General features: G+C 47.9%; 1 protein-coding gene across 1 annotated transcript; it reads right to left on the bottom strand.

The window, feature by feature from the left end:
• Positions 1–7,391: 7,391 nt before the first annotated feature.
• Positions 7,392–114,775, bottom strand: SMAD3 (SMAD family member 3). The gene is made up of 9 exons (XM_049778045.1): positions 114,568–114,775; positions 28,979–29,172; positions 28,756–28,887; positions 27,853–27,927; positions 26,521–26,571; positions 13,092–13,304; positions 11,594–11,731; positions 10,851–10,995; positions 7,392–9,418 (listed from the first exon to the last, which is right to left on the bottom strand). The coding sequence occupies exons 1-9, from the start codon at positions 114,771–114,773 to the stop codon at positions 9,295–9,297; spliced, it is 1,278 nt and encodes a 425-aa protein (XP_049634002.1). The 5' UTR covers positions 114,774–114,775; the 3' UTR covers positions 7,392–9,294.
• Positions 114,776–144,179: the final 29,404 nt, after the last annotated feature.

Consider the following 144,179-nt stretch of genomic DNA (forward strand, 5'->3'; position numbering starts at 1 on the left):
GGAACATTTTTTCATGTGTCTTTTGGCCATGCGTATTTCTTCTTTGTCAAAGTGTCTGTTCATTTCTTCTCCCCATTTTTTGATGGGGTTAGATGTTTTTTTCTTGTAAAGTTCTGTCAGTGCCTTGTATATTTTGGAGATTAGCCCCTTATCTGATGGGTATTGGGTGAATAGTTTCTCCCACTCAGTGGGTGGCTCTTGTATCCTGGGCACTATTTCCTTTGAGGTGCAGAAGCTTCTCAGCTTAATATATTCCCATCTGTTAATCTCTGCTTTCACTTGCTTGGAGAGTGCAGTTTCCTCCTTGAAGATGCCTGTAATGTCCTGTAGTGTTTTGCCTATGTGCTGTTCTATATATCTTATGGTTTTGGGGCTGATATCGAGGTCTTTAATCCATTTGGATTTTACCTTTGTACATGATGTTAGCTGGGGGGTCTAAGTTTAATTTTTTGCAAGTGGCTATCCAATTGTGCCAACACCACTTGTTGAAGAGGCTTTCCCTGCTCCATTTAGGATTTCCTGCTCCTTTATCAAAAATTAGATGGTTGTATCTCTGGGGAACATTTTCTGAGTATTCAAGCCTATTCCACTGATCTGAGGACCTATCCTTATTCCAATACCATGCTGTTTTGATAACTGTTGCTTTGTAGTACAGTTTAAAGTTGGGAAAAGTAATTCCTCCCATATTCTTTTTCCCAATGATTGCTTTAGCTATTCGAGGGTGTTTATTGTTCCAAATGAATTTCAAAAGTGTCTGATCCACTTCTTTGAAGAATGTCATGGGTATCTTTAGAGGGATGGCATTAAATCTGTATAATGCCTTGGGGAGTATTGACATTTTGATGATGTTAATCCTGCCAATCCATGAGCAGGGTATGTGTTTCCATTTCCGTGTGTCCTCTCTTATTTCTTGGAGCAGAGTTTTATAGTTTTCTTTGTATAGGTCCTTCACATATTTAGTCAAGTTGATTCCAAGATATTTGAGTTTGTGTGGTACTATTGTGAATGGGGTTGTTTTCTTAATGTCCATTTCTTCTTTATTACTGTTGGTGTATAGAAAGGCCATTGATTTTTGTGTGTTAATTTTGTAGCCTGCCACCTTGCTATATGAGTCTATTGTTTCTAGAAGCTTTTTGATAGAGTCTTTAGGGTTTTCTAAGTAGAGTATCATGTCATCTGCAAACAGTGAGAGCTTGACTTCTTCCTTTCCTATCTGGATTCCCTTGATATCCTTTTCTTGCCTAATCGCTATAGCAAGTACTTCCAGTGCTATGTTGAATAGGAGTGGTGAGAGAGGACAGCCTTGTCTTGTGCCAGAATTTAGAGGGAAGGCTTTCAGTTTTTCTCCATTGAGGATAATATTTGCCACTGGCTTGTGGTAGATGGCCTTCACTATATTGAGAAAGGTTCCCTCCATTCCCATCTTGCTGAGAGTTTTGATCAAGAATGGGTGTTGGACCTTATCAAATGCTTTCTCTGCATCTATTGATATGATCATGTGGTTTTTATTTTTCTTGTTATTGATGTTGTGTATTATGTTGATAGATTTACGGATGTTAAACCAGCCTTGCATTCCTGGGATGAAACCTACTTGATCGTAGTGGATGATCTTCTTAATGAGGCATTGAATCCTATTTGCCAGGATTTTGTTGAGGATCTTTGCATCTGCATTCATCAGTGATATTGGTCTGTAATTTTCTTTTTTGGTAGCGTCTCTGTCTGGTTTAGGTATCAAGGTGATGTTGGCTTCATAAAAGCTATTTGGAAGTGTTTCTGTTTGTTCAATTTCATGAAAGAGTCTTGCCAAGATTGGCAGTAGTTCCTCTTGGAAAGTTTGATAGAATTCATTAGTGAATCCATCTGGACCTGGGCTTTTGTTTTTCGGCAGACATTTGATTACTGTTTTAATTTCATCAATGGTGATGGGGGTGTTTAGATATGCTACATCCTCTTCCTTCAACCGTGGAAGATTATAAGAGTCCAAGAATTTATCCATTTCTTCCAGGTTCTCATTTTTAGTGGCGTAGAGTTTTTCAAAGTAGTTTCTGATTACCCTTTGAATCTCTGTCATATCAGTAGTGATCTCTCCTTTTTCATTCCTGATACGAGTTATCAAGTTTCTCTCTCTCTCTTTCTTTGTTAGGTTTGCCAGTGGTCTATCAATCTTGTTTATTTTTTCAAAGAACCAACTTCTGCTTTCGTTGATCTTTCGGATTGTTTTTTGAGTTTCCACTTCGTTGATTTCTGCTCTCAGCTTTGTTATTTCCTTCTGTCTTCCTGTTCTTGGGTCCTTTTGTTGAGCATTTTCTAGTTCTATTAGCTGTGTCATTAAGCTACTCAGGTAAGCTCCTTCTTCCTTCCTGATGTGTGCTTGCAAAGCTATAAATTTTCCTCTCAGTACTGCTTTTGCTGTGTCCCATAAGTTCTGAGAGTTTGTGTCTTTATTGTCATTTGTTTCCAGGAACCTTTTTATTTCCTCCTTGATTTCATCTCGGACCCACTGGTTATTGAGCATGAGGCTGTTTAACTTCCAGGTGTTAAAGTGTTTCTTCTGAGTCCCTTTGGAGTTCACAAATAATTTCAGAGCCTTGTGGTCAGCGAAGGTAGTCTGCAAAATTTCTATCCTCTTGATCTTATGGAGGTATGTTTTATGTGCCAGCATGTAGTCTATCCTGGAGAATGTCCCATGTACATTGGAGAAGAATGTGTATCCAGGTTTCTGGGGATGGAGTGTCCTATATATATCCACTAGGCCTCTTTCTTCCATTTCTCTCCTCAGGTCTAGTATATTCTTGTTGGGTTTCAGTCTGGTTGACCTGTCCAGTGTTGACAAAGCCGTGTTTAGGTCCCCCACAATTATTGTGTTGTTGTTGATTCAACCCTCATTTCTATGACTCTAGCTCTCTGAGGCCTTTAAGGGATGTGTGGGATTAAAATATCCAGTGGCAGCTAGTAGAGGCCGAGTTGAAAAGAGTTAATACTATAAAGTTGCCAATTCTGTAAAGCTTCCCGCCTGCGTGCTTGCCTACCCTCTCCCTCATATCCTCCTCCAGTTACTACAGACTGTCCCAGAATTTCACACGAGACTTTGCTTCCTCTTGGTTTCTTAAAACATGTCTCCATTTATGACAAATAGTGCCTAGCACATAGTAGGTCCTTTGGGAATATGGAATGATTTGGTGAATAGGATCTCAGAATATAAAAAAATAAAATCGCAAAATATAAGACAATGGGGTGGAAGAGAAGAATAAACTCCTGAGAAAATCTTGTCTTATGTAATAATTATTTTAAAGTCTGTTTTTCTGCCAAAGTAGGAAAAGATTGACAGAACCAGTTTGCATGCTCTCCCCTATTTATAGGACTTGGCCACATCATTGAGAGAAGCTGGAGATTTTGGGAAGCAAGACTTACTTGGCTGAGTCAAATGGGATGTGGTTCATGGCCCACGGAGCACGTCAGGCCGTCACAGCAAACTGCCTTTCCCACATGAGCCACGCTGGATGGCTGTGGAATGGCTCCGAATCTTCAGCTAGGCTCTTCACAGAGGCCTCTGGGAAGCCTGCGGCCTGCTCCTTGGCCTGCCCTGGAAAACAGCCTTAGAGGAATCACTGTCCGAGCGTAAGATGAGAGCAGCGGGAACTATTCTGAGCTTGAGCATTTGCTGGTGCAAAGCTAAATTTAGTGCACATGTGTCCAGTGTGGTCAAAGGTTCTGATTCATTGAACATTCTGATGGGTGGACACAAATGTAGACTTGAGCCTTGAACAGTGGTGAAAAGCTGGAGTGTGATTGGGAGGACTAGATTCAGTGGGCTGCGTGATATTGGGTCAATTTGAGAACAAGCCCAGGTCAGCTTTCCATTTGTCTATCTTGAAAGTAGAATTCTGAACTGTTGGGTAAATTCTAGTTTTTACTGAGATGCTCCTTGAGGTCCATGATCTGCCCTTATGTTCTTCGGCATATAAACTTTGCAGAAAGTCTAAGTTAGTTCATAGGTCTCAGAAGTACCTGTTTTGGCAGTCTCTGCCTGTTAAGCCACTCTTGCTATGATGTGGGACCTTTATTCAGAGTCACTTGATAACACATATATTGTGTATGTGTTTTCCCAGCATAGCATAGCTTCAGTAGTATGGGCCTTTGGTTACATCACTGCTGGGCCCTAGTTCGGCTCATTGTCACATTCTATGCCTGCTGAGAAAGTCTGGGCTCTAAACCTGGACCTGGTGGTCATCTGCATCTTTGAGACCTGAGTCCGGGCAGGCAGCCACACTTGCTTTCCCCCTGCACCCCTTTTCTGTCTATGCTGACTCAGACCAAGGTGCTGCCCTTGGTGTTCAGTATCCTGGTGTCCTTTGAAGGATATGCCCATTGCCACCTTTGCCCTCTCTCTCTCAGCAACCACATGGCTTTACTACAAATAGGCAGGCTGAGTGAGGCTTGGGATAGAGACATTATGGAAGCATCATGAGGAAAGGGACATTGTATCCCCTGCAGCCCAAGGCCAGGGTCTGTACCAATCTTGCCACAAACTTCATGGAGGAGATGCAACTCCATTACCGTCAAGATCCAGGTAACATGGATGGCTGCACTCGGGTAAGGAGGCAGACTGATTGCTCATCCAAATGAACTTCTATGGAAGCTGCTGAGAAAACCTGGCAGGGCCATACCCAGCCTTGGCTGCTAGAGTAGGCAGATTTCCACCTGGCCCCCTCATCAGGCCTAATGGAGGCCCTGCCCTAGAATTGTCTCATCCATGTGGAGTGGGCCCAGAACAGGCCTTTCTAGATTTGAGTTTTGAGTGAGAGAAGCTGAAGTTGAGCTAAAGGGAAAGGTCGGTGGTGGGTGGAGGCCACAGAATTCTGTGACTGAATGAAGCACATTGCTTGGCTGGATGCTCCACCAGCCCAGTTAGAGAAGTGGCAGGTGAGGGTAGAGCTATGATGGAGAGACCTTTAAAGACTATATCCGAAATCCACACCTGCTCTGAGGGGTTCTCAGGAATTATCATGTGGAAATGCCACACAGCTCAACAGCCTCATGGTTGTTGCATCTCAGCTCCCTTAGAGAACTTTGCTGAGGGACCCCAAGAAGGACCCAGCCCTGCAACCAGTGCATTTTGTTCACATAGAAACCAAGAATAGTGATTCTTTTGCCACACGTGTAGTAGACTGGTTAGATTGGAAAACTATTAGAATAACTGGTCAAAGGTAATGAGGTGACACTTTTTCAACCCCCTGTAGGACAACAGGAAACAAAATGCCAAACGTTAGGGACTAGATTCATTCTTAAAAGGATGTGAGCCCCTAAGAAAAGTTTGATCACTGGAGGGACTAGCCCAGGTGACAGAGGGATAGTTTACAGCTCAGGGTGAGGCTCAAAGACTAAGGTAGAACATTTGGTTTCGGGAAATTTTCAGGAAGTTGGAATTTTGAGTTCAAGGAATAGGCTCGGGCCTTTTGCTGAGGACTATGCAGATGGGATGAAACTGCAAGGCAGAAGGGTTTGAGCAGGTAAGCAAAGAACAGTCTCAGAGTGGGAGATGGACGCAGCTTCAGGGAGTGTGGTTTTAGGCACCCAGTCACAGTGACAGGGTATTCAAATTCTTACAAAACAAGTTATACTGACTTTGTTTTGGGATTACATCCTGCTGTGCTCAGGGCTTACTGGCAGGTTCCAGGGATTGAACCTGCACCAGCTGTATGCAAGGCAAGTACCCTACCTGCTATCTCTCACTCTAGCCCTCTCATATTTATATTTTATTTTTGGGTTTTGGGGGCCACACCCAGTGGCACTTGGGTTACTCCTGGCTCTGTGCTCAGAAATTGCTCCTGGCAGGATCAGGTATCATAAGGGATACCAAGGATCGAACCCAAATCTGTCCCTGGGTCAGCCACGTTCAAGGCAAACGCCCTACTGCTATGATAGTGCTCTGCCCCCCCACCCCCCTTGACATTTTAATCCTCTGCACATCAGTAGGGATTGTTTTAAGACTCAGCCCCAGAAACGATGTGTCTGTCCTCTCTTGAGCTTCAAATTCAAAATGGGTATATCACAGGATCCAGTACCACAATCCAGGCAAGGACTTACAGAACCCGGAGCCATTTATTCCTCTACAGTATCTTCCATGCCCAGGGTGGGCAGCTGGGGCAGTGAAATGATAGTGAGGGAAGTGCCCCCTCACTTCACAGTGGCAGCCCAGGAGGGACTGAGGTAGGAGGATGCAGCAGATAAAGCTCCACCTTGACTGGACCAGTTGGGCACAGGGTACAGGCTGCCACTTCCCCACTAGACAACAGGAATGACACTGCTCAGCCCCAATTTTTTCCACAGCAAGTTTATTAGAAGGGCACTTACAGGGGGACAAAAGGAACCCCAGCCTTCACAGACGGGTACAATGTGTACAGGTGTGCTTAAGATACAAAAGTTAAAAAAGTCTAAAACGCTATAAATACATACATGCTTTGTACAAAGGTGTTTTGAGATCCAGCTGTCTGAGAAGTCAGCACCTCACCACCATCACTAGACATGCGCTCTGGCAGTGGCAGGACCCCAAATGTCCTTGACCCACATGCCACTGCAGCCCTCGATTGTGGTGCCCGAGGAGAGGCCTTCCCAACTTTCTCCAAAAGAATTAAATAGTTAACAGTTTGGAACAGTTCAGAGCAATCATCACATAAATACAAAAATACCAGAATTTGAGAACACATGACTTCAGCATAAAAGGGAGAAGCTCAACTGCACAAGGCTGCATTTGTTTCAGTCCAGCTTCTGCCACGCAGGGGTGCTAGGCAATAGCCCCACGTTTGCTCACGACCTCTCCCTGATGTTGACCCATTATTCCTACCTCCAGGGAGCTAGTACCCCATGCAGAGAAATGCACACCTGGGGGCTAAGGATCTTCCAGGTTAATGGGCACATGAGGACAGACCTGGTGAGAACAGTATGCCCTCCTCAAGACAACTCAGGGAGCTCAGGATGGACACAAGCTAGGCTATGAACCCCTTTTTGTGTCAGCATTCTGTCCTGGTAAATGGCCAGACTTGGAGGCCTAAGGGAGATGAAGAAAAAGCAAAACCTCCAGCACAAGATATGTGCCTATAGTTTAGATTCCAATACATTTACACAGTTTTTTAAAAAAGTAACTGCCTACGGTCAATTGAAAAGAAATAGCTGACAACATGAGGTTGGTGGCAGCAAAGCCTGCCCACAGCCTTGCCCACTGATGCGCTCTTACTAGGGAGACCAGAAAGGCCTGAAAACAAGGATCAACACCCTTTTGCTGGCCCCTCGGGCCTGGGCTGGCAATACCCCCACAGTACACCTGAACAGTGGCCATTGCCTTAGAGCAGGGGTCTTCAAACTACAGCCCAGAGCCATCCTTTAGTGCTTCTTATTCGTCAGTGCCATTCCTGCTGCAGGGTCTGGAAACTGGCTCTGAGCCCCTTAGAGCACAGCTGTGGCATCTGCCTTCTAGGCCTGGCCAAATTCATTTCCAGCGGTGCCAGCCAAAGGTGGGCTTCCCCGCCCTCACATCCTCCAGCTGTGCCTCATACAGAGAAGGGCCAAGTTGTTTGGGGGGAAATTCCAACAAGCCACTTGCTGCCTAGCAGTAGCATTGATACAGCTCTGCACTTACATGCAGCAGCAACCAAGAGGGCCCCATACAACCTGAAGCTGTGGCCTAGCCCCTAGCAATGTATGTGCTCTGCAGAGTCAGAATGGAACAGTCACACCACAGCCGTGAGGCACCCTGCAGAGCATGACATCCCAGCAGGCCTGTCCCAGGTAAAGGGCTATAGATTTTCATTGGGGGTCACCAGCCTGTAGAGAAAACCCAGCCCAGGTCCAGCAAGGTGGTCTTCCAGCTTTTCTTGCCTGGAAACCTTGAAGTCAGTGAGTCCTGCAGGTGAGGCACCAGGAGGCTCCCTCTTCTCCAGATAACATCAGAAATAGCATTACAGTGAGGGTTCAGACCTGTCCAGAGGACACACTTCCCTTCATCAGGAAGAAGATAGGACTTCCATAGGAAATTCCTGTTTTTTTCCTAGCAGGGATCCATGCAGAGATACATTTCATACAAAAAACAAAAAAACAAAAAAAAAAAAAAAACAGCAGCAAAGATAAGGTACCAGTTGCAAGGGGAATTCTGTCTGCTGTATTCTGCAACAGGCCAGTAGACAACCCCCTTCTTTTTCCAGCTGAAATAATTGATGATGCGTTTTATGCTCTCTGCCACTGATGATCATCCACTAGATCAACTCATATCCCAGGGGAAAGATGACAGCTCTTTGTGCCAAGCCTGTAATTTTCAAAGGTGTAAAAAATCAATTCTCCATAGCTCCTTTTCACTCGGCTATGTTGGCCTGAGACGTCCCCTTTGGACGAATTCCAGCGTCCTCAACCTGGTAGGTGTCTTTAGAGCCAAACCTGGACAAGCTTCACCTTGGGAGAGAAGGTGCCAGGTCCCTCAGCTTTCCCAGGCACTGTGCCAACTGGATTCTTTTTTCTTTTTAATAGAAAACAAACGCTTAAAAGAGCATATGAAAGAGTCCACTTAATGCAACGGCCCAGATAAACCAGTATAGCTGAATGCTCAAGAGTATAGAGCTAGTGCTTACAGGTAACCAGAGACCCCAAGGCACCACCAGTTGCCTTTGCCAAGCACCTGCTATGCCACTGCCTCTGGCTGTCCTTGAATGTACCAAGCAGCTCCAACCTACAATGGCCTCTGTACTCACAGGACCTGTTTGTGCACTGAGCTCAGCAGGTCGCTCCAGCTCTCCAGAGTGAGCAGGGCCACAGTGGAGTGAATTTTGAAGAAAAGTCAAAATTCTCACAGACTTCCTGGCATGTACACCTGCTGTCTGTGGGGACGTTCAGCTGAGGAAGTGTTTGTCAAGCACAGGAGGGCATCGATCCCTTTATAAATGGCCTTCCCAAGTGATGTCCCCACTCCAGACCTGGGCTAGGAATCCTTCCTGATGGGCCAAAATATCCCAAAGGGATATGGCCAATAATTAGGAAGGTGAATGGTGAGATGCTGTCTGTCCGCTCCAGCCGCCAGTGTAAAAGCCATTTCTTGACCTACAGATGAGTAGGCAGCGATGTTCAGCAGACACTGCAGCCATTGATAAGATCCCACTCGGCTAGCTTTTGTATTTTGGAAAACAGGTTGTTGCCACTTTAGTTGAGGGGAGGCAATATCTTCCGTGAGAACAGTGAGTTGAGTTCAGACCTTGGCCTCTTCCGGGGCCATTTGCCCCCAAGCCTGCCCTCCCCTCACATCTAGTGTTCCTAAGACACGCTGGAGCAGCGGATACTGGGGGAGCCCATCTGGGTGAGGACTTTGTCTAGCCACTGCAGAGGCCCATTCAGGTGCAACTCGATCCAACAGGGGGTACTAGTCACGGTCTGTCTCCTGCAGGACAAAGGAAGAGGACATGGATGGTCAGAACAGCCATCTTGGCTCTGGTGATCACGATATTCCCAGAGCCAAGACCTTCCCACTAAGCCCTATTTGAAAAGAGGATATGGGAACTCCATCAAACTTGCCAAAGTATGAGCAAAAAACTTCTCTGAATGGATAAATAGGAGTTAAACACGAGGCAAATTCTAATGCGCCAAGATGCCCACTAGTTTCTGAAACTCCACACTTAGCCTGAGCAGAGCTGTCAGGTCCCCATGTGCAGACATGGGGGCCCCAGAGGGCCCAGATGACGAGTGTCTGTCTGCCGGGGGGTGTTTCTTACAAAGTGCCGACAGCCCCCATGCCAGCAGCTCCCAGCATGCTGATATCATTCCCATCTACAGCCTTATTTTGGAAAATCTTACGAGCAGAGCACGCCACGGAATGATTACTAGGAAGAAACAATGCACACCACGCATTTCTTTCCTTCCAGCACCCTATTTGAGTTGGGGGGCAGCAAGGCTAGTGGAGTGGTGTACCTAGGACCCTGCCATTGGCCACCTCACAAGAACAGAGCAAACCCTTAATCTCCTTGACCCAGAGGCAGGAGGCAGGCCAGGCGGTTCTGGGAAGGGACTGGGCTGTGGTGTGCGGTGCCAGGTGGCAGGGACTGAGCAGGCATGTGGGCACGGGGCCTCGGGGAAGGTGTCCGCCTCTTCCCAGCACTGGGTCCGAGGCACCGCCTACGAGGGCTCCCAAATGTCTGGAGGTCAAAATGCATGGGGCTCCCCCCCTTCCTCGATGCTTTTCAACTGGGGTGTGTCTCTAAACATTTTCTTTTCCTCAGATCATTTCAGCCCTGGCTGAGAGAAATAAGCTGCCTCAAGGTGGACTTCTGGGCTCATCGCAGGCAACTCAGCTGATCGTTCATTTTGTATTTCAAAGACTCCAGAAGTCCAGGATCTCCGAAAGTTGGTGGGGGGAGCACTAGCAGCCTCAAATACAATTGAGGGGAGCTTTCTGATGGGCAGGTTTCCAGGGGCTGCTAAATGACTTATTTTCTGGAATCAGGATGGGGGGTGGGCCAGATGAGTTGGGAGCCCCAGACCAACATGTGGTCCCAGAACAGCAGTAAAGGGGAGAGGAGGGTTTGGCCAAGTGAACCACGCTCATGAAGGAGAATCTGACTTTCCATAAGTCACGCTCATCTGGATTTCATTCCAAACGGTGGCCAGGAGCCAGCACTGAAATGGGTTTGGCCTGGGTGCAGAATGGACTCTGCAAAACAAAACGGACTCCAGACATCTGGGAAGCGGGTGAAGGGGGAGAACTGAGGCTGCTGCAAGGCTGCGGGCCAGGAGCAGGATGGAGGCCCAACCTGGTCCCTGGGGATGCTCCCGTCTGCCCCCCCCCTCCCCCCCGCTGCCCTCCCTCCCACCCTGACCTGTACTCGGCGCCCCAGCCTTTGACGAAGCTCATGCGGATGGTGCACATTCGTGTCAGCTGGTACACGGCCTCGAAGCCCTGGTTGACAGACTGGGCCAGCAGCGCAGCGAACTCCTGGTTATTGAAGATCTTCAGGTTGCAGCCTGCCGTGAGAATAAGCTTAATGCACCAGAACCCATACAGGGCTCCCTGCCCCTCCAAAGCTATCCCTGGAGCACTCCGAACTGGGCACAGACCCTCTGGGAAGGGCCCATCTCAAAGATGCAGCTGACAAATGAGGAGGATAAAAGGCCAGCTCTGTAGTGGGATGCAGAGGGCAGAGGGTCATTATGCTGTAGATGGCTGAGAAGAAGGTGTTAAGTGGAAGGTCTGACCCTGGGCAGCATCTCTGGTCAGACCTCAGAAAAGAGAGACAAGGCTCCAAAAACCTGGCTGTGCAGGGCAAAGAGCAGGAGCACTTCATCTGTAGGCAACTCAGCTGCTACCCTCTGTTTCCTAGTACCTTCCCTGGGCCACCCCTGCTTTAAACCCGTGTCTATGCCTTGTACTCCCCTGGAATGAGGCCTGTGGACCCCATATCCCACCTGGAACAGCTCCCCAAGTTGCTGCCCAGAGTTGGACCCCTGCCAGCTCTGCATCTACCCATGTGGTCACATGACACATTGGGGACACCTGGGTATACCACTTGGCCACACAAACACAAGGGCTGGAGAGAAAGAGCTGGCCTGGCGGTGGCAGTACCTGGTGGGATCTTGCAGACGGTGGCCGGGTGCCAGCCATAGCGCTGGTTGCAGTTGGGAGACTGAACGAAGATGGCACTGTCACTGAGGCACTCGGCGAACACTTCCCCTCCAATGTAGTACAGCCGCACGCCTCGACCTGTGGAGAGGCAGGTCAGGCCAGACTAGGGCACTGGAGTCTCCACACAGTGGCCCTCAGGTGGTCAAGGGGCAGATCAACATGGATGCCTCCCATGACTGATTCTGCCCTGGCTCCAGGAGGAGCCAGAAATTTGGAACTCAACATGGCCGTACAGGCCATGAGTAGGTGGCCACTGCAGCCAACTCCAGCCCAACAGGCAGGGACTGTGCATCCAAGGAACAGAGGCCTGTTTCCCTGTTAAATAGGCTCCAACCTACCAGGAGTGACAGGCAAACAGCAGGATCAGTGGCTATGTCAGTACTGGTGCTGCTGCCTATGGGTCTACTCCCACTATGGCCCAGGGAATCCTGGGCAGGACAAGCCATAGGCTAGAGAGCTGGCAACCAGGCTACTGACCAGGACACCACAGACACACACCTCCCTTCTGCTGTGAGTTAGAGCTGCTTCACAGGTTGTGGTGTTGGTGGTTTGGAGAAGGGAAACTGAGATAGAGACAGGAAAACAGGAGCTCCAGAGCAAGAGAACAGTGTCACGCACCATCAGAATGATTCTGAGACACTTTTGACATATAGAAAAATATCAAGAGAACAAATACCTATCATGCCCTCCCAATAACTATAAATAAAACTTAAAATGAATGGAGGTTGGGAAGACAGAAAAGCAGCAAATCATTTCTTGCACATGGCTAATCTGGGTTCCATCCACAGCATCACTGGGTGCTTGTTATCTGCCTCCACGATAATAAGATGCTGGTGAGTGCTGTTGAGGGGTGACACAGGTTGCTTGGCCTCCTGGAGGTTATGAATTTGGCCAAACCCATGATCTCCAGACATTGTCTCTTACCCAGCTATCCCCCACAGTTCGGTCCCATTCCCATGAGAGAACTGCCTTTGATACACTCTGCAGGGCTGCCTGTTCATGTGGCCAATACTGCTTGTCCTTCCACAGAGCCAAGACCGAGCCTGAGTGAAACACATCAGTGACACACTGCTGTCTTTTTATCTTTCCATCTTTTGGGCTCTTAGACAGATCCTGCCTGTCCTTTCTAGAACTAGCACAGATGCAGGGCTCCCTCCCTGCTCTGGGAGCTTGGCCTCTTGCTTTTCTTTCCTCTCCTTTTCAGAAATGCCTCGTGTCTTCCAGAGGAAATAACCAAACCTGAACAGTCTCTGTATGGCACAAGGGATATGGGGGAGGGTTTTTTTCTGTCATAGAGGCTGGTGGCCCTGGAGTGGTTGAGGCCAGGGGGTGGGCAAGGCCTTGTGGAATGGGCCTGGCCAGAGGGTGGGCAAGGTCTGTTGGTAGTGGTACCAAAGAAGATTCTGGATGTGGCAGGGGCATGGCCTGTGGACCTTACCGATGTGCCTCCTGGTTAGTTCAACGGCAGCATTCCTGTTGACATTGGACAATAGCCCCAGGCAGAAGCGCTCTGAGTTGGACGGATCTGTGAAGCCATCCACAGTCATGGAGGGTTGCGAGGCGTGGAAGGTTTCTCCGACACGCTGGTTCAATTCGTAATAAGAAATGGAACACCAGAAGGCTGGCTCGCAGTAGGTGACTGGCTGCAGGTCTACAAGGACAGATCGGACATTAGTGGGCCCCTGCCCCTCATAGGATCCATGAGACAAAGTACTTATGGGATTGGGGTGCGCCCCAGCAGTGTGACCAGCCATACCAGGCAGGGGACTCCATCTGCCACAGGCTAAGCGGGAGCAGAGGGGATTCATCAAGAGCACCTTGATGCTCACAGTGCCCAACTGCCATCTGAGAGTACGTTCCCTCTTCCAGGAGATCTGTGAGCCCCAAAAAAGGCATCCCCCACAACACCTTCCCCAGAATCCCCAGCCCTCATGTCACAGCATGCAGGTGACCCTGATCCCTCATGCCTTTACAGTCAAGGACAACAGCTGAACACTCCTGAGGACCTTTCAGCAGCTTCTCTGAGTTGCATGCCCTTAGAACCAAGCCCTAAGCCCCATCCTGAGTCCTACTCTGTCCCTACTTGAGTCCCTCAGTCTGCCAAAGACTCAGAGCACCACCAGCTCTTTCTAACCCTCAAGACTGGGTCCACCACAAGTGGCTCAGACAGATCTGAAGCCACAGGATCACAGAGGGTGCATCCTGGTGGAACTAGGGACAGCAATCGGTGAATTTGCCATACCAATACTGAGTACTCGTCTGAGAACCCCTGCTCAGTGCCCATCAGGTGACATCCAGGAGTGAGACACCCGCCAGCTGGGTTGCTGAACCCCATTAGCAGGCTTGGCCCAGTGTGTGGCCTGGTAAAGAGAGAGAACCAGAACCCAGCACTGGGAAAGTCAGAGGTTTCTGCCTGTCAGGCAAGGCAAGGCAACTAGTATATCCCTCTGGGATATACTGGTGGCAACTAGGCGCCCCTGTCCAAGACCCCACTCCTCCACTATGGTCTTAGAGACTGCTGCCCCAGCCCATCTGTCCATAGTGGTCACTACACAGCATTTGAGAGCCACCAGAAGTGCCCAGATGCTCTCCTTCACCCCAATGGCCCAAACTCTGGCTCACGTCCTCACATAGATTTGTGTGATTAAATGTGGGAGTTACAACAATGGTAAAGACTTTTTAATGTGCCACCACTAACCAGCAAATCAAAGTGTCTGCAAAAGACAGGGCTAGGAGTGACCCTAGAGGTCCCTGAGCACTGTGGGACCAGAGTGGGGAGCAGTGATTGGGAGCATAGCACTAATGCGGTCACAGTGATTCTTGAGCATTGCCTGGGAGGCCCCTCCCAAATCTACCCTGAAAAATCAACTGCAAAATGGATCAGAAGTGCTGCTGGCAGGGTTGCTCATCCTGATTTCTCTGGTGAGAAAGTTTAAGAAGCCCGAGTCTCGGGCCCGGAGAGATAGCACAGTGGTGTTTGCCTTGCAAGCAGCTGATCTATGACCAAAGGTGGTTGGTTCGAATCCCATATGGTCCCCCGTGCCTGCCAGGAGCAATTTCTGAGCAGACAGCCAGGAGTAACCCCTGAGCACCGCCGGGTGTGGCCCAAAAACCAAAAAAAAAAAAAAAGAAGTCCGAGTCTTACCTTCAGCTAAAAACTCGCACACAGACCAGAGAACCCAGTCTAGAGCCTAATGATGGGGCAGGATGCCAGCTCTGTGGAGTCTTTCCCACTGGACATTGTGGGAATCCTGAGCCCAATGTGAAGGAAGGGGGACAGGATAGGATGGCAGACCCGCCATCCTCCCAGCATGAAACAATCCAGTTCCTCTACTAAAGTCCAAAATAAAATGATGGGGTGCTGAATCCCCAGAATGGGTGGGGGCAGATTCCTCTTTCTGCCTGAAGGCTCAGAGGCCCCTCTCTGCCACACCTGTCACCCTATGCCGGCCCAACTCTACAATTTAACCTTATCCAATTGCCAAGCTACCAAATTTGTTTCAGATCTATAGATCCTAGGCCATGTAACACCTAAAATTTCATAGTAGTGTCAGCCGAGCAGTATCACAGGAAATCAGATGGGAAAGTTACATAGAAATCGATCAAGCTCAGTGAGCCTAAACAGAAGACTCAACTAGCTCCAAACATCCCAGTAAAACCTTAAAAACTGACTTTTTAGTACCCACGGAGAGATAAAACAGTCATTTCATATTAACCCATTTATATATGTCTTGATAATTCTGTCTTAGTGTTGTGACCAACAAAATGAAGTAAATTTGTATCTACAAGGGGGCAAGTTAGGGTTGTGGGTGGAAAATTAGGAACACTGGTGACGGGAAGGTCACAAGGGTGGTGTTTGAACATTTAATGCCTGAAAGGAAGAGAGAGGAAAGAGAGAAGGGGAGGGGAGAGAAGATGAGAAATAGTTTGGTAAATCAGTGTTATAATTAAAAATTTTAAAAATAATAAAATATGCAAGGTAGGCTCACCTCAAGTCTACTACCTTCACAACCACAACTTTGGGTCTATGAACCCAAAAAGTCCTGTTTCTGCTTTCTTGCCCCCCAAGTCCTTCGTGTGTTTCAGTTGTAGGTGAGCAGGGGAGGAGAGGTAGGGAGTTTAAGGCCACTGAGAGGCGTCAGGAGCAAAAGAGTGAGTGTGGGCTGATGCCCTGATCCCTGTGCATAGGTTTGTGCTGTGTCAGTCATATCTGTATCCGGCTTTGGCTTTGCTCCGGCTTTGCTCCCCGTTTTGACATTCTAATGAGATAAGCTACACTCTAAACAATGTGGTCGCTAAAATGCCAACTATGCTGCTCTGGAAGCCTGGGGGATGCAGGGAAGGAAAAAAAAAAATCCAAGAACCGAAGAGTACAATCCAAGCATTCCAAGAGGTTGGGAAGCATGTTAGTGGCCAGAAACCGGGAAGAGCTGCTGCCTGCTGCCGGGAGCTGCAGAGGTACAGAGTCATGCAGGATGTGGCTCCTTTCTCACTGAGCTTTCCTAGGCTGGAAGAGGCTGCTGTGAACGAAGGGCAGCCAGAAAAAGGCTTGCATCAGGGGGATATGACCTGCTGGCCATGCCCAGCTACACTCTACAGGTGCCTATATCTGTTCGGGGGCAGCCCTGGCTTCCTGGAACCACACACAACAGAACCCATGTTGTGAAGCTTGCCTAGTCCTCCCGACTTAGCCTGGAGAAAAGAGAATCAATTTCTTAGGAGCAGTCTGTCTGTCTAGAGGAGGGCTGGCCAGGTGCCCATGGGGCTAACAGTACCCATAGGGTAACACTTCCAGCCAGAGCAGACCCCGTAGACCCTGTCAATTCATACAGGGGCATCTCAGCTGTGGGGCCTGACCAGACGGCATCTGAGTCCAGAGCCAAGTAGCCCTTGAGCTCGCAGCCACCACCCTCCACCCCCCTCCTGCACTGTGCCCTGGAAAGTGCTGGGAGCAGGAGCTGACACATAATTGAGACGTGTGTTTGGGGGAGCCGGGAAGTCGGGCCAAGGAAGAGCTGGACAAACTGAGCAGGAGCACCACCCCCACTCCAGCCATGACCAGGCCAGTCCTACTTTTCCCCATTCTCCCTGCCAGTCCTTCCCCCCCCCCCCATCCTAACAACTTCCTAAAGCAGAAGCAGGCCAAGGGGAGGGTCACAGCCTGCAGCCTGTGGTCTGCTGAGGATTGAGGTTGCCTGCCTTCCATGACAAACACTTTTCTTTGCTGTTAGGCCACACCTGGCTGTGCTCAGGGCTTTCTTCTGATTCTGTGCTCAGGGATCACTCCTAGTGAGGCTTTGGGGACCAGATGTTTTACTAGGGATCGAACTCAGGCCAGCTGCAAACAAGTCACGTTTGTGCCTTGCAGTATTATCTCTCCAGCCCAGGTGTTTTATTTATTAACTTTATGTAGGCCCTTATTTCTGATGCACCTAAGGACAGATCTAGGAAGAACAAGAGAAAAAAGAAGTTGGATGCAGAAAGAGAGGCTGCTGCTGCTAAGAGGGGCAGTGAGGCTCTAAGCTTCAAGTGACCAGGCAGAAAGGGACAGCAGGCAGCATTGCTTTGGCTGGGGAACAGACACAGCTTGTCAGCTCTGCCAGGGAGATCAAACTTGTCCAGGCACCTAGTCTTCTGTTTTTTTAATAAATAATTTATTTAAGCTCCATGGTTACAAACACGTCCGTAATTGGGTTTCAGCCATAAACAGGCACCAAGTCATAAAGAAATAAGATAAATACATCTGAGGTCAACTCTGCCCCCACATGCATGGAGCTAGGCAGTCCCAGTTCAGTTTGAAGCATTTTGCCACAAAGGCAGAGTAATTTTCACATAGGGTGCTTCCTAGAAAGGAACAATGCACAGTTCAAAGGTGTCTGTGGAACACTCTTAGAGAAGTGGGGATGGGGTTCCCCAGCCTAGGGCATGTAGTCGGGAGCAATAGGTCTTCCCTTCAAACAGCCCTCAGTCGGCCCCCCAGTGGCTCTCTCCCTAGAATAGAGAAGCTGCGGGCATGGGTCTCTTCATCTCTCTTCTCCCACCAGTATGCTTGGGGACTTGACTGAGGACTGGCCCTCCGCCAGCCTGCTACACGGGCTGGCTTTAGTGTGGAAACCAATTCCAAGCTGGCATGGTCCTTCTGTTTTGTTTAAGGCAAGGAAAACAGAATAAAACCCTGAAGGTCCCACTTGTATTCAGGGATGGAGCCAGGATATGCCAGGGCTCCAAGTCCAGTCAAGGAAGGGGGTGTGTGCACAAATTAACTTTTTACTCTAAGCTGCAGGCAGCAGGCAAGGGCCAGGAAACCTGGGCTTGTGGGTCTGCGGTTTGGGTGAAAATGGAGGAAATGGAGCAGCATGCCTGGGTGCCACCAGGGTGAAAGGAAAGCAGTGCTCACAAATCTTCTCGGTCCCCAAATGTCCACATACCCCAGGAGCTCAAGTTTTGCAGCCCCAGTTGACCATCGTGCAAATTTGCATAGATTTGCAGACCCAACTTCAAATTTGCATAAATTTCAGCTTCAAGGCCCAGCACGAGTGGCCATGGATGATACTCCTGTGCCCTCATGTATGTGAAATGCCCACTTGAGCCACTAGCCCCAGGGTCACCTGCACTAGTGACCTCAGTTCCCTGAACCCAAGCCAGCTGTGCCCATCCCAATATCTGATCATGGATCCCAGCTTCACTTGCAGGGCCACTGAATGTCCTGCATCCAGGAAGGGACTCTGGATGCTGGGAGACTCAGCTCAACTTGGACGAGATATCTGACAATGGGCATGAAGACACCTGAGCCCAGGAAGCTCCTTGGGGAAGGCAACTTTGCTCATTTTTCCAGCAGTGAACAATTTACTCACCACCTGTTATCTCTTACTCTCTCCACCCCCTCCACTGCCTGCTCCGGTTCTGACTCGAAGCCTTGGAAATTCCAGGTGACTCAGCCAGCCGGATATGCCATACTGTATGGTTCACCTGCTCTTTGTCCTTCCCTGAAGAACAAGCCTGGTCCTTCCCTGCCCGGCTCATGGGGGGCTCTTACTTAGACTCCCTAGAAGTGGCTTCTCTGAGGCAGGAGCAGGGCCACTGTCCTGGGTTTCATTCTCTTCCATGAAAGTTCATAAAAACAAGTTCTGTGCCCCTTCTTGCTCTGAACTGGCCATTGGCTTGCTACCACAGAGTGGGGTCCCAGCATGAAACAGGATGACATAGCCACACTCCCTTCATCCCTCACTTTTGTGCGCATGCCGGCCCTCTGTCGACATGACCCCCTTGTTCTCCCCATAGCTGTTCTCCCTGACCCTGACTCTCACACTCAGCCCTCCTCTAACTTCAGTTTGCCTTTCTGCAGGCCTGGTCTCTTTCACTTCCTTCAGAACCTACATAGCCCTCATCCTCTTGACCCCAAGTTCCCACCATGATGAAAGCCTCAGCTGTTCTTCCTTGGCTTTCTCTCCTTTTCCTCAGAAGAAACCCCTTTGCTTGTTGATACTCTGGATATTGAGAATGAGAGCAGAACAGCAGTGGGTGAGATGCACGTGATCTATGTCTAGTAGGGAATAGGATTGGGGCCTCCCTGCTGTGGATGGTAGAGCCCATTGTTCCCTGGGCAATTTTTCTGCAAAAATGTGGGTGTGAACTGGAGAGAAAGTACAGCACACAGCCTTGTCTATAGCTGACCCAAATTTGATCCCTGACATCCCCTATGGTCACTTGAGTCTCAGGAGTGATTTTTGAGCAGAGAGCCAGGAGTAAGCCCTGAGCATTCCCAAGTATGGCCCAAATACCAAAAATTGTAGTATGTGACACAGAGTGGCTAAATGGATCAAAAAACTGAATCCAACCTTCTGCTGCCTACAAGAAACACACCTGAATAGTCAGAACAAACATAGACTCAAAATCAAAGGCTGGAGGGAAATCATCTAATCAAACAACACCCTTAAAAAAGCTGGAGTGAAAAAAAAAGCTGGAGTGGCCATACTGATACAAACATTACACTCAGAAAATTATAAGGGACAAAGTTGGACATTTTGTACTAATCAAAGGATATGTACAGCAGGAAGAAATCACTCTCCTAAAAATATACGTATCCAATGAGGGACCAGCAAAGTATTTAATACACTTGTTGACAAATCTAAAAAAGATCAACAACAGCACAATAATTGTGGGAGACTTCAACACTGCCTTGTCACCCCTTGATAGGTCAATCAGACTGAAACCCAACAAAAATATTCTAGCTCTGAAAAGAGAAATGAAAGAGAGTGGACTAGGAGATATATTTAGGGAACTCCATCCCCAGAAACATGGATATACATTCTTCTTCAATGCACATGGGACATTCTCCAGGATAGACCACAGGCTGGCTCACAAAACATATCTCCATAAAATCAAGAAAATAGAAATAGTACAGACTATCTTTGCTGATCACAAGGCACTGAAATTAGATGTGAACTACAAAGGGACACAGAAGAAAAACTTTAAAACCTGGGAATTAAACAGCTTACTACTAAAAAATCAGTTGGTCAGAAATGAAATCAAAACATTCTTGGAAACAAATGACAATAAAGACACATGTTATCAGAATTTATGGGTCACAGCCAAAGCGGTACTGAGAGGAAATTTTATAGCCTTGTAAGCACACATCAGGAAGGAAGAAGGAGACTACATGAATAGCTTAATGACACAACTTATAAAATTAGAAAATGATCAACAAATAGAACCAAAAATAGGTCGGCAGAAAGAAATAACAAAGCTTAAAGCCGAAATCAATGAAGTGGAAATCCAGAAAACAATTTGAAAGATCAACAAAAGCAAAAGTTGGTTCTTTGAAAACATAAACAAGATTGATAAACCACTGGCAAAATTCACAAAGAAATTGAGAGAAACTTGATAAACTGGATTAAAAATGAAAAGGGGTAGATCACTACAAACATTGCAGAGATTCAAAGAGTAATCAAAGACGACTTTGAAAAACTCTATGCCACAAGACATGATAAATTGGCAGAAATGGAAAAATTCTTGGACTCTTATAACCATCCACATCTAAATAAAGATGAGGTAGCATATCTTAACAGCCCCATCACTACTGAGGAAATTAAAATTGTAATCAAAAGTCTTCCCAAAATCAAAAGCCCAGGCCCAGATGGGTTCACTAATGAATTCTTTCAAACCTTTCAAGAAGAACTTCTACCAATCCTTTTAAGGCTCTTTCATAAAATTGAAGAAACAGGGAACACTTCCAAATAGTTTCTATGAAGATAACATTATCTTGAAGCTAACATATGAAGCTAACATTATCTGGTTTTGATACCAAAACAAGAGATGCTGCCAAAAAAGAAAATTACAGACCAATATCCCTGATGAACACAGATGCAAAGAGCCTCAACAAAATGCTGGCAAATAGAATTCAATGCATCATCAAGAAGGTCATCCACCAAATCAAGTAGTTTTTTTTTAAATCAGGAATGCAAGGATGGTTTAATATCTATAAATCGATCAACATAATACACCATATCAACAAAAAAGAAAAACGAAAATCATATGATCATATCAATAGATGCAGAGAAAGCATATGATAGGTCCAACACCCATTTTTGATAAAAACTCTCAACAAGATGGGAGTGAAAGGAACTTTTCTCAGTATAGTGAAGGCCATCTACCACAAGCCAATGACAAATATTATTATCAATGGAGATAAACTAAAAGCCTTTCCCCTAAAATCTGGTACAAGACAAGGCTGCTCTCTCTCACCACTCCTATTCAACATAGTGCTGGAAGTACTTGCCATAGCAATTAATCAAGAAAAAGATATCAAGGACATCCAGATAGGAAAGGAAGAAGTCAAGCTCTCACTGTTTGCAGATGACATAATACATTTAGAAAACCCTAAAGATACTACCAAAAAGCTTCTAGAAACAATAGGTTCATACAGCAAAGTGGCAGGCTACAAAATTAATACGCAAAAGTCAATGGCCTTCTTATGCACTAATAATGATAGAGAAGAAAGGGACATTAAAAAATAATCCCATTCACATTAGTGCCCCATAAACTCAAATATTTTGGGGTCAGCTTAACTAAAGAGGTGAAGGACCTAACAAAGAAAACTACAAAAGCCTGCTTCAAGAAATAAGAAAGGACACAAGGAAATGGAGACGCATACCCTGCTCATGGATTGGCAGGATTAATAGCGTTAAAATGGCAATACTCCCCAAAGCATTGTACAGATTTAATGCGATCCCTCTAAAAATACCCATGAAATTTATCAAAGAAGTGGATCAAACACTTCTGAAATTCATTTGGAACAATAAACACCCAAGAATAGCTAAAACAAAACTTGGCAAAAAGAATATGGAAGGCATTACTTTCCCCAATTTTAAACTGTACTACAAAGCAATAGTTATCAAAACAGCATGAGATTGAAATAAAGACAGATCCTCAAATCAGTGGAATAGACTTGAGTATTCAGAGAATGTTCCTCAGACATACAATCAACTAATCTTTGATAAAGGGGCAAGAAATCCAAAATGGAGCAAGGAAAGCCTCTTCAACAAGTGGTGTTGGCACAACTGGTTAGCCACTTGCAAAAAAGCGAACTCTGATCCCCATCTAACACCATGCACAAAGATCAAATCCAAATGGATCAAAGACCTTGATATCAGGCCTGAAACCATAAGGTATATACAACAGGGCCCAGAGAGATAGCACAGCGGCATTTGCCTTGAAAGCAGCCGATCCAGGACCAAAGGTGGTTGGTTCGAATCCCGGTGTCCCATATGGTCCCCCGTGCCTGCCAGGAGCTATTTCTGAGCAGACAGCCAGGAGTAACCCCTGAGCAACGCCGGGTGTGGCCCAGAACAAAACAAAAAAAAGGTATATAGAACAACACATAGGTAAAACACAATATGACATTGAGACTAAAGGCATCTTCAAGGAGGAAATAGCACTCTACAAACAAGTGTAAGCAGAGATAAATAGATGGGACTATATTAAACTGAAAAGCTTCTGCACCTCAAAGAAAATAGTGCCTAAGAAACAGAAGCTACCCACAGAATGGGAGAAACTATTCACTCAATACTCTTCAGACAAGGGAATAATATAAAAAATATACAAGATGCTGACAGAACTTAATAAGAAAGAACATATAACCCCATCAAAAAATGGGGAGAAGAAATGAACAAACATTTCCTCAAAGAAGAAATACAAATGGCCAAAAGATATATAAAAAATGCTCCACATCACTAATCATCAGGAAGATGCAAATCAAAACTACAATAAGGTACTACCTCACATCACAGAGACTGGCACACATCAAAAAGTACAAGAACAGGGGGCCGGAGAGATAGCATGGAGATAAGGCGTTTGCCTTTCATGCAGAAGGTCATTGGTTCAAATCCTGGCATCCAATATGGTCCCCCGAGCCGGTCAGGAGTGATTTCTGAGCGTGGAGCCAGGAGTAACTTCCGGGTGTGACCCCAAAACAAAAACAAACAAACAAACAAACAAATAAAAGTACAAGAACAATCAGTGCTGGCAGGATGTGGGGAGAAAGAAACTCTTATTCACTGATGGTGGGAATGCCGTCTAGTCCAGTCTTTATGGAATATGGAGATTCCTCAAAAAACTGGAAATTGAGCTTCCATTTGATCTAGCTATTTCACTCTTAAGAATATACCCTAGGAACACAAAAATACAATACAGAAACCCCCTTCCTCACACCCATATTCGCTGCAGCACTATTCTCAATAGCCAGACTCTGAAAACAGCCAAGATACACTTCAACAGATGAATGGTTAAAGAAACTCTGGTACATATACAATGGAATATTATGCAGCCGTCAGGAAAGATGAAGTCATGAAATTTTCGTATACATGAAAGTACATGGAATCTATTATGCTGAGTGAAATAAGTCAGAGGGAGGGAGATAGACACAGAACAGTATCACTCATCTATGGGTTTTAAGAAAAATTAAAGACATTACTATAGGGCCCGGAGAGATAGCACAGCGGTGTTTGCTTTGTAAGCAGCCGATCCAGGACCAAAGGTGGTTGGTTTGAATCCCGGTGTCCCATATGGTCCCCCGTGCCTGCCAGGAGCTATTTCTGAGCAGACAACCAGGAGTAACCCCTGAGCACTGCCGGGTGTGGCCCCCCAAAACAAAAAAAACAAAAAAAAATTGCAGTATGTGAAACATATAAAACCCTCTTTTATTTGTAGTTCAGGTAACATGATTATATTACCATTAATGTTTATGGTTTTTGACATACTTTGAAAAAGCAACTTGTGCTAGTGTTACTGAAAACAAAACAAGACAGAAAAAAACAGTGCAATGATGATGAACTGAAATAGGCAGCCAGGTGGGCTATGGATCATGTATGTGAGCCAGATTATTCCCTCACTCCATAGTATGTGACATTAAAAATGTTTAACAGGTGAGAACTGAGCACATCCGGTAGAGATCTTCAAAGGCTGGCTAGATGCTCAGAGTAAGTTTTCAAGGTATGGCTGGGCTCCAGGAGTTGAACAAGTTTGTGAATAGGAAGACATCAGGGGTGAGGGAGTGGTGAAAAACAGGAAGAGGGAATGGGGTCCACCAAGCCCTGTCTCAAATAAGCTCCATGGACTCACCCACCCTTCCAGCAGAACAGTGCTACTCACCAGCGTGTCAGTGAGCCCTTGCTTTGGGAGCAAAAGCCTAAGAGAGTTTGATGTTTTTGAGTTGTTGTTTTCTTTTTGAGGGTGGGGAGTGTTTGTTTTATTGAGGCCATACTCTTTCTTTGGAAGCAAGAGCTTAAGAAAGTTGTTTGTTTTTGTTTTTGTTTTGTTTTGTTTTTGAGGCCACACTCTTTCTTTGAGGGCAAGAGCCTAAGAGGATTGTTTGTTTCTGTGTTTGTTTGTTTTTTTGAGGTTATACTCTTGCTTTGAGAGCAAGAGTCTGAGAGGTTTGTTTTGTTTTTTAGTTTGTTTGTTCTTTGAGTACTCACAGTTACTCCTGGCTCTGAGCTCAGGGATCACTCATGGCAAGCTTGGTGAACCATATGTAGTGATGAGTATTAAATCCAGGTCACCTTCCCAGCTGTATTAACACTTAACACTCTAAGTCCAAGTCTTATAGATCTTGAAACTCATATCAGGGTTGGCAGAAGAGAGATAGTAGGGACTACAGTGTCAGTGGGCCCTTTGTCCGGGTCCACACTTAAGAAACTTTTGTCATCCTGGCCACAATCGAAACAGAATTCTTGACTACCATCCCGTAGGTGGGGCACAGAGTCAGGCCACCAGCTCTATCACATGCCCTGAACTCTGGATGTCAAAAGCCAGTGCTGGCTGATCTGGAGGAGGAAGAGGGCCCAGAAATCCCAACAAAAATTCCAAAACTGAAAGCTGAGGGTCAAGTTCATAGTCACAGCCTTCTACTGCCCAAGTACGAATAGAGCTTCTGGCTCATCACAACTCAATCGGTCCTTTCACAACAGGAATTTAGCCTCCTCCCTGCCTTTCCAATACACACAGAAGTTATTTTACAAAGATGTTTAAAAAAATAAAATAAAAGTCCTCCCAAAGTGGCCCTTTACAATGCCCACTTGTGATCTCTATTGAAGAGGTCCTAAGCAATGCCGGGACTTCTAGATGACAACTCTGCATCTAGTACTCTTGGAGAGTGCTGGCACCTAAGCAGGAACAGAAGTCAGAGTCATCAGCTTGGGGGTCTCTGAGCCCCCAGGTAAACCATGGTGAGAGAATCCAAAAGCCAAACCAGCTGTGCTTTCTTAAAGCCACCAGAGCAGAACATAAAACAAGGTCCTTAACAAGAGCTGAGTTAAAGGGCATGGGAATTAATGGACCCCTGTGCCTGGTCTGCATGAGGTCCCAAATTTGACTGCCAAGTACCTCTAGCTCCTCCAGCACTCGTCTGAGCACTGAGCCATCAGGTCTGATAAAGAGGCGGGATAGAATATCACCAGGAGTGGCCTCCAGGCCAGCCCCCCTGCACCACTCCCACACCCCAAAACAGCTGAACTGATATTTCATTTGTTTTGAGACCTTCAGAGAGCCCCAGGCTGGAGCTGAAGGCCAAGAGTGAAGTCAAAACAGACCCGGAAGATGGACAACACAAGGTAGAAGGGCCTAGTGGCCCCCAAACAGGGCAAGATAAGGCAGGTGATAACCCAGGCATCCATGTGTGCTCACAAAACAGCTCGGGAAGAAGGGGAAGAATCAATAAGCTCTAGGGTCTTGCTGGCCAAGACGCATGCCTAACTGCCCTTCCTCCATACATACCCCCAGGACCACACATGCCCCAGGATTATGGCTCCAGAACCAGTGCTGAGTAAGAAGATGAAGACTATTATGTAGCTCACAGTGCTACATATTAACAGCTACCCTGGCTGTTTGGTCAACTCTTTACTTTTGGTTCCTGGACCACATCTATGTGGGCTTCTCCCTGTTCTATGCTCTGTGTAACCTGGCTCTATGCTCTACATACCTGGTTCTGCTCTCAGTTCGGTACTTGGGAATCCTTTTCTTGAGCACTAGTTCCATTTGGGGATTCACACCCATTCGCATTTCACCACATGGGTGGGGGAAGACACAGAAGAGGCCCCTCCTGCCATTCTCTATACCCTTTGGGGTCCCAGCTGAGTGGGTGACCCCAGGAGCATGGATGGCCAGCACTGGGCCAGAGTGGGAGATGAGTCTTTCTTTCAAGATCCCTCCTCACAACAGCCACCAACCACGGCTGTGACTAACAAGCATTCAGGTTGCCTCCGCCCCTGAAGCCCACTAGCCTTCTGCTGGGCCTTCGGCTAGAATTATGATAGCTGCTGAAGGTTCCATGCTACCAGGGTGAGCAGGCGTGTGGATGAGGAGACACTTACCCAAGTTATTGTGTGCTGGGGACATCGGATTTGGGGACAAGTTTGGAGAACCTATGAGATGAGAGAGAACTGTGAGACCAGGGGGGACACTGAGCCTGGGAGTTGAGATCTGAAGGCTTATTGGGGGGCAGGTGGCCACCGCTGGAGTAAGAAAACCCTGCAGTAAGGCCCAGGCCTAGAGGAAGAGTAAACAGGTATCCTCACCTCCCCACCCCTGCTTTCTCATCTGTGCAACGAGAGGACCGGCACAGGGACTATCCCGATAGAGCCCTGCCCGGGGCTGCTGAGCTTGTGCACTTTAACTCTGCCCCCAGGAGAACTGGGCTAATCTTTCCCAAGACCCTAGTGGGCCATGCAGCCACTAGACATTGACCATCACCAGGCTCCTGCTGGCACCTGAAAATATCCACCCAGAACCTGTCTCAGCTCTCAGGGTCACCTTAGGAAACTTACTGGGCTGACTGACATTTTCTACAATACCCACTGTTGCTGCTACTGGGCAAAGTCCCAAACCTAACAGTTCTTATGCAATTACTTTCTCTCCACTCGCCCCCAGGAAAACACTACCAACCCATGTGGCATCAGTTCCAGAACACCAAGCCTTTGCCTTCCCACAGAGCAACTCCCTGGTCACGCCTTCTTTGGCCCAGGCCAATGACTAACAAGCATTCAGGTTGCCTCCACCCCTGAAGCCCACTAGCCTTCTGCTGGGCCTCCGACTAAAATGATGGGAGCTGCTGAAGGTTCCATGCTACCAGCCATCCAGTCCAGCTGGGTGCACAGCTACTGTGTGTATAGGGGTGGGTGGGTGTGTATACTGTGGGGAGGTGCATATACTATGGGGGATGGGGTGAGAGGGAGGCTGCAAACCCCCAGAGTACCACACATGAGATGCAGGCTGGAAGTGGGAGCCACCACACCCCCTCTGGAAGCTGACCACAGTTATCTGTGCAGTGGGGTAAGCAGGGATCTCTGTGGCCTTGCTGCAGTGTAGCTCATGTTATGAACTCACCCCACCCCATAAATGTCCACTGTTTCCATACCCCGCCCCTTTCTCCTCCCCAGCCCCTTGCCATGAAGAGCCGCAGCCCTAAGACTCAACTCTCTCAGGAAAAAAACGAAAGGGGACCGGCCATTGCTGGACCATCTCTTCCCCAGGACATAGGTCTGAGATCCCATAGTGTCCCCCAGTAGGGCAGAGGCGATGTGTGAGGCCACAGGGGTCTTCCCATCCCAGCTAAACTCAAGTTCCTCTTATGGACTGCTACGCAGCAGGGTCTGTCCTGCTGGGCCCACCAAGCCCCAGAATTCAGTGCACCCCGTGAGGCTGACCTGCATCCATGCTGTGGTTCATCTGGTGGTCGCTGGTCTCCCCATCTTCACTCAGGTAGCCAGGGGGTGGGGTTTCTAGAACAGAAAGGAGGCTGTGGCACCCAATAGCCACCAAGATATTGGCCACCTTTTAGAAAACTTGTCCAGCCAGGAGCTAAGCAGAAGGTGGTGCCAAGCTCCAGCTCCTGGTTCCAGCGTATATCCGGCCCTACCATTGCCTCAAGTCAGGACATTCAACTTCCTAGGGTGAAGTATGTGCCTGACAGCCTCAGTCAGGCAGGCTCCTTCTGGTTTGGGTTCAGGTCTGAGGTGAGTTTCATTCCAGAGAAGCTGTGAGCTGTCATGCACCAGCCCTGCCTCACACTTCCCTAGCTCTGCTGTGATCAAAGCAATCATGCCACAGAGACGGATTCATCTAGAATTCATTGAAGGAATGAACTGAGGGTGACTGACTTTCCAAAAGGCCAGTACTACTGGGGTGCCTCTGAAAAGGGGTGTCTTGAGCACTGGGACCCTAACTCCAGGCCCATGGACACCTATATCCCTTGGAGGACACGACATGAGGGTGGGACAGGAAGACAGACATGATAGCCCAGCAGCTGCTGCAGTCCAGTGGGATTGTCCCCCACTGTAGGGACCATGGGGTACAGGGACATAGGGGATGCACACTTGTGTGTATGTAAAGAGGGACTGCCTGTTTTTATCTGTAGCCTTGACTCTCACCTCGACAGGAAACCATGGAGAGAGAGAGAGAGACCTGGAGTTGCTTCCAACACAAATGACTGGGCGGGAGAGTCAGGTCACAAGAGGCATTAATGAGGAAGGCCAGACCCAAGAAGGTGTACTGCAGATTTAAGGGTCCATAGGGAAAAGGAAGCAAGGCCAGGCCCCACTACCCCATACCTGGAATATTGCTCTGGGGCTCAATGCCAGCAGGGAAGTTAGTGTTCTCAGGGATGGAATGGCTGTAGTCATCCAGCGGGGGAAACTCGGCCGGGATCTCTGTGTGCCGAGGCACCAGCACAGGGGGTAGGACTGTGGGGAGACCGGAAGAGACAGGGTAAGTGCTGGGGCACTGGCACCCCCAGTGTGCAGAGGGAGGGAGGTATGGAAGAAGGTGGCCTACCTGGTGTCTCCACCCTTTGGTAGTGGTATGGATTCACGCACACCTCATCCTTCTTCATGTTGAAGGCAAACTCACACAGCTCCATGGCCCGAAGCTCGTGATGACTGTGCAGGTCTGGCCATCGCCACAGGCGACAATAGATGACATGGGGCAGCCCCTTGCGGTGGGACACCTGTAGCCGACCATCCAGGGACCTGCACAAAAGACATGGAAAGGGATGGGAAGGTGACAAAGCTCCTGGGTAAGGCAGTGGCTGGAGTCTCTTACACCTTCATGATGTTGGAAAGGGACCCAGAAGAGGAAAACATAGGGCTGAAAAGGAAGACTGAGCCCCCACCTCAAACCATACCCTCTGCGGCCCCCCAAAGGGTACTGGGGGTGCTGGGTACTTCCCCTCCGGGAAGGGGAATTGAATAGCACAGTTGCCAAGATCTAGAGACCCTCACCTAATCCTGCCAGGTGCAGGGCTTCAGGGACAGATCAGACAAGAAAGGGAGATTCTGGTTTTTCTCATTAGTAGGGTAATGTCTGGGTAATCAAGAGCTATTCCCATATTTGTACTCAAGAACCAGAGTGTCAGGGATGGAATTCAGAGCTTCCATATGCAAAAGTATGTGTTCCCAGGCCATTGAACCATCTCTTGGCCTCCCCTTTGAGCTGTGTCCTGGCTTCTCCCAAATTCCCAAAGCATTGAGGTGCAGTCCCCAGTGCCAATGAGACCTAGAGAGTGTGAGAACAGGATATATCTGATCGTTTCAGCCAGGCCCAAACCACATACACAATCAGACACATACAGACTATCACACACGATCTATATGTATACACTATCATACATACATTCTCATATAACATATATACATACATATGTCACACACACACATACACTCTCTAAAAGTGACAAACAACCTCCCCTCCTCTGTCAGTATACTGCAAAGTCAGGGAGGGGGAGAGAGAGGGATAAAGAGATAAAAGGGATAATGGAAAAGTCACACAGGCCCCTCCGGAGGAGGTTTATATGAGTGAGGGACAGGCAAATCACATACAGTGGGAGAAAAGAGCCAATGTGGCCCTAGGCTTTGATCCCCCAGATCCACAACTCTCCAGATCTGACCTGGTCTAGCACATCTACACTTGTTCCTGTGTACCCATTTCCTCTAGACTGCACTGAACAGCATCCCCAGGGCATGCCCAGGCGAGGCCCCACTCCAGCAGCAAGAGGCAGTGAGAGCTGGTTAAAAACAGCTGTGAAGCTGAGCTACATATAGTACAGTGGGTTGAGTGCTTGCCTTGCACACAGCTATTTCAGGTTCAATACCTGTTACCATTTATGTTCCCCGGGCCCCCTACTAGGAGTGCTTCCCTGAGCACAAAGCCAGGAGAAAAATCCTACGCATTAGCAGGTGTGGTCCAAAAACAAAAACAAAACAAGAAAAATCCCTCTGGCCACAGGGCCAGAACAAGGAGAGCCAAAATGAAGGTGTTAAGGGGACCCCAGAAGGGAAAAACTCATGGTGATCTGGTAGTGAGACCGCAGAGAAAGTGCTCATACAGAGAACTGTACTCAGACATTGTCCTGCAAAAGGAGAGAAATGGCATAGCTAGAGGGCAGAGGGCAGCAGGGTGGGTACTGCTCCTGGGTCACTGCCAGCCCTGCAGCATAAGAACAGCCTGTACAGGTGCGCAGAAGGAAAGATGCTGTTTCCCCAAGTAGAGATGGACCTGCTGAGGGCCCTGCCCAGTTAAGGACTGACCTGAAGATCTGAGGCAGACCAAGTGGTGGGGTACTCGCTCATGTGTGTGAGGTCCTGGATTCTATCCCCAACACCAGGTGAAAACACCCACCATGGCATAGAGCTGTGGGAGGAGACTTGCAGGTGGTAGTGGTGGGGCAGAAAAAGGTTCTAGAAGACTGGGGGCTGTCTGTGGTAGAGGGAAAGGGTGGGAGAAGAGCTGAGACCGGGCCTGAGGAACACAGAGAGCTGCTGTGAGTATGTGGCAGGAAGACGGGGTGAGGGTGCTTGTAAATGCAGCCAGGGCAGCTCCAAGAACAGAATTTACCAGCTGCCAGCTGCCCGAGGTTCAAGACACTCACTTCCTTGATGGACAATTTCAGAGGTTGGGGTTGAGAATGCACTTAAGACACATGCATGGGCAGAAAGAGAAAGCGAGGAGAACGCTGATCCCTCAGAGCCTGTGGCTGAGATCCTGCACACGAAGGTCAAGGCCAGCCGCAGGGGCTGACTCAGCACATCTTCAAGACTGTAATTCCCTCCCTCTCGTGCGGTCCAAGCCACAAACCCTGCACCCCCAGACAGTAATTATCAGGCAGGACCAGAGGAGACAACTTGGATATACCCCAAGGAACAGAAAGGCACAGACAGAGTCTTGAGGTCAAGGGGTGGGGGGGGGTTCTACTCTCACAGCCTGAGATACTGGGTAAGTGATCAAGGCCTGGAAGACCCCATCTCCCCATTTCACTGGAGAAACTGGCCATCCATCCATCCTCCACAGTTCTGGACGAGCTACGTCCACCAACACAAATGGACACAATACCAGATGCATCACCCCCAGATCTAATCCAGGGAAAATGGCAGTGAGTGGGGGCTCCAGAGGAGGGGGAGAAATGGGAAATGGCCAGGGGTTTGAGAGTCAGGACTGCATGGGTCCCATAGCCCCCAAGTCAGGATATGTCATACAAGCTCTTCAGCACTAAAGTAACAGTAACTAAAGTAACAGGCACCACTCTACAATGGGCAACATGGTTGGCCACACTTTGTGGCAGTGCTCCATGGACAGTGGTCCACAGGCAGCTCTCTGTGGGTGCCACTCTGTACTAAGCCTCTGCAGGGAAGAAAAGATCAGCTTTCAGACAGTGGGCTAGCAGGCATGAAGTCATGTGGGCCCCTGAGACTGTAGGTGGGGCATGGGGTGCCTTCATAGAAAGGGACCACCACCCACTACTAACACCCTACTCTCCTCACAGGAGTCAGGAATCTCACTGCACAGCCATCCCCATGGGCCCAGAGCTAAGGCTGGGAGGTGACACAAGGAGGGAATATTGTGTGGGCATGAAGCAGCTACAGGACTAAAAACATAAATGTGTAGCATGAGCCAGCCCTAGGTATAAGGGTAAGCTGTGGGGCTGCCGTGGGGTTGGACCCAGAAGAGCATAAAAGAACAATGAGAGGGGCTGGAATGATAGTACAGCAGGTAGGAGATAGATACCCAACCTGGGTTTCGACCCCAAGCACCCCATCTGGTCCCCTGAGCACTGCTAGGAATAATTCCTAGCTTTCCTCACACCTATGAATGTGACCAAAAACAAAACAAACAAACAAACAAGAGCACTAAGAGAGGGAAGAAGGAAGGAGAGGAGAGGCAAGAGAGCATGGACTGTCTAACCAGACACAGCATAATGAGGATGACGTCTCTCCAAGCTGATGAGACACAGGGCAGGGAAGAATAGACCTCAATGGGCAGCAGAATCAGAGTGGGGCCCACAGAAAGATTCTATTGACACTGACATGGATAGAACTGATGACCCCTCACACTGCTCAAGGCCAGGCAGTAATGAGAGGACAGGAGGGGAGAGTAAGGGGGCGGGGTGGGGTGGTCGTGGTCCAACCTCAGTCTTCTCCTGGTAGTTCTGCACACCAAGTCTCTCAATCCTAAGCAGGTGGGCTTGCTCTTTGCAGGTTAGAGCAAAGGTATAGCAGGTAGGGCACTGCCCTGCAGCTGACTTGGGTTTAATCCCCAGCACCACATATGATTCCCTGAGCACTGCTAGGAGTAATTACTAAGTGCAGAGTCAGGAGTAAGCCTTGAACACCACCAAGCATGACTCAGAAACAAATATGCACAAATAAATAAGGAGATAAAATGGTACTCGGGTGGGCCAGCAGGACACAGGCAAGCCTGAAGTGCAAGGAAAGGATTTCATGGAGGTGTCCTTGTAGCTCAGTGCATAAGCTAGGGAGAGCCAGGCCAGTATCCTCAGTTTGCCTCTGCATAAATGATAAATAGGGGTCAGAACAATAGTATAGCAAGTAGGGTTCTTGTCTTGCAGAAAGACAACTCAGGAGTGATCCCTGGGCACAAAGACAGAAGTGAGCTATGAGCACAGCCAGTGTGGCCCAAGCCCTGATGACTCATTCAACTGAAAAACCCGAAATGAAAAACTTCTAGAAGAAAACGTAGGGGGAGAAAATCTTTATGGCCTTGGAAAAGGCAAAAACTGCCTACACACAAACTAAATGCACATTCCATTCAAAAAAGTCAATAGGGGAGGAGTTGGAGCAATAGCACAGTGGTAAGGCATTTATTTGTCTTGTATGCAGTTGACCCAGTATGGACCTCAATTCGATCTCTGGCATCCCATATGGTCCCCCAAAGCCAGGAGCGATTTCTGAGCACGTAGCCAGGAGTAACCCCTGAGTATCATAGGGTGTGGCCCAAACACACACACACACACACACACACACACACACACACACACACACACACACACACACACACACAAATCAATAGGACAGGGGAGATGGCTCAAGGAGCTGGAGAATATGTTTTGTATACAGGAGGCCCAGGTGTGATGCCTGGCACCACACAGTTCCCTGAGTACTACCAGGGATAGCCCAAAAGACAAACACATAAATAAATATGTTAGTGAATCACATTACCAAAACTTGAGCTTCCACTCTTTGAAAGATGCTGAAAGAAAGAAAGAAAGAAAGAAAGAAAGAAAGAAAGAAAGAAAGGAAGGAAGGAAGGAAGGAAGGAAGGAAGGAAGGAAGGAAGGAAGGAAGGAAGGAAGGAAGGAAGGAAGGAAGGAAGGAAGGAAGGAAGGAAGGAAGGAAGGAAGGAAGGAAGGAAGGAAGGAAGGAAGGAAGGAAGGAAGGAAGGAAGGAAGGAAGAAAAAATAAAAGCCTTGAACAGGGAAAAATATTAGCAAAGGACTTACGATGAATGATTTATTTTCAGAACATATAGAGAACTCTGAAAACTTTGTAGTCCAAACAACCCAATTAGAGGTTGGAGCAATAGTACAATGGGTAAGGTGCTTGCCCTGCCAGCTACTGAGAGGTTTAATCCCCAGTACCCCATATAGTTCCCTGAACACTAAGAGTAATCCCAGAGTGCAGAGGCAGGAATAAATAACCTCAGAATAACAATGGTTGTGGTCAAAGGCCTCCTCCAAACACACACACACACACACACACACACACACACACACACACACACACACAACCCAACTAAAAATAAATCTAGGTAAATTATTTGAATAGCCATGGCACAGAATGATACAAAGATGACAAATATATGTGTGGACTCATGTCCAACATTTGTCACTACAGAAGCACAAATCAAAACAGCAGGCACATTTCACAGGGCTGATGGCAACAGGCGGAAACACTAAACCCAACCACATGCTGGCCAGAACTTGAGCATCTCCTACTCAACATATGACAGACTAAGGAAGGCCCCTAGAAATTTCTAATGAGTAAGAAACATCAACCATTACCCCAGCCTCAATACCCACTTCTAAGTACTTAGCCAAGAGAAATAAGATATCTGTGCGTGTGGAAAGCAGTACACAAACTCTCAAAGCAGCTTTCTAGGACCCCAACTAAAAATTATTCAACAATAATCAGGAGGTAAACGGAGCAACAAGTGTACATCCATAGAAGAGACTCCTATTCAGGAACGAAAAAGGATAGACTATTGATAGAACACGAGGGTCATCTACAAATAGTTCTGCAAAGTGACAGGAGTTGGTTGTACCAACTAATTGGTACCAGCATATTGCTACAAATTACCAAGTAAAGGAAAAATGGGGGAGAGGACAGGACAGAGTGAGAGGGACAGGAGTGGGGAGAGGGCACATGAGCATCTACAGCAGAGGTTGGAGGTGTGCTGTGCTGAAGACAAGACGGTTTATCATTCTCACTGCAGCTGTAGTTTCAGTGTGCACAGGTATCAGCATATACCAATATATATTTTTTAATCTGTGCCATTTGGGGCCAGAAAGAGAGTACAGCAGGTAGGGCAGTTGCCTTGCAAGCAGATGACCTGGGTTCTATCTTTGGAACTCCATATGATCTCCTGAGCACCAGTAGGAGTAATCTTTGAGTATAAAGTCAGGAGCCATCTCAGAGCACAATTGGATATGGCCAAAAGGAAAAAAAAAAATCTGTCATCTGTTTCATTCATTAACAGGATAATGTTTAGTGCTCATATGTTTTGGGGACAATTTTGGGGACACATATATTGATGCTTCAGGTGATAGATACTCCTGGCTCTGGACTCAAAATCTCATCTTGTTGGATCTCCTGAGACCATGTGGGATGCTGGAGATTGAAGTATACGTACAAGGCAAGTACCCTACCAGTTATTTAATAGCTTTAGCTCCAAACAGGACTTTTGTTTGTTTGTTTGTTTGTTTTGGGGGCCATACCCGAAATACTTAGGTGTTTCTCCTGGCTCTGTGCCAGAAATTACTACTAGTGGGCTTAGAGGACCACATGAGATGCCAGGAATCGAACTGAGGTAAGCGGCATGCAAGGCAAACACCCTCCTCACTTTACTATTGTTCTATCCTGGCAGAATTTTAAAAAGAGAGGGGCAGGGCAAGGATTTTGGGACTTTGGACATTGACAGCCCTGGATTCAGAAACTGATTTGACTTAGAACTGTAGGAAGTTGTTTGTATGATCACATTGCTTAGTGTTTCTTAAATCTTTTTCTTTTTTTATTGTTGTTGATTTTTGAATCACTCTTGGTAGGGCTGGGGGGGGGGACGGGGGGGGAGGGAACGGGGACCATAAGACTGCCAGGTATCAAACCCAGGTCAGCTGCCTGCACAAGTGCCTTACCCACTGGGTTATTGCTCTGACCACAACACACAATCTAGAAGTCAGCAACATATGAGCCAAAGAGCACCCAATTCCTGATCTTTTGCCACCGTTCTTCTACCTGGTCTGAAGTGTGGCTGCTGGGAGCCAGGCCTGGTAACAGTTGAGGGCACATGAGGGTTTGCCTGGGCAGCCCCAAATGGGAATGTCAGCTCTGGATCTCATTTAGCTGCTGTCCGGACACACCCTCCTAAGCTCTACAGGGCAACATGTGAAGAAAGCCAGTAAAGAGACTTTAATTCGGGGCTGGCTACCCGTAAAAGGTCTATTTACATCTGACTCTTCTCCCTGGTCTGGCCTTTCCTCCTAGTCTGAGCCCAGCTGTGGGGACCAACCTGCCAGGGCGCCCACCCGTGGGTGACAGAGATCTCTTCTCATGCCAGAGCCTTCCTTTCTCATGAGACGCCCCCGCCCTTTCCCCCCACTTCTTGGACAGAGATTTCAATCCTGAAGGATATTCTAGACCAGCTGAACCATTTCCTGTGGCAGGAAATTAGGGTTCCTCCCATTGGCTCCAAGCAAGACCCAGAAAGTGTCCCAAAACAGTGATGGGGGCTACTGCCAAGGATGTGGGTGCATCAGAGTCCAAAGCCCATGGGAAGGTGGGGCTGGCCAGTGTAACTCCCGGGAGAGGCAAGGCTGGCATCCTCCTGCTGCACCCAACTGTGTCCTCTGCTCCTAGCAAGAGGACTTCAGCCTTCAAGAATCACCCAGGCCTCTGATGTGAGGGAGCAGTAGCTTTGGACAGGGAATAATGGGCAAAGACTGGGAGCAGAGTCAGTTCCAAAAAACATGTCAACATGGATTCAGAACAAAGTCAGGCCCACACGGGCTACTCGGGTGAGCGGGAGGGGACAGCACACCCAGAAGTCTGCCTGCCCCCACCCATGGAAGCTCTGAGGGTGGAACAGAATCCAGTCCTAGGCCAACAAGGTCAGAGGGCCATGCAAGGTGGGCAAGGCTGCATGATGCCAAGTTACTGAACAGTTACCACCAAAAAATGAACAAAGAATAGATGTGGTAACCTAACCTATTTCAAGGGAGACTGATTCTCTTATTCTCCATCTCTCTCTCTCTCTCTCTCTCTCTCTCTCTCTCTCTCTCCCTCCTTCCCTCTCTCTCTCCCCCTCCCTCCCTCCCTCTCTCTCTCTCTCTCTCCTCTCTCACACACACCCTAAGCTGTCCAGAAAGCAGTTTTCCTGTTGTATGTGCTGATGTGCTGACTGAGCATTGAGAGGTGGTGCCATGCCCAGGAGAGCATCCAGATCATGGACTGATGGCCTTGCTGCTGCACCTAACCATGGATGTGTTCATCCGTGTGTGTGTGTGTGTGTGTGTGTGTGTGTGTGTCTGCATGTGTCTATGTGCAAGAGCATGTGGGTGTGTTTCTGTGTAGGTGCATGCATGCATACAGGAGACTTGGGAGCATTTACTTGTCCATGGGTTATGAACAGAAATGAGAAGGGTATGTATTTGTTTCTACTTGTCCTCCTGTCCTCCCCCTGGGCAGCTGCTGTCCCTCTGCCTGGGCCCACGAACCAATGCAAACAGGGCCAGCCCATACTAAGAGTGGTGTGTGGAGCTCTGAGTGGTTTGTTACTCAGCATAAGCTCACTGATAAACTGAATCCACCGCTGATCTTCCCAGCAACCGAGAGTGGACACTGTCATCATTTCGTTCACAGGAAGAAAGCAGATGCCCCAGAGGGTTCCTGGCCTCACCAAAGCCTCAGGTATTGTAGAGAGCAAAGGTCAGGCAAGGTGACTCATTCCCTTCCCGAATCTGAAAGGGCCACACACCACTATTTCCTAATCTCTAATGTAAGATTGGAGCCATTTCAGAAGGACAGAACTTCTGGTTGTATGGACTCAGAGTGCTGCTTTGCATATGATGCAAGTGCTTCCCGAAGGTTCAACTATATCTAATTGCTAGATATGGCCCACACTTCCATTCTACCCAATTTATTCTTTAATATCCCCCTTCGTCCCAAATCTATTTTTGTTTGTTTGGGAGCCACAGTCAGTGGTACTTAGGGCTCATGGTTCTGTCATCAGAGATCACTCCTGACAGTGCTGGAGCACAATATAGAATGCCGGGGATGGAGTCCGAGCTGGCCGCATGCAAGGCAAACACCCTTCCCACTGTACTCCAGTCCCATAGCTACTTGAGTGTGTAAGAAAAAGGCACTTCTTCAGTTGAGGTTGCCAGTAAGTATCACAGCCCTCGCAGACGCACATACTCCCCTGCAATGAGCTGCTGCAGAGATGCACACACATATGCCAGATGCTAGATGCATTTCCTCTAGCTCCTGCACTAAAGTGCCCGTATATTCCCTTTAGCTGCATCTCAGCCCCCTCTGTTCATGTTTTTTTACTTGCACACTAAGTCTCTCCATCCACTCTTCTTGACCTTTGTTTTTTCATGTCTTCCTTCCCCTCCTTTCCTTCCTTCCATCCTTTTCCTTTCTTCATTCCTTCATCTCATTCCTTTCCCTTCCTTCCTTCCTTCCTTCCTTCCTTCCTTCCTTCCTTCCTTCCTTCCTTCCTTCCTTCCTCCCTCCCTTCCTTCCTTCCTTCCTTCCTTCCTTCCTCCCTCCCTTCCTTCCTTCCTTCCCTTCCTCCCCTTTCCTCTTCCTTTCTTCTCTGTCCTTCCCTCATTTCTTCCCACACTTCTTACTTCCCCTTCTTTCCTTCTACTTCCTTCCTTCCTCCCCTTCCATCTCTCCCTCCTTCTTTTTCTCCTTTCCTTTCCTTTCCTTTCCTTTCCTTTCCTTTCCTTTCCTTTCCTTTCCTTTCCTTTCCTTTCCTTTCCTTTCCTTTCCTTTCCTTTCCTTTCCTTTCCTTTCCTTTCCTTTCCTTTCCTTCCTCTCTCCCTCCCCTTCCTTCTTTCCTTCCTTATTCTTTCCCTACTTTTAAAATTTCTTGTTCAATATAAAGGATCAATACACATTGATATAAATTTCTGGATCCATATAAATGATCTCAGTGTGTTCAGCCATCTGACTTTGGAGAATGGCACTGATACTTGAGCAGGCCCAGTCTTTTGCTCCATAACCAAAAGTAGTCATCGTGGCCTATAGGGAGGTGTTTCTTTTCCTGTTCCTTCACAATCAGCCCTCAAAAATTTCTGCAGCCCCAGCACAACTATTTAGCCATGAAAGCCCCAAGGACCAATATCTGCTGAAAAGACGTTAAATTTGGGTGTTCACCAAGTATTCATTACTTTAGTACACAAGGCCCCCAACCCAAAGCATCCTTGGTTCGAGCAGAAATCCTGGGCTGGGGGCCTGATAACCCCAGCTGCTGGGGCAGCCAACGAGGCCTAATGTTTAGAGCACACCAGTTCTTGGCCAGCTGGAGCTCTGGCGAACAAAATGTCTGCCTGGCCATTTGAAGAACCACAAAGGATGGTAGGTACTTGGGGGACCTTTGACTGCATCTATTCTAATATTTTCCTTTAGTGGTTGAGGTCAGTGATTAAACATCAAGGTCAATAAGCAATACATCCAGAGAAGAGAAGGGAGTAGGGGGACAGCCATAACTGTGAGGGTCTGGCAGCTCTACCTTTTGGGGGGCTGTAGCCATAACAGGGTGTGTGTGTGATCTCAGGCTCACAGCCAGGGTGTACAAGCACTGCAGCTAAGAAGTATGTGACAGAGAAGAAAAGGCAACAACACAACAACAGAGAAGGCAAGGCAAGGCAAGGGGGTGTTGACAGATGCAAAGAAGGTGGTCTCCCTCTTGTGGCCTCATAGCCGGGGCTGATCATGTAAACTACCAACTACCACAGCAGGTCTGGGCAATTCATGTGGGTCATTTTCATGCCCTGAATGAGTAGAGGCCAATGAAAACAATTCTTTTCTACCAAATTGCTTTCCCTTGCTGTGTCAAGTTGCCTGAAGGTCTCAGTCTTTGTGATGATAAAAGTGCTGGAAAATAACAAAAGGAATCAAGCTATTGGTAACTCTGGCTTTAGAAGAAACTAATTCCTGTCCTACAACAGCAACTTCTTTAATGTGTAAAATAAAAAAAATTCAAAGCAAAAAGGCAAAAAGAAGGGCCAGGGAGACAGTTGGGAGGGGAAAACACACACTAGGCGCAGAAACCTGAGTTCAATCCTGGCACTGCTCAACCCAGACAGTAGTACCACATCACACTGACCTGAGCACTGAGTCAGACGAAGCTCCCTCTCCCTGCACACTGCAACTCCCAGACCTCTCAATTCAAAACCAGAAAGAAATGGAGTTCTATGGATGCTACTATCATATTTCTTTTGATTTTGTTTTTGGGGAAATATCTGGTTTACTCCTGGATCTGCACTAGGGATCACTCCTGGTAGGTTCAGAGAATCATATTGGGTCCTGGGGATTAAACGAAGGTTGGTTGTGTTCTGCCTTAGGCCCAACCTCCTACTGCAGCCAGGCATGGCATCAGAGTGGGCACAATTCCACCTGCTGCAGAGATGGGCCAGGCCTGCCTGGACAGTGCTCCCAGCAGGATTTCATATCCTGGTATACCTGCCACTGAACAGCTCACACCAAGCACCACTCAGTTTCTATCTCCACTTGCAAAAGGGCACTAACCAGAGCTCCATCCACCCCACCTCCCCAAATACAGGTCTCCACATTATCTCAAGCAGCAGCTACCTCATCATTGTCTTTCCCACTCAGGCTTAGGTCTCCATTACCCCTTTGGCTTCTGGATGCTTCAGGTACATCACAAAAGTAGGGTGGAGGGGACAAAGAGAGCCTGGGCATAAGCCCCCCTGGTGCAGAAACTCTTGGGTAGATTGTTCAAAGGATATCTGATTTTGCCCTCTATGAGGGACTCCCATAAAGACAGGCTGATTGGGGACCTGGACAGGTAGAGGAAACTTTCCAAAGAAAGAGGGAGCTAACTGAAGTAGAAAACATTACAACATCAGGCTAGGAGGAATCCAAGTTCCCCACTCCCACTTCTCAGTTTCAGCAAGATTTTGGGGCCAGAAAATTCCTGGTGGGGGTTGGGTCCATATACTGCCAAGTGTGTGATATTCCACATCTGGCTGTAATCACCAGAGAAGCTTCCAACTAGTGCCAGGTGTCGTCAAAGGGCTGTCTTTGTTCCCTGGGACACTTGAGAGGCCCTGGGGGAAGGACATGCTGTGGGTGGGCTCAATATAAAGGACACAGAAGCACCCTCCCCAACTAGCAGATATGGACAGCACTGGTCACTACCTAGAGCAGGGAGAGGGCAATTAGGGGAACACTTGAATTGCAGGTGAAACATCCATCTGAGGTAGGTGACTTGTCCAGAGTCATCAGCAACAAGTTACACCTGGCCTTGAACTTGGGAGTCACAGCATCAAAACAAGGAGGTAGGGGCCAGAGTGTTAGCCCCTATTTTCTTTGCATGCAGCCTAGCTGGGTTCAATCTACAGCATCCCATATTGTCCCCCAAGTCTACAAGAATAATTTCTTAGCACAGAGCCATGAGTAGCCCTTGAGTGCTGCCAGATGTGACCCAGAAACAAAAAAAAATGTAGGGGGGAGGAGGGAAGATGGAGCAGAAGGACAAAGAAGAAAATGGACCAGAGGGGCAGAGGGACAGAGAAAAGGGAAGATGGAGGATGAGGGTTAAGGAGGAGGATGCAAAAGCATGTGATCAGCCAACTGAGCCATCTCTGTAGTCCTTCATTTGTCTTCATAGTGCTCCCTCATGGAAGGTTCTGGGCAATGTTCTTGCCTCTTGGACATGAGGCAAAACACATAGTTTTTATAGCAAGCCCCACCTCACGCACACATTATAAATAAGAAAAGGGGATGAGGGGCAGTTGCAGTGCAGGAAACAGACCTGGCACCCCATTTGGTTCCTGAGCACTGCCGGAAGTAATCCCTGAGTGCAGAACCAAGAGTAAGCCCTAGATACAGCTGTGACCCCCCCTAAAAAAATTAAAGTGAAATAAACAAGAGGCACTTAGGATAGAGTCTTAATCTTAGATTTAGACTTAGTCTTAGATGCAGATGGGTTTAAATAGGGCTCCTTGTTCCATGGTGACCTATTTGGGTGCTCATAGAACCAGCACTCAGAGGTTTTCTGTTTTCAAATCACAGGAAGGAAATGTCCAATTTGGAAGGTAATAGAAGATGGAAGGTCATAGGACAGATGCACACAATGAGGGTCACTTCTCTTTCTACTTTTTGATTTTGTGTTACACCTGGTGGTGCTTTTTGGTGGGAGCACCCCCTGGATAGTGTTTGGGGACCATACAGTGCCTGGGATTATACCTAGGGCTCCCACATGCAAAGTCTAAGCGTTAGTCCTTTGTGCATCACCCTTGCCCCCAACTGCCTTTCCATTTTTTTTTTATGTTTTGGGTTTGGGGTCACACCCTGCAATGATCTGGGCTTATTTCTGGCTCAGCCCTGAGCATTTTTGGGGGGTCTCAGTAGGCCATATGGAATGCCAAGGACTGAATACAGGTTGGCAGCTTGGAAGGCAAACATTTTATACTCTGTATTATATATCTCTCTGTCTCTCTCTGTCTTTCTCTCTGTCTCTCTGTCTCTCTCTGTCTCTGTCTCTGTCTGTCTGTCTGTCTGTCTGTCTCTCTCTCTCTCTCTCTCTCTCTCTCTCTCTCTCTCTCTCTCTCTCTCCTCTCTTTTGTTTAAAGAAAGAGGAATAAGACAAGTAGCCAATGTGGACTATTAGAGATTGATCTCTCTGACCATTTTCTTTGCAGAGGAGAAAACAGGGCTTCGATGCAGCCATGGGGAGTGACACACATGAGCTCCGCTAATCTGTGCCTTTCCACCCTGAAGCATCTGTGCTCTCCCACGAAATCAAAAAGGCAAAGCAATGAGAAGGGATCTCTAGCCAATCACACTGCCTCGAGCTGTATCTTCAGCACTAGCTCACTGCTCTGCCCAAACACATCATATTACGGGTCTCTTAGTCACTCTTGTTTTCCACTTTCTTCCATGAAGCAGAAACCATGACGGTCTGAGTGGCCTCTTCCCCTGAGCCCGTTCTCAGCCTCCCACTCTCTGGCCACTAGGACCACATGAGTCCAAAGCCTGAATCATTTCCTGTGGCCAGTCGGCACGTTCGGGGGCGGCCCTGCTTTCATCTTGGAGGCGACTCACAGACTATGGGGGGAGTAAGTGAACCAGACAAAGATGATGATAACAGGGCTGCTTCATCTTTCAAAATAAATCGGGGCCACCTCACCCTTTAGAACAAAGCGGTGTGAGTATCCAGAGATATGGGGGATGATCTGTGGGCCTTCCTGTCATGGGGAGCTTTGAGGGAGAGGTGAAGAGGGCAGAAAGGGAGGACCTATGCTTTCTGCATAGCAATGACTTCCTTCATTATGAATCACTGGCCAGAGAGATAAACCAATGTCACATGGGCTACCAACATGAAAAGCAGACATGTACAAGTGGGGGACACTCAGCTTCTGGACTGAAACTCAGTCAATTCCAAGTTTACAATTTCTAGTGAAGTACTAGCACCCAATGCGCCGTGGAAGAGAACATTCCTATGCTTCATTTTTAGCCATACTTACACTTTCCTGCTTCTAAAAAAGGGCTCTGAGCCACAGATGACTAGGGCTCGATCCCTAGCATCATCACAAAGGTCCCCCAAGCTCTGCCAGGAGTGATCCCTGACCCAGGATCAAGACTTAGGTAGATCCAGGTGTGCCCTCAAAATAAAAACCTCTGCAGAGTCTGCACTGGATGAAAAGTATTACTCTTTTAGGGGCACAATCCACCTGGCTGATCACTGTATCTTTACTGGCACAGATGACAATGTCCTAAGGATTTTCCCAAACCATATGCACAAGTATGAATTTTGTCCCATGAGCGGCACCAACTAACATGCCCAGAGTAAGCCCATGAAAACTGCCATTGTCCTGGTGCCACAAGTATGTGATTGCTTGCACATTGCAACCATGTGCATTACTACAGAAAGATGGGGTCCTGGTAAGTACAGCTATCAGGGGGGAGAACACAGAAAGGGAAAGGAGAATGGTAAAGGGAGAGGAGTGCATAAGAAGGGAGATTAAAGGAGGGAGGGGAGGGAATGGGAAAGGAAAAGAAGAGGGTATAAGAGAGGAGAGAATGAGTGGTGGGCAAAGGAGAAGAGAGAGACAAGAGAGGAGTTGAATGTAAGAGAGAGAAGAGGAAGGAAGGAGGGAGACCTGAAGAAGGTGGTATGGAAGAGAAAAGATGTGGAGAGGAGGAAAAGGGGAGGAGGAGAGGAAGGAAGGATAGGAGGAAGAAAGGAGGTGAGAGGAGAATAGGATAGGAAGAATAAAAGAGGAGGGGGAGATAAGAAGGAGAAGGGAGGAGGAAGGAGAGGAGGGAAAGATAGAAAGGGGAAAGGGGAGAAGAGGGGAGAGAATAAGAGGGAAGGGAAAGAAGGGGGTGGGGAAGACAGAGAGAAGGGGATGGGAGGGAATGAGGGGACAGAGTGAGAGAAGAGGGAGGGATAGGGAGCAGAAAGGAAGGACAGAGAGAGAATGAGAGAGGAAGGGCCAGGGAAGGGTGGTTACCCTTGGCATTTGCCATCACTGGACCTCATCATCCTTCGCACAGTAGTTTTCAAATGCCCTAAGATGCCTGCAGCTTCTGTGCCTCTCAGCCTTCTGACTCCCCTCTCCAAGCCTCCATCCCTGAGAAACCAGACGGCTATTTTCAGTCCACATAGAGTCTGAGATGTGGCCCCTCTGGGGACCAGCCTTGGACACCTCTGTCCAGGACTGGGAGCAGAGAAAGTCCCTCTCTCCCATTCTGGAGATGAGCATGGGGAACACTATGCTGGAGGCAGCCTGAGCAAGGTGGAAAAGGACTTTTCTTTTCTGCCTGCCAGAGATGGGGCCCAGCAGCTCTAGAAAGACGTTGCTGCTGGCCCCACAGCCCTGAGGTCCGGGTTTTGAGTACAATTCCAGTACAATTCCACTCAAAGCAACCCAGGAGGCTCAGTAAACATTCACAGATGGTGATGAATTCTTGCTGCTAGCCAAGAGCATAGGGGAGAAAAAAAAAAAAAAAAACCAAGCTGTTAAACATCTAAATGCTGATAGTCCTGAAACAATAGGAGGGGAAAGTACAACAAAGAAGGGGAAAAAAAGAGAACCTCAAAGCTGGCATGGTAGGGAAGAAAGTGGTCAGTCACTCCAGCTCCATCCCCACCGTTCAGCATGTGGCCTTCAGCAAGTCACTCACACTCTGATTCCAATGGATTCAAACCACCTGAAGGCCCCTGGTGCAGGGATTCTGGAAATATGCCAGTTCACAGCATGAAGCTGACCCTAAATTTCAGCTGTCAGTTACTGCTGGGAGCCCATTAGAAATGAGAGGCCTAAAGCAGATAGGGTTTCAAACCCATGGAGGAGACTAAGGGAGTGCAGAGGTGCAGAAGTCTATGCTTCAAGTTTCTGACCCTCCTGAGAATGAGGGATCAACTTCTTTTTCTTTTTTTTCTTTTTTTTTTTTTTTTTTTTTGGTTTTTGGGTCACACTCAGCAGGGCTCAGGGGTTACTCCTGGCTCTATGCTCAGAAATCACTTCTGGCAGGCTCGGGGGACCATATGGGATGTCAGGATTCGAACCACCATCCTCCTGCATGCAAGGCAAATGCCCTACTCCATGCTATCTCCCCAGCCCTAGGGATCAACTTCTGACACAGCAGAGCTGACCCTGAATGTGAAGGTGGGTCATGAATACACCAACTGCACTACCAATCTGGGGTGCTTCTGGCATCTCTTGTCAAGGCTGAGATTTCTCAGAGACTCTGAAAAGTTTAAGAAGCTGGGGCCAGAGCAAGAGCACAGTGGGTAGGGTATTTGTCTTGCAAACACGGGATCGATTCTAGGAATCCCCTATAGCTCCCTGATTCTGCCAGGTTAATTTCTGAGCACAGAGCCATGAGTAACCCCTGAGCACTATCAGATGTGCCTTTCCAAGGGAGCTCTGGCCCCCAATACAAAGAGTGCAGGCAGTCAGTCCCCTGAGAAGTTCCACTATCTGGGACTTCCTCAGAGCAAAGAAACCCTCTTAGAGAAAATGGGTCCCACTTGGTGCTCACTCCAGTCTCTTTCCCCCCAGATTTTTCCACACCTCTTCAAGGGATACCTACTGTATCATGTTAGTGTCCAGGGAGCTTTTCAGAGCTTAAACCACCCCCCAGTCCTCCATCCTGTCCCTAGATCCTTCTGTTCTCCTCTGTTCTCTTCCAAGTTCCAAAATCAGACACTGACCACAGAAGGGCCTGCAAGAGAGAGCCTAAGTGTTTGAGCAAGATGGCTCAGGTCCCAACAGGATCCAGAACACACAGAGGAGTGGACAGAGTTCTCGGAACAGCTCAGGGGCACAGTAAATATTTACTGTACAAACCTAAAGCCCCCAAAGTCCAGTCAGGCTCCCCTCTCTCTTCTTCCCCACCCTTTACGGTTGATCTGGGGTCACTTCCGGCACATACTACCAGTGATGGCCAGGATCCATCCAGACACAGAAGACAGCCACCACCGAATGGATCTGGGCTGAGGTGGACAGCAGGCAGCGGCCCCACACTTGTTGTGCTTGGCTGGCATGGTGCTTTGAGAAATATTTTTTAACTAGTTGCCAACTTTTGGAAGCTAAATTTCTTATGTTAGTTCAGATTCATGGGTTTCTCTTGAACATACACAACAATAAAAACTCATCTCCAATCCATAACCGATGCAGAAGCCCCTTTGTGCCAAGTTCAGATCCTCTGGCCCCCAGGTCCTTCCCACATTGGCCAGTGGCAAGAATCCACCAAATAAGCATTGTCAGTGAGAACCTAAGTGGGAACCTCACCAGCCTACACTTCTCGTGAGATACACTGTCCACAGAACATGCATCCTACACAGAACACACACCCTACACAAAACACTCATCCTTCACAGAATACACATCCTCCGCAGAACATGCATATCCTCTATAGAACACACATCCTCCACAGAACACGAATCCTTCACAGAACATGCATTCTCCGCAGAACACGCATCCTCCACAGAAAGTGCATCTTCCATAGAACACACATCCTCCACAGATCATGTACCTTCCACAGAATATGTATCCTCCACAGAACACACATCCCCTTCTAAATATCCTGGACTGGTGCCGATGCTTGGTGATTTGAGACCGTGTGGTTCTCACCTGCTATCCTTGTGTGAAGGTCACTCTTTGTTCTTTCTAGAGTCCCAGGTAGGGTTAGAGATGGAGATTCCACAAAACTCTGGAAATTGAACTCCCTTATGATCCAGCTATACCACTCCTAGGGATATACCCAAGGAACACAAAAATACAATACAAAAATCCCTTCCTCACACCTATATTCATTGCAGTGCTACTTACAATAGCCAGACTCTGGAAACAACCAAGATGCCCTTCAACAGACAAATGGCTAAAGAAACTGTGGTACATATACACAATGGAATATTATGCAGCCATCAGGAAAGATGAAGTCATGAAATTTTCCTATACATGAATGTACATGGAATCTATTATGCTGAGTGAAATAAGTCAGAGGGAAAGAGATAGGCACAGAATAGTCTCACTTATCAATGGGTTTTGAGAAAGATTAAAGACATTACTGTAATATTGTCCAGAGACAATAGAGTTAAGGGCTGGAAGGACTGGCTCACAATTTGAGCCGATCGCGAATACAGGCAGGGGTGGGAAGGGGGGGGGGTCACTGCACTGGTGGTGGGAATGTTGCACTGGTGAAGGGGGGGTATTCTGTTTATGATTGAAACCCAACAACAAACTTGCTTGTAATCATGGTGCTTAAAGATTTATATATTTAAAAAATAATTATTAACCAAACATAAAATAATGCTTCTTTAATATCTTAAAGATATCCAACCCAATCAGAGCCAGTGGGGGTGGAGGAGATTGTTTGTGGGAACAACAACAACAAAAAAGATTGTAGGATCTGGCAGAGCCTTGGCCACTCCAGACCTGCTGGCTCCCTGCAAAACTCTATACTCACAGCAGCTCCCCAGGGTTCCTCATCCACAGCAGTCCCCTAAAATTCTGTATCTTCAGCAGCCCCCCAAGATGCCATACCCACAGCCCTGAGTTGCAGGTCCTATTGCTCTCTACATCATTTCCCAAGTGGAAAGCCTTATAATCACAACAGAGCCAAGCCCACAAAAGCCACCTTCACACACCCTGTAGAGTCCTATTGGGACTCCAGGGACAATAGCAGAAACTTGGCACAAAAAGAGGGCAAGAAGAGATGGGCAGGAGCAGGGGAGATATGAAGAAGGTAGCCTCAGGAACTTTCTTTCTCTAGGGGGCAATATCTGGTAATGCTCAGAGCTCACACTCCTGGCTCTGTGCTCAGGAATCACTCCTGGCTCTGTGCTCAGAACTCACTTCTAGCTCCATGCTCAGGGCTCACTCCTTGCTCACAGCTCACTCCTACTGGGCCTGGATGACCATATGCATTGATGAAAATTAAACTGTATGCAAGGTAAATGCCTAAACCCCTGTATTATTTCTCTGGATCAGGATTTTTGCTCTGCACAAGGCAGGGAATCGGTTACAGTTACTTAAAAATGGATAAAAATCCACAGAAGGAAGAAAAAAGGTCCATCAATAAGAAATTAGATTTAGGATCTGTAGCAATAGTACAGCAGGTGGGGCATTTGTCTTACAGGTGACAAAGGTGAGTTCGATTCTCAGCATTGCTTATGGTCCCACAAGTCAAATCCAGAGTGATCTTTGAGCACAGGGCCAGGAGTAAGCCCTAAGAATCATGGATAATGGCCCAAAAGCTGGGAAGAAAAAAGAGGGAAGTTTTTAAAAGACCAGCTTTGGCTTGGGTAAAGTGAAGGCCTGCCAGTGGGGTGGGTTCTTGTTGAGAATTTTCAAACTCACAGCTGCTCTTTACTGTGGTTGATTTGATTGATAAGTTCAGTGCTGCTTCATTTTTTTCCACTCTCAGCCTCTCTTCACCCAAGAAAAAAACCCGGGCATAGGAGGAGGGCTGCCAGAATCCTCAACACGGTTGATCCCAAATTAATGTTTGGCACCTCCAGGAACTGTTGCCTGTTGCCAGGTTTGCTCGAGACTCCCATATGCAGTTTTTAAGAAGCAAGGACAAACATGGACTGTGGGACTCTGATACAGAAACCGTGTGTCTGGAGAGCCTAATTGAAGGAGACAGTGGCAAGAAATGAAAGGGAGCTGGAGCAGAAACAAAAACTGACCGGTCCTACAGATGGCTGGGGCTCCACTGAGGGGAGGTGGATGTTTGTTTCAGTGGAAGAGCTGAGTTCCCCTAGGGAGCTGCTCCACATAGATCATTAGTACAGGGGTTAAGGCTCATAAACAGATGGATGACCCAGATTCCCAATATATAGTACCAAGAGCAACACCAGGAATGATCCCTGAGCACAGCCAGGTCTTTAACCCCACCCCCCAAAAAAATATCCCAAAATCAAAACCTCTATCTTGGGCTCGAGCAATAGAACAGGAATAAGGTACTTGCCTTGCATGCAGCTGACCTGGGTTCAGTCCAAAACATCCCTGAGTACTACCAGAAGTAATTCTTGAGCACAGAGCCAGGAATAACCCCTTAGCACTTCTGGGTGTGGCCCCAAATCTCACATCACAAGGAGGAACAGGTGCCTCCCAGTAGTCTCCCTAAAATAATTTGGGGAGCAGAGACCCAGGGGTCTCTGAGGAGCAGATAATGCCACACAGAGGATTTTCCTGGTGGGAATTCAGCTTCGTCTTAGCCCCCATCTTTCCATGTACACCATAACTGAGAAGAGAGTGGGAATAATGTAAAATTAGTCCTGGGACAGCATCCTAGGGTCAAGAGGTAAAGGACCCAAGGGGAAGGGTAATGAGACATGAAGGATTTTTGAGGGGGCAATAGAACAGCAAGAAGGTGCTTGCCTTGCAAATGGCCAACCCAGGTTTGATCCCTGGCACCACATATGGTCTCTGAGACATGTCAGGAGTGATTTCAAAACACAGAGTCTTCAGCACCACATTGCTGAATATGGGGTCCCTCAAAGAGAAGGGAATTTCTGAGCCCTGGCCCATGTGCTGCCTGATGAGAACAGCTCCTTCTGCCTGCTTCTTGGTGCCCAGGGTACAGACTCAAAGTGCAACTTGGGGTATCATGGGAATGTTCATTTGAGAGACAACATACCTCCCTAGACCCCAAGCCAACCACCTCAGGAGTGGTTGGTCCCAGCACACTCAGCTCCTGTTTTTCTCTGGTACCAAGGAGCCCTGGCACCACCCAGAAGCAATCCAAGGGCAGAATATCACACAACAATCTGTTTCAAACTCTTACAAGACATCTGACCTGCCATTCTGACTGAGGGCCACTCTGACCAGACTGCAGAGAGAATGAGACATGTCAGAAATCATCTACCCCAAATACGGGCAGTGGTGACATCTCGCACTCGGGAGATGAAAGCAGACAGGAGAATCCTATTTTCTTGGCAACAGTCAATAGTGGCAAAAGTGATCCTGGTCAAAAAGAAGCCTTGCAGGGAAAAGTTCAGCGCAAAATAGCATCAACTGCAACTGGAAGCAATGCAAGCCATTAACTGCAAACAGATGGAAAGAATCCAGGATTTCAGATACATAGAACTCTAATCCAGGAAAACAGTTTTTGATGGATAAAAGAGAGCCAAGGAAAAATATCCAAATGGCAGAATCTAAAATCCACACTGAATAGCAACCTAAAATGAGTGAATGTTTTAAAATGTGCATGGAAAAAGATGCGTTTTCATTGATCTCAGTGAAACTAATTTTGGTTAACAACAAAATTAGGAACAGTTCCATGGTGATGTATAGAAAGAAAGTGGCTGAAAGGCTGAGCTGAGTTGAAGGGTGGAAAAAGTAATTACACTCAGAAACCCAAAACAGCAACATCTATTGGGTTGAAATGTGCCAGTCAGATTTTTGGATACCATTGATTTGATTTTATTGGAGTTTCTTTGGCTACACATGGTAGTGCTTAGGGGTCACTCATGGATTTGTGCTCAGGATTTACATACTCCTGGAGACCAAATGGGACTCCAGGGTTCAAACGCATGCAAGCAAGTGCCCTACATACTGTACTATCTCTCTGGCTCACGGCTTCTTTTGAAAATCTATGTATCTGAAAAAAGTACAGTTTTTGAAAAAAATCAACCTATTAATTTATAATTCTGTGGAATATCAGGAATTCTGCTATTCTATTTTATGTTCTCCTATATGTGTGTGGTTATCAACACCTCTGCAATAATAAAGAAAAAACTCTCTCCTATTTTGGGATATAAAGAAAAACAACAAAGAAACAACAAATAGCCAACAGAACTGAAGGGCTGATGTACAGAACTAAGCTAATGTGAGGGGTCTTTGGCCAGCGATGAAAGAAGGGGATCTCTGGTGACAGGTATGATATAGGCATGAAGTTGTCATGAAGTGTCACAAATCATGGTGTCACAATAGCAATGGGGAAAAAACAACATGCTTGGTCAGAAAAGATAGTCAAAGATTCTCCCACTGAAAAAGCCCCCCCTCCAAAGCTGCCTGTCAGCCCCTCCACCTCCCAGCTTCCCCAACAGGAATACCTAGTCCCAAAGTCAGGCACTTGTCACCAGCCCAGCCCAGAACCAGGCACCATGGAGGATTAGAGCTGGTATCAGGACAGGCATCTTGGAGCCACAGGGAGGGTCTGGTGTGTATGTATGGGGCAGGGGTGAGTGATTTTCATCCTCACTGTGCTGAGTGCTCTTAATTCTCTTAATTCTCTACATTGAATCTTCAGTACAGGGCGCAGGGTGAAGAGAAAATTCTCACGATTCTTAGATTCTTTACAATAAGCATCATTCAGCAAGCACCGTGGTGAGGGGAGGGGGGACCCCAAACAGCTGCTGTCGGAGCTGAGCTTTGGAATGTGTTTACTCCCTGGAAAGGTCCAGATAACCCTGAGGGAGCTCAGGATGGCAGTCCAGAACTTCCTTCCAATTCAAAGTGGGGCTGTTCGGGCTGGGGTGGGGAGTAGGGGGAGCTGGAAGCCCAAGGCAAGGGGTTCACCATGGGGGACAGGATTTGATTTGGGAGGAGGAAGCTTTGCTCTCTCTCACCCTGTCCTCCCAAAGTCTCCTTATTTGCTTTGGGGGTTCAAAAACATTCCAAGGGCTTAGCTGGCTCTACAAACAATACACACCAATGTCAAGAAAGTAAATAGCTATGGTAAGGGAGCCGCTGACAAGGCTGGCAGGAGGCTGGCAGCAGAATCTCTCTTTTGAAAAGATAAGATACGTGAAGTGCCCATGAAAAAATACTGGCATTTGAGATGCCTGGTGGAAGCCCACAGACAAGCAGCAATTTACCTTTCACTTGTACTTTTCAAAAATCCCATCCTACAGCAAATATTGTCTCCCACCCCTACCACCAACATGGGGCATCCTCTGAGCACCCTGAGTCAGCGCTCAGCCAGCTGAGAAAATCCAAGTTCAAAGGCCTTTGGTATGTAAACACTTGGGAAATTCTTGGCCTCCGAGCAGATCTACAATTTTTATCGTGGCGGGGGGAATGTTTTTAAACAGCTGCGTGCAAGGGTCAAAGACGACTATTATTTGGCGAGTTCCCTCTTGGTACTAGATACTTGGCAAGAAGGTCCAGGCACCCACTGATTCTTTGATCTTGCAGAAAGGCGCTGCGGGCCCATCCTGGCCCAAAGGAAAAGGCTGAGGCCACCCACGAGTCCAGCTGCAAGCCTCGGGCATGCAGCTACTGGGAGACCACCTCCTGCACCCCACCACAGAGAGCTATGAGGCTGAAGTTACCCTTCCTTCCAGCAGCCCACATTTCCCCCTGCACTCCAGATTACTGACTGCAGACAGACAAGAAACCTTCCCAAGTAACTGACTCCTGCCCTTCTGTTTCTACTGCCTAGCACCTTGCCACTTTCCTGGGACAGTATTCCTCACTCAGGACATGTCTCCCCCAGGGACCACAGCTTTTTAAGTGTTTGGGCCACACCGGTGATCCTTGGCACTTACCCCTGGCTCTTCTCTCAGTGATCACTCCTGGAAAAACTGGAAGACCACATAGGGGGCCGGAGATCGAATCTAAGTCAGTGCATGCAGGGCTGCACTGCTCTAGTCAGAGAGTTGTAAAGAGACAAACAGCTGGAACTCCAGTTCTAGCTCTATATGGGCTAGTTCCACCTCCCCAGGCCCCCCCCCCCCGGTAAAAGGAAGATGTAATTGTTCCTTTCCTGTGGCATAGTGCACTGAGGGGGGTATTACCCCTGCATCGAGGCAGGGCCTGGCATAGTTGCACACAAGCCCAGAAAGCTTCCATAAACACCTGCACGCCCAACACCCCCAGAATCTTAGTTTGGAGTATGTATTAGCAACCTACTGCAGATGTAAGAAAGCCCAGGGGAGGAGGATGCACCATCATGCCAGGGTGCAGTTATGTCAGACCTCCCCACTGGTCAGGAAAATCTTATAGCTCAGACAACAGCTCTTAGATAAGGCTCTTGGTAGAATGGCCCCTGGGAGCGTCTGTATGCAGCCCGCACTGGGGATGGGGCCACATCACAAGTCTGTGCCTGGAACAGGGTGGGGAGACTGCCAACTCAAACATCTCTCGAAGGCTGGAAGCCCCCCTCAAGGCCCTGTTCTCCTGACTCAATCACTCCACACTGACACACATTCGCAGCTAATGAACCACAGACTCTGCACCCTCCACAGCAGGATCCACTATAGTTCCAAGGAACTCTGGCTCCTAAAAGGCGTTGGGAACCACAATCTTCTCTATGGAACCTGCAGGACATACCCTGTACCATCGCTCTCTGATGATCTTACTGGACTCTTCAGGGAACTCCTGATTCAGCAGCTCCTGGGTGCGCCACAAGATACGCAGGGTCCCCAAAAGATGGGCAGGTGGTCTGGAGCCCTGGACAGGTCTGGATCCTGCCAGGCCATGTGGCTATGGGCAAGGAATTTACCCATCCTGTGTCTCAGCTGTCTCACTCAAAAAACAAGGTCAGTTTAGAGCAGGGGTCCTCAAACTTTTTAAACAGGGGGCCAGTTCATTATCCTTCAGACTGATGGAGGGCCAGATTATAGTAAAAATAAAAATTATGAACAAATTTCTATGCACACTGTATATATCTTATTTAAGTAAAGAAACAAAATAGGAATAAATACAATATGTGGCCCGCGGGCCGTAGTTTGAAGACCCCTGGTTTAGAGTGTGTCAGAGGCCAATGTTTAAATGAACAGCAAAGTGCTCTCCTCTGGGAATTATCAAGAGCATCTTTACTTTCTCAAAGTCATGGATTAGAGTGAAAAAAAAAAAGAAAAAGAAAAAGAAACAAAGCGGTTCTGGACACCCATCTCCATCTGCTGTTGGAGTTTCTTCTGTGACTCCTTGACAATCCCCGCCCCTCCACCCCGATCCTTTTTCTAATTTGTAGTTAATTACAAGGAACTGCACTTACATTCATTTTTGGGTTCACAAATGGAAAATACTAATGACTTTGTAAATTAATTTCAGATTTGGCTCCACAATTTCTGGCAATCAGATCACACTTTGTTTTCCTTCTCATTGTTCTTAGAAGCAAATGAAAGAAACACAGGCCTCTCCCACACACACACTACAACTGCATTAAAAATTCCAATGAAGTTTTCCAAGGGGGACTGGCTAACAAAAACCAGCAATAGATTATTGGCATCTGAGGCAAACTAAGGTTACAGTGTGGAAGATTCCTGCTCTCAGCCTCATAGGACCCCAGTGGGCCAGAAGGGACCAAGCTCTCTACGAGCACAGGAGGAAGGACTCAACTTTGGTTTCCTCTGGCAGGTCAGCATATGCCTCAAAGCCTACTCTTCCGGGGCCAGAGAGATAGCACAGCAGCGTTTGCCTTGCAAGCAGCTGACCCAGGACCTAAGGTGGTTGGTTCGAATCCCGGCGTCCCATATGGTCCCCTGTGCCTGCCAGGAGCTATTTCTGAGCAGATAGCTAGGAGTAACCCCTGACCACCGCCGGGTGTGGCCCACCCCCCCTAAAAAAAAAACCTACTCTTCCATGGGGACAAATCATCACAGCCACCCACCTGGGAAGGAGGCATAGTCCTGTGTCCATAGGTCCAACTTTCTTTCCTCCCTTCCTCCCTCCCTTCCTTCCCTTTCTTGCTCTCTTGGGTTTTATTTGCCTCTTTTTTTTTCTTTTATTTTAGGTTACACTTGGTACTCAAGAATTATTCCTTGCTCTGCACTCAGGGATCACTACTGGCAACCCTCAGAGGACTATATGGGATGCTGGAGATTGAACCCATCAGATAGTATCATGCTAGGCAAGTGCCCTACCCACTGTACTATCTCTCCGCCCTGAGTGTTAAACTTTTGTCCAAGCTGTCAGAGGATGACCAAGAGTGTGAAAAGATGCAAGCGTGGACTGCAGAAGCAGCTGAGTTCTTTGCACGGAGGACGAAAGCTAAGAGCTAGCTGCAGGATGGCTGAAGGCCCAAAGGCTATGATGGAAGGTGGGGCAGGGAGTCAATTCTTCAAGAGGCTATAAGAAGTGACAGGAATCACATTGGTTGGGGCCAGCACCCCTCAGACATATGTCCTTGTGCCCCAATACCATTGAGGGACCCCTACCCTCCTTGGACTTGGGCCCTGCAGGGCAGAGCCTCTGAAAGGTCTGAAAGTGGTGGGGGCTCAGGGAGTAGGTGCGACATGCAGGTTTGGGATCCTGAGGCCAGTATTATTCCTTGGAGCCCTGCACCTACCAGAAACATGAAGAAGGCTTCCATGTGGTAGAAGGCATGTGTATTTTACAGAGCCCTCACACCTTGACGACCTGTTACCCACAGAGCAGCAAGGATAAAGTATCTGGGACAGGCCTTCACATCTCCTGGGTCCCCTCTGGAGCCACTTCCAGGTATAAGAGTGAGAGCAGAGGCAGGTAGAGAAATTTATAGGGCCCCCAGCTCAGACCAAGCTGACATGCTCTCCTGCTCCATGGTTAAGGACTTTCTATTGTTGGTCACTCTTTCTGGCACTCACAGTCCAAGATGGTTCTCCAAAGCAGGAGGCTGCCAAGTGTCATCAAGGCATTGGGGAAGCACAGAGGTGCAAGAGCCTCAGCCCAGACAGGGCCCCTATATGCTAAGGGAATGACAGGTGGAAGAGCAGGGTACTCCAACAAGGCAAACACTCTTTGCTCCCACCATAGCATTTGAGCTGGCAAGTGCTTCGGTCGTCAAGTACTGGCATGTCTGAAAACCGAGTTCAATGCTCAGCACTGCAAACAGTAAAATAAATCCAAAAAACTCCCCGCTGAAGACCACTCAAAGCCACTTCCTGTTCTGAAGCTGGGTGGTTCCAGAGAGGCTGATTTTGGTGACAGTTGGGCTTTTCTCTCCCCACCATATGCAGCTGGAATTCCTGAGGGACCCAAGACAGCTGCCCAGATCAAGGAGGGGTAGATGGCCATGGTCAGGTCCAGTTCTGCTGACTGTTCAGGATGGGAACAGCTGCACCCAGTCATGGGGTCTCCATGGCCACCTTTGCACACTGATTCCTTCTCTTCACAACAGGACAGGAGGAATCCCTGAAGAAGAAGTCAGGACCCCTTGCCCAAGTGATGCTTGGTATACAGCATACATCAGCCACTTTCCAACATCTGGGAGCACTGGAAGGCTCTTAAAAATAAAGCACAAGAGAGGGAGATGTGCAAAAGGCTGGAGCAGAGAGAGAGCCATCTGCATGGGGAGCCCCAGGTTTTATTTCCAGCACCACAGGGTCCCCCCCCTAAGCACTAATCAAGGAGTAACTGCCAGTACTTCAGTGTGGCCCAAGCACACCAACCCCAAAATAATATATACTACTGCTCTGTGTATCTATATGTGTATATGCTATTTATGTACATATACATATATCTGTACACACAGACATGACAAAGCACATGATCCGCACACCTTGTTTGCATGAGACATCCGAATTGGGTATCCAAGAACTCCAGCCTCTCGGCTGAGCCCTGTCTCCCACCCACATATATTATTTCCCAGCAAGTTAGAAATGACACATCATGCCGTGGAGTCCCTGCGTAACCATTGGATCCATATCTGGCCCATGCTCGTTTAGCTCAGATTAGTCACATTTGAAGAGGGGAGAGAGATAGGGAAAGTAGATTCGATTTTATTGCCTTTGAACTTCCTGGTCAGGCTGCCGAGGGCATGAAGGAGTAAAGAAGAGGGAAGAAACAAAGGGTCCATGAAAGAGCTATTCTGGGGGACTCACCAGCAAACTTGCACCTTTCCAAATCCAGCTCCTCCTCACTCCCTCCAAAGCACCTCCATGCTACCCACAGGCCTACAGGGGCCCCAGGCTACCGGCTATCCACCCTGGCCTTACCTAAGGACTCAGAGCACAGAGTCCAGGTGGAACATGCATGAGTGGTGGTACTGGATGGGTAAGTGAAAGACAGTGCAGGAAGGAAAGATGGCCAGAAAGGAAAAGAGGACACAGCCCTGAGTGTTGGGGAAATGGAGGGGCAAGGACAAGAGAGATCAGGGGACAATTCAAGGTTTCTAAGCAAAGGGAAGAAGGAACTGCCTCTGCTCGACTGGACCCACGAGAAGCTGCAGGTTGGTGCTGGCTGCTGTGAGCGGTCAAGGAGGGCCCATTGGGGAGACTGCCAAGGAGGACAAAGCTGGCAAGGTTTAGGCGGGAGTAGGGGAACAGTCAAAAACCAGGTGTCATGCCAGTCACTCCATCTCTCACCCTTTGAGTTTCTTCTTTTAAAAGGGGGCCAGTGGGCAGTGGAGGGAGAAGAAGGAGAAACACAAAACACACGGTAAGACGGTTCCATTCTCCCTCAGACAAGATAAATATTTACATGCCTGTCCATGAGCTGACTTGGGCACGCCCGGGTCCGGGGCACCTGGGTTAACACTAGCGTCTTGTTCTGGTCCGTGGCCAGAGTGTTGCTTGGGAATGCCAATGCAGCCCTCCAGCTTGTCCATTTGGGAATCAAATGAACCTCATTTGACAGTAGTGGAAAAGCTGATGGCTGCCAGGACCTGCCAGCTCATGCTGAGAACCCCAGAGGCCTGCCTGAATGGAGAGACCCCCATTGCCCCCATTCTGCAGATGAAGACACAGATTCAGCAAGGTCACAGGGGTTACAGTGCACAGCAAGGAAACAAAGCTGAGCTACAAGAGAGAGTTCCCAAGGATAACAAGTACAGTCAGAGGGCAGGAGCCTGTCAGCATGGGATGGGCATTCCCCTGGGGACACTAGTCTTGCTCATAGAGTTCAAAGTCAAGGTCTTGCCTGTCTGTGCATGACAGACATGGGTTTAATCTGCAAGGGCACCTAACTGGGATGGCATGAAAAGCTATGTGCAAATGCCATGGTGCATGTTCCGGCCTGGAGTCATGAGGACTTTGGGGCTGGGAGGGCAGACTCTGCAGGATCCCCACCCCAAACCCCACCTTTGCATTTTACACATCTCTCCAACACAGAGCCCTCAGCACTTGCCCCTGAGCAGCAGGTTTGTGTGTAGCCCCCAAACCACAATCCACATCCAGTTACATCAGAAGTCAAGAGCAGAGGTGAGACGCCACATCTTTTTATATTTTTTTAATTTTCTTAAGAAAGGGTATCTTTTGTTTTTTAGTTTTTTTTAAATATTTTTATTTAAACACCATGATTACAAATATGATTGTAGTTGGGTTTCATTCATATAAATAACACCCCCCCTCAATAGTGCAGCAGTCCCATCACCAATGTCCCAATTCTTCCTCCCCACCCCACCCCACCTATACTCTAGACAGGCTTTCTACTTCCCTCATTTATTCACTTTGTGATGATAGTTCTCAATGTAGTTATTTCTCTAACTGCACTCACCACTCTTTGTGGTGAGCTTCATGTCGTGAGCTGGACCTTCCAGCCCTCCTCTCTTTTGAGACGCCATGTCTTTAACAGAAGTCTCAGAGGCAGGCAGTAGGGATCCTCAACGTCCAGCAACCTGACGTCTAAACACAGAGTTTTGGATGCTAGTGAAGTCAGTGAGGTCAGAACCCCGAGGTTCTGAAGACAAGAACCGAACTCACACCTGCATCTCCTCTCCTGAGAAGGGGGACAATAGTGTGCAGAGATAAAGCAAAGCGCATCCATCACTGCTGTCACTGCTTCGGGGATCACACCTGGCAGTACCAAGAGGCAGAGTTATACAGTGATAGGAACTGGAACACAGCCTCAGACATAGCACACAAGTGCATCCCCACCGAGCCACTCCCGGCCTGTCTCACTCTGTAAAACCACACCCCTGTTAAGAGTGAACCCAGCCTAGGAGGAACCCTAGGACCCTCTCAGAGACCCAGAGCTGCAGTGACAAATGCCCACAGGCATACCCTGCCCTGTCAGATAAGAAGAGAACTCTTACTCAAGCCTGATTGCTCAACACCATCCATATGTGGGTGTCCTTGCGGTTGCCTTATCCTGTGGGAACCCGGCATGTGGGGCTCCTGGGAAGGGGAACAGTGGCTCATAAATCAGAGGAGCATGCTCGCAGCCCTGCTGTTCTGCACCATGCCAGCGTTGCAATGGCCTGACCTCTGTGCTGGCTTGAGCAGCCTGTCCTGTGGACTATCTCTTGCAAGCTGTAGCTTAGGTTTCAAGCCGTGTTCCCCTGGGTATGACTCAGAGCATCGGTTGTTGTGTTTGTATTATTTTTAAAGCTTTTCATATTTTAAATCAAAAATAAATACCACGCACCTTGGATGTGAGCCATCACAGATGTCTCTGTTGGGCTATTAGAGAGAAAAGGCCTGAGGAAGTTAACAAAGTGCTTAACTCTCAGACGCCTGCTCTAAACCATCATCTCTGTGGAGTTGGCAGCATGGGCCAGAGATCAGGGTGTAGGACTGATGGCTAGTCAAGGCTAAAAGAATGAGATCAACCAAGGGGTTCATAATATATTGGGAGTGAAGAAGAGGAAAAGAAAGCTGGCAGGGTGACCCCCTACGAGACATCCACAGAGCAAGGCAGAGGTGGCTGTGGAGTTATAAAGATGCTCCCTGGTCAGAATCTCCAAAAAAGGAACGCGGGAGGAAGGGTACAGCTACAGAAGCTTCGAGGCTGGGGTGGGGCAACTACCAGCAGGGCAGGCAGCCTGAGGGTGCAGGGTGTGAGGCCTATTGGCTTCTGGCCCCTGGCCCCTGGTCTTCCCACGCCTCTGACCATTTGGCATCCTGGGTGGGGTGCCCACAGGAGAGAACGCCCCAATTATAAACTCCTGGTGGTTCTACTTGTCAAATAAACCAGTGGCTGCACTGGGGCTTCCGTGTCTTGTGAGGTAGTGAGAGTGAGCTGTCTGGACACCGGCTTGAAGCCAGTGAATTTTCGGCTTTGGTAGGTAAGGCTCGGCTTCCAGGTAAACTCCCCAAGGTCAGCGTGAGCTCCAGGCTACCAGCTGACCCCAGTCACCAGCCCCATCTCTCCACCCTCCCCTTCCTAACTGGAGCCACACTGGGCTGGCAAGCTCCAAGGTCACCACGGAGATCTACCTTTGAAAGCTGCTTCAGCTAAAAGTGGCCATTTTACCTTTGGCCAAGTTTAAGTTCAAGTCACATATGGTCACTGGCAAGGTACTGGTCCACAGAGATATTTGTAATGAGGCAGATTCATCTACAGTGTCCTTAACCAAAGATAGCCTGGCTCTCTTTTTCTATTTCCCTTTGGAAATATTTTCAGGAGGTACTTTTCTATTCTTTATTTTTCCTCCTGGAGCTCAATTCTCTCTAAAAGATAGGTATAAAGAGAGGTACAGTGGTTAGGGGACTTGGCCTTTGCATTTAGTCAGCCTGGGTTTGATCCCCGGCATCTCAGATGGACCCCTGAGCCACCTCAGGAGTGATTCCTGAGGGTAGAGCCAGGAGTTACTCTTGAGAACTGCTGGGGGTGGGCCAAAACCAAATAAATAAATAAATAAATAAATAAATATAACGCATTCTTTTTCCAAGACTGAGCATCTATGCAGTCCCTTGCGGCCAGCTGATAAAGGGGACCCTCCTCACCCCTAAAACCCTGCTGCAGAAGGCAAAGAGATAGTTGACAAACCCTGAATAGTTTGCTTTTTTAATTTTTTTGATTTTTTATTCTTTTGGCTTTTGGGTCACATCCAACAGCGCTCAGGGGTTACCCCTGGCTCTGTGCTCAGAAATCGTGCCTGGCAGGCTCGGGGGACCATATGGGATGCCAGGAATCAAACCGGGGTTTGTTCTGGTCGGCCACGTGCAAGGCAAATGCCATACCGCTGTGCTATCTCTCCAGCCCCCCCCTAAAGAGTTTGCTTTCAATGTAACAAAAGACTAAAAAAAAAAAATCAACAGCCAGTTTTTCAATGATTCAGTTCAGTCATCCCACTGTGGGTGGGAGGGCAAAGCTAGAAAACAGGATCCACCATTTTCCTCTCTTTCTAGCCACTTTTGGCTGGACCTGTTTGTTACATTTTTTCCATTCATAAATGAGTTTAGAATCCTTCCATCTGAAAAGAGGTCAAGGTCTGGGACCAGAGCCATAGTACAGCAGGTATGGATGGCATTTGCCTTACATGTGGCTAATCTGAGTTCAATCCTCAGAATCCAATATGCTCCTCCAAGTCCACTTGGGAATAATTACTGAGCATAGAGATAGGAATAATCCCTGAGCACAGCTGGGTGTCACACACACACACACACACACACACACACACACACACACACACACACACACCAGCTCCTGACAAAGAAAAATATGTGGTGCAAGAGCTGCACGTTATTAAGCATTATTTTGTTTTTTATTTTAACTCACACTTAGAAATAGAACTAAAGAGGAGAGAGATAATGCATACAAGCACTTGCCTAGTGTGTGGCTATGACTGATTCATGTCCCAGTACTGCACAGAGCACCACCAGGCATGGCCCCATGCCCCCAAGCACCACTGCTGTGCCTATGACCCTTCACCAAATAATTTTTAATGACACGAAAAGAGGAACTAGTACAATAGTACAATGGATAGGACATTTGCCTTGCATACAGCTGACCCAGGTTCTATCCTTGGCACCACATTTGGTTACCCAAGTTTGACAGGAATGAACCCTGAAAGCAAAGCCAAAAGTAACTCCTGGGTACCACTGGCTGTGTCCCAAACACACACACACACACACACACACACACACACACACACACACACACACACCACAGAGAGAGGGAGGAGAGAGAGGGAGAGAGAAAAACTTTCCAAGTAAGTTTATAATGTGTGCTAAATTTGGAGCATCCTATGTATTTGAACACCACATGTGGGGGACAGCATTCTGCAAATGTCCAGGAGACACTGATCGAAGCATCCACTTAATGAGCATGTCCAACATGCCAGAAATGGTTCCTCTTGTAACCAGGCCCAAAGGCAGCCCAGTGAGGTTTTTCAGCCCTATTCTATGGATGAAGATATCGAGGTTCTGAAAGTTTTAGTCCTTATCTCAAGTCTTGCAGGATTTGAACCCTGAGCTGTCTGACCTGGAAGTTGGGTCCCCATCCCAAACCACTCTTGTCCTCAAGAGACTGTTTCTTAAGACAATCAGATAAGCAGTTGTTCTTAGTCATGGTGTAAGCAGTACCACAAGCTCTGCTCTGTCTTGACCTTCTGAATCCTTTCTTTTGTCAGGCCATGGGGTTGGGGACTATAAAATTAGTCTATCCTTCCCAGTATTACTTGGTGCTCTAACAAAAGGGAAAACAAAAACAAAAACAAAACAAGAACCAGACCAACAAGAGACCATAAAATCCAGAGTGGATATGGGCCTGAGACTATGGTGAGGAAAGCCAGTGGTCTAAGCTCATTACACTCCCCAAACTGGTGAGGAATCCACAGAAAACAGCACCTACTGCACTTGGGGTTCAGGCAGAGACTCCGAGATCAACTGCTGTGAGGAAGAAGTTTCCTTATTTGTGAGTCTTCATCCCCTTTCCATTGAAATGAAAAATGATAATATTGCTAATTCGACCAAGGATTGGTACAGGGACCCAGGGAGGGATAAAACACAAGTGTTCTAGAGAATCCACTGAGTCAGGAATCAGGCAGGTCTGGGAAGGAAAAAGGCCATCTCTCCACTGTGTGGGCCCACTGTCCCCCTCATCTGCTTGTCCTCACTGGTTAATTCAGACCTCAACCTGGGCTAGAATTTCCAGTCATGAGGAAAAGGTTCTTTGGACCATCTGAAGTGGTGGTCACCCACTGCTACGTGTGGCTACCAAGAACCTGAGATGTGGCCAGGGACTGAGGACCCAGATCTGGCAATGTGTTGACTTTCAGTTCCTGGAAGCTTGCAGCAGCTTTGTGGGAAGCGGGCATGGCGGAGCCTCATCAGCCCTCACCAGTGACCATCATGGCAAAAGCCAGAAACATGAGCAAGAAGCTCACCACAGCCATGCATGGTGAGTTCCAGAGGATAGCTAGGGGTCCATTGGGTGATCCCTTGGGGGGTTCTAGCTAAGGGACCTGGGGAGGTAGTACAGACACCTTAGGGCACTTGCCTTCCTCATGCCCAGCCTGGGTTAGATCCTTAGATCTGCATGACCTCCTGAATATACTGAACCTAGTCCCCAGGATTCACAAGTGAGCTGTTCTATGCCCCTGAGCCCTCATATTGAACCACTAGTCCAGCTAGCGGAGAATCACCAGGAGAGGCTCCTTAGCACCATTTCCCCTCCCCTCCCTGCCAAAGGTAGAATAAGAAGAAAAGGAAGAATAAAAATAAGGAGAAATAAGATTAAGGAGAAATGGAGGTACTGGGAGCTGAGGAGGAGAAGCACATGACATAGAAGCCATGAATGGCTCCTTCAGAGGAGCAAACACTGGTTGTGTGTCTGTTGTTTCCTTTCCCACCAATGGGCTTGTCAGCAGACGAGCCACTTAAGCTGGATTTTTACAAACCTCAGTGGCCCCCAGCAAGCTCTCAGCCTCCACCAACCCCTTCCAGAGGGCTCTAAAAATGCTCAGCCAATGCCAAGTGTGCACACTGCACACCCCAAGAGGTCTGAGAGCCAGCTCCCACATCCAATAGTTCAGCAGGCAACTCCTGGCCCAGGGGTGCCCACCAGTCCCTATTGGCAGCCAGCCTGCATCACAGCTCGACAGGAAATGCAGAGAAGACAACATGGCCCCATGGAAATCCCCACCAGGCTCCACGCCAGCAGTGAGTCAGCGGGGCTGGCCAGCCTGGGGCCTCCCACTCTCCACCAGGCCCCAAGGGCCAGGCTGCAGACAGCTGCACAGCCCCACCACACAGTCCAGACACAATTCTTAGCTGGAGCTCAGGAGGCCTTTGAGCCAAGCAATGTCCTCTGTGAAACCCAAGTCCCAGGCTGTGGGTGGGGAAGAGCCCTAAAGGGCATCCTCAAGGGTAGTTTGGAGGTCATGTTCAGAATCTATGCACTTCCCCTTTCCAGGTTTGCCCTCAACTCTTGGGGAGCAGTGAGGGGCCAAGGAGGAAACTCCCCATCACTCTCTGGGCAGCACCATCCTCAACCCTCAACCCTGTGCTCCCTGTAGAGCCTATCTATGGTGGTTAGTCTCAGCCCTGATATTACAGTGGAATTCCCTCTACATTCTCACCAGGGCCTGAGTTTCATACTTGCAAAGTGAGTCTGAGACCAAGCGGAGCTGACATGAACCAACCCAAAGACACAGCATGGATGGCTTCAAGACTCACAATTGCTTTCCACGCCATGTCCTGGCAAAAGTCACTGTTGGTCCCCATAATCACATTCTAAGCCCCAGGCAAGGCCAACCCGATGCCAAGTATTTTCCTTTTCCCGGATCCCCCAAAGCCCCCAAGTTCTCCAGGGCTTACACTACCAGCACCAAAGAGAAGAAAGAAAACATTCCTAGTGCTCTGCAAGAGGTGTACTGAACCCCAAGTTTTGGAAATCATTAGAAAAATCCAACCTGTTGTCATTTCACTCTCACAATACCCATTTGCTTGCCTGAGCTTTTCCATGCAGAACCTCTTAAGCAATTTTGTATCTTTGAGATCATAAATGTCTTGAAAAATAATGTTTTTGTACTGCGTGTACAGTGCTCTGAATTTTGTGCATGTCTTGGGCAAATCTGAGCTACAACCCAGCCAAGAGGTCCATGGAGCCACTTCCATGTTTTGATGGCACTGACCTATGAAGGCCTAACCCCCAAACCCCAGTCTGCTCTGTACAGATCACCCCTTTCCTGATGCGCTCTCTGATGCAGAAAGAACCAGCCTGTGCCATTCTCATCACTCCCCCCACAACCTTCACTAGGGGAATCCCTACCTTTTGCGCCAGCCCCAGCACTGCCTAAGCCCCCATGGGCTTCCAGGTAAGAAACCCCCCAAAGTGTGCAACCCAAAACTCAGGGCACATCCAGTCCATCTGGATTCTCCACTCTCCTCAGTCCCTAAAAGTGGTGGCTGGTCTCGACCTATTCAGCCCAGCCTCTATAGCTACACTGAACAAGGACCTGACTGTGGGCAGCTCAGCAGGAGGCGCCCATTGGTGACCCAGTGAGTTTCTCTGGGCAAGTCCAGAACTTGTTGGGGTTCCCAGAGAAGGACCACACCCCCAAACCCCGAAGCTGACTTCAGCATTGCATTCACAGACAATGCAGGAAGCCAGCAAGTTTATTCCTCACACTGCATGGAAAGTGCCCAGTACAAACCCAACACCAATGGGATCCTTCAAACACAGCATTTCCCAAAGTGGGTGATAACTTTTTACTTGGGGCAGACATAGAGTGATGGCAGGCATCCTGGGTGCAAGTTTTCTTTCCTTTTGCTTCCAGGAAGGTCAGAATGGGGCCAGAACACAGGAATTTGAGGTTAGAGACCCAAAACTGGGTCCTTGCAAGCCTCTCCAGCCTTACCTGTGAAAAACCTACTCAGACTGGATGAACCCCAATCCCCAACCCCAGGAGCCAGCAGAGCCCTCAGCCCCATGGGAGAGGGTGGGGGAGCAAGGCACATTCACAGGGGACATGTCTCAGAGCTGGGGAGAGATACGTCCCAGAAGTACTGGGTGGGGTAACCCAGATTGGCTTCCTAAAGGAAGTAAGCACGGGGATTTCCAAGTAGTTGACAACTTTTGGGGAGATAAACTTTACACTTATCTGCTTTCCCATCTCCTGACCTTTGCCCCCAAGTCTGCCTTGCCACTGCCTTTCTTGAGAACCCTACAGCAGGGACATGCCTGGGGCCTTCCCAGGGCCCAGAGCCCAATGCTCAGCTCTCTCCCATCTCTCAGCTTTTTACCTACACATCTCCTCTGGCCTTTTAGATACCCAGGGGCTCTGGGAGAATGACCCTCTCTGATGTCTCTGGGCACTTTCCAGGAGCTGGGAGCAAAGCCCAAGGAAATGAGGGCACCAGATTTTCTCATCAGGCACTTGCAATGAGGTATGTAGAGAGGGGTTCCCCTGGCCATGCCCCATCATGCCTGGAGGGACCAAACCCCAACAATGCAATCTCACCCCCAGCCCCAGACTCCCTTCTCAGGCATGTGGTGACTGTGGGAAGATTCTGGGTAAAGAAATTCTCTTTTTCTCCTTTGTTTGCTTGTTTGGGGCCGTACCTGCAGCTCAGGGTTACAAATGGTCATTCCTAGTGTGGTGTGCAAGGGACCCTGTGAGACTCAAACCCAGTCTCTCATCTGCAAAACAGTCATATCCAGGGCCCACCTGCCACTCTGCCAGGCACTGGGGAGGTGGGGTCCCTTTCAGGTCCTTAAAGCAAAGCCAAACCTGCTTCTTCTGAGAGCTATGCCTCAGCTGCTCCTGAAACTCAGCAGCACCAAGCTTCAAGCACCACAGGAGAGATGGTGCTGAACAGGCAGGCACTCAAGGCTGGGCGCCTCCCCACTCACAGCTTTTCAAAACAGGAGGAACTACCAGTTCACAAGGGTGTAAGCGTTTGCATATTTTAAGGGGAGACAGTGTTACACACCCACACCTATCAACTAGCTGTTGTCAGCCTTCCCCTGGGACTGCCCTTGCCCACTGTCCCTCCTGACAACTCCCACTTTATCCTTTGCACTTCTGCTGCATGTCTCCTCCGGAAAGCTCTTCTTCTGATCACTGTCGCTACCTTATACAGACTCATGTCTCCCTGCCCCCAGCTTACTTGCTTCCTGCCCCATCTATGAGACACATCTCCTTGCAGATAGTCCCACAAAAGTGGGTATGGGGAGGGGCTGAGTCTACTGGTGGATTCCACTCTGCCCACCCCTTTTCAGAACCCTATGAGGTTCTGCAGAGATACTAAGAAATGTGCAGGGGAAGACAAAACATCAGTGGGAAAAAGAGCAACTTTCTTCTTTGTTCAAAAAGATTAGCCTTCTCACACAAAACTCCTACGGGCAGCTGGTGAGAGTCAGGGAAACATAGGTGTTGGGTGGAGCCTGGGTGGCTCAACCGATCTCTAGCCCCTATGGCCATGATGGGGTGAAGGGCACCCCTTGTCTTCTGCACAGGGCTCCTGGCCAGCTGTCTGTGGTCAGAGGTGTTCCATGAGCACAAGACCACCATGGGAAAGGGTGGATAGTGCAGAAGAGGATGGTGCCCTCAGGATACTGTGGACACAAGGGACACAGCTCTGATTTTACCTTCAAGGGAATGCCACTCACCTGACTAAAGGAGCCAGTAAGGAGGGAGCCCCTGGGTGAGAGAAGATTCCCCTTTCATCACAAGCAGATAAAGGGGGCAGAATGCTGCCACTCAGGCTCAGTGGCTTGTACACAGCAATCCTCCATGTCCCCATCAGTCAAAAAATCTTTTTAAAGAAGGTAAGGGGGTTGCTGAAAAATAGTGACTCACTTTACCAGGGAAGGGATGGAGCAAAACACCCCACTTGACTAATAGAGTTGGTTCAAAATGGCCTATTCTGGGGCCAGAGTCATACACAGTAAGAAGGGAGCTTGCTTTCCATATTGCTCACCTGAGTTCAATCCCCAGCATCGCATATAAGTCCACCAGGAGTAAGCCCTGAGCACTGCCAGGCATGGCCCCAAAACAAAACAAAATCAAATAAAACTCAAAGTGGCCTATTCTTTGCCACCCTCTCCCAGACCTCCCATGAAGGGCCTGTGAGTGGACATCTAGTGTGGCCTTTCCTATGCCAAGCACAGCTCTATATGGCAGGGCCCCAAGTTCGACCATGCCCGTTTTGGGTAAAGACCTCCCTGATACAGGCTGGCCTTGTCTACCAGTCTGGGAAGTGAGAGGGCCTGTGAGATGTGCCAGACAGGGGACCTCTGGCACCTAAGAGAAAAGAAGTGGGTAAAACAAGGCTAATTTCCTTTCCCCCTGCTCACTGCCAACTCTGTCAGCAATGGCACAGCCTGCCCGTCCAGGGCTGAGCACTGCCCAGGAGCTCAAGGCAAGAAAGAACTGAAAATGCAGCCAACAGGACAGAACACATTCCCAGGTACAGAAAGAATTCATTTTCAGGCCTTACACCCTTCGTCGACCCAACTGGGCACTGCAAGAGTTGAGGGAAATGGCACACTTCTCCAATCCTGTCAGAGCTGCCATCTAAGAAGACAGCGTTTGGGGCTGGCACTGTGGCGCTAGAGGTCAGGTGTCTGCCTTGCCAGCACTAGCCTAGGACAGACCGCGGTTCGATCCGATCCCCGGCTTCCCATATGGTCCCCCAAGCCAGGAGCAACTTCTGAGTGCATAGCCAGGAGTAACCCCCTGAGCGTCACCGGGTGTGGACCAAAAACCAAAAAAAAAAAAAAAAGAAAGAAAGAAAAAAAGAAAACAGCATTTGCGAAGGAGCAACAAGTGTGTGCTATATAGCAATGACCCTCAGGCCAATGTCCCAAAAAGTATTATTTCTCTTTATAAAAAAATACATTTTCTGAAATCTTATCAAGCTTCCCAAAAGCCATACTTCCATTTTTCCTTTGGCTGCTAGGAAGCTGAGTTAAATTTGCAGGCCACATCAAACGATCCACAAGTCTAGGTAATATGTACTATACTACATTTAATATTTGATTTAATGACATCTTGGTTCCTAGTCTTTCCTCCTGTCTTATTTTCCTTGCTTTTTTTGTTTGTTTTTGGGGTCTATTTTAAGTGGGATTCCCCCCATGATCTCAAGTTAGTTTTTGGAACAAGGAAGAACATAAAATTTTTTTTCCTTATGTTGATTAATGCCACAAACCTAGTACAAACCAAAACTAACCAGAAGGTGAAGACATTATCCCAATGGAGTAAAATTAAGAGTCTAGAAATCCTTAAATTCAGGCCTGGAGCGAAAGCATAGTAGGAAGGGCGCTTGCTTTTCCTTTGGCTGACCCAGGCTTAAGCTTTGGCACTCTCTATGGTTCCATAAACCCACCAGGAGTGATCCCTGAGCCGAAAACAAAAACAATCAAACAAAAATCCAAAATAAAAACCTTGGAATAATAGGAGCAGATATTTAGGGTGCCAAAATAATCCAGCAGGGAAAGAACATTACTTTTGAACAGTTCTTAGAGAACTGGACAGTCACAAACAAAAGAATGATACTGGATCCCTACATCTTATATCCTACACAAAACTAAGCTAATACATATCAATGACATATGTTCTATGTCTATTAAATTTTGTACAAAAGGGGCTGGAGTGAACCTATAGTGGGCAGGGCACTTGCTTTGCACGTGGTTGATTCGATTTCAATCTCTGGAAACCCATATGATTTGATTCCCCTGAGCTTTGCCAGGAGTAGTTCATATGTATTGCTGTGTGTGGTTCCCCAAAAAACAAATAGAAACAAAATCCTAAAAGAAAAAGTGAGAAAAACTGTAATGAGATGGGGTTCCTTAGATGCCCAAAGTATAAACCACAACCATTTAAACAAATAATTCATTTCCATCTAGATTGGAAATTGTGCTTCAAAGACCATCCAAGAAGTAAAGGGGCTGTGATAGAATATGTTTTGCATGTATGATGCCTGGGTTCGAGCCAAAAAAAAATATTACTCCCCAGCATTATCAGGTGTGGCCCTAGTGCCCTCTTAACCCAGGACCAAGCACCACCACGCTACCAGATTAAGGGTCAGTGGGGAAGTCCCTATATTTTAAAATAAAAGTGAAAAACTATAGAATGGAAGCAAATATAGCAAATCATGTATCTAATAGGAGAATCCATGTCCAATATTTATAAGGTGCTCTTACAATTCACCAATAAAAATCTGATTAAGAGTGTTTGCCTTGAATGTGGACCAGGGCTCGATCCCTAGCATCCCATATGGCCCTCAACACTACCAGGATGATTCCTCAGTGTAAATCTATGGGCAACTCCTGGGCATTGCTGAACATGTTTAAAAAAACACCAAATAAATAAATGGAGGCCCTGAATGTACATCTCCCTAAAGAAGATATACAAGCCATCACCAGCACATGAGAAAACGATCAATACCATTTGCCACTGGAGAAATGCAAATCAAAACCACAACAAGCCATCAACTCACACCTCACGAAGAGCTAAAATAAGAAACAGGCCATAACAAGTCTTGGCGGGTCTGTGGAGAAATTGGAGCCTGCCTACATTGCTTGTGGGATTGCAATAAGGCCCAGCCACTTTAGAAGAGTACTTGGCAATTCCTCAAAAAATGAAACATGGAGTTATCCAATGATCTAGTAATTCTACACCCAGACATCTGCCTGAGAGAAAGGAAAAGATGTGAACACACAAGAACGTGCCTGCAAGCGTCACAGGGAGTGCCAGTACAGAACTATGAGAGCCAAAGGTGGGAAAACCCAGTGGTCCATCAACCAATCAACAGACAAGCAAAATGTGGCCTATGCCACCATGTAATGAGATTCAGCCATAAATATTATGAAGCCGCAAAAAGGAATATATTCTGACATCCGAACCTTGAAAACCTGCTAAGCGGAAGAAGTCACAAGAGACCAGAAATTATGTGACTCCACTTATAAGGTCTGAAAGCAGCAAATCCACAGAGACAGAGGACAGACCAGGTTTCCAGGGCCGGGGGCACTTGCAGGGATAAGGTTTCTCTTTAGGGTGATGAATATATTCTAAAATTAGAGTGCTGCTGGCTGCAGAACTCCACCTCCATATTAAAGCCACTAAATGCTATGCCTGAAAAGTATATTTATGTCATTTGAGTTCTATCCTAATAAAGCTGCTATTTTTTAAACTCCAGTGAAACTTCCAGTTGTGTTCATAGCAAGGCTGTTTCTTTGTGTTGACAACGTGTGTCTGAACAGTGAGGAATCTGGGTAAGAGCTGTATAGACACTCTGCATTGTTACCTGTGAGTTCCTGGAACTCTGCAGCCATCCCAAAATCAAGCATGTCTTTTAGGGGAAAGGTTTCACTTACTCCCAATGCAGAGCTGTGTCCCAAGCCCTCCAGATTGTACCTACTACAGCACTGGGCAGTCTGTGCCTGTCACCCATTCAACATGGACCAAAGGGACAAACATTAAACTTGCTCCTTCTCCCTCTTACAACCCTTACATGGCTGTGAAAGAAGGCACCCTCAGCCTTGTCTTTCTGCTCATATATACATGCTTCTGCCTAGCCAAATCCACGTTCCTCCATGTGCGAATGTCCCAACATGTTGAGCTGATATAAGGCTTATTTCTGGCACAGAAACCCCCACCCCATCCCAAAGCAGATCAGTTTGATTGTTTCTCTTTTTCTTGCATGGACATGGCTCATGGGACTGGGGGTTTACAGGGGGACTCATATTTCACATGGCTTCTATACTGTGCATGGTCTGGATCCCTAGCTTCTTAATCTCTGGAGCCCCGGGTGGCTGGGAAGTGGGCCGTAAAAGGGGCGCGGCTGTCTCATGCTTCAGCAAGCTGTAGGCTTCCTGTGAGGCTGTGACCCGCTGACATCACCAAGGGACCAGCCGCTTGCAGCCGGGGCGGGAGGGGACGCTGTGTCGCAATCAAAGGCAACATGCAGGGTCATAGTAAGTTCAGCACCAAGGCTGTCTTAGTCCATTGGGTTTTCCTTATCCCCTGGCCATGAAGTGTGTTCCTACCCCCTCGTTCTTCTCTCTTTCTGTGCATGTATGTTTTAATTATTCCATGGCCCTGGGCTTGCTTTCCTAACCCCACACTAACATTTATCTCTCCTACTGAGAAACTAGGCATGATTCCTTCTCTGCTCACAACCCCCACCCCTGCATGTCAGAGAGGAGGGGAGGATTTCAGCCTAAGGGATCCAGCATGAGTAGAACTGGGGACCAGAGGTGAGAATCACATGCTTCAGTCTAGGCTGAGAGGAGGGAGTTTTGGGCAGATACGTGGTCCAGGCCCTCCTGCTCGGACAGCCATTTTGCAGAGACGCACAAGAGCCTTGATTCATTCTTACACAGAGTAAAGTATATTCGGAAAGTAGCCCACATCCAACAGTTCCTACTTACTAAGGAATCAACTAGAAATCAGCACCTACAAACTAGGGTGTGGTGGAATGTTCAACTTATAGCCAGGAAGATCAATATGCATCTTCACCCCACGTGCTTTCAAGAACTTATTGTACCTGGCATGAACATGGATTTGCAGACAGTGAGGTGAGAACCTGTGAGTGTCAGTACAGCAGAGATGGTGACCCAAGTTACATCCCTAGCACCATAAGTGGTCCCCTAAACTCCGACAGGAGTGATTCCTGAGTATATAGCCAGAAGCATCCTCTGAGTGCTGCTCAAACAAAACAAACCCAAAAATCAGAACCTTTGAGAACCCAAACCTTTGAGACTCAAACCTACTTCCCAGGCACCTTCATTTGTATTATTCACAATCTTGAATCTTCCAAACATTTGCTGTAACTTCTAAGTAGTAAACTCACTGACTACTCATTATTTTTCTTTCTGTTCAAAAAACAAAGCACAACCATCCATTTCAAGATAATAAGTCATAAGCCAGAAGGCAGACATAAGGCCTGGCTACAGCAGAGACACAGCATGGTCTGAAGCCAGGGGTATGCCTAAAACTCAGCATTCTGCCATCCAGAAGTGACCAGCCCCAGTGGTCAGTCCCAGTCCAGCCTGGCAGACAGCCCACAGCACCCCTGCCCTCCAAGGGCTGAGTGCCCAGGACTGGATATGACCCAGAATCTGACCGCTTTGAGCCCTGAAAAGTGCATGTCACACCCAAGAAAGTTCTGGTTCTTGGGGTCCAGAGGAAATATTTGGCACAGCTGCAGATGGCACAGGACAAGAGGGGTGGTAAGAGCCCTAAAGGCATTTCTGAAGCAGAACAGGAGGGAATCAGAGTTTGAAAAACACTGGCTGAAGAGAAATGAGATACTCCAAGCTGAGCAGGAGATCATCAAGGGCCAGGAGCAGGGGCAAGACTGAGTGTCTCAGCAGAGAGGGATGGGCAAGATCCAATGTAGGAAGGTCCTCCTCAGAACCTATTAGGTAGGAAAAGAAGCTGAGACTCAAGAGAGGGAGCAGATACAGTACTCACCCCTACATCACCCTCATTCCCACTAAATCCTTCCCTGCTCTCACCTTGATAATAGTTGCCTTCTTTTCTTTATTCCCAGCATGAAAACCAAATGGGATGAGTGGATTATTTGGGGGACAGAGGGAGGGGTAGATTCAGAAGACCATACCTGGAGAAATTCATAGCTTACTCCAGGCTCTACACTCAGGAATTACTCTTGGCAGTCTCAGGGGCCATATGTGGCCCCAGAACTAGAGTCAGCCATATGCAAGGAAAGTGCCTGAACCTCTGTAGGATCTCTCCAGTCCCCATAAATCCTCTTATTTCCCTTTTATACTTTTTATACTTTTGTTTTGGGGACCATGCCCAGCAGTTCTCAGGGTGTGCTCCTGGTGGAACCTGGGGGACACTATATGGTGCTGGAAGGAGCATCTTCTTAACACAGAAGTCACTGGGGCTGGGGTAGTGAGTCCAAAGGAAGGGCACATGCCCTTCCTGTGAAGCGTCAAGTTTGATCCCCAGCACTGCATTTCTCCCTCATGTGGAACTCCCCAGATCAGCCCCATCCAAGAGCTGCCACCTCCTTTTTCCCCCGCTTCTTATGTGCCACAACCATATATGTGCCTCATGCCAGGGTGAGATCCAAAGACACAGCAAGCACATACATAGTAACCCCTGGTCTCAGCAAGGGTTCAAACAATCTACGTTGTCAGAGTGGATGGGGAGGCAAGGCGAGATTCCACAGGGAGATGCTAAGCCTGGGAGTGGGGGGCTAAGGTGTGGGGAATGGAGGCTGAAGGCAGAGGGTGCCACCCGAAGCACCAGAGCATAGAGCAAGCTGGCAGCCTCTTGTGCTTGCTTGTGGGGACTAGGGGAAGTCACCAGGAAGGAGCAGTTTGAAGGTGACAAACACTATGTCATTAGCGCCATTAACACCTCCGTGTGAATTAGGTCATCAGAGGAAGTGGCACTTTGCAGACCTTGACATGTGTAACTGCTGATAAGTTTGGAGGCCAAAGGAGGGAAGCGGGCAAGCTGGGCACTACAGGGCACTCAGCGGGGACCGGGGATCAAGGGACAGATCCCAAGGAAACCAACCTAATGGCCATAAAGGGAATGTCAGTGTCAGCAGACAAGCCTTCCACCCATGATTCCTGGCACAAAGATTTAGCCTGAAAAAGCGGAGACAGACCATCCATGATTTTGACCTACAGGGTCTACCAAGGTAAGTCTTGGTGACACCCCAGGGCAGGGCTTCAGAAAAAGAACAGAGAGCCTGGAGCAACTGAGGACACTATTTGAGGTTAAGAAGTATGTAGTAGCAATGGGAATAACAGCACAAGCCCATGGGAATGACAGGGATGAAGGTCCAAAAATGCCAGAAAGAACTAGAACACACCCAACAAGTTGGGGAGCACAAGAAGGTCTAGAAAGACCCATGGCCTCCTCATGGAGTTGGGCTCCTATCCTCAAGGCTCCATGAAGACTCCAAGGGGTATGTAGCTGTTGGAACCCAACATGGGTACAGGCAGAAACACCCAATGGTGGTGTGGCCACTGTAGCAGTGACAGGGAGTAGACAGGTAGGGCAGGACTGGAAATGCTGGATTTGGGGTGGGGTCTGAGAGACAAGAGAATGACTTCTTAAGGTTTGGCTCTAGGGGACAGGGGTTTGGTCTGGCTGACAGAAAAAGACAGTAGGGGTGAGCAGGCAGGGGAGGGGTAGGGGACCAGTGGGAAAGCATCCAGAACCACTTAGATTTGGGACAGTTGGAGCAAGGCCCAGGAAAGAAACAGCAGAACAGAGAGGACCACAGGAAGCATTAGCAGGCCCTCGGTAGCCTCCAGAAATCCCCTGGGCTCTCCAGCCAATGCCCCAGAGTCAGGGAATGTCTGAGGAAGGCTTTCCCTTTTCCGGAAGTGTCAGAAACACAGAACAGGAAGCTCCTTCCGCTGCCAGGGTGACTAATATTTAGCACTGGTGTATACAATAGCCGTTCTCCAAGGCCACAGTGAGAATTCTGCTCACAGTGACATCCACAAGCCTCAGAGCCACCCACCCTGCTCAGACACAGCCAGGTCTGGAGCTGAATAATACCACTCCAATTATTGGTCAGGGTTCTGGCTGTTGGGTTCCCTCACACCTGGTCAACCAAGCCTGGCTACATCTGCAGAGGGAGGCAGGAGCAACAGCCATGCCCAAAACAGTGCAGGAAGGATCTAGAAAGTACAGACTTCAGAGAGCTACAGGACCACCTTTTTGTTGTCTGAGAAATGAACTGAGGCTTAGAGGAATCAAGCCATGATCCCTTAGTCACAGAATGGCAATGGCCCCAAACCAAGCCAGCCTCACTCTCTGGGACCTGGCCACAAGGTCAAAGGGAACAAGGGTGGGAGAGTCATTGCTGTTTTGATACTGAGACCCCCCATGAGTAAAAGGGAAAACATCAAGGTTAAGTGGCCCCTGGGATCTCAGCAAGATCTGATGGAGCCCCACTTCTAGCCTGTTCAATGCCAACACTCCAGAAAATGAGCACCAAAATGTGGGCATGGATGAGGAGACAAAAGCAAAGATCAAGTAACCCCTGAGCACTGCCGGGTGTGACCCCCCTCCTCCCAGAAATAGCTGATCAGAGGGTGCTGGACTCCTCTAGAGCCTGCTGCAAAACCTCAGCACTCGCAGAGAGCTTCACTCGGGCAACCCAGTTTTTGGACGGCACCGTGCCCATGTAGAAGACACTCTGTGCGTGGGCCATGGCAAGGAAGAAATGAAATAACAAGGGAGCAACAGTCCACCATCCAGGGCCTGCTAGGCCTGCACCCTACAGTCAGTGCAGAGGACACTAAGGAGATGGCAGGAGGAAGAAGGGCACTGCGTGCAGAAGGGGATCAAATCCCTTGGGAATGCAGGAAAGGGAGCTTGTGCCTTTCCAGTAAGAGATAAGAGATGTTCCTGGATTAAGGGGGTGTTGAGAGGGATCATACAATGAAGAAGGGCGTAGCGTCAGAGGGTGATTCCTTTTTAGGAAGCTCTTGTCATTCCACTGGCATGGTACTATGTCCTAACCCACCACATCTCCAACCATGACTTTATGCACCAGGCATGCTTCTGTTGGGCAAGACTTGGATGTATGGATTGGATCAATAATAGTACAGTGGATAGGGCACTTGCCTTGCATACAGTCAACCCAGCATCCCATATGGCCCCATGAGCATAGCCAGGAATAATTCCTGAGTGCAGAGCCAGGAGTAAACCCTGAGTATGGCCCAAAAACCAAAATCAAAAAAATAAAAAATAATAATAAAAGGAAGAAGACTGGAATGTGTTAATTTGTTTATTCATTCATTTGCTTATTCATTTACTCCTTCATTTGTTCTTTCATTTGTTCATACATTCATTAATTCACCACTTTGTTCACCCCTTTGTTCATTTGCTTATCCCTTCAGTCATTCATTTGTTCCTTCCTTTCTTCATTTATTTCTTTGTTCTTTCATTCACTTTCTTCATTCATTAATGCATTCATCTGTTTGTACATCCATTCATTTTTCATCCTCTGAACATGTTAAACAAGACCCAGGTGCCATAACTAAAGTTGAGAACACATTCAGGGCCTGCATTTCCTGCCTTGAAAAAGTGCTTAGAATCCAGAGGTGGGGAAGAAGGAGTGTGTGAAAATTCCTGAAATCAGATCTTATCTGCCTTCCTGTCTTTGAAACCTATCCCAAAAGAGGTGTGTGTGGGGGGGGGGGGGAGGGCAGGAGAAACTGAAAGAAACTGAGCAGCACTTTCTCATTTACTGGCCCTTGACTAGCTTTTCCTGTCTCCCCTCTGGACTGCACTCTCCACCTCTGGAAAGGGTGGAGCAGGCTGCTGCTTCTTTCTTCATAGGAGTGTTTATGAAGATGTGGAAATAAGAGCAGAAAGCGAGAACCAGGAAATCTCTGGAACCTGGAAGCTGTGTAGCGGCTCTGGAGCTCTCATGGCTGAGACATGCCATTAAGTTTCAGCTGCATTCCAGCAACCATGGGGTGGTGTATTGACCCACTTCAGCCTGTCCCCAGACAGCCAAGTTGCAAAGGGGACACAGAATTGAAGAAATACAGGCCTACAGAGGGTTCAAATCCATTCAGGATTATGGCCCATACCAGTATTGACCTGTGCTGGGGTGCCTGTCTGGACCAGTAACTGAGAGAGGGACCATGACAACTCACATCTGCATGTTGCCCTGACACTTCCCACCATCTTTCCACACTCCTCACTCTCCTCCCAAGTAGTTGACCATCCTCACTTCAGGAGACTCTGGGAGAGTTGTGGTGCCTTGTTTGAGACCCACAGAACTGTGATCGAGGTTTAGATCTTTTTTTGGGGGGTGGGGGAGTCACACCCGGTGCTGCTTAGGGCTTACTCCTGGCTCTATCCTCAGAAACCACTCCTGGCAGGCTCGGGGGACCATATGGGATGCCGGGATTCGAACCACTGTCCTTCTGCATGCAAGGCAAATGTCTTGCCTCCATGCTACCTCTCCGGCTCCAAAGGTGTAGATCTTGCAAGAGCTTGTCTGGACCACTCCACAGGGACAATGTGAAAGACAGGTAGACAGGCAGGCAAGACACAGCCCCATGCAAGGGAAGCTGGCAATCACACACCTAGGTGGCACATGGACAAATAACCTTGGCTGGAGAAGGAACACAATCATGTAGCCACAAATTGTTGTCTGAGTGTGTGTGTGGGGGTGGGGGGGTGATTTGGTAGATCTTTCTGAGGAGGAGAGGTGATCCACATGAGCAGGGAGGGTGAAGAAAGTGGGGTTTGGGTAAGGATTTTACAGAGAAAACAGGAAAATAACCCCAGGAATGGACAGGGTGGATGGATATCCCTGGGCATGGCCCCTACAAGTAAACAGACTCATATGCTGGCCACTTCTAGGGTAGTGAGTCCAGAGCTGATCTTACAGAAAGGACTGACTCTACAGGAATATGTTATGTTCTCACCATCTACCATGGACACTGAGGACCGTCAGAAAATCCAGAACAACCCTTGATGCACAGTTCTTGGGGATTCTTGCTCTCAGTATGTGCCTGTCAGCCTGGGCTGGCCCTCAGTTAGTATCTGGGGGCAGATATTAAATCCCTGCTGAGGGAGAAGAACCAGACCATTACAGACCCAATCTTTCATGGAGATGTGGCCATGTGACACACTTAAAAGAGTTGTATTTCAAGGGGCTATAGTGATAGTACAGCAGGGAGGGCACTTGGCTTGCACATGCCCAAGGTAGGTATAAACCTCAGCATGACATATGGTCTCCCAAGCACCTCCAGGACTGATTCCCAAACACAAAGCCAGGAGTATGGCCTGAGCATAATCCAGTTCCCCTCATCAAAATAAAAAAGAACCATGTTTCAAGAAGCTAGAGAAACAGTACAAGATTTTTGATGTGGCCCAAATTCCCTGCTCATCCATCTCACAAAAAAATGAATAAATAAATAAATTGCTGCCTCATCTTGGTGCTACTAAGTGTGTGCTTGCCCCTGTATGTGTGTGTAAGGATATGTACACATGTGTGTATATAGAAGTTTCAATCAAGACAGACCAGTGGGTAAGTCTAACCCCTCCAAACACTCCTGGCATTTCCTCTTTGAATACAAACTAGTGATCCATCCTCCTTTGTGTGTGGAGGCACACAGCAATTCCCATCCGAAGGACAGGAAGAGCAAAGGCCCATACCCATAAGTCCCTTCCAAGTGACCATGGAAACACCGTTCAACTATGAATTCCTGGAGGGCAGGGAGCGAGTGTTACTCTGAGGCTATAGACAGGGCAGGGGTGCAACTGCTGGTGTGATGGTAGGGAGAAGTCTCATCACTTCCAGCAGCTTAGGCTCCCCTGATAATGAAGGCAAAGGCCATTCAGCATGCCAGGGGGATCACTTGTCCCTCTCCCACAGCCCCATTTCTCAGCTGGCAGACCTCATCACTCGCACACCCATACCCACTTCGGCATCAGGAACAGAGTGGCTATATGTCAGTGGGAGGAAGCTGCCATTTAGAAAGTTCAGGCCATGTGGCCCATCAGGTTTCATTGCTAATAAAATTTAGTTCTAGGATTGATAAAGGGTAGTTGTTAGGGCCTGTGTTCGGCATGCACTGGGCCTGGGTTTGATTCCAGGCACCACTTGGTTTCCTTCCTTTAAGCATCACTAGTTGTGGCCCCGGAGGCCCTCAGCACTGTACTTGAACAGCACGACAGCCCCTGGCCCGAGTCCAACTGCAGCCTGCATGGCAGAGAACTGCTGGTACAATGGTTGAGGGGCTCCAAATAAATGAAACCAAATCCAGTTTTAGGGCCATGAGATATTATAGTGGAGAAGTCTCTTGTCTTGTATGCAGCTGACCCTGTTAAATCCGCAACACTACATATGCCCCCAACCCCTCCAGGAGTGATTCCTGAGTATAGTTGGGTCTTGCCCCCACACCAAAATAAATTTAAAACATAACAACAAAGTTAAATAAAATCTAGTTTCATGGGTCTAGAGACACAGCTCAATAGGCTGAATGCAGGATTCCTGAGTTCAATCTCTGGCTCTGTGAGATCCCCTGAGCACCGAACCAGCACCAACACCCCATGTTGTGGCCTAATAACCAAACAAAACAAAACAAAACAAAAAAAAAGGAGTCGTCTCAGAATGCTAGTTCATGGGTTTTTACTTTAGCACAAATAAATCAACATCGCAGGTTTCCAAGACTCTATCTGCTCTCCTATGAGGAATCAGTTAGGTAGAAACTGCAGCTAGTACATCCTTACCAGAGACACTGCCATCCCCACTACCACCACCTGGGACCAAATGCCCAAGTTGACTGGTGAGAGAAGACGGAGCTCTTTCCTACTGAGTCAGAACCGGGGAGAGCCAGGGGGCTGGCTCCATCTGAAACCCTTTCTGCCATCCAAGCATTTAAACAGCTCATTGAATCCCAGGCATAAATATTACCATAAGCTACAGTTTCATTTACCCTGTGCAGGGGCCAACAGGATTTGCGAGGAGAGTGAGCACAAATTAGGTACTGAAAAGTTTCTTATTTCCTGCAGTGTCAGATGTTCATAGTCAAATAAGAAAGCAGCAGCAGCAGCCCATGCTAAGTGTTCTACCAAAGACCCAACACAAAATTGCTGAACACCAGAGCTGAGCGGCATGATGGGAATGATTCTTTTTGTTTGTTTGTTTGTTTTGGGGGTCACTGAGCAGCACTCAGAGGTTACTCCTGTCTCTGCACTCAGAAATCACCCCTGGCAGGCTCTGGGGGCCATATGGGATGCTAGGATTCAAACCACCATCTGTCCTGGATCAGCTGTGTGCAAGGCAAATACCCTGCTGCTCTGCTATCTCTCTGGCCCCTTGAAAATGCTTTTTTTTTTTTTAGTTTTTGGGCCACAACCAGTGATGCTCAGGGGTTACTCCTGGCTATGCGCTCAGAAATCACTCCAGGCTTAGGGGACCATATGGGACACCAGGGAATCAAACCGCAGTTCATCCTAGGTTAGCTCAGGCAAGGCAGCTGCCTTACAACTTGCGCCACTGCTCCAGCCCCTGGAAATGATTCTTTTTTTTTTCTTTGTGTGTGTGTGTGTGTGTGTGTGTGTGTGTGTGTGTGGTTTTTGGGTCACACCCAGCAGTGCTCAGGGGTTATTCCTGGCTCCAGGCTCAGAAATTGCTCCTGGCAGGCACGGGGAACCATATGGGACGCCGGGATTCGAACCGATGACCTTCTGCATGAAAGGCAAACACCTTACCTCCATGCTATCTCTCCGGCCCCTGGAAATGATTCTTAACACAGGCCCAGACCCTGGACCACTGCTATGACTTAGCCCCAGAGCCTCCTGATCAATGACTGAATTCAGGGGCAATCCCAACACAGGGCACAGAACTCCTTTCTCAGCTACCTATGGTAGGCACCAAAGACCAAGTAGAACTGAGCAGAACTTCAGCAAGAGAGAATTTACTTGGCGACAGAAAGAGCTGAGGAGAAAAACAACTTCATCTTTCAACAGTGATTTTTCCGAAATGTTTTGAATAAAATCTCAATTCTGATTGAAAGCCCCCTGGCAAGTCACTGGCTTTCTGTACATCTCTGTTCCCTATAAAGAGAAAAGCTCCAGGGGGTTGGAGGTTGGGCAATTGTAAAGGCTATGTATGCAGGAGCCCCAGGTTCAAACCCTGGCACTACTGTGAGTGGTCCCTGAGCACCAATAGGTAAGTAACCTTTCCCCAAAATAAAAACTAAAGCTTATTTGAGTCTTTGTGCAAACACTCCTAACCTATTCTCTCCTTCACCCAACAGCATTCTGCAATTCCACTTGGTGAGAGGATCATCATTAGAGGAATGTACATTTTAATAAATATATACATATATTTATTTATTTAAAGCTATAGAGAGAGGGCCCGGAGAGATAGCACAGCAGCGTTTGCCTTGCAAGCAGCCGATCCAGAACCAAAGGTGATTGGTTCGAATCCCGGTGTCCCATATGGTCCCCCGTGCCTGCTAGGAGCTATTTCTGAGCAGACAGCCAGGAGTAACCCCTGAGCACCGCCGGGTGTGGCCCAAACACAAAAAAAAAAAAAAAAAAAAAAGCTAGAGAGAGAGAGACAGTAGAGTAGGTAGGGCGCTTGCCTTGCACATGGTCAACCTGGATGGGATCCCTGTACCATCTATGCTCCCTTGAGCCTTGCCAGGAGTGATCCCTAAGCAAATAATCAGGAGTCAGTCCTCAGCATTGCCAAATGTGGCCCATATTGACACGGACCATTTCAAAGGCCTTTTAGTGCACACACGGCATCAAGCAAGCACTTTTATTTAATTCGGAGCATCTTCATCCCCTCATAGGAAATTCTAAGCAGCCAGTTCCCATCCCCCTCCTAATTCCTGCCAACCACCAACTTGCTCATCTCTTTTCATCTGCCTGCTCCGGATACTTCCTATAGAGCCGAAGCACTGTCCACGGCCCACTGACTTCTTTCTCTCAACAGCACATTTGCAGGGCTTAGCTATGGCATGGCAATCCTGTGACACCTTTCTCACTTGCTCCTTTTTTGTTTGGTATTTGAGCCACAGTTCATGATGCTCAGGGCCTATTTCCTGGCTGAGTGCTCAGGAGATATCAGGGATCGAACCGGGGACTAAAGCTGCCTACAAAGCATGAGCTCCAGTCCTCTGAGCTCTCTCCCTGGCTCCTCTTTTTGAAGAAAAATGGTTTTGTGCTTCATTTCATACCTGAAATGAAATTTGATTGAATAGAAGTGCAGGACTTTGAATGAACTGATAAATCACACTCAAACCATTAGTCTTAGTCACTGCTGAGAATGATCTGCGATCATCCACCTCAGGTCCTGGGCACAGAGCAGGTGCTCAACTGCCTCATCCTCACCATCAACCTTGGCTCACAAGTTGAGTTCCTGAGGGCAAACCTCCTGGGTGGGGACTCCTCAAACCTCACTCACTAGTCAGGATGCCCTCAAACCCCACGCCCCCCCAAAATTCAGTCTCAAGTTCTCTGAATATGTATATCCAAACATTCTGCCCCCACTAACTGTCATTCCCCCAGTTATGAGTATTGGGAGCCCCCCCAAAAGCACAAATCAGCTTTCTGTGCCCACCGTCCCATATGAAGTAAACACAGCAAGATCCCCTTGGTTCAACAATCTTGCCCGCCCCATGGGGAGATAGTACTGGTCTTTCTTTCTCAAAGTCACTCACAGCAGAGTTCATTTTGAAAGTTGTCCAGATATGCTGGCCAGGGAAAACAACTTATATCATCCACCCACAACTGCAGCCTTGTGCCTTCCATAGAAAACAAACAGTGGGGGTTAAAGCCAGTATGAAGGCAGGACCAAGACAGTAGAAAGGACGTGAGCATCTCTCCAAAGTCCCTGCTGAATCTTTAGTCCTTGGCTTAGTTAGAGTAGGAACAGGCCCTAAGCAGAAGTTCACCCTGGAAGTCACACCACTGTCCTGAGCTCCTATTCTCAGTGGTAGGAACATGGCTGGAAGTCAATCAACGAGCTATGAGCAAACTTCACAGGTTGAGAAGCACCTCCAAATACAGGTGCCTCTTTAGTCCTCTTTAGTCCTCAGAGGCTCCCCACAAGCCAAGGTCTCTTGGCTGTACAGCAGAAAAGGGTCCTCAGGGCAGCACCAGCCATGTGTGCCTGCCTTCTGAGAGACCCAGGATGGAGTGTAGTGTCACAACCAAAACATTCCCCTAAGCACTCTGGCCAGTTCTCTCTCTCTCTCTAAGCCCCAAAGTTTGTTTTCTTTCATTAGCTCACTGTGGCGGGAGAAAAGAGCTGCCCCACCCTCAAGATGGGCAGATCTGGGCCTCCATGTGCTCTGTGGTTTGCCACAGGGCTGCCAAATTGTGACCCAGGAGAAAGGAGCTGAGCTCCTGGTCTTCAGGGGGCCAAAGCCATGGAGTTAAGCCCTTCTCTTCTAGCACCTGACATTACACAACCACGGGGTTGAGGCCCTAAAACAGCCACTGTGATTCGCAGTGGTGCCTCGGCCAATGCTGCCTTCTCTTCAATCCTTCCCTGCTGTCATTTTATTTGTTTTTGAAACCTGCTCCTGGGCCTACCAAAGTCCTGCCCTCTTGGGCCAAAGATATAGTGCAGTGTAGTTAAGCCTTTTGCCTTGAAAGCCATCAACCCTGGTTCAATCTCCAGCATCTCATATGATCTCCTGAGCACCTCCAGGAATGGTTCATGAGCACAGAGCCAGGAGTAACTCTTTAGCATTGCCAGGTGGCCCCCAAACAAACAAAATATAATCATCCAAGCCAAAGTTCTGACTTCTGACTTCACGTATGTAAAAGTGGGGCCCAGGCAATCACTGCGCTCGAGACTGCCCTGATGGGGAGACAGCTCAAAGGGAGGAGGCCAAGAGCCTGAGCTGTGCTCCCAGGCAGCACTTATGTGCCCTTCTCACATGCCCAGTACTGCCAGGCAGAGCCCTGGAGACCCTGGTGGCCCCTGAGCACTGCTGGGTGTGGCCTAAGTACTTACACATCAGGCCTAGCTGAGTGCTACTAGGATTGGTTCTCTAACTCTCTGGTCATGGCTTGGGGTCCCATCCTCCCCTAACCCCCAATCAAAGTCACCTCCACAGGGCCTCATACTCCCATTCAGGCTCTGGCCCCATGCTAAATGACGGTACAGCCAATGGAGAAAGCAGTCATAGAAGGCAGTGGGTCTGGAGAGATTGCTCAAGAACAGGGGTTCGTACCTAGAGTTTGAGCCTCAGTGTGATTTTATCCCCACCCTTCACCTCTGGGTTCAGGTGTTGAGCCATCAAGTATACATCACTAATCTGAGGGGCTCCAGGAAGAAGCCCCTAAACACCGCCCAAAGTTAAAATTACAGAAAGGTCACAAGTCTGCAGGTGACAGACTAAGAGGCCAAGGACTCCCACCTCAAACTCCAAATCCTACAGTTTCCTTTCATCTCAGGAGCTTTGGAAACAGTCCAAAGGGCTGCTAGGAAGAAAACCAGGAGCCAGGAACATGCATCGAAACCCTCTAAAATAATATGACTCCAGAGAGACACCTCTGGTCCCATGACCTCTAGGGAACATTTTATTTTTCATTTTGCTGGGGTTTTTTTTTTGGGGGGGGGGTCACACCTGGTTGTGCTCAGTGGTCACTCTTGACACTGCATTACTTCTGGTTAACTCAGAGAACCATGTGGGGTAGCAGGGATCAAACCCAATTAGTCAGTTGTGAGACAAGAGCCCTGACCACTGTGTTATTGCTCTGAACTCCACTGGCTTTTTGTATTGGTTTTTTTATTTTTTTGGTGGGGGGAGTTTGGGGCCACACCCGGAGGTGTTCAAGGGTTACTCCAAACTCTGTGCTCAGAAATCACTCCTGGCAGGCTCAGGGGACCATATGGGATACCAGGAATTGAACCCAGGATGTCCTGGGTCAGTTGCATGCAAGGTCAATGCCCTACCAGTATGCTATCTCTCCAGGCCTCCACTGGCATTTTAAAAGATTTTGGGAGGCTACCATATTGCATGACAGTTCCTTTGTCACAGAGTAAAGCAGGAGAGCTGAGCAGCCCGTCACTAAATCTGACTTACTCCACAGGCAGGGAGCATTGCTTACTTGTTCTTCGCAGTGTGGCCAACCCTGAGCACATTTGTTGACTCAATCTTACAACAACCTTAAGAGATGATTATCAGGGGCCGTCCAGGTGGCGCTAGAGGTAAGGTATCTGCCTTGCAAGTGCTAGCCAAGGAAGGACCGAGGTTCGATCCCCGGGTGTCCCATATGGTCGCTCCAAGCCAGGGGCAATTTCTGAGCGCTTAGTCAGGAGTGACCTCTGAGCATTAAACGGGTGTGGCCCGAAAAACCAAAAAAAGAGATGATTGTCTGTATTCTCTTTGTTTTTGTTATTGGGCCATACCTTGAAGTGCTCATGGCTTACTCCTGGCTTTGTGCTCAGGGATCATTCCTGGTGTACTATTAGGGATGCTGGGTATCAATCTGGTCTTTCCTATGCAAGGCAAATGACCTATCTGCTGGTACCATAGCTTCAGCCCCTGTATTTCTATTTTTGCTGTAGAAAATGAGACTCAGAGAGGTGCCATGACATTCATTCAAGCTGTCCAACCATTTTTCAGGCTGAATTCTAGAGGCTGTGAATTCTGGGAGGTTGTGAAACTGTGTCTTCCAGTAAGAAAAACCTATCAGGGCTTTGTCCAGGGTTCCTTGTGCAAAGCTCCTAGTGCCTGTTTTATTCCATATAGAAGTACCGCTGGTTAACCGTCTCTATAATTCTGACCTTTATTACCAGTTCCCGAAAGAGCCACAGAACAAGAAGTGAATGTTATGACTCTCAACACGTTCCTTTCACCCACACCTATGCTCTTATTAATAAGAAAGGAATAATGGAAAGGGACCAGAGGTGGCATGAGGAGAGTGGTGGAGAGTTATGGGCTCTTAGGTCATGCAGAAACATACACCATATATCATAAACTTAAAGAGTACAGCAACCATGTTACCTAAACTACAAAAAGGAGTGGGGGACTCCTGGAAAAATCCTAGTGATGGAGATGGTTCATCAGGGAAGCCAGTGGAGTGACCCTGTGACCAGAGTCATTACACACTGCCCTAAAAGGGAAGGACTGTAGCCGAAACTACTGGCAGTGGCCCATGATCTGATCAGTTATGCCCACATAACAAAACTGTCAAAAAAAAAAAATAAAAAAGACTCAAATGTGTGGGTTGCCCAGAGCTTCTAGGCTGACAAACATGTGGAGCTGGGGGAGAACTAGGTACCCAGTGGCACACCACAGAGGCTCCATGACATGGCCCACATTCAGCTGTTCCAGTATCTTGGAAGTCTGAGAAAAAAATGCCATGGGGGTTTCTGTGAACTCCTCCATCAATTGGATGATCCCAAAGAGGGGGTGTGCTAGAAGCAGAGGAGACAGCCTCGATTTTTGTCAGGAGCGTAGGCTCTATCTTGTAGGAGCAAAATCTGAACCTATGAGATGGAGCATTATTTTCAGAGTGTCAGAATTGAATTCAATTATAGAAGACCCTACTGATGTCCAGAGAAGTATTAGTACAGGAGCGAATCACACACAAACACAAAAATATACAAACACATTAAACATGCATAAAACACAAACACAAGTAAAAATGTGCAAGGACATATACAAATACACACAAGCAGACACACGTTTACGCACACAAAGGAAACACACACAAGTATCAACACACATTCAAGCACACACAGAATTACAAAAATATAAACATGTACAAAATACAAATAAGTAAACATGTAAAAACACACATACAAATACAACCAAACACGCATATTGTAATACTCAGTATGAGGACACTGCAAACTCACTAAAGTTCAGAAAAACAAAAAGGAGACAACTCTGACTCTGAAAGTGTCAGCTGGCCCAGCCTCCATGGCACAAGCTCCTCTAAACGCCTCTAAAGCTCATCCCAGTAATTAGGAGCCTCAGCTCATCCCTGGCTGCATTATTTATTGGGTGAAAATCTCTATCCCTGCCTCCACCACCTTATTTACAGTCATTAGAACCTGCCAGGGCAGGCCCCAGGTCCACACCTACATGCAGCCCTGCCCGGCCACAGCCTCCTTTCTCCTCAGGGTAGCAATTTTGAGCAGCCCCTGAACAATTATTGACAGTTTTGTGCGGAATCAGCTGAGGAGGCGGCCAGGTAAATGCCCTGAACCTTCCTGGGAAGGTGACAGAGTGGGGAGAGGGTCCCTGACCCCTGAAGGAATGAGGAATGGGAATGATGCCCATGTCAGAGTGGCCCAGAGAATATCATGAAGTCTGTGGACCAGATGCCAGTGCCTCTGACCTTCCCATGCTCACAAAGACTTCCCCACAGAAATCACAGCCCTGCCATGCTGTCCCTTGCTGATCCATCCATGATCTGAGCAGCATGGAGGACCAGACATCCTGGCTGCTGCAATCTACTATGGCCAGTTGGGTTCTGCCTCATCTCCTTTCACAAAAAACAGCCCCCAGGCAGCTGCCCATGGATCATGGACCCCACCCTGGTAAGCAGCAGCTGATTCCATGGACAGCCCATGAATAGCAAGTATCTCTCTGGATCCCAGACGAGGGTCTCTTCATATCATCCTCTTAAACTCTCAAACCCTTGCTTGCTTCTTGGTTGGTCCCTACTAGAGAGAGCTCCCAGGATTGGCTTTAGAACACTGATGCTTGTGTACTGGTCTCTGCTAATAAATCCAGAGCTGGGAGTGTAGGGGCTCAGGGATTTGTAGGGATGCTGATGAGCTGGTGGGGGTATGGCCAAAAAGCCTTTATGTTCACAAGGCTCAGGTTGGTGCAAGGCAGACCCCTGGTTACTACCTTTGGTCTATTGCTTGGCAAGAGAAACCATGAGAGGCTGGACAGTCAGTGCAAACAAGCAAGATCCAAGATCAGGTACTTCTTGGCCAACTGGCCAGGCCAGGAAGAGTGAGAAGACAAAAGCAGTGGGAGTTGGGGAATGATAATCCTTGGGGCAGGCTAGGAGCTCTAACAGAAACAAGGTAGAGGGGTACAAGAGACAGTCCAGCAGGAAATACAGAAGAGCAGATCTAGTGCATGGACAACCCAGAATGGATCCCAATACCACACAGGCTCCCCAGATTACTGCCAGGAGTGATCCCTGAGCACACATCTAGGAGTAAGTTATGAGCACTGTCAAGTGTGAGGAATTCCCCCAAAAGAGGAAAAACAGAGTAGGGAAGATTTATCTGTGGCCCCCACTCTCAGTCCAAACCCCTAAGGGCCTCCAGCACACCAGGGGGCTCCTAGACATGCATCACCCACTTTCTAATCATACCCCTCATGTGCTGGCACTAAGTCCAATTGTTCAGGGCCCAGAAGCCACTCCTCCATGATGCTACCTACCCTGAGCCCCCTGTGGTGGCACCTAAACCCATCTCCTCGGTGAGTCTTCACACACTGCTTGGTGGGTTGTTTGGGTGTTTAACAAGCAGAAAGAACATGGGTGGAGGGATGGAGTCCCACCTGGAGTCTTGAGCCTTTCCTGACACCTATTCATCTATTCTAATCCAACAGCAGTTCTCAGCTCCAGCACACTCCACAGTGCTGAGCCCTGCCCTTGGGGTTCCTGAATCAGCCACCTGGGGTGCAGCCTGGACTCTGCATTTCTAACAGATTCTCCTGGTACCACTGACCAGGGCATCACCATGAATGACTGAGTTACAGGATGATGCGAGGCACTCCCAATGGTGCTGGGGAGATTGTTGGCGAGTTGATGGCTGACCCTAGGCAAGGCCTCTGCTTGCACAATGAAGCCCCCACCCTCCACCTAATGTACTGATTGAGGCACTGCAGAAAGTTGGGCAACACGAACCCAGAGGAAATGGCATATATAATCATGAAGATGGGGAAATCTACAGCCTGCACTTAGGAGACTATTAAATGAGGACATTGGCTGGTCCCCATGCTGGCCCCACAGGATGTGTGTCTGGGGGCGAGGGGACAAAAGCATCTTGCAAAAGAGAGTAGAGAGACCTCTCCCCTTTCCCCATCTTGGGGGCCTTTCAAACAGCAACTTGCCCCTGAGGCATCTATTCCTGACAGGCTACAAGAAGGATCCCCCCCCCCACTCCCCATCAGTTTGTCCCAAGCCCACAGGGGCTTCCCACTGCCAAACCAGGGTCACTTCACCTTCTGAGTCCAGCTTCCTGGCACTGTGAGTGCCTGTTGTCACTGATTAAATTCCCTCAGTGGTAAATACCTGCCGGGAGCTAGCCCCACCCAAACTCCTACACACTTACACGACTAGAATATAATGGGAGAAATTAAGAGGGGGAAAGACAAAGGCTGTGATTCCCCCAAAAGTTAGGAAAGTATCCATCTTTTGGTCTTGCTAATAAATCATGCTGGTATATGATTGAGGAGAAAACTAGTGATTCTTCGTGAGGATGAGACTTGGCCCCCATTACACCAGGATACAGAATCTCAGGAAAGCAAACCCTTCATTGGATAAAGTCCCCTTATTTGGGGGTAATGTGGCCACAACCACAAGGATAGCAACAGCTCCCCCTGAAAGTAGTAGGAGTTCTGTGGAAGGGGCTTGCTGAACTGCCATGTGGACAGGCAAAGTACAGAGAGATTACACATACCCGCCCTCTCTGAGTACCTTTAGCTTCTACGACTCTGAAGGCAGCTCCCAGCTCCAGTTAGGCTCTAGCTTGGAAGCCCCCCTGGGAGCACCCTCTGGGGGAGACAGAAAACCCAGGACACGAAGCCTAAGAGCAAAACTAATCCACAACAAGGACTTCAAACACAGAAAGTGTCATGGCGGCCAGTTCTTTCTACCTATCTACCCCAAGCAGTGTATCTGAGGTGCCGGGGCGGAGAGATCTGATGTCCCATGTCTAGGGAATTTTCCTCTACCAGGGGGCACAATTAAAATCAAAAGAGACAGATGGTAACCATACAAGAAATGATGTGGCGCAGCTTCTGTGCTGGTCTCTAAGCCTGCTGTACTCTACTCCGGAGTGAGGAGCTTAGGTGGTTAGTCCAGCACTCAGTAGGGAAAGAGGTATATGGTAGTCTGACACCTGACAGGTGCTAGGGAAAAGAAAAGCAGGCTTACCCATTACTTTCAACACTAAGTAAGAAGATTTAAGGTCCTGAAGACAAGAGATGGGGGATGCCTTAGAAAGAAGCATCCGGGTGTGGAAGAAGATGTGGCCCAAGTCTAACTTCCCCATACCAGCGTCAGAGCCAGGATTGTCAAGGGTGCACTTGAAGAACAGGATTCCATTGTGAGAGCACTATGCACTCTCCTCTCCTCAACAAGTACTCAGCAGAAGCCCCCTGCTTTTAGCCTGGGTGTTGGCAGGTTGGACCCCAGGATCTGTTTCATGCTACTGTCCAAGGTGTGCACTCATAAAAAATGCCCCCTATACACGTGGAAGATGGGACGTGGGGAGACAGAATTCCCAACAGTGCTACTCCTGATGCTAGTCTCCACAGGGACTAATGAACTACTGAATTGGACAAGCGGACTCCTGGACTCCAGTCACTGCTGACCCATTGAGTGACTTGGTGTGGCCAGGCTGTGGCAGACATAACTGCTAAAGAGAACGCTACCTCCAGGAAAGGTCAATGCATAGGGTGGCCTTCCACGAGCCCACACTCTGGAGTGGAGCTGGGCCAGCAGCCCCCGGTTTCTCTTCACCCGCCAATGCACCCTGGACTTCACTTCCCCATCCTAGGCATATAGCCAGTGAGCCTTGCACCATGGCCATTTTCCAGATGGGGCCTAAGGCCAAGTCACTGGACCTTTTCCCATCTCAGTGTGTCTAGTAGCCCCTTCTAGGGTTGGTCATGAGACAAGATGGTACCATATGTGGAGGATCTGTAGACTGTGAGGGCCTAGACTGGGAATTGCCATGCCCAGCAACACACATGGAAAGAGACTTTGGACTGTTCTGTGGGATGCAGAGAACATACACACAAACCACACACACACACATACACACACACCATGCCACAGACTACATACACACACTATAGACCATACATATACCACAAACACCCACATACCACAGACCACATAAACACACCACACACCAAACTGCACACAGACCACAGACTACACAGACCACAACCGTACATACCACATGCATCGCACACACTACCACACACACATCACACACATCACAGACTGCACACAAATCCCACATTCTCACACCAGACACACTTGCATGCATGACACACACAGACTCACACCACACACACTTGCATACATGACAGAGACAGCACAATTTCAGAAGGCCCTCTGGAAGGCCAAGGGCCACTGAGTGTTCACCGCTCCATCAGCATACACTGCCCCTCATCACTCAAAACATAAAGAAGACCACGCTGAGGAGATAGCCATACCTTAAAACCCACCAACCATCACCCCCCCCCACACACACACATGTTTTGACCATATTCTTGCTGCCCTGGGGACTCACTGAGACTCAGAGCAGGAAAAGGAAGGTTTGCTGAAGAAAACAGCAAGCACCGATGAAGTGGGCAGGGAGGGCGGTGTCTCTCCATCCCTCTCAGGTTGCCTAGCCTGAATGAGTCCAAGGCAGACACCAGCCCCCAACAACCGCCCACATTACAAGAACAGGCTCTGAGTGTGCTTCCTGTCAGCGCTTTGTTGGGGGGGGGGGTGCCTTCTCAGTTCACCCTGACAAAGGGAGCAGATCAATCTTGTCCACCTCACAGTTCCAGGGGGCTGCAAAAACTGTTATTTCCTGCCTCACTCCATGGCAGAGGCTCCCTCTGTGGGGGTGGAGACTCTGCAATAGCCCCCCTTCTCCTCTGCACAACTCAAGGTACAAAAAAAAAAAAAACACCACAGCAAACCACGCAGTTTCCTCTGCCCCTCCCTGTCTCTGTGGGTGCCACCTACAACTTTTCCTGCACCACCTCCTGCACCTGGCCCCTGCCTCCTACCCCAGATGACAAGAAAAGCTTAAGAAAAAGCAACCCCACAAGACCACGGGGCATCATCAAGTCCAATCTCCGAAACCACATCCAGCTTTGGGGCTCTTTGCAGTTCCCATATCTACAGCAGAGGCCTTGGCACAGACAGATGGGGAACAGAGAAACCAAATCCCAGTTGTCCCCACACCTTCCTCCAGAGGAAGACCCTCCCTCCCCTCCTAGGGGGCGAATTCCTGCCTGGAGTGCCCAGCCCCACCCCTGAACTCAAGGCACTATTTTTAGTCTCCTAGAAGAGCTGGAGTAATGGAAGCTACACAGTGAATCAGCCCAATCTAGCACTGGCCCAGCTGCCCGGCAAATCCAAGAACTTTGGATCTCAACGGCTGCCTCCAAAGCCCAGTCAGGCCCCGCCTGTTTCAGGCAGGGCTGGCAGGGCAGCAAAGCAATTTCAAAGCCCAGAGACCATAAACACCAAATTAAAAGGTAAAGTAAAAAGGGAGGAGATGTTTACTGGAAACTTAAGTTCTGCTGCCCAGAAAATATAGGTCTTTTTTTAAACACACACACACACACACACACACACACACACACACACACACACACACACACACACACGTGCGCACACACATACAATGCCTGCACCACCCACCTAAAGAAATATGTACTTTGCTCTCTGACTTTATCTGCTCTTGATTGCTCTCTGCTCATGACCATGAAGCTGGGAATAACCAACCAAGAAACAACAGCCCAGACCGAAGCCAGGGCCTATCAAACTCAGCTGAGCCTCAACTGCAACTCACCCAGGGCCGTCCTCAGGGCCCTACATGGCCACTGCCATTGTTTCTGGAACGTGGCCACAGGGCACAGGTCCAGATAGCTGCTGCAACCAAGAACAATCTTGGTCTTTCTCTGTCCAAGGAGAAAGGATTTTTCCAACTGAAATGTGGTGGAAAATTGAGGTGGAGGATGGTAATCCTTGAAGAAGTGTTTGGACAGAACTCACCTACCCTGGTAGGAAGCCTCCTCTTAAAAAAAAATCGAGTTTTCTGATGGGAGCAATAATTTAAAGTCATTTCTGCTGACAATAGTGCAAGATGCTAGACTCAAATAGATGAGGGGGGCATGACTTTCCTCATCTAACAGACATCCCCTGCTGCACCTATTTTATCCTTTCTTTCCGACCCCTAGGACTCAACACACAAAGCCCTTAGGCCTAGAGCCTTATGTAACCTATTACCAGTTCACACCCCAAAAGACTTTCTGAGGACAAGACCATCCTTTCTCTTTTATCCAAGGGCTCAGGTTCATCTGTTGGATTCCTTGTTTGGCTAAGAAACCCACATCTGGCTTTCGTGTCTACACCGGTGCCTCTGGCGTTGTCATGTAAAAGATTGAGCCGACCTCTTCAAGCACAAATCCCTTTGGGGTTGATCAGCACGAACATGCTCTGAGGACACCTAGCATCTTCAAGTCACATCAAATCTGCCTTCCCACTCCCAAGCCCATCACCTGTACCTGCACACCAAAGACCCTTATCGAACCTGTCCCAGCCACCAGCCAATCACACACTGACCAATCACAACTGAATCCCACAAATGCTGGCCAATCACAATTCATTCCAACAGGTAAGGCTTCATCCTGGTCTTTGGCTGCAAAGATGGCATGAGAACGAAGAACAACTAGGAATGAACCGGAATATTCAGATGCTTCAGCTGAAGGTTGGGAGTGGCACAGAGAGAAAATACAGTGTCACATGGGTGGGGCCCTGAGTTTGATCCCTACCACCACAACCCAAAAAATACGATACTACAGCTAGTAATTAGGGAGAGGGTCTCTCAACCAAACCCAACGACTTCTTTTTATAGGAGCTTAAGAAAGAGCACTTGATCTTTCACAGCCCCTGGAGTTCCCCCGGGTGTTGACCTCCAGATATTCAGCACAGATTGAGGCCTCTGACTTAATTTCATAAACAAGTGAGTGACTTGTTTAAATCCACCTTTGCTCTATTCCTTGCTCTAGTCCCCTAAAAAGGTGTCGAATCTCTAGAGCAAAAATAACCAGCTTCAGGGGCTATATAGCACCTCAAAAATGTTGAGAAATCACCAACACCAAGACAGAAGAGAGTAAGGGCTCCAGACCCAGGGCCTCTGTGTCCACCAACAACAGCTGGGAGGAATGGATTCACTCACTTCTATTCTTTAGAAGAGGTTGTTTTTGTTTTTTTTTTTTTACTGGTATAGGGGACAAAGGGAGTACAGTGGAATTGGGCCACACCTGTTGGTGCTCAGGAATTACACCTGGCTCTGTGGTCAGGAGTCACTTCTGGCAGTGCTTAGGGGACCATATGTGATGCCAGAGATAAACTATGTTCAAACATATGCAAGGCAGGTGCCCTAATCCCTGTACTATCTCTCTGACCCTTTATGTTTTCTATTCTTCTTTTATTTTTTACCCACTCACTCCCTCCCCTCAACAGATTCCGTAACATTAACTCACAGTTTTAATCCTTACTATGACCGATATCACCTAGAACACTTTAGAAATAGTGACTTTTCAGATTCCATTGTTTACGATTTGGGAATTTGTGGGTCTGACATGGAAATTTTGTTTTGTTTGTTTGTCTGTTTGGTTTTTGTTTTGGAGCCACACCTGGCAGTGTTCAGGGCTTATTCCTGGCTCTGCACTCAAGGATCACTCCTGGCAGGGTTCAGAGTGGTGCTAGGGATTAAAGCTTGGTTGGCCACATGCAAGTCAAGCACCCTAGCAGCTTTATAATCTCTCCAGATCCTGATTTGGGAATTTTATAAGCACCAGAGATTGAGTCCCCAAATGGACAGTAAACTGAGCCATTAGATGAGATTATGAGAGAATAGGCATCTGTAATGCTTCCTTAACATGACAAGCCTCTTTCTATCTTATTCAACTGGGGACGGTAACTTCTAGCCCCCCAGGGATGATTCACAGTGATCCTGAAACTGTCTGAATGGGTAACTGCTGTCACTTCTTTGAATCAAATCAGAATGTTGACCGTCGAAGAAACTTTAAAATCTTGCTAAGCCAATACTTCTGTTTGGTAAAGGAAGAAACCCAGGGGCCAAGGTAGCAGAATGACTCACCTCAGGCCACAAAGCAGGTTTCCAATCAGCTAAGTAGGGTTTGCTCCTCCAGTTCTCCCTCTGTACACCCAACTCTACTGGGTCTCACAGAAGTGGCAGCAAAGAAACAGCAGCCTGTGGGCTGCCAACTGCTCTCTGGGATCACCCTCTGAAAGGCCTGACTTCACAACAGCAGAGGGGAAAGGTGATGTTGCTTATAACTGACTCTCCCAGGCCACTTGCTAAATAGTAATCTTCAAAGAATATACTTGCTAGCTCACTGACGTGCATGGGAAAAGCCATTAGCAACAGGAGTGCTTGGTCTTTGAAAGGACACTCTGTGCAGTCGCAGGGTTGTGAAATGGAGAAGCCAGCTACAGCTTCATGTTTCTTGGGGATAAGAGAGGGGCGAGTGTTGGGTAAAACCTCTAGGCAACCTGTGAACACGTTCCTTTTCCTTCCTGCATTTTTATGGCTTCATGCTGGAACACGGGAGGTGCCTGGGAGCATAGGAAGCTGGTGCCTTGGGCTGATGGAGAACTCCTCTTTGCCTGTGGGCCAATTTCCCCTGCCCAACCTGGTGTAGAGCAGAGGCTTAGCAGGTGAGCCTAATTTCAGCACAGGGCCAGGTGGGCCCAGAGGGCAGGAGAGTACATGACTGTCCAAATGACTGCATGATGGTGCAACTCTAGCCCTAATGTCTAGTGGTAGTATTCTTGCCCATACTCCCCACCCCTGAGGCTGCTCAGCCACCAAAGATGTTCAAGTTCAACAGGCACCATCATCAAATGAAAGTGGGACAACTCGGAAGGCAGAACATTAGATGGAAATGGAGATTTATACACCAGAAATGTAGGCTGCATCCTTAAAACAGCACTAGGCTGGGAATGTGTCGCAATGGAAAACACAGGCCTGAGTCTCCGTATTCACCACCCCAGTGAGTGCCACCAGGTGAGGAGATAACTCAAGCACTAAAGCATATACTTGTTATGATGTGCCAGGTATGGAGTTCCAATCTCGGCACCAGGTGATCCCATCCTAGTAACACCTGGAGATCCCTAAGCACCACCACTAAGAGTGTCCCCTATAAAAATTTTTTTGGTTTGTTTTTGTTTGTTTTGGGGCCACAGACAGCTTTGCTCAGGGGTTACTCTTGGCTCTACACTCAGAAGTGGCTCTTGCCAGGCTGGGGGATCATATGGGATGCCAAAGATTGAGTCTGTGTTGGTCCTGGGTCAGTCGCATGCAAGACAAACATTCTGCCTGCTGTGTTATCACTTTGGCCCCCAACATTTTTTAAATAAGGGAAATGTGCTGTTAAAATAGTCAGTGGGGTGGTATTGAAAATTGTAGTCCTGAAAAAACCCTATTATGAACAACTTTGTAAGCTACCGTGTTTTAATAAAAATACATTTAAATAAATAAAATGAAATACCAAGGTGAGGAAAGGGCAATTTGCTAAGGACTGAGAGATATCACTATGTGTAAGAATCAAACTGATTTAAAGATCATTTTTCTGAGCAGTGACCTTGGAAACATGTAGGCACCTTTTCCTGAAGCCACAAAGCCCTTGTCTACCCGAGAAGGCCAAGGTGTCCACCTTATCAGAGGAAACAGGACACTAGCCTGCAGGTTCCTTTTTGGCTGCTGAGCAAGCCTGGAGTAGTCATGATGGTGAGGGTCACATGGGCCATGGGCGCAAGAGAGGCAGAAAGGACACAAGTTCAAGCCCAGGCATTGATGGCACACTCCCAGATACATGGGGCCAGCAGCTGGAGCAGAGTCTCCAACTGTAGAAAGCTGCCCCTCAGAAAGCATCCCCATAATGAACCCAGAGAAAGAAAAAGAAGTTTGAACTTACTCAGCCCAATTGAAGAAAACAGGATCTAACATGTGGTTCAACATTTTTTGTTTATTTTTGGGCCACTCCTACTAGGGATGCTCTAGATTTAGTAATATTACTCCAGGCAGTGCTCAGTTCCCTGAGCATATGAGATGCCAGGGATCAAACCTGGGTTGGCCGTGCACAAGGCAAGAGCCCTACCTGCTGTACTATCACTCTGAGGTTCAACTTTCCTAGCACTGACATTAAGGTCTTGGGGTTTTTTGTTTGTTTGTTTTGTTTTTGTTTTGTTTTTAATAAAAAAAAAGGGGGGGGGAAAGATACATTAAAACTAAAGTTCAGGCATTGGTCAAATGGCTCTAAAGGCAGAGTGACCACTTTGTATTTAGAATCCTGGTTCAATCCCTGACACAACATGATCCCCCCAGCACCCCTGGAAGTGGATCTATCAAAAATAATCTAACAAAACTTTTTAAATTGGGAGGCTGGAGGATTACAGGACCTAAAATGCTTACCTTGTACAAAGCTGATCCCAGCCCAATCCTAGGCACCACATATGGTCCACCTGAGCCCTGCTAGAGGTAAGTTCTGAGCAGAGACAGATGTAAGTTTTGAAATCATTGGAGTGACTCTAAAGCCCCCTTACCCATTTTTTTAACTTGTGTCCACAAGATGATATTCAGAAATATTATTGGAAAGCTGAAAAGATTGGTACCACTGCCAAGGGTCAATCCTGAATACCACTGTTGTGACTCAATACATTCTCTCCCTCCCCCAAAGATCCCTGGGTCAAAGTCCACATTCTGATGGTAACGACTTTCCCTAGTAACCACCCACCCCTGTGGGCCTCCATCAAAGACCAACTACAACTATATTCTCTCTTGGAATGGAGAGGGTAAATATTCATTGCCACCATTCAATAGCCAAGCTAAAACAGAGTTAGGGGCACCTGGGAAGGCTGTGAGGTTCTGTGTCCCATGTGCCACATCTCCTTCTGTGACTAGGAAACTAGACCATAAACTGGAGAATGAAGTGTCCTCAATAGAGCCAGCCTCATTCTGTGATCATGAGTTTCTGCTAGCCACCACTCCTGGAAACTCCAGAGTTGTTGAAGAAAGTGGCTGCCTGGGTTCTGTGACCACCACGCCAATGGGGACAGAGGATGACAGCACATGCTATTCTGGCTGAGCAGTGCTCCCAAGCTTTATTATTTAAGAAACAAAACCAAAAATAAGTTAAAATGAACTGCAACTCTTTAAAGCAGGATTAAAAAATAACCCAGGCAATCCTCAATTAAGAATCTTTCTTTGATAAGTTCTGAGATACTCTCTTGAGTTTTGGAGTTATCTCACCTATTGTATCAAGAGGAAAACAAAGCATGCGTACATGAGCTGGATAAAGAAAGTATCCACAAGGCTGAAGCAATAGTACTATGGATGAAGCATTTGCCTTGTAAGCAGCTGACCCAGGCTCATAAGGTCCCCCAGTCCTGCTAATAGCAATTCCTGAGTGTAGAGCTGAGAGTAAGGCCTGAGCACTGCTGGGTATGGGCCCTTCCCTCCAAAAAAAAAAAGGAAGAGGGGGAAAGAAGGAAGGAAGAAAGGGAGAGAGGAAGGAAGGAAGGAAGGGAGGAAGGAAGGAAGGAAGGGAGGGAGGAAGGGAGGAAGGGAGGGAGGGAGGAAGGGAGGGAGGGAGGAAGGGAGGGAGGGAGGGAGGAAAGAAAGAAGGGAGGAAGGAAGGGAGGAAGGAAGGAAGGAAGGAAGGAAGGGAGGGAGGAAAGGAAGAAAGAAGAGAGGAAGGAAGGAAGGAAAGAAAGAAGGAAGGAAGGGAGGGAGGAAGGGAGGAAGGAAGGGAGGAAGGAAGGGAGGAAGGGAAGAAAGAAGGGAGGAAGGAAGGGAGGAAGGAAAGAAGGAAGGGAGGGAGGAAGGAAGGAAGGAAGGAAGGAAGGAAGGAAGGAAGGAAGGAAGGAAGGAAGGAAGGAAGGAAGGAAGGAAGGAAGGATCAACAAGCCAAAATCCACCCAAACTCTCCAGGGTAGTCTCACATCTGCGGGAAGTGCCACTGAATAAAAATGTGATAGAAATCAGCCAGCACTTTGTAACCACTGAACATTTCAAGAACTCTTCTCTCTTCCTCTATATGCTTTCAGAGAAAGTTTCCAGCACTTTCAAAGCAAGCAAAACACACAAAGATGCTATATGGACACAGATTACGCAGGTTTTGAAGCCAGGATACCTACCATGAGCACCTCAGAAAATGACCCCTGGGGCAAGAGTTACTGTGCTCCAACAGTACTCCACCCCATATTCCACCCCCACTTTGTGCTCAGCAAGTTTTTTGATCTTTCAACTGGGAAACAAGATGGGTGGGGCAGTGGAGACAGCAGGTCTTACTGTGTCTATTCATCTGGAATAGATCACAAATGCCATCCTTGGACCCAGCATTCAAAGGTAGTCTCTCTCTTCTAGATATGTTACTGTTATGTGTCCTTCTAAATCCCAACTTCACACCTGGGCAGATGGTCACAAAATACCAACTGTCACAGGCCCCCATTATTTCTCCATAACTGACATACCAGCATCACATCCTAACTCAAGTAAGGCTTCAGCAGCTACAAGCCAGAAAGTCTGTACTAAAATCCACACACAAAGATAGCACAGAGGGCTAGACATTTTTCCCTTACATGCATCCAACCCAGCTTCAATTCCTGACATTCTATCTGGTCCCCCAAGCCTGCCTGAAGTAATTTCTGAGTGCAGAACCAGGAGTAACCCGAGTGCCACAGGGTGTGGCCCAGAAACAAACAAAAATTCACTGTGTCTAGCATGGTTCTAAATGGTATATATATATATAAAAAAAATGGCCTGAATCCTTGATTCAAGGGGTATTGCCCAGTGAAAAGCATCTGCTCCTAGGAGTAAGTGACCACTAAGGAGCAGAGGCAAGCATTTTGATACTGGACACTGTTGTACACAGAGGGGGATACCTGGAATACATAGCACACCCACTGGGACCCATAGGGGTTCATCAAGCTTGCGGACAAAGCCAGCAAGTGAATGGAAAAAGGAAGGCTCCCATCCTGGCTGATGATGAAATCTGACTCTTGGGGGAAAGGATAAAATCTCCCACACTGGGGGCCAGAGAGAACTCCAGGGGGCCAGAGAGAACTCCAGAAGCCCAGCACAGAGCAGGGTTCACAAACAGAATGCCAATTCAATCTCCACTGCAGGTTAACCCAGCACGGTGCAGATCTGCAAGTTGATTCAGATCAATTTGGTACGACCCCTCTGATACCCCCCCTAAAAAATACTGCTAAGCACTTCATTTGGTTTCTTTCGATCCAAAGCATGAGTCTTCACCCACTACTGCAGGCTCCAACCTCCACTATGGAGGGAAGAGGGACAAATGAGGGAGGGTCTACTTTGTGGGAATCTGGCTGCAGGCACCCCAGGCCTCTGGCAGCCTTCGGGGAGTGGGAACTGCAGAAACACAAAAGCAGATTCCAGCCCTGCCCACAATATGGCCGGGCCCGTGCCCAGGCCGTCTCTTCAGGCGAACTGAACATAAAGCAACAATATCCCTGCCCATGCTCGCCCACACACACCGCTCTGTGCCCATGGGGTGAAAGAGAGAAAGGGGAACTGCAGCTTGTTCTATTTATAAGGGACAGCACAGCCACAAAGGAAGATGACCGGAGCAGCTGAAGTTCTCCAGCGAGTGCCAAGTTTGGTTTGAATTTACATTTTGCTTTTCTCAGCCTGTCACCAGTCCCCAACCCCCTTTGTCACTTTGCCTGCTCTCCCTGAAGCTCATAGGACTGGGCCTCGCCCACGGCGGCAGTGTGGCTGGGAGAGTGGAGAGCAGTCTAGTTCTTATGCAGCTGGCCAACAAATTATTGGGGACATGAGAAGGCAGATGAGGCTCGGAGTCTCCCAGAAATCAACACCAAGTGGCCTGTGGTGCGGGCATCACATTCTCAACAGAACCCTGCAGATGGCCAGGTTATCTGGGCCATGAGCTTGACAGAACCTTGACACATTCTGTCTTTTTCACTGTTTTGTTTTGGGGCTACACCTGGAGGTATGTATATAAGGCAGAAGTCCTTGATGTTGGCCATGAAATGTCATCTGAGTTGTTCTGGGCTTAGTAGCATCTCCTGAGTCCCAAGGGGATCTGACATAATGAGAGTAGACATTCTGGAGCTAAGTGGAGGATGTCACCCCCCTCCATTCTTCACCCCTGCTACCATCCATCTCCTCTCTCCCTGATTTCCCTTCAGAATAGCCATTGCAGAGTATCTGGCTCCTCATTCCGTTCTAAAGCTTTCAACTCTGCTAGATGCCCTCTGGGGGTGTCACCAAGCTCTAAAGTGATGCCACTAACTGTCTGCCTAAAGACCCTGGGCAAGTTTCCTCTTTGAAAGAGCAGCAAAGAATCCAGATGCTTCAGCCCTAACACCAAGTTGACTGATCTAATTCTCTGGCTTACCCTGCTTGGGTACTAAGTTTACTGACACCAAAGCAGAATAACCTGGGTGGTTCTTGTCCCAGGGTAGCTGGACAGTCAGGGTGACAATCATTTTCTGGCCAAAATTAGACCGCAGTGCTGCTTTTTTGCTTTCAGAGATGCTCTGATTTGAGGTTTTTTTTTTTTGTTTTTGCTTGTTTGTTTGTTTTTGGTTTGGTTTGTTTTGGGGCTATACCTGGCAGCACTAGGGTTTACTCCTGACTGTGCACTCAGAAATTACTCCTGGCAGGCTCAGGGGACCATATGAGATGCCAGGGATAGAACCTGGGTCAACGACATGCAAGGTAAATACCCCACCTGCTGTGCTATTGCTCCAGCTCCCGAGATGCCTTCGTTTTTCTTTCTTTTTTTTTTTTATTTTGGTTTTTGGGTCATACCTAGCAGAACTCAGGGGCTACTCCTGGCTCTATACTCAGAAATCGCCCCCAGCAGTCTCGGGGGACCATACGGGATGCTGGGATTCAAACTACCTTCCTTCTGCATGCAAGGCAAACACCCTTCTGCTGTGCTATCTCTTCGGCCCTTTGGTTTTTCACTAACTCTATTTCTCTGGATTTCTAGATGGGTTCCAGTTTTTTGGACAAACACGGCTGCAACTCTTGAGACCAAGAGCCACTTATCACAACAACTCAAGGATTTTCTTTTGAGGATGAGAATGATGGCCCTTTCTTGGGGGTCTTGGATGGCAGGGAATGAGACAAAGAGCTGAGGTCAGGAGAATCTGAACCTGAATTCAGATCCCTACCCTGCCCCCTGATCCCTCCAAATCCATCCTTCCCAGAGGACCACGGACAGAAAAAGGTCAAGTGGATGCTGAATGGCCCACCCTGGTATACAGCTCCTAGGTGTACCTGGACGGTGCCACATATGATCATAAGCATTCCAGGACAGAGGCTCCTGAGGCATTCCAGTCTTCAAAAAATTAGTCCACATTTCCAAGAACCCATTTATGATATTCTTTGTGTCTCTGCAAAACCAGGGTGAGACTAAAGCCCTAACCCCATTACCCTCTTTCTTTTGCGGGAAAATGATCCCAAGATGTGTTCAGGCAGCCTGAGACAATTCTGAAACTGGTGATTTTGACATCAGGGTGGGAGGATGCAGGGCTGCCTAGGCTTTGCAGGGTCTGAGATCGACCAATATAGCTGGCAGTACAAGAGCTCTCCAGGATTGCATGCAGCAATCTCAGTCCAACCCTATCTCTGCTCAAAAAGGAATTCCACAATTCATAGAAGTTTGTTTCACAAAGAAGGGCTGCCATTGGGCAATGCCACCCAGCACTACTCAGGGCTTACTCCTGGCTCTGTATACAGGAATCACTCCAAATAGTGCTTAAGGTACCATATAGGGTATTGGGGACCAAACCCAGGCCAGGTGTGTGCAAGACAAATGCGAACTCTGCTGTATAATTGTTCTGGCCTCCTGCAGAGCACTGTTAGTGTATATGAATAACCATCTTCACTCACCCACATAAGGGGGTAGTATTCTGACCATTTTATGAGGAAAAAAATGAAGCCCAAAGAACGTAGGTGGCTGTTTCCCCCTTCCCAGTACAGCAGTGAGTGGGTGATGGGGAATTCAAACCCACTGGACAGTCAGGGGACACAAAGCTCTTTCATCTAAACTTAAATTAACAAGCCCAGTAACATTGACACTAAAGAGGGAAAAGGAAAGAGGTAAATTGTATCTCATCTCTAAATGGTTCTCAGGATGATTTTGTTCTCCAGGCTTTAGTAAACACAAAACTGTCTCCATATTTCATAACTATACAATTCAGACACTGGCTGCCTTGTCACACACTTATAAAGTCTGCAACAGAGACAGCTCCAAAACAACTATGGGATGGGAAAGTTCTGGCTCAGAGCATCAAGCAAGGAAACCACTGACCAAACCACCAGAGATGCCATCAGCTCTGAGTTCCATTCCCTGTTCCACTCACATGCTGTGTACGACCTGGACTATCCTGGATTCCTGGCACCACAAGATGCAATAGTCTGTGTGCGTGTGTATATTTGTTTGGGGGTGAGGGGTGACTACAATCTTCACCCTTGCAGCAGTAGAGGCACAAAAGAGGCACACCTAAAAAGATTTCATCTCTCCAAAGTCCCTGGCCAGACAGAGGCATTCTTCCTAAGAGCACCATGCTCAGCCCAGAACTCCAGAGAGATACACTCTCAGCTGGGGATTCCGTGGTGTTTCCAGATGCTTCTATGTGGAGAAGCATGACTCACTGGCTAATTACCTGAGCACAGGGCCCCCGGAGCCCTCCTGGCTGTGCAAACCGTCTTCTCAACTGACAGTGAACGAAAACACTACTTTCACCTCGATCCAGATATAGCCCAGAGCTGTCCACATGCTAGATAAGAGATTATGGCTTTGACCTGGATAATTCAGGCAGCAAACCTGCTGTTCCCAACAGAGGAAAGAAAGGAAAGATGCAGAGACCAGCTTGGACAACACCAAGTTCTGGCTTGAAAGTCTCCTGATGCTTTAAAGAGCAAGGTCAGACCCAACCCCTAGGCAGTATCTTCCTGGCTGAGTCACTGACCTTGAGTCTGTCTGGTCCGGGTTTCTGTCACTCCCAGAAGTGCTGGAGCAGCCCCTCCATTGGGACACCTCTAGATCCCCCAGAGAGTTTCTCTTTCCAGGGCCCCCAAACACCACCCTGTCCCACCTCCTCCATCTCTTCTTGACAGTCTGGGGAGTCTCCCTACTGCTGTGCCTACTTATTCTCTACTTTCCTGTGCTCCCCAGCCAGGAGCTGCCAGACACAGCTCTGGGTCAAGTATCCTGTGTAGGGGTAGGCATTCAGCTCCCCACAGGCTGTGGACCCTGGGGCTGCCCTTGTCCCATGCCTCCTTCTCATCACCTCTGGGAGTGCAAAAAATTGTGGAAGTTCTTCTGCAGCCCCGCTCATTGGCTGGTGCACTCTATCCGTGGCAGGGCAGGGATGACCATACATTGGCAGCCATGTGGCATGGCATGCAGCAGCAATCAAGGAAGCAAGGTGGAAGTCACTGATGGAGCCTTCTTTGAAACTCTAGTCTCACAAGGTGATGGAAACAAGAACTCGGATCCCAGTTGGTTGCCTGGCCCTGACCCACACTGAATGTGCAGACACCATAAGCCTGAGCCCACCTGATATCTTCTCTTCCCCTCATGCCTCTGGCCAGTCCAGGGGTTTCTTAGTTCTGAGTTCTATCTCCTGTACCGCCCACATGCTGTGTACGATCTAGACTATCCTGGGTTCCTGGCACCATAAGACGCAATGTCCTGGTATGTGTATATATGTTTAGGAGTGAGGGGTGAGCTACAATCTTCACCCCTATAGAGGTATGGAAAGGTGTCTACCCCACCTATGGCCAATGCAGTCTGCCCTCCTGGGAATGGGTCTGAGGCAGAGGCCCACAGAGGACTCGATAACAGTCTCAGAAAGCAGAGTCCAGAGTCTAGTCTGAGTGCTCAAGAGGGGCCAGGAAATGGGCACGGTCTCCGTCAAGGGCACCCAGGAGGATGGCCCAAGCTTGGCCCCCAAAGCCAGAACCCCTGCTGGCCACAGCAAAGAGCCAGTCAGGATAACCCCCTACCAGGCCAGGTCAGTTCAGAGCCACATGTTTCTGGCAAAGACCCAAAGATCCTGCTAGTCACACCAACAGGGGAACGGGAGGGCCTGACAACCAGGCCTCAAACAAACAAAAAATAATCTGAACCCACCGACAATCAACCCGTCGCGTTCCTACGCTTCCGGGCAGGCCATGGGGGAAGGAGCATGTGAGTCACAGCGATTTTTCAGGATCTGGCCCTTTCCCCGCCCCAGGAGCACTGATTCACCAAAGTTTGTTTTCAATACTATTATTTTTAGTCAGCCAAACTAGTTTTTAAAGAGACAACGGATGGGGGAAGGGTGGGCCAAACCTCTGAAGAGCAGGAATTGTTTCTCTCAGTACCTCCTGCCAAGCCTGAAGCCGGCTCTGCAGAGAGGTTCTTTTAGGGCAGAAATGCTCTGTGAGCAAAGGGGTGGAACTAACTGACACCAACATTCCAACGTGCCCCCTGAGAGGTTTGACAAAGAGGCTCCAGGGCCCGCTGTGTGCTGTGCTGTGAGCTACAAGCTACTCTGCCTTGTCTTGGGGCTGGTGGGGGTGTTACAGCACGCAGGTGAGGTTCCCCCTACTCAGACACAAAGGCAATTACACCAAGCTAGTGAGGGGCACACTCCAGCCCGGGTCAGGTGGTGCTGGGGTTCTGTGTTCTTTCTCTGTGCTTCTACTTTGTTCCCAGGGAAGGCATGATGAATGTAGGTTAATTTAAGTAGTTACGCACAAAATGGGATGGGGGAACAAAGTATGGCTCAGGCAGCTTGGCCCCCTCCCAACACCACACACACACACACACACACACACACACACACACACACACACACACACACACACACACACAGGCTTAGACAAATGAGGCTTCTTTCATCTGGAATCTGAATTCAAGGGGCCTCACAAAACCTTTGCCCTGGGAAGGTGGGGAAGCCAAAAGGGAGGGGGAATCCCGTTTCATCATCTGTGTTTGCTTTCAGACAACCATTTGCAAGTACTAGAAAAATCCTTTCTGGATCTATTCCTCCACTTTGGGGCTTAGCCCAGCAGTGATTTTTTAAGGAAAAAATTCCTTTTGGCATTTTTGAGCTATGACAGTATAAAAACAGACCTTTAAAACACACACACACACACACACACACACACACACACACATACACACACACACACACACACACACAGCATTATTACTATTTTCAAAAGTTCAGTCTGAGAAGAAAAGGGAGGAAAAAATGGTGCCATCCCCAGATTAAGAACTTGGCTTCAGGGTCTGTGATGCAACTTTTTGCAGCAAAAAAAAAAAAAAGGGGGGGGACGGGACCAGATTGGTTACTTGGTTGATTTCAAAGGCAAATCCATCCTCAGCCAGTAGACAATACTCTTACTCTTAAGAGTACTGAACCGCCACCCACAGAACATTTAGGAGAAAAACTAACCAGACAGAAAAGGAAGAGGCGTGTGGAAAGGAGAGGGGAGTACTACTGGGGGTGGGGGGAACCCACCCTTCACTTCCTAGCTGGGGTTTACACTTGTAACAGTCGTCCTGGGAACAAAAGTCGCGTGCTTACGCACTCTCAGTACAGGCCTTTCCTTATATAGATGCTTGAAAATAAATAAAGGAAGCATCCTCAGTCAACTCTGACATGGGGCAGAGGTTTTCCAAAGGTATCTGCGAGAATGCCTCTTCCGTACCACCATTTTTAGGCATTTGCGGTCATTCGTGTCAGTGCACTTCCTGCTCTGACAATAGCCGAAAAATAGCAACAAAAGAAGAAAAATTGCTCACTGCATCTCACGACCTACAACCCCCATGCCCTTATCCTGGTGTTTAGTTATTTTTATCTTCCTTTGAAATTAAAGTTCACTGATTTGGCCTCAGTGGGTAAGGGAGAAGAAGCAGGAGGGGTTGGGGGCAGAAATCACAAAAATTAAAGAGTGATTTATAGTTGAATTTTCTTCATTTGTATGAATTAACTGGAACCAGATTCAAAGAATTAAAGACACAATAATTAAAATAAAGTGTGATGCATTGATCAGTTGGGTGTAAGCAGATCAAAACTTGTAAAGCACAAACACTAGAGGAGGGATTCCAAATGGAACTGATGTAAGACTATTTTTTCCAGTTTGGAAAACCTGAGACCAGAGACATCAAGCAACTGGTCAGAGGTCACAAAACTAAACTGAAACAGAGCTCAGTCTCAAGTGACTCCCAAGATTTTGTTTAGAAGTCATTTTTCTTGGACAGCATTTATGATAAGAAAGCAAGAGCCGCCAAGCAAATAGTAGCCGGGTAGGAAACTAGTGGAACTTCTTCTAAATGAATAGGCTTCTGTTGTGTTTTCTTTTTGAACTGAGTGTCTGCCGAAACATTCCGCAGCAGCTCGCCACTGTGGCAGGCAGCTGGATAGAGCAGAGGCTTCTGATAATGAACAGCAGATAGGGCGACTTGCTCTATGTAGCTTTGTGATTTCTGAACCTTTAATCAAGTCAAACCTGAGAGTAACGCTAAACATACACGGTTACATCTGTCGGGACTCGTACAAAGCAGAGCTTTGGGGAATTCAGCAGCATGGAAACAGCATTTGCAAACTAACTGAACAAACACTTGTATTATTATATAAATGCCAAGGCTGTCTGGGGCCTGCTGGGCAATGAATGAGCTGAAGCCACAGAAGAGCTGAGACCCTCGGTCCCTGAGACCCCATATAGCTTTAGGTTCAGGCAGGCGCACTACAAAGAAGAGGCTAAAATGGAGGTAAGGCGTTTGTCTTGCATGCAGGAGGACGGTGGTTCGAATCCCGGCATCCCATATGGTCCCTGAGCCTGTCAGGAGCGATTTCTGAGCATAGAGTCAGGAGTCACCCCTGAGCACTGCCGGGTGTGACCCGAAAACCAAAAACCAAAAACAAAAAAGAAGAGGCTAAAGAACTGGCCTATAAAACTTCGTTTGGTATCTGTTCTAAAACTTGAGTTATATAATTTTAGAACAATGGTCTAGACTAAAGTGAGAACTCAGACTTGTGAGTGGTCTAGTGGTGAATTCTCAGTGGCAACAGGAACCACCGAGCTTAATTGTAAATGGGAGCACAGGCGATTTCATGGCCCAGGAACCTTTCATAGTTCAGAGCTGATTCCAAGACCTCCTTGGTGACATAAGCTTAGTTGCAGCCAACTAACATCCCACCAGACATCATTAGTGCCTGCAAAGGGCTGGTTAAAACAATGCTTTGCACATGTGTCACAACCAGCTTTCTTCCCAGTTCTCCAACACTACCTCTCAGATATGGATCTGAGAAAGAGGATGAGTTTTTTCCTATTTTTTTCTCTTTGGGTTTTGGGACACCCCTGACATGTTCAGAAATTACTCATAGCGATGCTCAAGGGACCATATGGGATGTCAGGAGTCAAACCTGGGTCAAGTCACATGCATAGCTAGTGCCCTACCCACTGTATAATTTCTCCAGTCCTCTTTTTTTTTTTTCCTATTACTTCTTATAAAGGTTAATATATCAAACAAGACAAGGACAAAAGTTAACTAGAACTATTCATGAGTTCGTTAATGCAATGTTGCATTCCACTTTTGAGAGCTTATTTGCACTTAGAGGAGGCTCAGAGGAAGGTGAAAAAAGAAGGTGAAAAGTAAAGTAACAGGAATAAAGTTTGACTTCAATTTAAAGCAAGTCCTGTTCGGTTCTATTTATTTCCTATAAGGTACACGCAGAATAATGGCCGTACTGTGCATCAAACAGCATTAAAATCTCCTAATAAAGTAACGAGTGAAAATTAATGGTCGCTCAGTCCATTTAATCGTGTTAATTTTATGTCCATTGTAATAAAACAGCATTACAAATTTACATTATTAAACCAATATTTATTTTTTAAAAGTCATTTTAATTGGATTCCTGATGTGATAAGCTTGAGTCAAGTTCTTTCAATTTCATCAACTTCTGGCATTTCTCATCAGGAATGACTACTGCAGTCACTGACCTTCTCCTATTATTAGCTCTGTCACTTAAAACTTCATGTTCGTGCGAAAGCTTTCAAAAATATTACTGAACGTCTTTATCTTAAAAGGCCTGTCCATTCAGAAACTCAGATTTACAGGCTTTATTCTTAGTAAGTGTGAAGCAGAGAAATGAAAAGCTGGTTCCCTCCAAAACTTTGAAAACTGAACATGCACTTTAAATTATCTCCAAGTTGTCTACATTTTACAAACACTCTGTTATTTTCTGAGCTAATGTAGTTCAAGTCTCTGTTCCCATTGAGGAAACCTGAATTTCAGGTCTGTAGCCCTAAGTTACCTTTGATTTCAAAACAGGAACATAGAACAGCTGAGTTCAATAACGCACAAGGCTCACCAGACCTTGATGCAAGCACTCGGGCAACAGTGATGGTAGGGCTCAGATTGGGAAGCAGAACACCATGATGCCCTCATTCTTTTTTTGTCTGTTTATTTTATATATTTATTTGAGATTTAGGGAGCATACCCAGCAGTGCTCAGTTCTTACTCTTGGCAGGTTATGGGGGACCATAGGAGGTAGTGAGGAACTTACTCTTGGTGGACAATTTAGTGGGAGAGTCTGAGACTGTGGTGCTCTTGGGAAATGTCATGCTAGGGATTAGCTGGGCACTCTATCCATGCCTGCCTGGTAGTACTCAGGGGGCCAAGCCATAGTCAGAGATAGAACTGGAGTCAGTTCAGCTGTTTGCCAGTATGCGCCTTCACCCCTATACAATCTCTCCCTCCACGATGTCCTTATTCTTATAGTTATTTCTCTCACCGGTTACCATAAATTCGCAAGCATGTTTCAGGTTTGGCCACTTCTTCTGTGTGAACAATAACTCATATTGGCTTTTAACTTTACACCGATCCTTCCCCTCCATCATCCTCTACCTCTTTACACACATTTAATGGTCTGTCCCCCCAAGTCCCTGGATGGGAACATTCCCCAACGAGGCACATCTGTCTTCAAGAGGGCTCCATGGAGACAGACACCATTTTTTAGCCATCATAGGGGGTATCTACTAAATGACAGCAGAATTAATTCAACAGTGAATGCATACTGCCAAGAGAAGTCTAAACAAACCACACAACATCAGTTACATTCTATAGTTTACATACATCATCCCATACTCCTGGCTTTCATTTTAATTTTACAGGTGTAGACAGAGGCTCAGAAACAGTGGATTCCTAAATCTATTTGGGAATGAAATGGCAAGAATTCTGTGGGGGTTATTTTCATAGATAACCAATAACCCATCATTTATTTTATTTCCTAAGATAATACTCCAACAATATGTCAAAGATACAACATCTTCCTCCCATCCTCCATCTCACTCCTTATGAGAGCATTTCTTTTGACAACTAGTAATTTACAAAAGCAGCAGGTAGATACTCAAACACTGTCCCAGGAATATTCCCTTACAGGAAATGGAAGGAAACAGAACCTCATAGGCACAGAACATCTTAAATCTAGCTCGGCATCCTCGTCTCTGATTGGAACCTTGACTCGGCCTTGGGAAGGGCCTGATAAGCATCAATGAATCAACAGAATCCAGTCCTGAAACACTGATAAGGCAGTAGCTGGCTTGGACATTCAATTCCTGGGCTTAAGGGACTATCAAGTGGCCCTGGTCAGCCAGAGCAACTATCCTGCACATCTGTCCTCTTCCCAGCCTCTGGTAAATTTCCCCTTTTCAAGGCCAACAAGAGAACAGAGGGCTGTGCCCTAGCAGCTGGAAATTGGCTTGTTTCCCATGGGCTGACATAGCACCAGAGGAGGAAGGGGTGCTGAGATGCAGGGGGCGGAGACCAAAGAGCCCTTGTGCTCCAGGAATCTGAGAATAGAGGTGGAGAGATGAAGCACTTTCCTTTCTCTTCTGAGTACAGGGCAGCCTGGCAATGTCAGGAGAGATGACAGGAGGTAGCCATGCTGAAAGGACAAATGTATCAGACTCAGGTTCCGGTTCATCTCCATCACCTTCTGGACTAGCTTACAGGGACACAAGAAAATTCAAATAGTTTGAAAGACTGTGAAGGGTCTTTCAAACAATGGGGACCTATCACGTGGTCCAGCTCCCAAGAAAAGGGACCGAGCAAGGCCTGGGTCAACCAGGGACCTGTCACTGCCATGCAGCACCTTATTTGATGGGGGCAAGAGACACATGCCTTTTGCTCAGGTGATCAGACAGATGTGGAGGTGGTACTTGTCAGTATGTCATCTCTCCTGCTCACCTGCCAGCATTGGGACTGTCTGCCCAACCCTGCTTTAGATAGTTCTTCCACAGTTCTCCTCCCCTGGGTTAGAAAATCTGGATCACTCTGGCACTGCTGGCCAGCACTGAGCTACCCTGGTCACAATTAGTGTAACAGAGATGCCAACATATGGGTGAAGGCTCTGATATATTCAATCATTACCAATATTGCTCCTGATTATGTATCAGCCAGTACTTGTTTGTTAGAATAGACTGAGGGCTCCTTCCCAGAGTCCAGAGCTCAGAAAGACTTTATAAACACAATCAGCACCCCCTGACACTCTCACTCTTACACAGTGAGATAACTAGATTAGAAGTTTTCCTCTTTCCCCTTCCAAAACTCTGGTTATGAAAGGCAGAGTGAAGCATGCAGAAAATCTGACAAACACAGGGGCTGAGCAAATACTGATATTCTCACACTTGACTATCTTATATGTTCCTGAGACACTGCCTTTAGGATTCTATCTGGGACCAGAATAATGGTGGCACCAAGGTGACCCAGAGGTGAGAGCACAAAGCTTGGGTCAGAAATCCATTCTATTTGGAGCAACCCAAACAACCACCTCTCTAAGCCAAGATGGAGAGAAAAGGTCTGTCTTAGCAAGAGGCCTCTACCTCCCAGGTAGGTGGGTGGGTCATGCCTGGTCTCAACAGAGACACCAGGAAGCCAAGGTCCAAGTCCAACCCAAAGCTTCAAAACAGTCCAAAACATGTGTGTGCCTCAGACTGTGAAGGGTCTGGAGAGAGGGAACACTAGGCCTTCTCAGGCTCTCTTAAAGAGCTAAGTCTACCCAGGCAAGAAAGGAGAGGCCTCTCCCAGCTGCCAGAGGGCTAGGGCAGGCACTGAGCAGCCGCACCCTCGCCAGCAAGGCTCAGCTCTGTCCCCGCCCTAAGGACTTCTGCAGCCCTGCACACAGGCCTCGGGAGCACCAGACACAGGGGACACAGCTGGCCACAATTCACCTCTCAATTTAACTCTCAAGGCTTCCACACTCATAAAGAATGTCATCCCTCTTTTATATTAGTTTGCTTTCTGATTTGAGGGTGCTCAGGGAACCCTGCAGTGCCTGGGATGCAAAACTAAGGCTGCAATCCTTTGAGTTGTCTCCTCTGACCCTCTGAGAAGATGCATCCCAGCATCGCTCAGGGGGTACAAGGACACTCCCAGATACACTCAGCCAACCAAGAGGGATGGATCGCTCAACACGGGGTGGGGGTTGGGGGTCATCAGGGCCATGGAGGCAGTGCTTGGGGGCCACAGTGCTTTGGGCTTCCAGGAGTGATATTGGGGATTGTTGCAAGAGTTGAAATAGGTCCCACACCTACAAGCAGCCATGGTGGTTCAGAGCTATCCCTTAGCTCCAGGCCAACCTTGGGCCTAACTGCCTTACCTATTTTCCTATAAAACTATGTGAAAGTTCTCTGTGAGCTGTAAAACACTAATTAAGTCTCTTCCTCTTGCCCCTCCCCTCCTCCCCAGGTAACAGATTGACTCACCCTCCTCTTCCCTGGTGCAGGCAGGCAGAAACAGACCAGGGGCTCTGTAGCCTCCCTCTGTAGCCCACTACCTCTTTTCAAATCTGGCTCCTCAAATGCCTGTATGCCCAGATCCCCCTTTCTAAACAGCACATGACTGCCCACCCCGCTACCCACTGGGCCCACCCATTAAAAAACAAAGGTTTGTTTTTTGTTTTTTTTTTTCATTATTTCCAGAGGTGGCTGGCCCGGGGCGCCTGTGGACAGATGTTGCTTTGTGCAGGCCTGACATTGTCGGCAGCCTGCACAGCTGCCCCTAGCAGGTGGCCTGGGAGAGGGTCCGGTCATGGATCAGCTCAGAAGGTTTAAGGATGACATGCTCTCAGGGTAGGGTAGGGATCAGGGCCCCAGAAACTTTATTCCTCTGCAGCCTGAATGGCACACACGCGTGTTCTCTCTCTCTCTCTCTCTCTCTCTCTCTCTCTCTCTCTCTCTCTCTCTCTCTCTCTCTCTCTCTCTCTCTCTCTCTCTCTCTCTCTCTCTCTCTCACACACACACACACACACACACACACACACACAGCTATGCAGAACCAGCAGTCAGTCAGTGGGAGCTCCTGCGACCTCCCCAAGGCCACTCGGAGGGGATGCAAAAAAGCGGCCCGGGACAGACAGATGGCAAACCAAAGCACTCTGACTTCGCAGGAATGCGAGGCCCCGCAGGAGGCCTGCTTCGGGGTGTGTTTTGTGATCTGATCAACTCCAAGTCCCCTCTGCCGTGTCTGTTGTGTAGCCGCAAATCTCAGAGGGAAAGGGGGTCCCCGGTGCACACACACACACAGCCACAAACACACACAAACACACAGAGGCCAGGCGAGGTCTGTCATCCGAAAGTCAGTCGGAGCGCCTCGCAGCGAGCGAAGTGGGGGTGTGTGCGTGTGTGTGTGTGTGTGTGTGTGTGTGCGTGTGTGTGCGCGTGTGCGCGTGCGGAGGGGGCGGGAGAGCGGCACAAGGAGTCTAAAAATACTCGATCGAAATGCTAATCCCCCAGGCAGTGCGCGCAAGGAAGAAGGAATCTGTCAATCAGGAGGCGCCCGCTCCGCTCCGCACCCACAGTCCCAGCTGTACGGGCCGCATTCCTGGCGGGGGGGACCCGGCGCCCCTCCCCCGGCCCCGCCGAGCTGGAACAAAGCGGGGCCTCAACTTCCAGCCCGCGGCTTCCCGGGGGGCCCCGGACGGAGGGTGGTGGGTTGGGGAGGCCCCAAGTCCCGCCGTCCCCATCCCCGCGCGCTCTGGGCCCCGCACGTCTTGCTAAGCGCAAGAGGGGGGTCTTTCTTTTTTGGGGGGGTCCCCCTTCCCCACCCCGCCCTCCTGCAGCTAAGCTCGCTCCCCGGCCCCCACCTGGGGATGGTGATGCATTTGGTGTTGACGTTCTGCGTGGTGATGGCCTTCTCCAGCTCGTCCAGCTGCCCGGTCTTCTTGAGCTTCTTGACCAAACTCTTGACCGCCTTCTCGCACCACTTCTCCTCCTGCCCGTTCTGCTCGCCCTTCTTCCAGCCCAGCAGGCGCTTCACGATCGGCGGGGTGAAGGGCAGGATGGACGACATGGCTGCAGCGGGCAGGCGCCCCCGGCGGGGCAGGGCTGGAGGGCCGCGTTGGGGGCGCGCAAACTTGGCCCCAAAGTCTCGGCAACTTGCTGGCGCGGACGAGGGAAGGGCGACGGGGACGGGGACGGGGACGGGGGCGCGGGCGCGGGCGGCCCGGCTCTGCTGGGCTGCGCTCTGCTTGGAAAGGCCCAGCCGAAAGTTTGGGGCTGCGCCCCGGGGCGCCGCCTCCAGGAAGGAAAGTCCAGCGGGCCCCTAGCACCAGCGGCAAGACGGAGGGAGGCCAAACTTGGCTCGCTTGGAAGCGCAGGAGCCTCCGCCCCAACGCCGGCCCGGCTGCTCGCGCCCCCGCGCCCCCGATCCCCCGCGCCCCCGCTCCCCAAATCGCGCGCCGCGCTCCCGCTCCCGCGCCGGGGCTGCCCGGCTGCGCTCCTTGCAGACCCGCGCGCCGCGCCGTGCAGCAGCCGCTCCAGCGCCCGCGCTGTCGCCGCCCCCGGGCCCCGCGCCCCGCCTCCCGTGCCCCGCGCCCACGTGGGCCCGCACGGCCGAGCCGGAACCCAGGCACCCAGAAACTCAGGCACCCAGGGCGGCGGGGCTGGCTGGCCGCGCTCGGGCGTCCGCGCCTGGGAGGGGAGCTGGCTCCGCGGGAGCAGCGGGCCCCGGAGGTGCTGGCCCGAGAGGGACCCGCTGTTCCGTGCCACGTTCGCGCCCCAGCGCCCCGGGAACACCCCCGCGCGCCGAACCCGGCCCGGGTGCGCACCAGGCCGATCGGATCCGGACTGGAGTCACCCTGGAGGGTTGGGTGGGCTTCGTTCTCGCAAGCCCAGGCTCTCGCCCACCCGGGGTCTCCGGCAGGACCCCCCCCCCCGCCTACACACACACACACACACACACACACACACACACACACACACACACACACACACCCCACTCCCAGGACCGGGCAAAGACCAGAGCAGAGAGAGAGAGAGAGACAGAGAGAGGGAGAGAGAGAAAGAGAGAAAGAGAGACAGGGAGAGGGAGAGAGAAAGAGAGAGAAAAAGAGACAGGGGGAGAGAGGGAGGGAGAGTGAGAAAAAGAGAGACACAGAGAGACAGAGAGAGGGAGAGAGAAAGAGAGACAGGGAGAGGGAGAGAGAGAGAAAAAGAGACAAAGGGAGAGAGAAAAAGAGACAGACAGAGAGAGGGAGAGAGAGAAAGAGAGAGAGACAGAGAGAGAGGGAGAGAGACAGGGAGAGAGAGGGAGAGAGAAAGAGAGAAAAAGAGAGAGGGAGAGAGGGAGAGAAAAAACAGACAGAGAGAGGGAGAGAGACAAAGAGAGGGAGAAAGAGAGAGGGAGAGAAAGAGGGAGAGAGAGACAGAGAGAGGGAGAAAGAGAAAGGGAGAGAGGGGAGAGAGAAAAAGAGGGAGAGAGGGGAGAGAGAGAAAAAGAGGGAGAGAGGGGAGAGAGGGAGAGAAAGAGAGAAAAAGAGAGAGGGAGAGACAGAGGGAGAGAGAGAAGAGAGAGAAAGAGAGAGAAGAGAGAAAGAGAGGAGTGAGAGAGAGAGAGAGAGAGAGAGAGAGAGAGAGAGAGAGAGAGAGAGAGAGAGAGAGAGAGAGAGAGAGCCCCACAGTGAGGACCCAATTTGGGCCTGGGTGTTGCTGGGCCTTGGGAACCCAGTGTAGGGACCGAAAGACACGTGTGTGTTGAGTTCTGGCGATGCGGAGGACGTTTTTGGGGGCCGTGGGGCTGGGGATCTGAGCCTCGACACAACACATCGGAGGAAGGGAGCGGAGCGCTTTGTTTCCCAGGCCCTGCACGTGCAAAGGAAAAGAAGGGGCAGGGGGTGGGCTTACAAAGTGGGCTTACTTGGAAAGTCCAAGGGAACTTTGGGAAGCAAAGGAACTCCGGTTATTAGGCGAGCAATGCAAGGGGGGGGGGGTCTTCCCACTAGCCCCTCCGCCCCTGCCGCTTCCCACAGCTCGCCTCTAGCCTGGTGTCTGGGGCCTTTGTTTTTAACAGCAGGAGCCCGGTGGAGAGAAGGGAGCTGAAGGCCCTCCGCGACCACTCTGCATTACAGAACAGAGCTGCGCAAGGAATCCACAAGTGCGGCTGGAACCGCTGCGGGGGTGCCGGGAGGGGCTTCTCCCGGACCTGTCAGCCGCTGCCGCTTAGAGCCCCGCTGCCCCCCTCCAGTCTTTCTCTCCTCTGGACCTTCAGGAGCAGCACTTGAACCCACAGTGGGCCTCCTCACCGCACCGCATAGGTGTCCTGATTGCTCCCCCCGGCTAACCGGTAGCCGGTGGAGTGTCCACTTTTGCTTCATCTCTCCAGTCTACGTCAGGTCAGGCAGTCCGCTGTTACTGGTGGCTTTCATTTCAGGGTGTCCTGGAATTGCATCTGCGCTAGACACCCCTCGCCTTGGCGATTCCTGAGGCCGGTATAGACAGACCAGTTAAAGGATTTCCCTAGGAGTCCAAGCTACAGAACAGAGCTCAGAGGCTGAGCACCCCAGCTTTGCAAGGCCTCCATCCACATTCTGCCTCCTCCTGCGTGCTGGATTCCAGCTTCCCCTTGTGAGTCCCGGAGGGCCAACATATTTGCAAAAACAAAGAACACTCTTCACCAGAGTGTGCCGTACCGGGCCGGCAGGAAGTGTTTGCCCTCCTGTAGAATGGGGCCGGGGAGAGCTTTCCGCTCCACCTGCTTCAGGGCTTGTGGGAATCCAGTGGATAGAACCACACTTCAGAGTGTCTGTGGATACCCTAGCAGGGAGCAAACACGCTCTCTGTTTGTTTGTTTGTTTGTTTGTTTGTTTTTCACATGCACCCTGTTCATCTGGGCTGGTTCTGGGAGTACAGAAATAAAAGATCAAGGGTTCTAATTTCAAGAAGCCCCCCACCTAGGGAATCATCAGAGGGTGGGATTGGCAGCCTAAAAGCAAAGCATCAGTTTGAATCCCGTGCTCAAATGTTGTGCCTCTAACAACAGAGAAGCAGCTTACGTTTGAAAAGTTCAGGCCGGGCCGGGCGGTGGCGCTGGAGGTAAGGTGCCTGCCTTACCTGCGCTAGCCTAGGAGACGGACCGCGGTTCGATCCCCCGGCGTCCCATATGGTCCCCCAAGCCAGGAGCGACTTCTGAGCGCATAGCCAGGAGTAACCCCTGAGCGTTACCGGGTGTGGCCCAAAAACCAAAAAAAAAAAAAAAAGAAAAGTTCAGGCCTCTTCACTTAGGGGACCCGCCTTCACATCTCCAGAGAATCTTCTTTCAGCACTGAGAAAGGCTCACAGTACTCATGGCACCCTGCAGCCCAGCCTCAGAGTGGTGCCCTGAGAAAAGACAGTCACAGTGCCCTCCCTCAAAGCAAGCTCCTGCTTGCAGGGACAGTCACCTCTTGTGAAGGGGTGTGATTTGCCCTCTGAGGGTTGCACGCCTCAGCAGGGTCTGAAGAAAGGCCGGCATGTACTTGCCCCCTTCTACGCACATGCGCTTCCCCTCAGCTTTCCCGTTTTTCATCTAAGAGATGTCATGAGCAAGCACGCTGAACAACACTTATCTGTACTTCCTTTGGGCGCTTTTTGCCCTGGCCAGACAGGGAGAGGCAGGCCCCAGGCAGCAGTGCTGAGCGAAATCACTCATGCAAACTCTACGGTGTCCTCCTGGGCTAATTTCTGCTCTGTTCTCAGCTTCACTTTGGTTGAAGGGAGAAGCCCTGTAGCACCAAGTGGTGGGTGAGGAGTGGGAGGACCAGAAGCCCTAGTTCCAGGGGCCCATACTGCCCTTACATTGGAATAGTGCAAAGGCAGGGTGGAGTGGGGGGACAGGACATCAAACCTGTAAGAACTCGGTTCTACCGCCTGGTCTCCTGAGGCCTTGCCAGCACTTGTCAAGCTTGTCCTTGGAAAAGAAACACTAGCCCAGTTAATTTTTCAATATAATAAGAGCAAAGTTCAGAAGATGTGACATAGGGCCTGAGAAGCAGCTGGTTTCCTTGGAATGATTCGTCCTGTGTAGGGAAAAGCCTTGTCAGACAGCCTGAGGGTGCTCCAGATGTGGAGCGGCTGCCTGATGGAGGCCAGGAAAGGAACAAACACCAACCTTCACTTCTGCTAGGAGTCTCATTTTCCCATTAGCCAGAGTGGGTTGCATCAACAAGTGGTGGGTAAGTGGAGACAGAACACCACCATTATGTGGGGCTTCCTTTCCCAGGGGACAGAAAGGGACTATGGCCATCAGAGGTAATCGACCATGAGGAGACACTTCAGGAAAAGACTTCTTCATCAGAGTGGACACAATCACGCCTGTGCTGGCATAAGATGGGAAAGTCACCTGCAGTGCATAAGCTCAAAGCTGGCCCATACTTTGAGCTCTGTGCCTTGAGGCAGGTTCCTCAGCATACAGTGTCAGGTTCCTTGGCCACGAAATGGGACTCAGACAGCCTCTCGACACATAGCCATCTGGCTAAAGGAGGACATTCAGAAAGCCCGACATTACACACAGCAGGTTCTCAGTGTAAAGGCTACCTATGGCTTTGCTCACTATCCATAGTCACCCAACATTAGGAGACAATACAGGGACTTGCTCTAGAAAACACAGGGACTGCCTAGGTTGGGGGGGGGGGTATAGTTACATATAGTCATTGCATAATGCTACTTGTATTTACAAAATTACATGCCAGCCAAGACTGGAAAGAAAGCTTACACACCAAACAATACATTGTTGACCACTTCACACTCCAAAAGGATGACTCTAACCAAAACAGAAAATTGTAGGTGTTAGGGAGATAGATAAATCAGAACTTTCCATGCTGTCTGGTGAGAATGTAAAATGGGATGGCCATTGTGTCATGCAGTACAGAGTTGCCTTGTGAAAAGTAAGCAAAGAGTCAGAGATGTACAATGGTTAGGGCAAATGCCTAGTATAGGTTTGATTCCTGGCACCTCATGGTTCTCTCTGAGTGAATCTCTCTCTATGGTGAATCACTAACCCAGTTGGCTGAGAATTGCCATGGGCATGGCTAGACTTTCTGAACACCATTTCAGAGCCCCCCAATAAGTCAAAAAGTAAGAGGAGTAATTGGAGACATATACAGGAGGTAAGGCTTCACATCCTGTCAACTCCAGTTTGACCCCTGTCCCTACAAACACTTCTGAACACAGAGCCAGGAGTATCCCCTGAGCACTGCTTGGGTATGAATGATGGCAAAAGTTAAATAAAATAAATAATAAAATAAAAATAGTTAAATAATCAAGGGGCACTCCTAAGCCCTTTTGTTCATATTGAGCTTCTCCCAGTGCCTTATCTATACCCCAGGCTATGCCTTTCAGATAACCCAGTTTCTCTTTTGGTGCTATATAAGCACTGTTAGAAGGAAATAAATCTCTCTTGGATCATCAAAACATTTTTGATTCAAAAATACATGAAGTAGGTGCCAGACAGATAGCACATGATAGGGTGTTTGCCTTGCACGTGGCCAACCCAGGACCGACCTGGGTTCGATTACCGACATCTCATATGGTCCCCAAGCCTGCCAGGAATGATTCCTGAGCTCAGAGCCGGGAGTAACCACTGAGCGTCAATGGGTGTGGTCCAAAAACAAACAAACAAACAAAACTCACCATGAAGTACAAATATAGTCAGACACTGTTCCACCTTGAATATTAGAATATCCCACCTCTATATACTCTAATATAGCCAAATCTTAAAAACATTTCACTATGAGAAATACACTGGTCACAAAATGGTGTTTCCATTTATCTGAAGTACCCAGAACTGCTGTGGACGTCCTGCATCTCAGCAATTCTCGTGGGTCATAGTACTTCACAGAGGAAAATGGGTAACACGAGTGGACGAATATGAAATATTAAATAATTGAGACCACACAAAATATGGGGACCCACATCTGTGAGACGAGACACAAATTTTACTTTTCAGCTGATGACATTTTAAGCACAATTCTGGTGTGCAAGGTATTTTCAGAGAAACAAAGGACAGAGGATTGTTAGGAGGGACAACACAATGGTACTGGACCTAGACTCTACATATCAAATAACTACCCCATGTAGGTGAGAAAGAACCCTGCTAGAGGTAAGGCAAAGCATGAGATGGAGGTGTTCTGGTTTGCAAGAAGTTTGCAGCCTCCGGAAAGTAGAATTCAAGAAAGGCAGAAGCTATTGTATAGCACCATGAAGCTGAGAGCAGGAAAAAGCAAGTTGCTGGGAACTGGCTTGGCTCAACCTTTGAGTTGCAAATATACTAGCCAGCGGGGAATTTAGCAATCTTGGTGCTGAAAATTTCTATAAGATTGCAGGATAACTGAGGCCGAATATCTGTAGTTTAGCAAGGGAGGCAAAGCCAAATAAATAAAAGTAAAGAGATATATAATGTCACAGCCATGTCAGAAATATAGCCAGCAATTCATGCAGGGGTTATGATTGACTTCCACCGACGGGCCTTCTGGCTGAATTATTTCTTGGCGAAAATTAGGCACTTCACCAGGAAAGCCAGTAAACACATCTGGAGTGTGCTATCCCTTAATAATGGAGACATCCATGTTACGTGCAGTGACACAGAACAGTCAAGCTCATAGAGACAGGAATAGAATGATGGTTGCCAGGGGTCAGGGAGTAGGGAAAATAGGGAATCCTTATTCAATGGCTCTGGAGTAATGAACTAATAGTTCTGGTGATGGATGGAAATGGAGATGGCTGTGAAACTGTGTTTTTGTTTCATTTTGCTTTTTTTGTTGTTTTGTTTTGGGACCGCTCAGGGGTTACTCCTGGCTCTTCGCTTAGAAATTGTTCCTGGCAGGTTTGGGGGAGCCCTATAGGATGCCAGAGATTGCACCTGAACTGGCTATGTGCAAGGCAAATGCCCTACCCACTGTGATATCTCTTTAGCCTTCATTCTGCTTTTGGGACCACACCAGGAAGTACTCGGTGCTTACTTCTGTTTCTGTGCTACTGCTTCACTCTTGGCAGGGCTTCGGGAACCATCTGTAGTGCAAGGGGCCAAACCTAGCTAGCTACATGCAAGGCTATGGCCTTAACCTCTATATTATCTCTCCAGCCTGACTATTTGCATTGTAATAGTTCAAAAATGAGAGACAGACAGACATAAGGTTCAAGTGGTAGAACAGTTGTTGTCAGTATTTGGTTTTCCTGTATCACTGGGTATAAATGCCACAATATTAGCCAAAGAATAACAACAAGTTAAAATAATACATTTTAAGGACCTGAGAGATAGTACAGGAGATAACACATTTGCCTTGTACACAGCTCACTCTAATTTGATCTCCAGCTTTACATATGATCTCATGAATACAGAGCAGCAGTAAACCCTGAGTGCAACTAGACAGCCACACACACACACCAAAAAAAAAAAAAAAAAAAAAAAAAAAAACAACCCACAAAGGTACATTTTATGATGCATATTTGACCTCAATTTAAAATATACAGAAAATATGCACACTGATCACACAGAATAGGAATGAGTTGGAAAGGGGGAATCAAGACATGACTTCATGGTGAGGAGTGGTAAACAGATGTGATGAACCTCGACAGTGCCCAAGCCTGTGCAAAGTACCCCACCCATGGGAGTTTATCTGTTCATCCTATAGTTTGTTCCAAAATCAGCACCTTTGACTTCCAGCACCTTCAAGCCCACACATCTCAGATCTGAGATGTAGTTTCGGAACCAGAGAGATAGCATGAAGTTAGAGCGTTTGCCTTGCATGCAGAAGGATGCTGGTTCGAATCCCGGCACCCCATATGGCCCCCCAAGCCTGCCAGGAACAATTTCTGAGTGTAGAGCCAGAAGGAACCCCTGAGCTCTGCCGGGTGTGACCCAAAAACGAAAGAGAGAGAGAGAGAGAGAGAGAGAGAGAGAGAGAGAGAGAGACAGAGACAGAGACAGAGACAGAGACAGAGACAGAAAGAGAGAGACAGAGAGAGAGAGAGAATGTAGTTTCCAGTAATGAAAAAAAAACCTGTCCAGAGGGGCAACTTGGGACCCTGATGCATAAGCTATACCCACAATAAACACTTCTGATGGGCCAGCTTGAAGGTTCCACACTCCTTCAGGAAGAAGGTCTTGGCTGTTCTTGCAGCTCAGCAAGGGCATTGATTGTCATGGAATTACAGACAGGGCTCAGCACCTACCTGATCCACTATTGACCAGGGTAGCCTGTGACCCTATACCTGCTGGCAGCACTTCTAGAGTTGGATAAAGAATGGTCTCTGAGCTGAGAGGAGGAGAGGGCTCAGTCCTGTCCAAGGAAATTACTGAGAGAGACTGAGGCTTACTTTGGGAGGTTTGCGGCAGAATGGGACTAGGGTTAGGCAGGCGGGGAGACAGGCTGCAGGAGGAAGGAGTACTTGGGGCCAAAGGATTCACAGAGCATTTCTGAGTTCCCCATGGAGTAACTTCCCAGGATTTATAAATACAGAAACTATGCACAATGCCCATATAAAATGGGTATTTGGGGGATGGAAAGATAGTAGTGCAGGAAGAGCATTTGCCTTGCATGCAGCCAATGTGGGCTCAAGATCATTCCATTGGATTCTCTGAGCACTACTGAGCAAAACAGAGTCTGAAGTAGTCCCTGAGCACCACTGGGTATGCCCCCAAAACAAACAAAGTAGGTATTTGACAGCCCTGTGGAATTGAGGATGAAAGGGAAAATAAAGACACGATTTTGTGGACCTTTTATGATGAATGGTGCCCTATTAAGGGGCCCAAGATATATTGATAGGGGTATGTTTGTGTGTATGTGTATATTGTCTCCACTGCCCATGCTTCTGAGAGCTTGCATGTTTACCACATTCTTTCAAACCCCAGAGACAGCGGAAAGTTTTGCTCCCAGGGCTTGTGTTTTAGAGGCATCTTTGCATCTGGAATGTGATTCTGTGCACGGGGGTCAGTCACCCATTTTCTTCCTCTCCTTTGGGATGCTAAGTCACAGACCCAGAATATCAGTCAGTCTGAATGGGGGAGCTCTGCAATGTTGCATTTCATTATAAAAGTACAGTGCCTCAGGGCCAGAGCAGTAGCATAGTGGAGAGGGCATTGCCTTGCTTTGCACACAGCTGACCCAGTTTGGAATTCCAGCATCCCATATGGTCCCCGAGTCTACCAGGAGTAATTTCTGAGCATAGAGCCATGAGTAATCCCTGGGTACCTCCAGGTGTGGACCAAACAAAGTGCAATGCCTACAGGGCCTGGACAGATTAACCTCCTGAGTGCAGAGCCTTGAGTAATGCCTGGTTGCAAAGCTAGGAGTAATCCTTGAGCATTGTCAGTTGTGGCCAAAAAATTACATAAATAAAATAAAATAAAAGTGAAGTGATTGTGACAGTCACTCACAGAGATGGGCCAAAATGCACAGTGAGACTTAGAAAGACAGGGAGCGGGGCCGGGCGGTGGCGCTGGAGGTAAGGTGCCTGCCTTACCTGCGCTAGCCTTGGAGACGGACCGCGGTTCGATCCCCCGGTGTCCCATATGGTCCCCCAAGCCAGGAGCGACTTCTGAGCGCATAGCCAGGAGTAACCCCTGAGCGTCACCGGGTGTGGCCCAAAAACCAAAAAAAAAAGAAAGACAGGGAGCTAGTCTGCCTCAAAATTACTTGTGATAGATCAGCAAGCTACTTTGCATTAGAAATCAAGTGTACTATGTAATATGGTACCTTAATTAAACAAATATTGTAAAGAGAGAAAGAGTTATCAGGAAAAAATGTAGGTAGGCATGTGGCTTCTGGAAGGGGGTTGGTTATCCAACAGCAGGCCTGTTGCTTATCTTGGTCAGTTCTGGAAAAACTTCTAATGCCCAATGGGGTCTGTTCATGCTCTATTTAATCAGACACTAAGTGTGTGGAAGGATAAGTAACATCCTCACCTCACAAAAGACCACACACATCTAGAATGTTCTACAGCTCTTGCACCACTCAGAATCTAACATAGTCTCAGATTAGTTCAGAGGCAGGAATCAAATGTTAAAGAAAATAGAAGGGATGGTCTCTTTCTGTAGTGTTCAAAGGAACCTAAAGAAGGGAAAGCCGCTTAATGGGAGATGTATTCAATGGTGAATTGTTTTTCAAGGTGGTGGTGGTGGGGGTTTTAGCTCAGTGAAAGAACATAGGCCTTGCTGGTTTTAGTGACCCCCTTTCTTCCCCACACACATACATGTGTATTCACAGTAAAACTGAAACATTTTAATAATGCATTTATAATAAAAGCTCTCTGTGGGGCCGGAGAGATAGCATGGAGGGTAAGGCATTTGCCTTTCATGCAGAAGGTCATCGGTTCGAATCCCGGCGTCCCATATGGTCCCCCGAGCCTGCCAGGAGCGATTTCTGAGCATAGAGCCAGGAGTAACCCCTGAGCACTGCCGGGTGTGACCCAAAAACCAAAATAAATAAATAAATAAATAAATAAATAAATAAATAAATAAAAGCTCTCTGTAACTTAAAAATTGGAAGTACAGTTGATTCTTGAATAGCAAAGTTTGCACTGTGTAGATATATTTAGAGGCAAATTTTTTCAGTAAGTATTGTATAGTATTCAAATGTATATTTTTATGTTTATAGTTTTCTTTTTTTGTTAATGATGCACAAGGGTTACCCCTAGCTCTACACTCAGAAATCATTTCTAGCTGGCTCAGGGAACTATATGGAATTTGGGGATATAATCCAAGTCAAGGCAAAATCTTTGTGATATTCTTAACAGTGTTTTTCCCTCTAGCTTACGTTGTTGTAATAATATTATAACTATATAATATGTATATTTTGTATTATACATACATCACACAAAAAAATCGACCAGCTATTTATTAGTAAGACTTTGGGTCAGGTGTAGACAAAATTGGAGGAATTATGAGATATATGAGGTGGGACTGAGCCCCTAAGCCAGCATTATTCAAGGTTCAGTAGTACTGATATAGCTGAGGCACAGATCACTTTAAAAAACATTTCATGCTACATAAAAAAGAAAATCACAAAAGATTACATCGTGTATGATCCACTCCCATGCCCAGAAGAGACCAAAATTCCAGAGATAGAATGTAGATTGGTGCTTTTAGAGTGGCTTATGAAGTTATAGCTAACATGTCCAGCGTTTCTTTCACAGAAAAGGAAAAGGTTCTGAAATTGATGCTGATTATGGCTGCCCATTTCTTTGAGAATACTAAACAGCACCAAACTGTACGTTCTTTTGTTTTATTTTGGAGTCACACCCAGCGGCGTTCAAGGCTTACTTCTGGCTCTGTGTTCAGGGCTAACTCCTGGCAGGGCCCAGGGGTCCATATGGATGTTAAGGATCCAACCTGGATAGGGTGCTTGCAAGACAAGTGTCCTCCCCTCTATACTATCACTCCAGCTTCTGAAGTATACATTCTTTGTTTGTTTGTTTGTTTTTGTTGTTGTTTTTTGTTTTTTTTTGTTTTTTTGTGTCACACTCAGCAGCACTCAGGGGTTACTCCTGGCTCTATGCTCAGAAATCACTCCTGGCAGGCTCAGGATTCAAACCACTGCCCTTCTGCATGCAAGGCTAATGCCCTGCCTCCAGGCTATCTCTCCAGCCCCTGAAGAATACCTTCTTAACTGAATCAAGTGTCTGACACACAAATTATATTTCAGTAAATATATTAGGAGTATAAGAGAAGTTAACATCTGCTGGGGGCTAACCATATCTATTTTGAGCACACAAGTAAAATGAACTCATTCAGTGCTTAAGGAAGCCGGCAACCATTAATAGTATTGGTCCCCCTTTCCAGAAGAGGACATGTGGCTTAGCCAGGTAATACAGCTGTGATCCTCCTCACACTGCAGGTTTCCTTCGAGGAAGTCTGTGTTCTTGACAACCAGGGCAAACACCAGTGCTATCCAGAATCAAGCTGTCACCTGCTTTTCCAGAGGCCTAAAGTGAAGGCCCTGCTATGTTACTGAATAAACATTCACAGCATGACTCTGGATAATTAAAACAATCTGACACACCTTTCTAACATTGTTAAGAAACCAGCAGTACTGGATGTGGATTCAGAGGGACAATGGGTGACAAGGAAATGTGTCCCCTGGGTTTGGTGGCAGATGGGAGGCAGGAATAGAGAAGGGAAGGGAGCATGACAGTCAAGAAAATCTATGACCCCAAATCATCACAATAGCAGCAGCAGCAGCAAAGGAAAGGAAATGGGGAGGAAAGGAAACTCTAAAAAGATGCTTTCAGTGATTTGTCATTATCTTAGGGAGAGCTGTGCTCAGAACAGTAAGAGTAAAATGCTATTTTACATCTTTTGAGTCCCTGAATTTTCATTTGTTTGATGGTTTGGAGGCCACATCTGTGGTGCTCAGGACTTATTCCTAGTTCCCCAGGGAACAGAAGAGTACATGAGTGCAAAGTTACCAGAACTCTGATAGTCACATAGATTGTTGATTTATTGTACCTCCATATCAAAACTGCATGTTACAGGGAGAATTATTCTTAGACATAAAGGGAACAGAGGAAAGAAAACAGGGGGAAGCCCCTAAGACAGCTTCACTGTCTATAGTGAATGTTCTGGGTATTCCCTTTTGCTAGGTTTAACAGCAGAAAATTATGCTGTGATGGTTGCTGGCTAGCAATCATTCCATCATGGCTGAGAATTTTGTGTTGTGGATGGTACCAGGGTTGGTCTGCATGCGAGGTATGTGCCTTGACCCTAAAATATCTTTCCTGATCCTAAGGCCAGATGTGTTTTCATAAGAAAAAGTTGAAATTAAGCTAATAACTTATCCCTAGGTATACAGATATATATATATATATATATATATATATATATATGTGTGTGTGTGTGTGTGTGTGTGTGTGTGTGTGTGTGTGTGTGTGTGTGTGTAGATTTGTGTGTTTTGCTGGGGATCAAATGAAGGATTTCATACAAGTAAGGCATATGTTCTAGTGCTGAATCACACCCCAACTCCTTAATCATGTATGACTACTTGGAGGGGCTCTCCTAAGTAGTGTTCGGGAAACTGGGGGCCACACTCAATTCTCAGTCAACTGGGTTATAGTTTCAATACAAGGGCCTGAAGCACAGCATCTGGAGCTTACAGTGCAAGGCACACTGAGTGTTCCCAGAGATACTGGGGTGCTTATATTTTCTGCCCCAGGGGAATTAGACAGTACACTTCATACATCCCAGTTATATGCTGTCCCACTCACCAACATTCCAAAATATGCCCCACATATTTTGCCCAACGCAACTCATCTAGTATATCATTTCAGCATATCATCCATATAAATTGTTCTCTGCATTTTTGATACAAAGTTTGTACCAAAATTCTGCCACATATATTTTTTAAAAAAAACCTTTTCCCGGGCCGGTGAGGTGGCGCTAGAGCAGGGATCTCAAACTCAATTTACCTGGAGGCAAAGTTGGGGTGAGGCAGGGCCGCATAAGGGATTTCGCTTACCGGATATTCGCAATAAAAAATCGCAGTGGTAAGAAAAAAATCGCAAAAAATCGCATTAAACATTTGCATACCCCGAACGGAATTGCTCAGGGTATGCGAATGTTTATTGCGATTTTTTCTTACTAATGCGATTTTTATTGCGATTATTCGGTCAGCGAATAATCACGAATACTGCGATATTTGAAGGCTGGCCGCGGGCCACAAAATGTTGTACGGAGGGCCGCAAACGGCCCGCGGGCCGTGAGTTTGAGACCCCTGCGCTAGAGGTAAGGTGTCTGCCTTGCAAGCGCTAGCCAAGGAAGGACCGCTGTTTGGTCCCCCCACCCCCAGCGTCCCATATGGTCCCCCCAAGCCAGGGGCAATTTCTGAGCGCTTAGCGAGGAGTAACCCCTGAGCATCAAATGGGTGTGGCCTGAAAAACCGAAAAAAAAAAAAAAAACCTTCCCCCATTGACTCAGTAGCCTACTGTACTGGGGGGGGGGGTGCATTGATTTGAGCAGGTGCAGGTGGGGAAATTTCCGGTAGAGGCAGTGGAAGCAAATGATGCCCAGGTCAGGAGTCTCCTGGCAAATCAGTCTGGAGTCTTTCCTGCTACTGTGCCTTTGCCTGTGGTTCACTTGGCCCTTCTGATCCTTCAACTGGAAGTTGGCCTGGCTTTATTTGTTGTTTTTGATTTTGTGTTTTTCCTTATTTTCCCTCACCACTTTCAAGGCTTGGGTTGCCCACTCCCTTTCTTTCTCCTTATCGTGCGTTGTCCATTCTGGGGATTGCACCCAAGCCTCCTGCAGGCCAAGCCTGTGTTTGACCACTGGGTCCCCTCTCCAGTCCTAGGTCTTTCCTTCTGTCACCCCAGAGTAGATGCTACTTCACATTCATCTTCTTTTTTTTTTAATTTTTTTAATTTTGAATTATGAGAACAAAAGATGCAAAGAAAGAGGACAAGGTAAAGTTACAGTGGAAGGACAATCAGCCATAACATAATTCTCAGAAGAAGTCCCCTTGCTGATATCTTAACTTGAACTTTCAGCCAAAGAACGTTAAGATAAATAAAACAGAATCCATGTACAATTACTTTGTCCCTCAAGTCCCCAGATTGTAGCACATTATAATATTTCTTAACAGCACACAAGGCAATCTAAAGCCATAAAACTTACGTAACTCCTTAAACATTAGAGGCATAGTATTTTTTACATTTCCATGTACATGCATATTACTTAAGTTAACCTCAAATTTTAAGTGGGTGCATTTTAAGGATTAGAGTCAAAGGAGCACAGTAAAAACGGTGTTAGAGTGGCAATTGTTGTTTGCACAGGCCCACCAAAATATGAGAGGCATGGAAAGGAATAACCTTGGTCTAAATACAAAGAGATTCTACCCCTGAAGTTTCCTGGCATAAGACCAACTCTAGGCTTCAGGCAAGTTATCGTCCGATCCAAGACATTGTCCGTAGTGCCAACACACTTTTCACACAGTCTCTGTTGTTGGTATCAACATTCATCTTCTCTTTCGTGTCTCTCTGCTAAAACCTAAAACCCAGCATGCTTTTGTGTGTTAACTTGCACCAACACAAAGGTATGTATACCCCTTATGTTGTCCTGTTTTTCTATCTCCAGCCTGGCATCTGAGGTACTTACAATAGTTTGGCAGATGAAGGAAGCAATAAACAGGAAACTGAGGCCCAGAAAGATTAAATGATATAGCTAAGGTCTCCTGAGCTCTGTGGCAGAATCTCAGTCCCATGCTTCTCGTTCTGAGCTCAGGGGTGGTCAGAAAGTCTGGCCTGCAGTGAGTAGGCGGATTCCAGAAAAGTTGATTCAAGATACAAGTTGCTCAAATGTAGGTAACCTGGGCCACAGGCCTTCTGTTCTGACACAAATTTATCTTTACCGAGTTGTCTCCTTCTGCCCTCTGATAACTGAGAGAAAGAGCAGACACTCAGGAGCCAGCTCTGACCAGGGCTACAGACAAGGCTAACAGTATTGCTGGGACGCAGAGAATACAGGCCTCCAGTGAACTGGAAGTCTTGTAAAGTGGCGTCAAAACCTGCCAATGGGCTGCTGGGGGCAGAGCCTGGCTCCATCAGTGACTATCACCTCACCTACTTGAGTAGTATATGTACCTCCAGACTGAGTTTCTTTGTAAAGTCAAGGAACTGGACTGACTATAAATACTGCAAATGGAAGACTCACATACCTTCCTCTGCTTTACTCAAGACAGGCAAGGCTAATGGTAGGGGGTACACTGATGCTTGAAACTCTGCCTGCAAAAACACACACACACACACACACACACACACACACACACACACACACACGAAATGTACCTCAAATATACAAGGTTTGACTCCCAGTCTCACAATAAATAAAAGAGAGTAAATAAAATAAAATAAAATAACTGGGTAGGTCAGATAGCCTTAGAGGTTGAACCCAGGCCTGGCTTTGCAAGGCCCACTGACCCCTGACCTCAGCAGTGCCTGACCCATTACCAGTATCTCCACATTTGACTTAGATATTCCCTAAGTACTTCTGTTGGGTGTGGATTCAAGTCCCCTGACACTGATATGTGTGGCTCTTACTAAAATAGTAACAAATAAAATGTTATATTAAAAATTAGGTGTCTTGGGGCCGCAGAGATAGCACAGCAGCGTTTGCCTTGCAAGCAGCTGACCCAGGACCTAAGGTGGTTGGTTCGAATCCTGGCGTCCCATATGGTTCCCCCATGCCTGCCAGGAGCTATTTCTGAGCAGATAGCAGGAGTAACTCCTGTGCAGCGCCGGGTGTCACCCCAAAAACCAAAAAACCAAAACAAAACAAAACAAAAACCAGTAAAAATTAGGTGTCTTTTGTTTTGATTGATTGATTTCATTTTGGGACCACACCCAGGGTTACTCCTGGCTCTGCACTCAGAAATTACTCCTGGCAGTGCTTGGGGGACCAATGGGGTTCTGGGGATCAAACCTGCATTGGTCTCAAACAAAGAAAATGCCCTACCCATTGTACTATCACTCCAGCCCCCCCAAATTATTTTAAACATATCTTAAGTGGGGGACTGAAGCAGTGGTGCAAGCAGTAAGACATCTGCTTGCCTGTGCTAGCCTAGGATGAACCTCGATTCGATCCCCTGGCGTACCATGTGGTCCCCCAAGTCAGGAGGGATTTCTGAGTGTATAGCCAGGAGTAACCCCTGAGCACCACCGGGTGTGATCCAAAAACAAAACAAAACAAACAAATCCTAAGTGAAGGCCAGAGCGATAGTATAGCATGCATTTGCCTTGCTCATGACCGACACTGCCAGGAGTAATTCCTGAGCACAAAGCCAGGAGTAACTCCTTAACATCATCAGGTGTGGCCCCAAAACAAAACAAAAGAATCCCAAGGGACAAAAAATAAAATATTCTCTCACTATTTTAGGGTCATGGTCATGGCTCAGTAGCAAAGCTGGGCCATCACTCAGCCATAGAACTGTCACTCTAGTTGAAGCTTATGTTTTTTTGTTTGTTTGTTTGTTTTTTGGTTTTTGGGCCACACCCGGCGGTGCTCAGGGGTGACTCCTGGCTGTCTGCTCAGAAATAGCTCCTGGCAGGCACGGGGGACCATATGGGACATGGGGATTCGAACCAACCACCTTTGGTCCTGGATCGGCTGCTTGCAAGGCAAACGCCCCTGTGCTATCTCTCCGGGCCTGAAGCTTATGTTTAATGCTTGTGTCTCTCCCTGCTCCGCCCTTCTTATTGATGGAGGCCCACGCCTTGTCTTTGGGGATTCCCCTTTGGGAGGCAGAGGCCTGTGGGAGAGTAATACCTCAAGTCTTGTCAGCTTTAATCAACAGCTCAGCTCTCAGAGCCTAGCCCTGCCCAGGCCACCCAAAAGGAGAGACAAGGAGTTGGGGTGGGAGGAGGAAGGGTGCCCAAACAGCACCACCCACCTTCCAGGGCACCAGCAGACACTGGACCTGAGTCTCCTTTGTGGCACAGAAGGCAGGGCCTGCTATGTATGAGTGTTTTCTGCTGGCCCTGGGGTAGCACACAGTTGATTCAGGAGGCAGAAAACCAGAGTTCTGTTCACACGGACTCGAATAAACAGAGCGGGAACTCATCTATCTCATTAATGGAGGCTGTGGGACAGGGTTGGCACAAAGAAGTGTCTCAATGAGTATTCGACTGAGTGTGCACAAATAGCCTTCCTCCCTGCTGGAAGTTTTGCCCGGGATGGGGACTGAAGCAAGCAGCCTGACTTGCCACCCCCAAAATCTTCCTAAACAAAACTACACGCCCCTTTCTGTTGCCTAGTGCACTTGCTGAACAGACTCAACCGCACTTGCCCTTTTGCTTTTTGGAGGGGCTGGTTTCTAAGCTTTGGCTAAGGGGTCCCCAGAGGATACTTCTAGTTGGGCTTGGGGATGACCCAGACTATTTGCAGTGGTACTCAGGGGACCAGAACCAGTGGTGCGCGGATGCAAGCCAAGGGCTCTGCCTGCGAGGCTTATACTTCAGACCCTATGTCCTTTTCACATTCTGTTTCACATTACATCTTTTAGGGGGTGGCCCTTGTCGTTCTTTGCTTCAGCAAGAATATATGTTGTAACTCCACCCTGGATTTAGGTGTAGCTACCTGAGACCCGCCCATTTCTGGGAGGGGTCTTGGGAATCAGATATTACTTGTAACCTTACCTGCAAGACCCCTCCCATTCCGGGGAGTGGACTTGGAAGGTTATATAAAGCCTTTGACCCAGGTGCTTTTAGGCGCTTTTGGTCTTGTGGCCAAAGTGAGAGCACAGCAGGTAGGGGGTTTGCCTTGCACATGGCTGACCCAGGTTCGGTCCCTAGCATCTCATATGGTACCCTGAGCTGCCAGGAGTAATTTCAGAGTGTCTCTGAGTATAGCCCAAAACAAAAACAAACAAACAATAGTATCCCCTTTCCTAATGCACCTGTTTGGGACTCTGTACAGAAGTGCTCAGATCCCTGTGTGGGACTTATCTTCAGTGTGGTCAGGGGCTCCAAGATCAACCTTCTGGATATTTGGTGAAGGGCTAACAAGGGTCAGTCAGCTTAGGATCCAATCCACATCTGGCCAGATGAGAAAAACTCCAAACCCAGATATCAGGGGAGAAAGAGAGAGAAAGTGAGAGAGAAAGAAAGAGAAAGAGAGAGAGAGAATAAGATGTCTACTTTGCTGTCCACTCACACAGGAGCTGACAGAAATTGCTGAGTTCATACATACTCCTTAGATCCTTTGGTTTGTACATGAATATGCATGTATGTATCCAATGCATCCAATGCTGGCTCCAAATCTCTCTCCCTCACGCACCTCTTCAGTACTGCCTGCACTTAGTCTTCTCGTGGGCAGCAGGCACTTCTTGCTCAATTTGGAAGAGGTGGGCTGAGCGCGCCACTATATGCCAAGCTTCCATAGCAGGCTGGCTTCTTGGGGGGAAGCAGTGCAAGCAAGCATTTATGCTAACAGGCAAAGCCACATCCCCCCATGCAGCCAGCTCCTTCCTAGTCCAAGGAGAAAAGTTCAGCTTCCCGCTTTCATCCAGGATTTTGCAATCATAATCTCTCGAAGGAAGCTATTTTGAGCTCGGCACTCAGCACAGTGGCACTTTTTCAGGCTGAGAACAGTTTGTGTTTGAATTCCACGTGAGGGGGCTGCTGGGGTCTCATCCCAACCCAGTGTTCCTGGGAGTGCAGAGATGAAGCAGACCATGGGCTCAGGGCCTGGGCACCCTGGCACAATGGCTGCACCTCTCCTTCTGCCCTTCTGTTCTTCTAAACTGGAGAAGGGGGAGCTACACAGCCTGGGCACTGCAGGCTCAGAGCCCTGGACAGGTACTGGGGCTCATCCCCTTTTTTTTCCCCCTGGCTGGGCATTAGAGTAGAAACATTTGACTCCAATCTGAACTATTGATGTGGAGTGGGTGATCCTGCCCCCCTTTAGTTCCCTTCATTGTTATTTGGCTGTAACAAACAGCACATTTGGTTGTGGCACTTGCTGAGGTTATCCATCTGATTGTGGCACTCACCAGGAGTTGCATATATGGTTGTGGCACCTACACCTGTGCCACCATGCTGGTTGGAGGATGTACTCTCTATGTCAGGGAGCATGGGCAGTAGAGCTTCTTAGGCTAGACAGGGTATATGTGAGCATTACTGGGGATTGAACTCATGGTCTCACACCTGCAAAGTGGACATTCTTGCCACCGAGCCACTTCGCAGGCCCCAGGAGACTAAAGAGAGCCCACACAGCTCTTCCAGATCTAATGTCCCAGAATCCTTTGAAAATGCAAAGTCCATGGCCATAGCTTGGCATTGCTTCTTTAAGAGTCAAGACCCTCAGAAAAGACACAATAAACACACAAACAAAGGCCTGCATGGTGCAACAGGATGTGGCTGAGATCAGCCACTTCCAACATCACCACATGCCTAATTAGAATGGAGACAATTACTTTATGCCAGGCACTGGGTCCTGTGGACCTTCATTACCTACAGCACCACAAATCCCTCCCTGGCCTTGCACCCTCCTAAGAAACCTCCAGCCCCCAAAATTAGAGGAATTGAGTCACAAGTGGGGTCAAGAGCCAAGGGTTGGCTACAGCCCTCATTCTCGCTAATGGTCTGAGGTTCAGGCAGGGCCCTTTTCTCTGCATTTCACTTACTTACCCACTCACTCTCTCTCAAAAAGCAGGTTATGCATTTACTTGGTTGGTCTGGATCACACACACACACACACACCACTTCCCCATTGGTTGATCTGGATCACACACACACACACACACACACACACAGACACACACACAGACAAACACAGACACACAGACACACACACACCACTTCCCCATTGGTTGGTCTGGATCACACACACACAGACACACAGACAAACACAGACACACAGACACACACACACCACTTCCCCATTGGCTGGTCTGGATCACACACACACACAGACACACAAACACAGATACACAGACACACACAGACACACACAGACACACACACACACACACACACACACACACACACACACACACACACTCTTCCCTGTTGGTTGGTCTGACCAGGTTGAGACAGCAGTGAAAACTGATTGCCCCAACTCGGCTCCGCTGTGGCAAATAGCTTCCCCATGAGTAATGTGGCCTTGTTTGTGCGTAGTTTATTTAGATAAGGCAAACAAGCCCGGGCGGCAGGGAATGGGCTGCCCAGCACTGGGGGCCAGAGTGCCAGAGAGCCATGGTTGTTGGAAAAAATGAGGGGCTGCTGGAAGGCCTACCGTTGTCCCCCCTCCCCAGACATTTCCAGACCCATTAAGGGAGAGGTGGCAGCTGTCAGTCCATGGCTTTGAGCTTGGGTCCTCCAAGCTGGGCTTCTCTGCTTTGAGAAGGGCTGCTCTGGATATGTAAATGAGTAATATGCAGCCTCGCTGCACCCCCCAGATGAAGACCCCTAGGAAGGGCTGGGCTTGGGGCCCTGAGCTTGGTTCCTCCATGCAGGGAAAAACAGTCACTCATTCAGGACCTTGCAAAGAGCACAAACAGGTTCCAAGTGAGAGAGATGTGAGTCCAGGTCATGCTTCAGGCCCTTTCCCTCCACTCTACCTTGTGTGGACCCGAACTTGGGATTTTGAGGCCCGAGTCCAGGTTCTGAATCTGTGGTGTCCTCTTTACCTTAGAGAACTGGGCATGACCTTGTTCCATTAGAACTGTCACTGGTGATGGGCCTCTGGTCAATAGGACCAGGGATCTGTGTGACGCCAATGACTCCTTCAAAAATTCATTTAAGACAGGAAGTCATGTAGGAGCACAGGTGGAGGGTGTGAAGCACACAGAGGTCCTGGTAGGTAATTTTGCACCCAAAGCACAGTGGTTCAGTCATAAGTAATGAAGTGGGAAGAAGGATCAGACCTGAGGTACCACAGGGCTGAGGTAGGTCAAGACTTGTGAGTAATGTGCTGTCAGGGATGGGCAGGAACTCTGGATATCAATATCAGAAACTTGGACACTACTGAAAGTCTATTACCTCAACAAAGAAAATAACAAAAGCATCATGCATCTATCTGTCAGTCCCAATGGAGTGAGATACAGAGGGCTGAGGAAAAAGACACATGGCTTAGGTCTGGAAAAAGGGGGCCAGCTCCAAAAAAGGGGGCAGAGTGGACTTGAGGAGAGAGCTACCCACTCTGGAACCAGACCAGTGTCTCCAACAACTCTCTTCAAGGTCTTCAATCCATGCTCTGTTTTTAAGCTCCATATTCCATAGAACCCAGTTTACAAGTAGTATTTACAGAACCCCAGGTTGTCAGGTGTGAAAGCAAATTGGCTCTGGCTGTTTGTCTAAGGTAGGGGCTTCCTTTCACCCACTGGATTCTAGGACGCTCTTCCAATTTAGCCTGCCTGCTCAGGCCCACTGAGCATCCTTCATGAAGTTGAACAATGCAGACCACCCCAAATGTTCCTCAGTAGTTGGAAGGGTCTGCAAATCCTCTCCCCTGTCCACAGTGCAATTAACTTTGAGGGAGAAGGAAGGAGAATTGCAGGATAGCAAAGAATGAGCTCTGAAGGAACAACTGAGCATGACAGAAAAGAGGCAGAATGCTATTATATTGCTGTGCTTGACCATGCTTTGGTCTATATGTGGAATCTAAAATGACATCAAAACAATATTGAATATGCTGACAGACACAGAATAGGTGTAAATAGTAAAGTTTCTAAGGAAAACAGAAGAGAATATGTACATGACCTGAGGGTTTTTGAAATATGAGAAATAAGGGGCTGAGAAATAGTCAGAGATTAGGTACTACAGATCAAAGTCTGAACAAGTTTCTATGCCCAGTACCATATAACTCCTGAGCATCTCCTGTGTGACTCCAGAGTTTCCTGAGCATTACAGGTGATTTAGAAATCCTCAGCACTGCAGAGCCCAAGCAGGAATTACCTGTGGACGAACCCAAAATTGAAGTGCCTGTAAATAACTCCCCTAAAATATACACAGACAGACAGACACAATAAGAAAACAAGATACAAAGGAAAAAAACAATCAAACACAGACAAACCATAATGCTGAAATGGTTTAATGTTTATAAAATAGACTTCGTAGGGCTTAGAGCGATAGTACAACAAGTAGGATGTATGTCTTGTGCATGGATGACCCAGGTTCAATATCCAGCACTCCCTAGAGTTTCCTGAGTCTTGTCAGGAATACGGATTCCTGAGCACAGTGTCTGGAGTAATTCCTGAGCGCAGTTGGGCGAGAGGAAAAAATGAGAAAACAGAATGATGATTAAAAGCAACAAAGAAGTCAGGAAAAAGTGTTGTGATACAGAACTGAGGAGGGGACTGGTGCAGTGAGAGTTCATGATCACAGCGTTTAGCTGGTTTTCAATACCCCCCACCTAAAAATGAAAAACAAAAAAATTGCAACATGTTTGTCTAAGAACTATTAGGAATACATAAAACCTTAAAATTTTACAACTAAACAAAATATATATAAGGATTCAACTTTTTATAAAATGGATCTAAAATAGATATCAAGCAGTCCAAAGGGGATTGAACATATTTTTTTAGATGTTCAGTATGACTAGTGATAAGGAAATGCAAATTTAAGCACATGTACTCTTTGGGCCCATTAATATGTTGCCCATCTTTTCTCTTTTGAGAGGTGCACTTTCCTACTTTCATGCTGGGTTGTGTTCCAGGGCTCCCTTCAACTCTTGGAGAAACTCTTGTTCTCTGTTAAACATGTTACTCTCTCCCTTTCTTATTCTCTCCTTCCCCTTCTTCAGTACTCTGGAGTAAAGGTTAGTTTTACTTTAAAAAATGCAATTTAAAAAATTGTGCCACAATTTTTTCACCCCAAAAGATGGCTAAATTTATATTTCAATGTATTTTTTTGTTTTGAGTATACCCAGCTATGCTCAAGGCTTACTCATGACCCTGCACTCAGGGGTCACACCTAGAAATCTGGGAGGACAATTTGGGATGCTGGGAATCAAACCCATGTTGGCCACATATAAAGCAAGCATCTCCTCTGTATTATCACTCACACCTAACCCAGTCCTTTGAGAGACACACGTTAAAATATTTATAGGAGGCCAGGGACATAGCTACAGTCCAGAGCACAAACCTAGCACTGTAGGGCCTGGTATGACCTATGACAGCACAACTATCTCCCCAAATATTGCCTTGTGTTACCTTAGTGGCTGTATCATTGCCACTTCTGGCCTATTTGTTACAAAATATTTTTTGATCTATACCCAGTGATGCTCAGGGATTACTTCTTGTTTTGTTTGTTGGTTTGGTTTTGGTGTTCAGAAATCTCTCCTGGAAGGCATGGGGGACCATATGGGATGCCAGGATTCGAACCACCATTCATCCTGGACCGACTACATGCAAGACAAATGCTCTGCCACTGTTCTATCTCTCTGGCCCCATGTTTTACACACACACACACACACACACACACACACACACACACACACACACACACAAATCACTCCTGGCAAGGCTCAAGGGATAATCTTGAACCCTGGTTGTTTGCATGCAAAGCAGCATCTAGCCACTGGACTATCATTCCAACCCTGTAAGCTAATATGCATATATTCATGATATACTCAAACTGGAAGTAATTCACTGTCCATCATACAGTGGATAGATTATGGCATAGTCACAAAATGAAATTCCACACATTATTAAAGAATGAAGAAGGCCATACCCCATCATTCTAGAAAGGAATCCTAAAGGTGAAATAAGCCAGATGGAAGATTGGGTCTATGACAAAGCATTCACAGGCAGATTAAAGTCAGGGAAACTCATTCAGTTGTGCAGGAGTGTTCATTTGTAAGATGCAGCAAATGAATTGAGATATCTGTGCTTGGTGCAGAGGTTAAACTGATAGGTCACCCACACAAGAACATGTATATGGGAGGGAAAGTTTCTGAGTTTAGGAGTCAATGAAAGAGACATTGTCATGAACAACATTATGGAGAAGCTAAGCTTCTGACCAGATCTTCAAAGACATATTTGGGGTAGAGTAGTTTTAGGAGCATACACAATCACAAGTGATCCTTAGGGGAGGTAGTGAAAAGAGAAAAAGAGAGGGAGAGAGAGAGAGAGAAAGAGAGATGGAGATGGCAGGGAGCAGAAAATTCACTCAGCTCAGGACAGATGGGAGAGGAACGGCATTTGAGTGTGGGAAAAGGCCTGAAGGTTGAGGTTCAAGTCCCATTTCCAGAGCAGACAGACACATCTGTGATTTTGTTATTGTCATGTAACCCTTTGGGCCCATGTCTCCTATTGTCCAATGGGAATTGTTATGAAATAAAGCACATAAGGTCCCTGCTGGAGTAACTGGCACTGAACGCCGTGAGTTTGGAAACAGTCCTGGACAGTGGCCATGTTTACCTCCATTGACACTCCAAAGACCTGAAACCAAACTTTAGGTGCCAAAACCTCCCACTGCATAAATCAAGGGCTCAGGGACATGTATGTGGAACCAGATTAGAGGTTGTGGAACAGTCTGCGGCACATGTAGAATGAAACCGAGAGAGCATTTTTGAGGAATCCTTTAAAGAAAATTGCTGAAGTGCCTTGTGTTTTCGATGTACAGGAGACTGTGGGAATTAGTTCCTAAATCTCTGGGAGGAAACTCGGGGGCTCATTGTGTGGCAGGGAGCTGCAGGGATGGACGTCTGACTGGAGCAGAGAAGGGACGATGCTAGGAGAAGCATCCTACTAGCATTGAGTATGGTCAAAGGCAGCCCCCATGATTCTGTCGCAGACAACACACAGAAGCAGATGGGGCTCTCACAGAATGGCTTAACTAGGAAGCTTAGGGCTGAGCAGAATGAAAAAGATAAAAGGGGAGAAACATAGACTCCCTCCTTTCAGTCCTCACCCTACTCATGGAAGCCACCTGAGGAGCAGAAACACTTCTGGAGCAAGGAACTCACCTTTCCTGATGAGAGAAGAGATGAATGTAGAGTCTCTGATGCTAAACGAGATTTGGTTTTCTCTTCATTGGAACAATATAATCTTGAAGGTTGAAAGAACCCAGAAAGGACCAGAGTGATAGGACAGTGGGGAAAGCACTTGCCTTCCATTTAGCCAACTCAGGTTCAATTCTAGCACTTCATTTGGTCACCCAAGCCCAACAAGGAGAAATCCTTGAGTTCAGAGCCAGGAGTAAGCCCTGAGAACTGACAGGTGTGTTACACACATCAAACCAAACCAAAACAGACAAGCAAGAAAATTGAAAGGGTCCAGAGAAATGGCAAAACCAACTTGCATGTCTTTAGCAGGTGAAAAAGACAAGTAAAGAGAGGGTTTATCTTTGTGTTCAGCCCATCTGGGTTCATGTTACCATGTCTGTGTGCTCCAGAACTTAGCATGTCTCAGATGCATGTCCCCCTCTCCTAACCCCAGGAAAAGCTGCTTTCCGGGCAGCCAAGACCCTGCTGCAAGCTCAGAAGTGCTTCCTTGCTCCTAGGAAAGCTTTGCTTATCCAGAGGCTAACAAAAGAAAACTTTCAAAATACTACTTTGCATCAGCCCTGGCTTTTCCCATGGCCTTCTGCTCAACAGTTCTGCCTAAAGTTCCAGGATCCGTAACAGGAGTGCTCTGTGAAGGCCCTGCCAAATTCCAAATCACTACTCAAGATTGTGACTTCACCTTAGCCACCTCCAATATGGAACTGTGTGGCCTTCAGGACAGCATCTTAGGTTCCTATAATGCCCCAGAGAGAGGCTGAGGTGAGGGTGGCTCATTTGCTGATCTGGTGCTTCCAACACCTGGCCCAACCACCCAAAGGAGAGTCTTTAAGCTCAGTTTTTCTGCTTAAGTAAAAAGGAGGAAGAGCACTGCCATGTCTGGAACACTTACTGAATACCCAGCCTCGTACTCAGAACCTTTGCAGTGTCTCAGGCATCTCCGTGCTGCAATCAGAGCTCCACAGCCACTCCCAGCAATGTTCAGTCAAGTGTTATAGGACTAGAGCCAGAGCTGTATAGCTGGTAGGCATTTATTTACCTTGCATGTGGCCAACTTTGTTTTTAATTTCCAGCATCCCATATAGTGCCCCAAGTCTGCCAGGAGTGATTCTTGAGTGCAGAACCAGGAGTACCTCTATGCATAGGGGCATAGAGGCTTTGTCTAAATAAAACAAAACAAAACAAAACAAAAATAATGGTGTAGGCCTGACTCAATGCAGGTCTGGTAGCTCCATGCCAGAACCCAGCAAAGGTTGTACTGCTCTTGGGGCCCACCAGGGAATGCTGAGGTTGGGAGCATGTGGTTCTGGGGTTTTAACTCTGAGTTTCATGCATATGTTCCACCTCTTTCTTAGATTTCCCATTGGAATAAGATTTTTCTGTTTTTGTTGTTTGTTTTTGTTTTGGGGCCACACCTAGTGGTGCTCAGGGGTTACTCTTCTCTCTACACTCAGGAATCACTTCTGGTGGTACTCAGGGAACCATAGGAGATGCCAAGGATTGAACCTAGGTCAGCCATGTGCAAGGAAGGCACCATTGTGCTATTGCTCCTGCCCCAGGTGTGAAGTGCTTTATCTGGGCAGCCCCCCTCTTCTGGAACCTCTGTGTGGTATTATCACGCACAGAGGAGAAGGGGGCCAGAGAGACTGCTGGCAGAGTCCTAAGGCTGTGCATGTGGTCACAACCCAACTGGCTGTTCAACAACTGGAAATTCAGGGGCTGCTCTCTATTTCTTTGGATAAAAGTGAGAGACCAAGTCTGGGGCCCATCAGGGTTCCATCACAATGAGCTGGGCCCCTGTGTCCATGAATGTGAGCTTCCCAGAACTCTGTTTCCCTTACCAGCACAGATTCCTTCAAGCACTAGCGCCCTCTCTGCCTACCCTGTCTACGTCCTACATGTTGGGTCATTATTCTGATTAGCAGCACAGTCCAGGGACCCCAGGTAGACAGATAACTGGGACTTCAAGGTCCCAGAGGGAGAAGACCCCAAAGTCACACGTGATCACTGAGATGGCCTTATGATGGCTTCCCACAGTCAGCTCCTCTGAGACTCCCCTCTCTCCTCTGAGACCTTCCAAGCATTTGCCAACACACTCTGCCCCCACAGTTTGCAGATGGAGATAGGGGCATTAAGTCCCCACAGATGATTTTTCTCCATGATGGAGAAAGATGTGTAGGTGGTGGCACTACAGGCTACCCAGGAAGGCTGGCACAAGACTTTCTGTGCTCTGGGGAGCAGTGTGGAAGGTTGAGAAGAGGTGGCTGCCTGGAATAAACAGGAAAGTACAGAAGGATCCAGAACCTAAAGTTCTCCCCCCAACATCTCTGTTCCCAGCCCCACAAAGCTCCTTGGGGCTGAGGAGTGGGTCACTGCTGATAGTCTGTCCAGGCCTTTTCCTGTAGGACTCCTTGAGACATTCCAGAGAGCTTCTCCCTCCTACTAAACTTACATTTGCACATGGCCAGTATAATTCTTCCAAGACAGGCCAGGGACCCCTCTCACCCTCCACCTGGAAACCAGCCCACATCTAGGTACCTGGACAAAAGACCTGGACATGATTCCCAACTCCTAGACTCAGGCGAAGTTGACAAGGCAGGAGAAGCCAGTTCACTCTGGGTGAAAATAAGCCCGTCAAATTAATGACAGTGGCAGAGCCAATTAGGGTGAGCACAGGGGAGTAAATATGCAGTGCTTAACTTAATCATCGCTCTGTTCCGCAGGCATTCGGCACTGCTGCATGACTAAGGCAAGTGATGCTTATATAACTGATATTTTTATTCTTTGCCCCTTCTCTTCCAAAAGAGAAGCTGTTACATTTCCTTCTCCTGCAAAGTGGAACAGAAGATCAAAGGGGCGGGGGTGCAAAAGACTGTCTCTGAACCTGCACAAACCATTCAGAAAGTCAGTCGAGGTCTGCCTGTGACTGAGTAGAGTGCTGTCTTGTATATGTGAGACCCTGGGTTGGATCTCCAGCACCAGCGACATGGGGGTGGGGTGGGGAAAAGTCTAGGCTCTTTAATATGAATATTGTGGCTCAATCCATGTAAAATGACTCCTGATCTTAGCAACCTTAAGTAAGTAACCCCTTCTTTATCTGTAAAGGAAGGGATCTGGACTCTGTCATCCTTACCCATCCCGACTTCCTAGTACTTGAGAGCGTCTCCTCAGGGGCCAGAGCAATAGTGTAGCAGGTAAGGTTGCCTGACAATGACCAATTCAGGTTTGATCCCTGACACTACATATGGTCTCCTGAGCCCCACCAGGAGTGACTCCATAATTTGGAGTAAGTCCTGAACATCACAGGGTATTATAGTTCCAAAACCATAAATAAATTAATTGATTAAAACCTGCATAGTCCAAACAGGGTCTTGACTATTTTGGGATGCTGCTGCTTCTATTCACTGGCTCTACATTTTCTGGTTTTCAATAAATATGAATTTTGCTGATGGGTTCACTCTTTATTTCAATATTCCCTTCCTTTCTGTCTGTCTCTTTCAGTTTGGGGGCCAGAACCAGCAGTGCTAGCTTCCTCCTGGCTCTGTATTTAGGGATCATTCCTGGTTGTGCTTCGGAAATCCTATGTCTACCACAGGTCAGACAAGTGCCCTACCCTCTGTAATATCTTTATAATCCTAATCTTCCTTCTTTCTTTCTTTCTTTCTTTCTTTCTTTCTTTCTTTCTTTCTTTCTTTCTTTCTTTCTTTCTTTCTTTCTTTCTTTCTTTCTTTCTTTCTTTCTTTCTTTCTTTCTTTCCTTCCTTCCTTCCTTCCTTCCTTCCTTCCTTCCTTCCTTCCTTCCTTCCTTCCTACCTTTCTTCCTTCCTTCCTGTCACTCTCAGTGGTGTTTAAAGATCACCAGGTAGTGCTCAAGAGAGCAGTATGTACTAATGATAGAATCCAGGACCTCACACAATGCCAAGCATGTGTTCTACCATTTGAACCACAACCCTGACCCTCTATATTTCCTATATCTTTGACTCTTCCAAGACACTGCCACTTAAGCTGCAGAATG

This window comes from Suncus etruscus, chromosome 1 (assembly GCF_024139225.1).
Source record: "Suncus etruscus isolate mSunEtr1 chromosome 1, mSunEtr1.pri.cur, whole genome shotgun sequence".
NCBI lineage: Eukaryota > Metazoa > Chordata > Mammalia > Eulipotyphla > Soricidae > Suncus > Suncus etruscus.

What these genes read in the sequence shown, in the direction of transcription:
- SMAD3 (XM_049778045.1), bottom strand. Translation starts at nt 114,773, where the DNA reads ATGTCGTCCATCCTGCCCTTCACCCCGCCGATCGTGAAGCGCCTGCTG. An exon ending in CCCAGCACACAATAACTTGG is followed by an intron (nt 13,305 to 26,520) that starts GTAAGTGTCTCC and finishes CTGTCCTTGTAG; the next exon opens with ACCTGCAGCCAGTCACCTAC. An exon ending in GGCTGGGGCGCCGAGTACAG is followed by an intron (nt 9,419 to 10,850) that starts GTCAGGGTGGGA and finishes TTTGTCCTGCAG; the next exon opens with GAGACAGACCGTGACTAGTA.